The following is a 144,179-nucleotide window of genomic DNA, read 5'->3' as shown; positions in this document are numbered from 1 at the left end:
GATTTTTGATTGTAAACTGAGTATTAAAGGGTTTGGGACTCCAAGTTGGATAAAAACAAAACAAAACAATGTAATATGTCAACTTTGTCTATGGATAATAAAACAAAAGATCCTCCTAAATGGCTACCCGGACTGACCAAAATATTAACAACAAATTATTTAATTAACAACAAAAAAACGTTTTCATTTGGTAGGCTCTGTGTTTTTACCTGCTGGTAGCAGAGTAAAATGGGCCTCAGGAAAGCCCCTGGCGCTATACGCTCGACAAGTGTAGTTGAGATGGAAATCCTCCGTCCTCAGCTCAGAAATGGTCAGCACCCTCTCCAGCCATTCCCCTTTAGTAGGAACATCCTGGAGTGTCGAACTGGTGAGGACGGATGGATGATGAAATGTTAGGGTACTGTGCTTAGTTAGAGCTTGATCAAATAACTACATGTAATCTGGAAAGGGTTGCTTAAAATAAGGACATTTTTTGTCAACTCTGCAGCTCTACATTGCATTTTAAGGCCCTTAAGGCTCATTGTTTAAAATAGTAGGCAAACACATGCACATCATATGAACTCTCCTAGGTATCACTTCTCACCGTTGTTTGGTTGTGTAGACACGGGCAGAGGGCTTGGTATTGAGAATGAAATCATTTCGGACCAACCAAACGATATCAACCGAGGGCCTCCCGACACACGGCACAAACACCCGGCACCGCTTGCTGAAATTGGACCCTAAACACATGCACAAACAATAACACAACTTATACTCAGCAAAACTATTTATCATAATCTATAAACCTACATTTAGAGCCTCTAATTATTTATCCAAATAGTAATTCTCAAACTGATACCAGTTGTCGCCTATGCAAACATAGCATTGTGTTTGTGTGAATGTATGCTACAGGATGAAAAGATTAAATAAATCTAAGTTAAGTCTATTTTAGATAAGCTTGTTTAATCATGCGCCAAAGGGTTGATCATTGGTTAATAATACAATGTGACAGGATTTTACCACTCTGTAAACTTACCGCAGCTACAAGCATATATCAGTGACATTTAAGCTGCAAAAGAATAGTTTTCTCAGAATGAGTTGAAGACAGGGACTTACCCATCTGTGCCTTGATTATTTCATTGGCAGGTTCGTGCACTTGTGGAGTCAAAGAGTACCTCTCTGAAAAGACAGATAGCAGGAAATATAGGTACAGAAGTTGAGGTTATCCAATCTGGGAAATTTACTCTTTATGCAAGGATAGCGATTTTAACTATCTCTCTTTGCAGCTCTGCCCACTCTGTTGTTTGTAATCAGTTCGAGGCTTTGGGAATGATTTTCACCTTTTCGCCAAGTTAAGCACATTACACTGTAGGAATATAATATTTCATTAAAGCCACAAGCAGCGACGAGCAGCCGCTTGCAGCTGCCAGGACGCTTGTTGACACAGTCATGCATTTCCACGACCGCCTGCACTCACACACTATTTGTTAATTGCTACATGTACCTATATTTCGGTGTGTGAGGCTGGAAATTACGTGTTACAAAACCACTTCCTGTGTCCACTATGTGGCGCTAAAGAATGCACACTAATTATATTCAAGTTGCTGTATATCACATGTAGAACACACCATGTCAATTTCATGCAAATCAGATTACCTTAGTCACGTAAGTCTGACTTCCTTTTGTCAATAAGTGACACTCTGACTATGAGTCAATAAGAGTGTGTAGATGTCCTCAGGCCTGGACTTTTATCCAGCATATGAAATCTGGGGTTGATAGGACAATGTAATGTCAAGTTACAACAGCTTCCTGTGTCATGGCGAAACATGCAAATTGCCCACCTCGTCACAGCAATCCCATTCTACAAAAACACAAGAGGTGGCTTGGCATCACGAACGTCTTTGGATTATCCACGACCAGATTTGAGATGGATCTGTTCTTCTCTAAAATATCCGAGCAACTTTGTCTCAACTAAGGCATTTCACAAATAAGGAGATGCTCGAGTCCAATCACTGCAGACATTTGCAGTTCTGACATGTGTGCCAATCATGAGATTTTGAGCATCCCAGGCCTCAGGAAATATATTATTTAAAGAAAACAATTGGTATCCTGGCACTTTTGTGCTCAGGCCTTAATTACATTGTGTGCAGTAGGGCTGGGTGATATGACAATATGTCTTCAAAACAATTTAAAAATGTGTATTCTATATATTTTTCTACAGTATAAATTTCTATCGTGGTGTAGAAAAACCAGCAAACAAACAATCATATGACGCTTTACATTCTAATCCTTGCACGTTATGTTAATTTTGCACCAAAGCTTTTGATAAAAGGAGAAAATACTCAGTACTTTTCATTTGTCAAGTATTTAATTCACAGTTTAGTATACAGAGTAAACAAAAATAGGCTATTTCCAGAAAAAATGCTATATCGGGATTTGTATCGTTATCAAGACATGAAATTACCTATATCAGGATCTAACATTTTGGCCATATCACCCAGTCCTAGTGGACAAACAGCCTGAAGTCCCTCTCTCACACATTGACGTACTGATGTCAGTTCCCACCTGAGACCCATGCGTCAATGCTCTCTGACACGGATACCGTCCTGCCACTGAGGGTGAAGGTCAGAGTGCATGTGTAGGAGGAGTTGTTGTTAGGTTCCACCCCGTCGATCTTCAGTTTGGCCATATCCATGAGGGTATATCTGCCTTTCCCATCCACGATGGGGTCACAACCCTGGACGAGGAAAAGAAACATAAAAGTCAGACCTTTTATAATAACAATACGTCAAAAGTACTTTTTAATGATGGTAAACAATGGCAACAATAAGGTTAAAGGTAGGGTGTGTATTGTGTATTTCTTTCAACCAAATTCACCATATCCAACATCTAAAGGTCAGATTAAGGATTTGTTTTTTATGTCGGTGCTCAACAAGACGTTCCCATAACTCACTCTGTACCACTTGATTGAGGAAGGGATGTTGTAGCTTTTCAGTTTAGTGATATAGTCCTTCAGAGGGCAGTTGAGCGTGTCAGTGACTCCCTTGGTAAGAATTTGATGAGCTTTCCTTGGCCTTCCACACTCTCCAGGAACAGGACGGTCCACTACCAGCTTGGTGGCCTGCCTGTAGCACCATGAGGGAGTTCTGTCAAATTAAGAGGAAAATTAGTAGGGATGCATTTTATAAATATATAGATGCCAAACTGCATAATTGACTTAACACGTGTAGCATCTACACACTTAATTACAGTACTGTAGGTATTAGTACTATCAGAAACAGAAAACTACAATTCTAAATATTTTTTGTTTTTGTACTGTAAAAGAGGAGTTTGTTCTTTGTTGATTGTGTTGACATGTAAGTTAGATTTGTTTAGGTCAGAGCTTTGGAATATTAAAGTATCCATCTTTGCTTTATACTTCTTAGCCTTTGTTACAGTGTGCATAGACCACAGACGAAACGTTAAGCTTGTAAGTTGTTGTTTGTTTTTTTATTTAACTTGTTGCAAGTTGAAGTACCCTGAATCAAATGGATCATACCTTTTATCCTGCTGCAATTATTTTTGCAAAAGTTTCAGATTTAACCTAAGAAAATGTTATACTACATAACTACTTTTTTGATTCTTAACATTAATATGAACGCAAACTGTCACACACATGCATCTATTTACGGCAGCCCCCTTCTGAAAATACGTTCCTGCCTCCGTAAGGTGTTGCCAAAGTAAGAAGTGTTCTAATCCTCAATACTGGGGCTGCAGCTTTTCTGTAGTAGACATAAATTCCTACAGTGAGACACACAAACACACATTTTCGCTTGGTTCTTTCTTTCACCTTCTATTGATATTTCTAATTTACTACTGATGCTACGGTACCTCAGTATGGTCACATATTCTCCATCGTCTTCCAGCTTTATGTCAAGAAACCACAGAGTCTCTCCACGCACAAGGATCCGACCGGCCTGGTTACTCATTTCCTGGCCCGTCTTTGAGTTGTACCATGTGATGTTGTAAGGGACAGCTGTGAAGTTGAAGACATCTAAAGCAACCAGGGTGCTATTCAGCATAGCCACATCACCCGGAACAGAGAAAACCCGCTCAAACTGGAGATTGTAGTTGGTACAGTTCTCTGCAACACACACACACATCAGTGGAGAGAATAGATCAATATTTTGTTCAGCAAGTCGCTGAACGCTTGGAGCTCTGACCCAAACTATCCATGTCTTATTTGGGATTTTTTCCTACAAGAAATAATTGTCTTGCAGGCAAGGATTTGCCATTTTATTAATGCTACAAATATCATCACAAAACAACTCAATGTACTTTAACTAACTTTAAAGTGAGTGAAGAAAAAAGCTCTAAGATAGGTTTATGTTTGAGGGAAAAAAACGACTTAAACTACGTAAAATGCTTAATGTTTTTGTGTTTTATGTGAAGCAATTGACTTGCCTTGTGATTAATAGCTGCCCAGAGGACATCATACCTAACTCCCAGTATTTTTCCATGCTCTTCTACAGTTTGTAATTGATGTGTTGTTTCTTACTGAAACAGGAAATGTCTGTTTTCTCTTATATTTCACTCCGAGTGAGATCCTGAAGTTTAAACTGTCGGTCTGGTTCTATTTCCAGTTGAGTCACTGTCACACTAAATGTGCTTCAGTTTATCAGGAATTATGTGCTTATAGACTCTCTAGAATTAGAACTAGCAACCTTCATATGTCACATCAGAAATGCTGAGCGCTTACAAAACACAAGCAATTGCAGTTACACCATTGGCCATAAGAGGGAGATATAATGCTTCTCTACAGACTGGAGACAGATGTTACTATTACTATTATTATTACTTATAAATTGTATGCATAGTAGATACTATGGGTATGATTTGGATAGTCTCATAATAGTATTTATTGAGAAAATGATGTGTCTCTGCTCACCCTGTTCAAATCCTGTGCAGATCCCATATAGCCCGAGGAAAAACAGAAGGCATCCCAGTGTTGAACGCTCGCCCATGGCTGAAAATACACACATACAAACAACAGTTAGAGATGAACGCATACAACAGCCTTAAATCATAACAAACAGCCAACAACTTACTGGAACAATCCACAAGAGGCTTTAAAACACAGCAATAATCCGCAAAAACAGTTTTCTTTCCCCTTTAAGAAACCGTATACTACCTAGTATTTCAAAAAATGATGCTTTCAATGCTTCTCCCCTCCCTTCGTCTCCTTCCTTCTACCTCTCTCTCCCACAGACATAGATGACAAATGTTCTGGTACTTCAGTAGTCATTGCTGCAGAAACCTTTTACAAAACACTGCGTAATGCTTTGGAACTGGAGGCAGGCCCAGCATTCCTGAACACCGCTTTACGCAAGTGATTGTTCATACTCAGCCTTGCCTGTAAAACTGAATGAACACTATAATCCCTCAGGGAAAAACTAGTGTCCTGTTTCTCTCAAACTTGTACAGTCACTTCAGTTACTGTGCAGATTTGAGTCAGTCAAGTTTTTGGCATGACCGCAGAGTAAAATAATCTGTGGGTGTTCTATATGTCATGAGTTACTCCAGTCTGGATACATTAACTTTATTTTATTGGGTGGCTCCAGTGTGCTGTTGTTTTACCACAAATATGGCATTTTCTGATGTAAGCATATGTCAGTTAAACAATGTTTTGGTTACAGAAACGTTTTAATGTCGGTAAATTGAGTAGGTGTGAAAACTGTGAATGGAAACAATGCTGCAGAGATTAAAATTGGGTCATCATCTACTGTAAGCTGACCTGTGTATACCTGTGCACAGTGACTAAGGGGATGGTATGTTGTGAAGCTTTCAGTATCTTTCTGTACATAACAGTTTTTGATATTTGGTAAATCGGTTGGCACCAAAAAGCTATAGATCTGATACCCCTAATTTAAGTACCACGTGGCAATGTGAAGGGAGCTAAAATGAGTCTAAAACTTGGAAAGTGTCTATTTAGGTTTCAGAAAAGGCGCTGGTCAAATCTTGAGAAAGTGAGTGAGTATTAAGAAAAGTGTGCCATTATTATTAGTTGCTTCTTCCCAAAATGTCGCTGTAAGTTGTACTGATAAAAGAACAGTACCAGTCAGTACTATCAGCCTAACCAGCTCTATATGGCCAGTCATCTGGATGGACTGTGATTAAAGTACTGGTACACGACTAAAGCTGAAATTAGACGCAGATGTAAGAGAATGTGGACTGACATTAAACAGAACTCCCAGAGTTTTCCACTGAATCCATAAACATGTGACGAAGGGATGATCACATTCAAAAAACATGCACATAAACTTCTCTTATTTGTCATTGGCATCCAGGATGTCACACATTCTGCTTGGATTTAAATCCCGATCTGAAACCTGTGAAAAACCTTATTATAATAGAGGATAATTAGACCTTCTCCAAAATGTAGTAAACCCCAAACAGACTCAACCAGAACACTAACACTGGGAAGATAGGAACAAAAAACATGTGTGCTGAAAAAACAAAGAATTGCGAAAATGGTTTAAGCCAACATTGTCTCTTACTATCAGCTATCAGTCACTCTCCAAAGTTACATCAGTTGGTAAATAAGTTGGGTACACTGAAAACATGTAAACTGGTTACCATTACATTTTGCAGGTTTAAACATACTGATCCACAAAAAGAAACCACCGTATCTGTTTTGTCTTTCACGACAGTCACCACATAGCTACTGTTTGCCATAGCGCATGGTTAAATTGAGTGCAACAACAGAAGCCCTAGTATTGAGTTTGGATTAGATGTAAAACCACATTCAGATAGCAGCTATCTAAAACTGATCTAATCTAACCCCATCTTTGACCACATGCATTCACAACACATTAGCAGCTTTTACTGATTTTTACAGTATCTGTCAGCAGCACTAGTACTTCTCCAATTTTAAGGTGATGTTTAAGGGGGAAACTTGGGTTTTAGACGTCTTCCCCTTTTTTCCTCTGATGCATCAAAGACTGGATGCCTACAAAAAATGTCTGAAAATATTACATTTGAAGTTCCTTCATTCTCATAGAATCATTTGGCAGCTTTTGATTGTTCGCTTGAATGCTAAGAAAAAGAAAGGCTTGAAAAGAAAACAGTAAAGCTGGTATACAAGAAAAAAATCTTTCCAAACCACAATATCTGCACCTTTCCATCTCACTACAGGAAGACCTGCTGCTGAAGTGACACATACAGAAACACAACCGTGTAGATGATGGTGGTTTAGGAGACTGCATTGAATATAGCAGACGCTGTGGTTTGACTTTCACCACCAACTTTTCCGCTGTCAAAGGATAGGTTTTAATCACAGTGCCCTAGTTGTTGCGCCTGTAGTTAGGCTTATTTGGTTTCGTATGGTCAGACCTAGAAAATGTTGGATTTTTTTAACAAACAAACCAAGAGGAGTTAACATGATGCTGTATTGACTGACAGCTAACATATTGATTGTGTCTGTAATCCTGCAGCAGGAAATCCAATTTTGGTGACTGACTAATGACAACAAGTTAATGCTTCTAATGTAAAGAGCTCATGGAGAATTAGGCTGCAAAGCAAACACACTTTGTAAATAATGACCTGAACAGGTAGAGACAAGACAAAAAAGGCATCCTGTAGATTGATATTCCTTGAGGTATTGCTTGCAGATGATAAACTGCCAAAATACACGTAAAACATTTGAAATCATGCTAAGATCTCACACACCATTGGTTATTAATATAGATTATGCTTTCATTCTTCAATAGTCTGTCTATAAAGACTCATCATTTCTTAAAGGCCACAGTCAGTCAAAAACTATCAAACCCTAACACTTGAATTGCTAGAAACAGCAAATATTTGCTATTTTTTCTTGATAAACACTCAACAAGATACATTTTTCATCAAAATTGTAGCCACTTATTTCACTTTAAATAATTTACCTGTTGTTTATAAGTGTTCCAAACAGAATATAATAAAACAAGAACAAAGAAAGCGTTTGAAATGTTTGATAAATGTTTTACCTTTCTTGGTGTATAAACCTAGGAATACCAAAAGGGATAATCCAAAACTGCAGTATTTAAGTCAATCTCAGTTTGTTAGAATATGTTTTCAAAAAGTTGCCTGTTGTAGCTATAAAAGCTGGAGGAAAAGTGTTTCTTATCAAGGCACATTTCCAGTTTTCAACCCCTGCGTATGGATGTTGTTGGAAGATCTGGGGTCTAAGAATCACTGAAGAAGCAAAGTTTTACTCTGGGACAAGCCCAGGCGGAGAAGAGCGTGGGAAGAGCTCACCCGGTTCAGCGGTCCGAGACGTGGGAGTAACATGTGCGAGACTGAGGTGAAAGGAACTGACTCAGTCACATGCAGGAAAGAAGTGCCTCGCAAGGGCTTTCCCTTGGTACTGGAGGCCTAAAGGCATTGGTGCTTGTACGTGTAAGGTGTTGACTAGTGAGTCAGTCGGTGTTGTGTTTTGTATCTCCCTTTTGTTAACCAACTGTTGGTTGACAGATAATGATAATTAATTCAGTATCACACTTCCACACTTTGTAAAATGACTGTTTAGCACTTGTGGCTAGAAGCTTGTCATCTCAAACATTTCTCTTCACAGCACTTCTGCGCTGCTAGCTTCACACACACATATTACTGGCAACCTTCTCTGCACTTAGGAGACAGCAGCTAATGGAAATATGGCTTCCTGCCAAGATCGTAGTGCTGATATAGTGCCTTTATATAACCATGCCTGCTTTTTTAACCTTGAGGCCACCAACACTGACATTGCTTCTTGAACATTCAAGTTGCGTTTTTGTACGTACATTTCAGCTTTTCTAAGAAAACAAGGCCTTCATGTCAACAGCGGGCATTCGTTTTTAGCTTCTAATATACACTGTCTGGACCCTTGGCCCATAAAGGTGTGTCCCTAAGAGGAACAGGGAGCCAGGCTGAACCTTTTCCACCCCCACACACAAGATAGTGTAACGCCTCACAGAGACTCCTATTAGATCAATTAATCAGATTTATTTGTCACCTGAAACCGTAAGGTACAGTTCTGGTGAAATGCAATCCTATCAGCTCCTTCAACTTGTGCATAATTCATAATGAAGCAGAAAGTAGCCCGCCAAATTGGCACACAGAAAAAGATTCACCCAGTTGAACGGCAATGGAAAGGACAACAAAACAGGCTCCCAAGACTTTCCTGGAAACCAAAGGAAGCATGGAGGCTGCCCAGCTCGCTATCCAACCCCTGTTTACTGGCCAGCAGGATGTCCGGCAAAAAAGATCAATAAGCCGCAGCCAGTATTTAAAAACACTTTCCTCGAAGCCCCCTCTGCTGTAGAGACAAAGATGGGCACATAGATGGTCTTGCTTGGCCATATGGTCAGGATCACAGTCAGTTCTCATTTTCACCTTTTCCTCTGTGTTTACTTTAGCAGAGTTGGCAGGAGACACCATTGTTGTTAAAAAAGCGCAAAGGGCTGCTCTGGTGGGGGGGTGTTTCAGGTACTGGTCACAAAATCAAATACGATTCAGGTGGGCTGGTTGTTTGTGGCAACTGTCTGGTAAACAGTAGAATTACCACGTTCACATTGCAAAGTAATCAATCTGGTCTGCATTTTGTTTTTGTTGTACAGTTTGGATGGACATGAAACTTTTATAGTTAAGTTCTCCGTATGAAAGATTATCAAATGTGTTATAAATTGTTTTCTTAGTCCGTCTTTAAAGTAGTGTTTGAAATTAGACCAGCCATGAGAACAGGTTTGATCTGTTTGGTCTAGAAATGTAGTCCTCAGATGATCCAGTCAACGGAACGGGACCCAGCTGTGTTGAGCCACTTTCAGATTTGGACGAAACAGCTGGAATCGAAAAAGGAGTTGCTCTTCTTCCAGAGCAAGCACAGCTAAAGCTTCTGTTTTTCTGGTGGCAGCAGACGGTGAAAGGAGTGAAAGGCTGATGTAAATATCATTACTAATGTTTATCCACTGCAGTGAGGGCAGGGGCATGGACGAGAGGGGGCAAGACAGCTGGGAAATGTGGCAAATTTTAGTAAGAACAGCTCTCCATATTTTGGTTAGAGACTGCTAATAAGCTTGGACCGGATGTTTTCTGTTTGTATATACTTAGGATTCAGTCGACAAAGTGACGTTGTAAACCCAGATCTAAGGCAGTGTTGTAGAGAATGCTTGCATGGCAGAAACCAAACAGGCACTTTTGGGAAACGGACCTCACTTACTGAACAGATTTGTGCAATGTTTGCCTGATGTCACTTCAGCAAACTGACCGAAAGGAACGAGTGTCCATTTGCTTCTGTTTGCATTCAGTTAAGTGCCATTTGGGTTTGTTGGCCTATGAATGTGCTCAGTTGTGTGAACTTTGTCCATCTGTTTGTGGGACACAGATCCAAGGTTGCGACAACATGAACATCTACAGAACAGATAGACGCTTGTTAAATAACAGTCAATGTTTGGATCGTCAAACTCATGTTACGTTGGCAATAAAGTATAGAAAACATTTTACTGTTGCTTTTGCTATCACTGGTGATAAATTAATTTAATCTCATGGGATGTTATGTATATAATAACCTAGTTTGGGTATGAAAAGTGCACAAAATGAAGCAGAGTAATGCTACAGCAATGTACTCACCATTCCTCACAATAAAGATTAAACCGGAAAGAATCAAAGTAAAAGAACACAGTGAAGTGGGAAGCAACAATAGCAGTGATTTAGTCCGAACAGTGGTTGAATGCAGCCCACTGTGCAACAGTATAGTCCTGGTATGAGTCACCACAAACATAGAGATTCCAGTCATGACTTACTGACATTGACTAAATGAGTCAAACGTGAGGCAGCAGCAGCAAAATGTACTTTCACCTGTTGTTCTTTTAAACACTGAACAAACAAAATGGGCAAGAATGACACATCACAATACACACGCTCTCACATGGTTTTTCCCAATCTATCAAAACTCAAATATATTTAAATAAACACTCATATTGGTGCAAATAACAACTTTATTATTAATCAATTTGCTTTTTATTTCTTGAATAATTTAATTTCATTATTTTTGTCTATAAAATGTGAGAAAATAGTGAAAAATAACAATCTAAGTCTAACCACAAATCCAAAAAGTTTCAGTTTAGTATCTTATGATAGAGATTATCTGCATATTTCTGATTCTTTTCTACATATTAATTTGAAAATTGAATTAGTCTATTTGACTAATTCATTAATCCACCAACCGTTTCAGTTCTAAATAAGATAAATGCAAAAGTATCTTTGGCTACAACAATCAACTCCTTTACTGTAAAGCTGCTTCTCATAGATCTACAGTATAGCTGTCCCCTTTACTATGATTCAGTGATCAGTCAATGATCAGTCGGCTCTGTCTAAATTTAATTTGGTCATCCGGATTTGGTTTTTGGGACTAATTTGAACTTAACACAGTTGGGGCTGATCTTTCAAAGTACATTAAAGAGTACCCTCCTTCTAGTGTGGACTTATTCTTACACTCTAAGTCAGCTACTAGAGTGAGATATTCTCTCTGTTCCTAAAGTAATGTGGAAGTGCTAAGCAAAGCAAAAACACCCATATTTTTTCAAGGGGAAGAGGATGTGATCTCAAAGGTTGATGGAGAACTGAAACCCAGAACCTCTATGGATGGATGTACTCAATACAAACTGGAATACAAGCAACAACTTGTTCAGATGACTGACACACCCTATAGGCCAGTGTACCAGTCATGTGACGGGTCAGAACCAGTAAAGCTTTTTTATTCTTCTTAATGCACAAAGCTCATTAAGTAAGCAAGGAAGGACTTGCTATGAGTTTCACTCTCTGTTGATATATGTTTTCGTGCATGATACAGTTATCTTAATGATCCCTGACCCTGTTAAACATCTGATTAAGTTTCTTCTCTCTCTTCTCTGACTCCCAGGTTCCGCCTATAAACCAGTTTATTTTTAACCATGTCTGAGAAAATATCTTTCAAATAAAAGATGCACTATCATTCGGCAGTTTAGAGATACAGCACTTAATAAAACTCTGCTGGAATGAGGGACAAAACAACTTGGACAAGTTCTAATATAAATGTCATATTTCAGCCCCAAATGATTATGTTGGGAATAGCCTCTTAAGGGAAGTTTGTGCTGTCAGTGCAATCTTTGAATTAAGATTAATGTAGAGTCGAAGTGGAAGCATAGTCTGTGGGAGGTTATCAAACTACATGACTCATTTAGCGCTATAAAGGGAAAACGATGGGAGTTACCCTTCCAACAGCATGAGAATATGACTGGCATGACCAATGTTTCACACTGAGGTCAGTACTGTTTTGAGTGTGAAGTAGGGAATAGTACATGTCTCAGTAACAGACATTTGTCATGAGATGCTCTACAAGACTGCTGCAAGGTTTATTCATCTCTGCTTTTTCCACTGTTGTTCTGTTTTTAAAAAAATGTAAAATCACACAATTAGATCTGGAAATGTTGAGTGTAGCAGCATGCATTACCAACGTACTGCCCAGCCGGTTGCATTTCCAACTCAAAAGCAGCAATAACATAAAGTTGTGAAAGAATCTTAAAAAATATTATCACCCAATTTTTCTGACCTCATAAACCAATTAAACAATTTTAAAAAACTGCAATACTGCACCAAGTAATGTCAAAAAAGTTTAGAGCAGGATTTGCACACTTAGTAAATAGAACAGTCATTGTAATGTTTGTACCACGCTAACCAGTTAATTTAGTTATCACTGATACCCACAGATATCACTAACACACGAAACGTGGCTAACCTTTAGTTTCAGTTCTATGCCAGCTGGTGTAAAATTATTGAATTAGTCACTAATGGGTGACTTCCTCCCCCGCCAATGGTTTCTCCAAATATTTGACACAACTGAAATCTAGGAGGCAATTTCAAAGTGCAGACAAACACTGAACAACTGCCCAAAACGCACCTAGATTAATTATAGGTTAATCATAAATTATAATTCTTTATTGTGTTCTGCAAAAATGATTTCAATGTCATGCCCCTGATCTAGTAAAAAAGGAAGGGTCTCTTTTGTGGTTGGAATTACAACATACTTCTCTAAAACAGCAGAAATGCAAGACTTACCAGTGTGCTGAAGCTTGAGTAACCCTGATATTTATAACACTGTCTCAGATAAGTGCCCTACCTAGTTACAGACGGCTTGATTTACCTTGGCATAGTCATTATTTCAAAAATAAGAAATTGAAGGTAAACTAAAACTTATGTCCTCTAAAAAGCAAAAGTAGGGCAGAATATATTGACTCACCTCGGAGAAAGCAGCAGAGGCACCAAACAGAAGGAGGAAGGATGAGAGAGTTTACTCAGCACAGCAGAGCTAACAGAGGAAACCTCACCTCTGACCCTCGCGTGCTCGGAGTCTCCACCATGCAGCTTAGCCAATGACTCAACAACTCTGTCCCACCTCCATGGGACGGTAGCACAAACAACTCTGTGGAGCCAATATTGTAGCAGAACTATTAGTAAATGTGTGGAGAGTTGTGTAACTGTCTATCTCAATCAGTGTGTCTGTGGGTAATCAGATTTGTAAATGTGTTAAATAATCTCTAAGTGCAAACTGAGATTTGTGAATATGTAAAGGAGTGTTCAAATGATTATTCAGAATCATATGTAAATGTGTCTATAAACATATTTGTAAATGTTAAAAAGAAATCTCCAAATATGTGTTTAGATTTGTAAATGCGTAGACAAATCTGTGAATGCATAGACAAATCTGCAGATTCGTACATGAATCTGTAAAGGTGTTGGTAAATCTGTTAATGCGTACATAAATATTAATGGTTGAAAAGTATTTTTGTATTTAGCTCTTTGTGAGCTGGAAATACAGGCAAGTCATCAATTACAATTCAGGCAGGCAGAAGCTTACCCACACCCTAACCAAAACAACTTACCAAAATCTCAACATCAAATAACTTAGCTTAAACCTTAATGGCTGTATAGATGACTGAAATGCATGCCCCTTGTTAACCTGCCATCCCCCATCTCCACCTTCCTCCGTAGTACTCGTCTGCCTGATTGATTGAGCCTTTATCCGACTGAGGGTTACGCAAATTAATCTGAAATTATACTGGCCTTTATAATCTATGGCCCCGGCCATGTAAGTGAAATATCAGAAGTATTGATAAATTTAAAAAGTGACAAAGGGACAAGTACCCTAAAGCACGGGGCACGGTACGGATGGACAGTGTGAGTGCGCCCTTAAATACAGAACTTAATGACGTGCTTCTATAAATTAGGGTTGGGCAACCCTGTAACCAGCGATTGCAATATATATTCCCCCAGTCTCTGTGTGAGACGTGTCCGTGTCTTTATGGGCTGCTCAATCGCTACGGTGGGCGGGGAAAATACACTCACACACTGTAAGGATATATTCTTACACTTATTTTCCTTATGAGCTACACAGAAAAATTCAACTGTACACCTTCTGAATTAAAGTTTCTCTATTTTTCCAAACTAAGACATTAGCATAATTGCCTTATTAACTCGTCATAAAGCACACTTCCTTCCAACCCAAATAAAAGTCAGTGAACTTAAGTTAGTCTTTCTGTGGTTCCAACAATAAATCCTTAATCCTTTAAAATGTTGTAGATATCATTATAGTTACTGGAAGTGTGTCTGTCTCTGTCTTTGTGTCTGTCTTTGTCTCTCTCTGTCCATCTGTCCGTCTTTTCTCTCCTTCTCTCTCCTTTTCTTCCTCTCTCCGGTGCAGACAGATGTCCGTCCTCCACAGAGCTGGGTCTGTCTGACGTTCCTGTCTGTTATAGGGAAGGTTTTCGTTGCCACCGTACTCTACGGGGGGAATTGTTGGGTTCTATGTAAATCATAAATAAGTAATAGAGTGTGGTCTTTACCTACTCATTAAAGTGTCGTCAGATATCTTTTTTTATCATTTGGCACTATAAATAAAATTGAATTGAAATGAATTGAAATGTCAGCCTTCTCCTCACTGTTTGATGAGCAGCTGTCTGAAGTTTTGTGACTAACCATTTGTTAAAAATGTTCTAAATCTCATAATTACAAGAACTTAAGAAAACTAAAAGACTTAAAAAAACAATACATCTTCCAGGGACAAGTTTTGGTTCCCATCACTTAAATGTTTAGCCTCCCCAGGGGCAATTCCTCCGAAAACCACTGTAAAAGCAAAGTGTGGGTCTTGCAGAGATGCCCACACCTGGGCTTCCCCACTGGATAGAGGAAACCCCACAAGACAGGCATTTATTCAGCTTTGACTTAGTCCCCATTAACCACACTCTCAGAGTTAATGTCACTTTTTTTAAACAGGATGCACTGTGGAAAACATGAACTACATTCACAGCCACAATGTGGCAGTTAGAACACACTTTCCCACACAGCAGTCTCGCATAGCAAAAATGTTTTGACCATGTTTTTCTTTTTTCCCCATAGTCCATTGGAACTTCTTTGTGGTCGAAACACAACATTGGGGCAGGGAGACATTGTCATTGTGTTGTATTATGAGAATATTGCGATTTGTAGTTATTTGTAGGGAGTGTCCATCTTTTGACACACAGTCTGAGCGCAAAGTAATTCAATTCAATTCAATTCAATTGAAAGTAAGGGGCAAAGGGGTTGTATTAAGAGCTGAAACTACCAGTCGTTTAATCAAAAAGCTAATGAGAATAAAATTAATCCACAATTGTTTAGAATTTTTATAAAACATTCAAATGATTTACGGACTGCAGCTTTTCAAATATGAGAATTTATAACAAATTCAATATTTTCGGGGATTGGACTGTTGCTTGGACAGAACGAAAAGCCATTTAATGACTTGCATTATGGGTTGTTTCTTGCCTTGTTGCTCAGCTGGCATTTCTCCGAGTCTGTTTACAAAATGTCTTTTGAAGTCAGTTAGTCATCTGAATCATCTGTCAGGCAGCGAAGAATTACTGCTGTCACAGATAATGAGGAACTGAAAAATGCTGTCAGACAATTTTTTTTGTGTAACTCATAGACATGCTCCATAAATGTGGGATTTACATTAGGGTGATCATGTAAAAATGGAAAGGAGCTGAGACTAGGAGAGTGAACAAGTTAATCAGCTATAAGTACAATAAGCTTGACTGGTGATTAGAGGTGCTGTTAGGCGTTGCCCTGCTTCCACACCTTTCCACAGTTCAAGTAATTGTGGAGGTTTTGACCACTGGAGGTGCTATGGAACAGTGTTGTGATGATCACCTTCTGGTTATGTTTGCATCTTATGCGCCACAAGCATTTGCACAAGCACGTATATGTGCACATGCGGGTGTCTCAATAACCATTTCCTGACAGTTTCACACATTTCCAGTGGCAGTTGGTGGAAGTAACTCATAGACACATATACCATATATTCTACATATATATATATATATATATATATATATATATATATATATATATATATATATATATATATATATATATATATATATATATATATATGGGAGGTAGCTCACTAAAAATCAAAGCAATGCTTCAAGAAATGGCAGGGAAGAAGGCTTGTTCTTGCTAACAAACCTAGGTATAAATGCTAAAAATGGGCTTGGCAAATGTTTAATGCAAAAGAAAATGCATTTCACATATTTGTTAGTACATTTGAGGAAAAACACTAAATGCAAAGATAACATTTTGTGTATTTTGTTTTTTCCTTAATTTTAATCTACAGGGAAGTTTTTCATGAATTCAAAAAAGTGTAATTTTCTTAAGGTGTTCCATGAGCATATTTGTGTAGTTTGGGGGAAAACATTGTGGTCAAGAAATTAGTTTGGATTTGTAAAGTTACTGAGAAGTTTTGTTATTCCACCTTTCCATTCCCCTGCCCCTGCTCTCCAACTGAGTTATGTTGAAGAAAAATAAAAAAAGTGCTGAGTAGCTGAAGTGCTTGGACCTGTTTGTTCCAACAAAATCCAGCTGGAACTAAAGTATTGATCTTAAACTTAACAGAGTGTTGCTGTGGAGCAGCAACGTCACTGCCAGTAACGGTGATGTCAAGGATTTGGATCACACAGTACAGAGTATTAAATCCTCCCCACCTCTAGAGTTCAAGACGGAGAACTCACCAGACTGATGTTCTGTTCCTGCCGTGAAGGCGACAGCCTCCTCAGGTCACATGAAAATCCAGTAAAAACATATTTAAAAAAAAAAAAACAACTTCACACTCAGACATGTCCTCTCCAGCTCTGACTTCCTCTTTTCTGGAGACACTTCAGCACATGTTGCAATTTCCTTTTCAGGGATCTTTTGAAAGCCCGGGTGTCCTAATCCGTTGAGCAATAAGTGGGAGGAGAGCTGCCTGGATTCTGCTGGTTATATGATTCATACCTCACAGCGATATCTTACACAGCTCTTACAGCATTTATTACAAGTTATTTCATATGACAACACCATTTTTTTTTCTGTTTCCCACATTGTTCTGTCAGGTTAATCCTTTCCAGCTCATATAAATCCAATGTTCAGCGTAGCTTCCCCCCCATAATAATGCTTTAAGTGTCATTGAATCCCTGTCACGTTGAGACCTCTTGTGGCTGATCAGGGAAGCACCTTGAGATGAAACCCTAACCAAAAAAAGACCTTACCTAGAACTAAGACATGTGAAATCAATACCAATTTGAGTTATTGCTGCTTTAAAGTATTTATTTCTGTAAATTATTCCTGCTGGTATACAATAGCCACAGAAAACGATGAATTCTTAGATTTTAGAATAGCAACCAGAACCGTTAGATCATATACACCCACCGTTTATTGCTTAATAAGGAAGTAATGCAACATTTGTTTAAAAGATTAGTACATTTTCAATGCTACATTTTCTGAAACATTTAATATTGTCAGGTGTGCCATGTAAATGTGCAGATATTTGCAAATTGAGTGAATCATTTTCTACTGTACAAGAGGCCTCCCTGAGAACATTTGTTACATTTTGAAACACACATACACATGATAAACACTTAGGGGCCACTTTATTAGGAACACCTGCCACATGTACTGAAATACATGCCCAGGGACTGCAGATGGAAATGAGCTTTTAGGTAGAATATGGTACAAATCATCTTTTCACACTATGTAACCTTTGAATTTTGTACATGGTCCCTAAAACAAATAAACTAAACTAAATCCAGTGCAACAGCTGATCCATTCAAGATGATAATGTTCAGTTTAGGTACTGAGGTTGTAGTTTTCAACATTTCTAACAGCAATAGAAATGAAACAATAGACATTTTTGTATAATTTTGACGATATATATATTGACACTTTGCCCAGGCCTATTTTTAATAGTCTTCCCCTCTTGTATTTGTAAGGCGGTTGACAAAACATAAAAAACCTCTCTGACAGTGTCTGACTCCAGTGGTGACTGAGTGTATATTAGACGGAGTGTTTGAAGGACAAGATAAACAAATTGAACATCTTCACTATGAGTTGTATACATGTATATGCAGATGTTGCCATTTCAGAAGCCTGTCCTGAATTTGACCTTGTATTAGTTCTGCTATACTTCTGCCTCGGCCTCAGTTTGATTATTCTGCATTTGATTTAAGCAGAATATTTCTGCCGCGAGATAGAGATAAGAGATAGATGTAAACTTCTGCAACTATATGAACAAACCAAATCAAATTAACACTTACAGTACCTTTCAAAAATAACAACGCAGCTACTGATTAACAAACATTGAGCCCTGTAAAAGGATGGACACCAACTGTGACGTGGGGGTGTCACTACACGACAACACATGCACACAATGCTTCAACGACTAATTTGATGCAACAGCAAAAACACATTAACGAAGAGGTCTTTGTTTCTGGAGGGAGTGTTTTAGAAGGTGCTGTTCTGCCGAGCCAAGAAGTAATCCATTTTCTTTTCCCTTTTAGGTTTGAAGAGGATGTAGAGGAAGATGGAAACCACGGTCAAGAAGCAGGACACGGCCGACGCAGATACCACCAGCCATGTAAATGTGGAGTCTGGGAAGACGGAGAGAGAGGTAGGAATGTTTTGATAAAGAGGCTGGTTCACTTGTTCATTGCAAACGATAGTTCATGTATTGGAACTTGGATTGGCTATTTGTTACATTAGTTGTGATAACATGTACTAAGTTATTCACTGGAATCTTGAAACATGGCTATATATTTTAAAATAGTCAGAAACACAAGCAGTCAGATAATCAGACAGGTTGCAACAAACCCTCCACTTTAACCAAAGTTATGATGAATGGAAAAGGAAGGCTAACATCCATCACACCTTACCATGGATACCTTGACCTAGTATACTTGCTTTAGTTATCCACACACACCTGAAGTAATGGATTACTGGATGGATTACACTCACAAAGGGCTGTAGAAAATATGCTTATACTGTTGCATACCGGTTAGTATGACCTGGATTCTAATACACTCTGTGACAAAAGTGGTAGGGCTCTCTCATTCACACTCTATATATACACAAACACACAACTCACCTTCTAGTTGAAGCTGTGCGACCACTTCCTGTCTCCCCCCTTGATTCTGAGTGACACACTTCAGCTCCGTCTTCACGTCTTCTTCTGTCATGGCTACAACAACTAGCCTCAACTCAATCTGGCAGCCTTCAGACACTTTGGTTACCCTGGAAGCATTGAGACAGACAAACAGTAGTTGTTACATGGTATGACTGAGGTTGGTTACATTAGCTCTTGTCTGATTTATGTCATGGCTGAAACTAGACAATATGTTTGTGAAATAATAATCCTAATCAAAAAGGTACAATCTAAGTGACCAGGTAACATCTGTTGTGTTTTTTAAACTATGTTAACTGGAAAATGTTCAGTGTGTAATTTTAAAACTGACAAAACATTTAAAGGTCTTGACTGTAGTTTTCAAACGTATCTAAAGTCATGTAGTTGTCTTTCTCTGCCACCTGGGGGCGCTAATGGGCATTATTTCCTAATTAGAAAATATGTTGTTCTCTTTTTTTGGGGGGAAACCTTATTGTTTTATACTTGTTAAGTTTAATTCACTCTCCCCTATTCGTATCATAGGTGATGTTTTTCTGTATAAGTCTTATCAGCAGGGAATATATCGCAAAATATACTGTATGGCTGTATCAATATTTTGCGCACAGCCTTAGTACACACCGTTTTCTGTACTGAATGGATGGAAATATCCGTCAAAACCAAATTTGAAATTACCTCCTTCCCCCTGTCAGAGCCCGTCCATCAAGGTATGATGACTCCACTGATTGGCCGTTGACCAGCCATGTGACCACAGTGGATTCTGCTATTTGACATTCAGTGAGCACCATGCAAGACAGCTCCAGTCCTGAACCTAAATGCAGTCAGAGGTGAATCAGCATTAGACCTTTGATGATTCTAAATATTTCATCTGTCCTAAAGAATTTTACATAAACGTCAGATTTGATACATTAGGACTAATCATTTTCATCACTCACCATGCAGACTTTCAAAAATGGTTCCATTCAGTGGCGAGATGATCACAGGTGGTCGAATTAGTGGAGCTAGGACATAAAGAGACACATTAAATCAGTAGCACACATTTTATTCTCTTCACAGAGTTGTTTTTCTTCTACAGAGTAAAAAATGAACTTGAGAAAAACTCACCTTGAACAGTGCTGTAGCTGCTGCTGATTAGCGCTGTGTTAGAGGTCACGGAGAGGTCAGGCACAGCGGTGGTGGTGGTGGTGGTGGTGGTAACAGGGTCTGGACCTTTACACATACACACAAATTTAGATAGGTATAACCGCAGCCAAAAAACCCTTTTGAAATATAAGTGCCAACATTTTGTTAATGCCCTGACATTTTTAGATAGAGGGGGTAAAAATTGCCCCCCATTAGTTTTTTTTTTTCATCTTATAAGTTAGTAAGTAAGAAAAGTTTATTTATAAAGCGCTTTTCACATTAAAAAGCCACAAAGTGCTTTACAAGGGCATAAAACAACATACAGGGCAAACGCAGAAATACACAACACATCAGGGAAAAACACGATAAAGACTCAGACGTCTAGTTGACCTGGTGCATACAGGTTAACTAAAAGCCTGTCTCAACAGATATGTCTCTATCTGGTTTTGAAAACAATCTATGAACACTGCAGACCGTAAGGGTGCAGGCAAGAGCGTGCCATAATTACAATGCTACAGACTCAATAGCTCCATCACCATGGGACTTTAGGCGGGTGCGTGGGACAGACAGTAAATTTAACATATTTGATCTGAGTGAACGAGCCGAGGAATAAGGGTGAAATAGCCCAGTCACATATGCAGGAGCCTGGCCGTGCAATGCTCTGTAACTAAGAGTGAGAATCTTAAACGGGTTCCTGTATACAACGGGGAGCCAGTGAAGAGATCTGAGTACGTGGGTAATGTGAGACTGTCTGTCCTAGTTAGTAGCCTTATGTGGGATTGAGCTGTCTGGTCCCTTCGGCTAAGCTAAGTCAGTGTGTTGCACCGGTTAGGCCACTAGAGGGCAGGGCACACTAATAAGATGAAGTGCTCTTGTGACGAAGTAAACTATCTAAGTCTCGATTTGATTAATGGATGTGATTATTACTCATGATCTTATAATTACAGTAGCATTTGGTGACACAACATAACTTTTGTATTTGTTTTACTCATAAACATTTGTAGTTGCGCTAACAATATATATACATTTTTCATCAAATGAATACAAATTCTGCATTATTACTTGTTTTTGTTTTCATCATTTACCAGAGCATAATGAAATATGACTTGAGAACACCTTCATCAGGCACTGCAAGAACAGCACGTGTGACTACAGAGTATTCAGAATTAGGTTTCATAATAAAACCTGCAAAGCTGATTAAGTGGGCGGTTCATAAAAGACTGATGTGTGTCGTGACATCCCCCACCTTCCACTGTGAGCAGGATGACTCTGCTGACTTTGTACTGCTGGTCTCTGATGAGCACTCGGAGCTGGCAAGTGTAGACGCCTTCATGGGATCGCCTCACAGCAGGAATTATTAGTTTACCTCTGTCCTGGCTGAAGGAGCCCACTCTGCCTAGCTGAGGGGCAGTGGGGCTGGAGTCCTGTCAGGAAGCAACATACGGGGATCATCAACAGGGTAGGAGCAAGGGTTCAATCTAGCTGGGGCCTCCCATGCTCCAAAAAAGTTACATAACTGGCCAAATATTTCTAAAATGGGAAGAAGTTTACTGTGTTAGAGTATTAGATTAAATGTTATGAGGTTAGACTTCCGGAAGCTTGTAAAAATAACAATTTATATATAAATTTAAATATACCGTAACTACTCTCCCCTTGTGCCAAGTGCCGGACATCACAACATCTCACTATCTGGTAAATAGATTTTTCCTTTAAAGAGGTTTTTTTTTCATGGCGGCTTGCTGAGATTACATTACATGATACAAGTGGTTCAAAAATATATAAAGCACTCAAACAAATCTTTCATTTCTGGGAAACATTAATACAGTTCACTTGACAATGTGTCAGTGCTGTAAAATAAATCTACATCTTAGTAAGTAGATGTTATCTGTCTTTAATTAATGATATATTCATACATTAATTATTATTTCTAAAAGTCTTATTGTCTTAAAACAAGTTGAAAAATCTAAAAATGACTTCCGAAAACTTTGAAACAAGTCGCTTTGTATTGAAAACTGGTTGAAACAAGGAAACGAGGAAACTTTGACTTTGTATTAAGGTTCTGTTTCAGAACATGTTGAGTTTCACTCGGCCTTTTTTTCTTGAGATCACAAAGACTCAATTGTTTACAGAATAAAACACAGAAAATGACTTAAAAGTCTCTGCAACTGACCGACTAATCATTAAACTATTGGTGCCAACCAAGTATACAAAGTGTTTTTCCTCTCACCTTACTCCACTCTATCAGTCTGGCTGTGTTGTTGAAGTCACTTAGAGATGGACATGAGAGTCTCAGATATTCTCCCACTATGACTGGGATTGGGTAGATCAGCTTCCTAATGTCAACAGAGCTGGACTCATACACTTTAAGCTTGATACTCCCAGTTACACAGTAGGTTTCATTTCTGGAGACAAACATGCAAAATCACGGGTAAGAAGAAGGTGTCACAAACAAAGACATTGTTCTTTAACTACTATATGGCCTGCAGAAGAGTGCAGGAACACAAAATCTCTGCTGGTTTCAGACATAGACACAAGAACCACCTCTTGCAGTACCTTAAGCTCTACGGATGGACGCAAGAGCAAGGACAGTTTTTGGAAAATTAAGAGAGGGTCAAACAAGAGACATTTGATTTTTTTTTTTAAATAAGTCTGAACCTCAAATGCATTTCATTTTCAAATTGCCTGTGTTTGATATACCATGTAATCTCTGGCTGCCTTGTGTCGATTGGTGATTAGATTGTATATAGACGATTGAAGGGATAAGATTAGAGTGATTTAAACTTAACTTACTGAAGATGTTATAAATGTAATGTCTAGAATCTGCGCCAATCTATGCATTTAGAGATTCTTCCCGTGGAGCGGTATGTCCGCCTGTTAATCAGTAAAGCCAAAAGAAAATGGCAGTACAGGTGAGGGAGAGTCTTAATGCCTACCTGTAAGTGCAAATATATTCCCCTGAGTCTGAAGCCTTAGCCGGGAGGAACCACAACTGTTTGTTATGCTGCTGAACACGCCCCTCGCCCTGATAGGCCACACCTTCTGTGCCATTGTTCTTGGAGATGATGTACTTTGCTGTTGGGGGGGCGATGTTGCGTAATTTGAGAAATCTCTCGAACATTGGACAGGAGAGGATTATGGCGTCGTCCTCGACTCTAAATATCTTCACCTCTGGAGACACCAGGGAGCAGCCGTCTGCAGGAGAAAAATAATTATTATGGTTACAGCTAATACTAGGGATGCACTCGTCCGACTTTCTCCGTCCTAATGCCGGTACTAATTGCCTGGGCTTTGAGCATCAGCTGATGTGGAGTACTGATCTGTTACCAGTATGCAATTAGCAAGCTGTATGCCCCACTGTGCGGAAGTGACTGAGAGCATTATTTTGTCAGACATCAGGTTTCACTTAAACATCACTTTCCAGCAACGTGGTACAAACAATCTTTAATTAACAGGAATTACAATTCTAGTGTACACCTTTTAAATGCAGTAACAAATTGGTCAAATCCAGTAGAAACTGTCGATAGCTCTGTTGTCACCAATAACAAAACCAGCTATTTTTAGTCAGTATGTCCCGATATGCATTATTAATGGTAGATTAACACAAGTTAATTCTTTAAATACTGAATATTGTCTGAAACAGCGATAGCCTGATGAGGTTTATGTTGTCCATGTTCAAAGCGGCAATGCACTCCATACACCTCATCCATTGTTTACTTTACCGGGGACATCCTAGAGTGTAGGAATTGTTCTTATACCATAGCATCTTACAGTACCACAAATTCAAAGTGAAGCCATGTTTTATAATCCTATTTAAAAAAGTATAAAAGATAATCTTGGCATAATCTACAGCATGCTCACCTTTCATAGGCAGAGGAGGTAGAGGACGTCTTCCATTAACAAATTCAATCATGATCACAGTGAACATCCATACCAAGTGGCTCATGATGGCAGTCTGCAGGGACCCAAAAATTAAATTTTAAAAAAATTAAATGAAATGACTAACTAATGAGCCCTCTGACAGCTGGAATTATCGGGGAAAAGTATTGGGTTTATTACTACTAATACTAGTAAGTAAAAGCTGGAGTGTAAGAGAAGAGATTAAAACGTAAACAAAACATAAAAACTCTTTTTAAGACTAATGGAGGATAACTTAAATATTAACAAATAAACTGATGTTTCCTCGAGCAGCTTGGCGTTTTTAAGGGCGTCTAGCTTTAATTTAAACTCTTTTGTAGATCGTTAAACTTGTGACATCAGAAGAGACGCCGTGGAAACACCGTCACTCCTGATCCTCCCGCCCCCACGCTGAGCAGCCACATTTAACCACGGGGGTTTACCGGCAGCAACGTATGGGATGAGTCACCTCAAAGTCCACTGATATCAGAGGTCAGCAAAATGAATAACTAACAATAAAGATAGAATACTAAATAGATTTGTTTTGACTAATGATTTATAATTTAAATATAGGCTTGTTTTCCCCGCTGTTTAATGAATTCATAAAACACAAATAGCTAATATATTAGAATAGGTGTCTGGTGTTAGTCAAAGTGTTAAAGGCCTGTCTTTTAATCAAGTGATAGCAGGTTTCACCACGTATTTAGATTTTTGATCATTAACATTATAATCTAATCTAATTTATCTTGTAAGGTTAATTGTACCATATTTTACTTACTATCTTCTACTGATGCATTCTGTTTATATACATATATTACATATATATATTATTCATAACATATATTCTGTTACATCTTAATTTAATATCTTCTGCGTTATGCAAAATTAAATTAAAATGAATTTCTGACCCACATTATTCTGTGCTTCCTCAGTTTTAGCTGGGCATAGTCAGACAGGAAGGTAAAGTCTCGGTGTTCGTGCAGAGATACTGTGCCGCAAAATAAAAATCCTCATTTCCATAGAAACCAGCTCATTTTCACTTCTGCTTCTGTTTCCTCGCCTGTGATTACAGGGGTCGCTCGACAGCAGCAGGCACCGCCGTCATAAATCTTTTCCCCCGATACTATCTGAATCAGCGCGTCATCAAAAGGCAATCCCATTCATAAAATCTGTGGCAGCGTCATTGTTGTAAATGAATATGCATACGCGTGAGTCACAGTGCACTCAGTAGGACATTGTGTGAGATTGGATGGAAACTTTAGCACATGGATAGTATCAATGAAAGAAAACCAATATCCTCCCTGAGCTTTGATGGTCAAACACCTGACAATCAGTCATATCTTACTATTTGACAATAACGTTACACTTTTAATACTGCAGCTTAGCTCAGTTTCTGTCTAATAAGAGTGAGATAATGAGACTGAGAATGAGTCAGCAGTCCTCACTGCAGTGTGTTGGCTTCCTTTGTGCACATATATAAATATTTTACTGTTTTATCTTGAAAAACAATGTAATGTTCACAGTAAATACAAACAATACATCAAGGGTTGGAAATTGACTTATTGACTCCAACTGTGATATATACATGTATAATATACATATATATTATTTTATAAATTATCGATTTTTTTAAATTTAGGCGCCACATTTCTTTACATTTACTGCCAAAAGCTTAACACTAATTACTTTTTTAACGCATTTTTTTAATAAATCTCAAGCCGTTATAAATGAATCGAAGATACTGTCAAAGTAGAAAATATAAGCAGCAGCAATAATATAAAAATAAGCTCAAAAGCATACATTAAAAAGTATGTATAAAAATATAAATGTGTATATAAATATACAAAATTGTATTATATATTAACTATTTAATACCTAAAATCAATACTCATCAACAAATACACACATAAATTCAATACATGTACATAGAAATATACTATACACACACATGTCTACACACAGTATGCATAAGCAGTTGCTTATGAGTACACACACAAACAACAGGCAAGTACTCACGGTGTGCAGGTGAGCGTGGCGGCTCCAGCAGTGTGACAGTGATGACAGGCAGATGTGGTGACAGCGTGGACTGTAGCTGCATGTGGTCAGTTTGCTTGGCGGCTCAGGGGGAACCCGGTCTCTCTTTTCAAGGTTCCCACCCCTCTGAGATGGAAATTTCTCAGGTTTCCCAATGTAACGGAGTGTACTGTACAGCTCACCACGCATATCTGCTGACTCCTCAACACACACACACACATACACACACACACAGTATATACACACACACACACACTCGCATAGTATACATTGTGGGAGAAGTGCTGCAGTTATTGCCACCCAGAGAGATTTAGTTCTAGTTTACAACTGTTTTGGCTGTTCCTCTGGCATCATCTGCCTCTTGCATCAGTGGTGGACATCTCTGTTTGTTTTTAGCTCAGGAACAAACGTACATGCGCACACACACACACACACACACACACACACACACACACACACACACACACACACACACACACACACACACTGATAGAAAGATAATTATTAGGGATTGTTCTCCCACACTAAAAAATAACATTTTCTCATCTCTAGCCATGCAGATTGTTTTGATTGTATTTGCCCAGCTTTTTATAGACATTTCTATTGCAACCCCAATAAAATGGAGGTATATTTTGTTCACCATAAAAAAATTCTCATAGAGAAACAGTCATCAGTGTAACTACTTACTGTTTAATTAGAGAGATGTGGAGTAGGTGGTGGGTGTATTCACTTCCAATCTTAGTGCTAAGCTAGGCTAATCATTTTCAACAAATACATTTTCTGAGTCAAGACATTTCACAAACAGCATTCACATATCCTATTTCTCTTTGTCATCTGTTTTTGTTATTTTAAGCTATGCAGCTGATGATCATTCGATCATCTGATGATCATTTGATGCAGTCTTTGAACTAGTTTTGACCAGTCTGACCAATTATTTGTCGCGGTGAAGCTAGAGGAGTAGCACATCTCACAGGCTGTGGTGTCAGCTTCTGTGTTGTTTCTTCAGCCTTTATACCCCATAATTAGTGAATAACAAGTGAGGCCTATTGTATTGAAATGTGCAACACTCCCTATTTTTTTCTAATAGAGTAGTACGTGACTGTTCGCACATTAGAGCTGCAGTAAGTAGAAACTAGTGCTGGAATGACACCTGAGAGAAGTTTTAGGTGAGAGATAGATTTTTGTTAGGAGACTCGTCATTTTGTTGAGAATTAACCTTAAGCCCGGTTCCGGTTTGGTTATTTTCAAGTATAGTTTATCAAACAATGTCTCTCTCTGACTGTGTCAATTGCTGCACCACGCACATCGTCTTGGAAGGGCGGTATTTACACCATGCCCAGTGGGAAGAGTATAGTAATGTAGACTAGTACGGACTCGAGTCTTGCACTAATGCCTTGTTGGAATTGTATTGGACCCATTGCATATGCACTGATTAGTTTGATGTTTATAGATCCATCCTAACTCCTTAAATGTTATATTAGTATTGGAAAGAAAACAACTATTTAACTGGATGGAAGCTGAGCCCTTCATATAATGATACTGAGAGGGGCAAACTGAGGCAAGCATTATTTTAATAAAAGTCTGCTATTTAATTTTAATAAATAGCCATTAAAGAAATCTTTAATTTTAAATCGCATCCACTAAAAAAAGTGGTAATTGTAAGCAGGGTTTCCCCAAGCGCACTGCAAGCCTAAGTTGACCCCTAAGGGGTCTGAGCATCTGGGGATTTAAAACAAATGTATTTTTTAATTATATGTATTTTAGGTTTTTCAAAATACAATTACAGACGGCTCGGTTGGAAACTTAGCAATGTCAGCACTAACTCGTATTTTGAGTTCTGAAAATTGCGATTTTGTCCGTGATTGCTATTAAAGAAACTACAGAGCCCTAACTAGTGCTGTCATCATTCTGTCGATGGCTGGGCCCCGCTCAAAAAGACCCCGGGCCTGTCAACCTTTCTGGGCTGGTAAGCATCAAAAACAGCCAACTGTGAAGTGCACTAAGAGTAATACTTAATTTTACTCATGAATAGATCACATTAATATAATGTTTCAACTCTGTTCTAAAAAGGAACCAGGCAAGTTGTGTTTTAATGGTACTTTGAATTAATCCGGACATGTGCCGCTCCAGTGAACCTCCCTGGCTTTGTTAGTGTACAAAGCCGGCTGTTGCTCAAAAGCAGTCACATTCTTGCACGAATCCTTCATGTTATTGACTGAAGCAGTGTCTAATTAAGAAAAACTTCCCCGTATAAACAAATGGTTCTACAGCTGTGTAACAGTAATGTGACTCACTGTCCTGTCATCTCCCTGCGTAGAAACTACGGTGTCCCCCCATTGTGCATTATCGGGGATTACTCAATTTGACCGACATATTGATCGTGACTGAGCATTTTCCAATATAAACATACTTGTGCAGATAACATGAGTACTATACGGTGATGCAAGCTAGGCGGCCATGGTTGTCATGACAACAATTCCGTAACTGGGAGAGGTTTTTGTTTGGATCCATTGCAAGTCATGTATCCCACCATTTATTTAGTGTGAGTCAAAGCAGAATATTTCTCTTTGTTTAGGATTCATAGTGATCGATCACAAGCAGAGCAAGCACTTATAAACAACAGCTACATGACTAATAATTCAATTCTTATTATTTTATTTATATTTTATTAGGTAAAATGATGTCACACTGTGTTTCGATGTGTGTTTGTGCAGAAGTAAATACTTTAGGGAATTGTCATCCATGCTCTTGCACTCTGATAAATAATTTGAGACAATAAAATGAGCGTCCTTTTTACTAAGCACTAACTGTTGTTGCTACTTAAAAATATAGAGAAAGAACTAAATACAAGCAACCGTTTTGACTCTAGTTCTGCTCAGATTTCAGTGCATGAACCCTTCTGAACCCTTGCACTCCGATTTCCACTATTGCCTCAGCAGAACCTGCTTTGCCGTTGTCTTATATGGAGACAGACATCCATCTTTAGGCACTGTTCACCTTACCAAATAAACCCAACCCATAGAGTAAACACAGATTAATTATATTTAACATGAATTAAATGAGTACTACATGTATAGCATGCTCCTATAACATTGTCAGACTCACAACTTGGCCACCAAGTCTTTTTTTTACATATGCAGTAGAAGTCCCTGAGACCAGAAAATAGACTTTGATGTGTACAGTTCCCCTTTAAATGAATGATATTAATTTAGTGTTAAAAACAAAACGTCATGTTCTGGTTCTGGATCAAACCATTTACTCAAGACAAAGTAGATAACACGAACACCTCAGGCCTTTCAGATGATGTCTGAGCCTTTGGGGAATTTTATCATTAACTTGAATTAAAGTTTTCATTTATCTTTTTTCTAGGGGGGATAACACTAAAAAATGAGCAATAGGCAAGAAAAACCAGGCCTTTCACATGCAATAGCAGTATTCTGCCAGTATCTTTGACACATGCAGGTTAAAAGTTGACGGACAAAGAACACACCATTCATTCAACTCTTCATGACTGGCCATTGAGAAAGCAAGGGATGTTGCATGTTTTGGGAATTTTCCAGATCACCTTATTACCTGTGATATCCTGATACTCCAACACTGGACAGATGACTAAGCAGTTTGACGGGTTTGTTATGTTGTACATCTGCTGACGTATTCACCTCCCAGCCACTCAACTCATCAGGACATAACACTATTAGCCCATGTGCACGTATTTCAAGAGCTATCAATCAACTGGCTAGCTGAACATTTTGTGCATCTCTGAAAAAAGCAGTTCCTCTTGGTCACAGCCAAAATGCAGCAGCAAAAATTAAGCTTCAAAAAAGTTGGATTCCTACAGTGGTGACATTGTTTTAATATCTTAAATTGTTCTTATTTTAAAAATGAGATACAGTAAAGTTAACTGGAGAGATTTCCTACAGAAGTCTGCTCTGACAGGAGACGATACAGAAAATAAATGCCATTGTTTATTCACCAAGTATGACAAATGCCAGACTGCATGGACTCAACCTACTACAGAGTAGTTTTTAACATTAAAGTAAGTAAAAACCTGACCAAAGGCATTACTCAAACCATGACTAAAGTATTCTAACTGCACCTTAACCACACAATCTTACCCTTACTAGAACTTTTGTACACTTCAAATACTTGTTGATTTCATCACAAGTCAAGTGCAAATTGGAAATGACTGCAATAATATGTCTAATACACATTTTAAAACACACACACTTTGTGTATAAGAAGCATCCTGACCATATATGCCAATAGATGGCCCCTTACATAAGACATCCGCGGAAAATGACACTTCTCTATTCAGCCGCGCTCAGACACACACTCATAGCAAGATCAGACATTTGAACACCACAGGATGGCCTCAACAAGAAGTCGAAATTTGCAACACATTTGCGGCCAATTCAACATTACCGTAGTATTGAGCTGTTTGTGGGTTTATGCAAAAACCATAGAAATGATGGCAATAACAAACAACTTTAAAACAGGGCTGAGCGTTAATTCAATATGGTACTTTATTGTCTTTCAATGAAAAAAAGATATTAACACAATTTCGTTTACGTCTCAATTGGTAATAACGAGCACATACCAACTCCTGATTTCTCAGATAATCTAATGCAAACTATTTTGAGGGAATATTTGCGGTTTTGTGTTTAGATCACACTTTGCATGACCACTTAGACAACCCAAGAATTCTGCTTATGGGAATTCCCCCAATTTAGTTGTCTCAATCTGATCATTCTGTATTTCTGTGCATGCATGCAAACATAGTGTAGTCATACTAATTATTTCAATTGAAAATGTTGTGATCATGTAGCACCACAATCAAGCTTTAGTATACAAAAATAGGCTTTATCTTTTATGTTTATTCTTGTGGACTAGTATTTATTTATTAAATCCCCAGAAAACATGCTATATTGTGAAATATATTGTCATTGAGATATAAAATGTCCTGTATCAGGGTAGAAGACTTTGTTTATATCGCCCAACCCTTTGAAATGTTGTTTCCATTGAAATATGAAGAAAATCTGTTGAATTACACCGAATGTGTAAACTGACGTGTTAGAAGTGTTTCAGTTAGCCAACATGTGTCATAACATGTCTCCTTTCAACATGTGTGCGTGTGTGCGCGTGTGTGTGTGTGCAGAACAAACAGCATTTGTGCACTCTACACAGCCTTCAGAAATAGAGAACAAACTCTTCTTTTAAAATTACTTTTGAAGTTTATTCAAAGAAAAAAACCTTCAGGAAAATACACGACTTCCTGTCATACACAGAGAGGACATAAGTTAGAGTAGCATGGCAGAAACAGCAGAGGAAAAACACGTCGCCTCACGTCCAAAGCCTGCAGGGAACGTTACTGCAATGTTTCCACGTTGAAGCAGCGCTATGTAAATACCTGAAATGAACAACACATGTGTTCTTTATTGTTTTGTAAGTAGGTTATTTAGTGGGGTAGGGGAGAGATGACCAAAAAAAAGAGGAAAGTATCCAAACAAAGGATTAAAGAACCAAGACGCATATGCATTAAACATAAATATCGTGATGCACATTAGTGTAACAAAACATTGCCTCTGTAAACATTTTTCTCCACCTAAGGTGAGCGTAATAATATTAAACCACCGCAGTCGCATATTTACGTGTACAGACTTACAGAAACAACAGAAACTATTGTTAAGCTTTCCGACTAGCTCTAAAACTTAGGAATACACAATGCTTCAAGTGATTTTTTTCTTTTTTTTAAAGGATTTCCAAGTAGTGGTTTTCATAACAACAGGTTTACACATTTTAAATGCTGCCCTCTTGGCACTTTTTCCAATGTTTTCTCATCAGATATATACTTAGCTCTCATCCTTTTGTAGCCCATTAAGAATATCAGTAATAATATTTTTTTATGAAGTCAATACAGCCACTCGTCAAGGCCTTGATGCAATAAGAGACATACACTGGGTACTACTGCACACACAGACCTCAGACGACAGCATTGGGGGGGTCCAAACGGCCGAGTGACTGACGGCAACCTTTTCACGTGTCAAAAACACTGCTCATGTGTGTAATTGTTATTGTCAGGGGAAACACTCACCCAAGGTAAACTTGTTTGTGACCTGACATGTTTGGACACAAAGCGAGAGCACAAATTGGACTCCCCCGCCCCCTTTCAGTGAACAGTATGTAATCTGTCAGAGTCGCTGTGGAAACGGAGGAAAATCCAGCCCAGCAGATGGCCTAAAGGGGATCGATGCTGCAGTTTACCACCCAGTCTTTCACATATACAGACAACTTAAATAACAGCTGGAGCAGAAAGTGGTGGGGGCACAAAACAGAGAAAACAATTCCTTCCCGAAAAAGTGGGTTTCCGTCTTCAGTTTCTCCAGAAACAACCGAGCGAGGAAAGCTTCTGCTCCGTGTTACTGGTTTTGTGGCATTTCACCACAGTAACAATGAAATCCAGAGTCTGAGTGTTGTATTGATGGGGTTTACGTCCTCGTTTTATTGGAAAAGTTACAGGCTGCAAGAAAACCCTCCTCGGCTCCGACGCACACTAGGCATTCGCTTCTGCACAGATTTCCACAGCTGCGAATACAGAATGTCCACCCGCCCACCGGAAAATATCTACACCTGACGTAGAGGCTTTCGCTGCTGCGGCTGTCAATCGTCTTAACTCGAAAATTGAACATCTAGGATTGATCACTTGTGACAAGATACAAAGCAAAAACATCATCTCATGCCTTGGACCACCACACAGTAATAAGTCTTTCTACATTCTTGACACTTAGTGCATTGCATTCATACAAATGAAAAATGATTTGAAATGGAAGATAGAAAACTGCCTTCTAAAAAAAAAAAACCTCCTCTGCTAAAGCAAACCTGCTGACCACGCGTTTACCTCTCTGCCACGAACATTTGTCGATGACTCCGAACTCTCTCCAACCGTACACGCATACAGAACTTTCCTCTCCATTATCATCCTTTTTTCCTCCTTTTATATCTGACTATTCACAGCAGTTCAAGTTTCTCGAGTTGAGAGACATTACCCGAGATGAGTTGAGGTGGTCATGTTTGACTAGTAGGGGGGAAAAACATGACCACTGACACTATCTGGAAGATTCAGTTATCTTTTTATTGTACATAGACACCTTTCATTTTATTTCTTTAAATTTTTGGACCACACCCACATCACTTTGTCCGTAGACAAACACACCTTGCACTTGTGTGGGTTCAGAGTAAAAGCAAGCAAACTGTAGGTGGATGTGCGTAAATCTTAAAAAACAAGGTAAAAGACATGTTTTACTCCACATAGTTACACTTATCTTCAAGGAATAATAATAATAATAATTCAAAAAATACTGTTCTGATATCCATCTGCTTCAGCATCTCTCTCTCTCTCTATCACCCCCCTTTTTTTAAAGCACCTGTCCAAACAACACAATACTTCGACGACACACACACACCCACCTGTCGAGTCCCATCAATCAGACTTACAGTACAACCTCTAATATTAGGCCCCTTTCGCCTGCTCGTCACTGTGACCATTCCCACTGGCTCTGGGGTTTTACAGATCACCCCCGGCTGATGGTCTCAAACTCTGACCTGCATGTCAGCAGTAATTGGACCAAACAGAAGTACATTACACACACTACTGTAGCATTAATACAACAAACTCCCACCCCACAGGCCCCAAGAAATGCTCATAAGTAAGGGCGGAGGGCAGGAACACGGGGCAGAGGGGGAACTGTCTTACAAGAGGCAGACCTGCAGTAGTTGTAATAATAGTGGTAGCAGTACTAGTTGTTAGAAGACCTCAAGCTTACTGACCAGCCCAGGAGCAAAGAAAAGCCCCCCCCCCCAAAAAAATAAAATTGCAATCTGATAAGCACCATCAAAACGGAGAGGAGAAACAAAGAGTAGTTTGCTCCCTTTCTTAAATTCACATTAAATGTATTTCTACTTTCTTCCATATATTAATTAATCATTGATTTCATCGCTCCAGGTGTTTCAGGGGGGCGATGACTGCGTGACTTGACTGGTCACAGGCGACCCCGGAGCTCTGACGCAGCAAGATCGCAGCTCCAGGGGAAAAGGTGAAGTCATTGTTGTCGACTGCTTCAAAAGGGCTGGTTGGTTGTTGATTTTGTTCTCTTTTGGTTGTCCGAGGGCTGACAAGACATCGACGGTGGGTTCTGAGATCCAGTGTTAGCGAGGGTGGAGGACAATGAGGAGAAGGAGGAGGAAGAGGACAGGGCGTGGACCTCTACCAGCTGAGCAGGTTGCTCCTGCCCAGAGTCATGAAGTAGACCTGGCTGGAGCCTCCAGACCGAACGGAGGCGAAGAACACCTGAAGAGGAGAGACGGAGGGAGATTTCAATACAGGTACACTCAGTGTCAGAGTCTGAGCAGTTTGAATTTAAACAAAAGAAAAACTTGAAACACCGGCCATTTATTATAGATTATCAACTGATTTTCTCATTCTTTTGATTATTTCCCTTCATAAATCACTAAATTATTGAAACGAATAGTCCACACAGTGTGTATTGGACTTACTGGAGGTATCTTACTGAGCAGCATTTGAATTTAAGTTAAATACTTTCTTTAAATAGGCTTCCCTGCTTGTCAGTGTATCTGCTGTGTCTTGCTGCCTTTAGGACAGATCCTAAACAGTTTTAATATTACTTGCCTTTTTTTATATGCAGGCGATATTCAACTTTGTTTTTCATTCACACCCAGTGAGGTTTTTAAGTTATTTAGGATCCTTGACCTTAAATACTATTAGGGAATGGTTGGCAGAACATTTCTTGTGCGTGAGTGCTTACAAGACGGATGTTCTGGTTGTTGCTCCAGATAAGGTTGTCCCTACAATCATGCAATGTATTGGGCCTCTTACCTCTGCTCTCCACCTGGGTAATTTTTAACCTGGGTAAATTCGGGGTAACATTTGTTCAAAATTGACTACAAAAATCAATACATTAGTCAGCTGATTGACTAAGGGATTGATTTAAGGGGCATCCTTCAAAATGTCATGAAAGAAGCCTTATTCCCATACATTACAGTACTCAAAAGCTCACATAATTTCCCATATAAGCCCAGCTAAAGAATCACAGAGAAGAACCTTCATTCTTTACTTCTCATTTGTCCACAAACAGGCCAGCAAAGTTAAGTAAAGGGAGAAGAGAAACTAGAGCAGTTTAAAGGTACTTCCACAGCTGAACGAGCAGAGTGTGACTTTGGAGGAACTTGGGGAGTTTTACTGATAGTTACAACCGACAAGTTTGAGGCTTTGGGTGGAAATCTGTGTGTTTCTATGCCGTTCACGATATTGTAAATTAAAAGTGCCCCTTTCTTTTGCATATAACTCTTTTCATATTGATCTAAAACAGGCAGCAGCATTAGCTTAAAATCGGGGACGAGAATAGGGGATATGACTGCGTCCTCTCAAATACCCTGCAGCAAGTCGAGCATCAGAAACTAACAACAACCAAAGACTACATGGAGGTCTCACCTTATCATTTCTTTCACAGAGGAACTTGAGTCTCTGGGCTCTCTTGTGCATGAAGACGCCGTCCAGATGACCCGTCTCCACGGAGCGGATCTCTATAGCCTTCTCTCCCCAACCCATTATCTGGTTGGAGCGAATGTAGGCTGCAAAGAGGATGTTAAGTTAACCAATATACTGAAGCCTTTCAAGTGTTTCCTCCAGAGCTTCAGGGCAAATGATCAATGTAAGTGGCTTGTGTAGGCGATACAATAGCTGTGTGCATCTGTTGTCTAATGATTAATCATTCATTCATTCATCTTCAACCGCTTATCCCGGGGTGCTGGAGCCAATCCCAGCTGACATTGGGCCTGAGGCGGGGTACATCCTGGACAGGACGCCAGTCTATCGCATAGAGACGAACATAGACAAACAACCATTCACACCTACCTATTTTAGAGTCATCGATTAACCTAACACATGCATGTCTTTGGATTGTGGGAGGAAACCGGAGTGCCCGGAGAAAACCCACACAGACACGGGGAGAACATGCAAACTCCACACAGAAAGGTCCAAGCCGGGATGCGAACCTGGAACCTTCTTGTTGTGAGGCGACAGTGCTAACCACTACACCACAGTGTGTAGCCATGATGAATTTGATCCATCAGGAATATATTAACCAACAAGTTACATATTAGAGGAAGTAACACATGCAAACACATAATGAAATGATTACATAAGGAAAATTCACTTTCATTTTTGTCATTGTTGTTTTGTTATTGTGTTGCTTTTCTAGGTCAGCGGCTCAAAACCTGTGACTCTTGTCCTCTTAAGAGGTCACAAGAGAATTCTGAGGGGGTCACACCAATTGGGAAAGAGAAAGGAAAGTTCTTCGACAAAAAAAAACTAATCACAAAGAGGGAGAACTCATGAAACAGTACTGCACATGCAAGATGGGTTGCAAGTAGAGGTTACTTCATGTTTGGGAGTCGTGAGGCAGAAACATTTGGGAACCACTGATCTAAATACATGTATGAACTGTACGGTGTGTTTTTTGCCCACTCACCCACTGAGGTTGGCATCTCTCCCCACTGCAGCACCACGTCCTTGGTGATACGTCCATAGGTGTTGACGTATACACCCTCGTCCTCGTAGCACACCAGCAGCTCAATGCCGTCAGTGTTGGGCAGGATGATGATGGCGTGAGACTGGATATGAGTCTGGATCTGCAGGGACACACAAGACCCACATGGTATCTGTTGATGACTTTCTTTGAGCGGAAAAATGTATAAGACAGCTGATGAGAAGACATATTTTCAAATAGCTTAGGTTACGATTTTTAACTGGAAAATGGAAATCACAGCGCATTTAGTTCATAAGAGAATATGTAAAAAGTTGAGAAATTCTTGTCAAAAAGACAAATATGAGGTGAGGGTAAATGTGCATGTCAGATGTAATGCATGCGTGTTCTTACGTGTGTGGGCAGGTAGATGTCGTAGACGGCCCCGGAGTCGACATCCACAGCGTGGAAGCCTGAACTTGAGCCGTAGATGACCTTTAACCTCTGACCCTCCTCCACGGTCAGGTCGACCAGCAGAGGCTTGTGGACCAGGTCACCAAAAGACTGAAGCACACAGTTCACAAAAACATGTTTGGTTTTTTTCCCCTCTCGTCAACTCAGCTTGAGCGTCAGATCAGTGAATATTTACCAGGGCAGAGGTTATCAATACAGATAACAGTTTTCAATGAAGCTGTAGTTTAAACAACCCATATAACGCAACTCTGTGAATTTAATTGTTTTTAAACCTTGGCATCGACGTGCATTCTGGGTAAACATGCAGCAGAAAAAAATATTAAGATAAATCCAATTCACTGAACAAACTGATGTCATAATATGCATGTATGACAAAGGACAAATCCACACATACATCAGCTAAGCAAGCTAAGCTAACTGATTGACTCACCTTAAAGGCCATGAACTTGTGGTAGGGCTTGGGTGCCCAGGCGTAGACCTCCACTGAGTTCTTCAGGGCCAGAACTAAGAATTTAATCCTCTCATATTTCACTGGGAAACAAAAACCAAACCAAAATATTAGAACAGCACAAAAGAGTATAACTGGCACCAGTGTTGGGTACCAGCATCAGCTGCACAAATGATAGTTGGTAAACTACCAAAGTATCTGTATGTGTCAACAACAGTCATTTCACACAATCAACTCCTTATCTTATTGGTAAAGTCAAGAGATTACTTTCCTCATGTGATGACCTTATTCGGGTTTGACTACTACTGAAAGCAGTGAAATTGATTTAAACCGATTCCTTTGGATTTCATGACCCTAGGCACGATTAGGTAATTTTCTTTTCCACTGTAATATTGAGTGCACACAGAAATGCAAAAACTGACAGTCCTTGCAAGTCATTGAGAAAACAGTAAATGCTCAAACTACACAATGTTCTGTGCCTGAAGTATTTTTAAAATATGTTGCAAGATATTTTATATTGAAATAAAAACTGATTCATTCATGTCTTGTTTTTTATCCTCAAACACTGTGCATGGCAATATCTTGTTCTCGGTAGGTGAATGATTAGTTCACTGTAAATATGAGAGGATTTAAAGGAAAAGACAGGAGGATTCAACTAATTTCAATTTAGAATTTTAAAAATGTAGAGTTTTCAACAAGTTGCTCCTTCTTGATCAAACATCTGTACAAGACGACTTTTGAGAATAATTCAGTAGAGGACGTTATATTTAGAGAGTTTTTACTTGTAGATAATGTTTTGATTCATTATTTCTCATGAGCACTTAAATTAACAAGATCAGTGGGAGACAGTTGCCGAAAAGAGTTTCTCCATCACTGATTTTCTCTGTTTCTTTGGAAAGTCCTGTACTTTACACAAGAGTTGTTCAAAATCTGCCAGCTACGATTTAAAGAAAAATGTGATCTGACAAGAAATCGATGGACACTCCTGAATAAAACTTCTCTACAGGAAATGGATTTCTCGACAGGCAGCTCTGACCAATGCAGAGGGGTTTCCAACAGGAAGTGTTAGTATTTGCACAGTGGCACTACCATCACCAAGGACATTCTGGATTTTAGACAGGTCCGTGAAGTTACATGTCCATTCGGACGCCCTGACCGCATTGTTACTTAATCGAGGGCTTTCCTTCCATCATTTATTTACGGCCTGCGTGTCTTGCACGCATACACTCACTTTGTATCTTAAACTGTTTGTAAACTAGAGAGTCCCCTGTTAGAGTCCAGATCTGGCTGGGTTTACTTCTGATGGGAAACATGCATTCACAGAAGGCTGGCCGGTAACAGTTGTTTTCAAGTTGAAGGATGACAAACACAGCGGTTAAACAAACATAAACGTAACCCTCTCAAGGCTTTGTTTCATAGATAACTGCAGAAACAGACAGAATATATTCTAATATAATATTATAAAAAACACTCTTAATCTCAGGCCTTCATGCAATTTCCCATTTGCATGTATGTGACGAAATCCCCAATATTGCTGTTTTGAAACAGGCTAAGAATGTGACCTACCAACTTTGTAGTGGACGGCGCCCTCCAGTTCTCCTACAGTGGTCCAGCCTTGTTTCTTCTCCACCTCAGGATCGTTGTGTAGGATCTTGTTCCTCAGCCAGGACAGGTAGTACACACGGAGCTTGTTCTTTTTACCTTTCGTAGATGGAGAGAGCTCAAATTTATTTTCTACGCCAATGGCTGAGCGGTTTGTTTTTTATCTAAAATTAAAACCTAAAGCTATATTCTCTCATGTCATCGTCCATCTCTGAAAGTTTTGCTTTATACTACAGGTGTAACAGAAGTTTTGACTTCAGACTTTGACCACTCAAAGTAACCCTAAAAGCCTCTTACAATGTCCTCATTGGCTGCTGAGTGCTTGCCAAGATTTCATTCAAGCCTCCAATGATTTTCTTTTTTTTTTAAATTATTATTTGACATAGATCTGAATGACTGCATTTCATCTTTACTGCTGCCAAGATCAGTCTAGAAATAAATGAAATATTTAAGGAGATTTGTCTCCTCCGCTCTAGGTCTGCAGTGTTTTGAAAAATTTCAGGACGTTTGTGGTTTTGTGTCAAATCAGAACAGAACAACATGCAAAGGAACACTGCGTGTACAATATGTGTACACACACTGAACCAGACAGAACAACATTAAATGCTCTCTATTTACTATTCGCATTGTTCCAAATAAGGAAAATACTGCAGATGTGCTGTGTTTAATATATAATGTATAACGATATGGCTTGATTGCTAGTTGACTTATACTTTGGTAGATTCACAAACAAAGTAATACTTTTCAGTCAGTGTTACAGTCAAGGAATTATTTGAGCTGGTTGCAAACACCATCTACATCATTCGTGTTCATTATGAAACACACTCAACCGTCTAGTTTCTACCCAACTGTTTTATTAAGTGATGCACTATCATTTAACAGGGTACCCATGCATCCTGGAAAACCTGGGAATTTAGAGACTGGTTTTCCAGTTATGGAAACACCTGGACATTGATTTAAAAAAAAAAAAAATGACTAAGTACCCTGGAAATAATCTAAGATGTCCTGAAAATGTGTGACAGTATTTCAGCCCCTCGCTCAGATAGCCTACGTAAACCTATGTGAGTAGGTGGCTTGAAACTCCATTTTGTGAAAACGGGTTTGACAGATGCAAAGCAGATTGCTCCTTTTTCATTTGGGCTAACAATCAATGGTGTCAATCTGCGCAGCCATACGGACATGCAGCAATCTTTTCTGTGTCAAGTCTATATTTTCCCGAGCAGCAAGTAGATCAAATTTGTCAAAACTAGACCTACTGGCAAATTAAAGGTCCTGTTTGTGAGCAAATGTTGTCCTGCATTTTCAAGAAAAACTAGAAAATGATTTCTAAATAAGAGTGGGAACTCTGCTTTATGCAAATCTAATTTGATGTTAAACTCAATCTATGGTTGATTTGGAATTTTAAAAAGAAAAATAATACATTACTTACATCATACTGTAAGTGTGAGTTATTTATTCTAAAATAATTAAATACAGAACATTTCCTTCACAGTTGGAACTTGAATGTACAATATATGGTTATGGGACAAAAGACGGACATGCGTCTATTTTGTACCGGTGATTACTGGTCCAACCCAAGCACAGTTTCATCTGAAAATGTAATATTAAGCCGTCAGATATACGTCTATGATGATGTAACTAGATCCAAGCCAATCAGGAAAATGCTTGATTATCTATGAATCTGGTGTTTTCCTGCTTACTCTTAAACGTGTAGAAGTCTTCTAATCGCTCCTCATTCCCAAATCACATCCACACTGAACTATTGCTGCTGCGGGTCTCTAAGGACAGGGCCTATTTATCCATTTTTGTGTTGGCCTCTTTGTGCAGCTGTTTATCACAGAGGCGACCCGCCCCTCTGCCCAGCATTTCCACTAATGTTATTAAAGAAATCGTGCGCTTTTGAGAGATTGATGACACAGTTTGATGTGGAAGGCTTGAGATGATGAGATGTGTCAGGATGCCGCCTTACCCATTTTTTGCCAGCCTCTCAAACTGTTTGGTGATGAAACTTTCCATGACGTGTATTTTTACATGCGGGCACCTCAAACGAGTTTTATGGAAGGAAATCGACGCGTCGCTCTGTGGCATTTACTTCCATCATGGAAAGCTCAAGTGTGTCAGCATTACATATCATACACACACTTCACGTGGTCTTACCCAGCTGAACTTTACTCAACATCCGCTTAGCTCAAAATATATGTTGTGACACACAGACTACACTGACTGCACTGCCTCCGTGTGGGTGTGAAATTGAGAAAGAGGAGAAGTAGGAACGTGGATGCACTTTCAATCTGAGAAATCTCTCAGCTGTGTATGTGAAAAATATTTATCCCACAACAGATGCGAACATGCACACTTTGTCTGAGAATACGTAGGATGAAGCAGGTTTTAGTGTGTGTGTGTGCGTGTGTGTACCTGATATAGTGACCAGGACATTGAGTCCCTCCAGGACGTCCATCTGTTGAAAGCGCCGCCGGTTGATCAGAGGGTAAACCTTCCCCTGGCCGCTGCGATCCAACAGCATCAGACCGCTCTCTGTTCCGACTAACAGGTTCACTCCTACACACACATACACACACAGTTAAGACAGCAACAACATCAGTGTACAGCTGGAAACACAGTGTCCAGTCTGGTTAGATAGTCTTTGGACTCTGCTGCCCCCAGGTGGTGAATACTTTTATAACTACGTCTAGAAAAACACAAGCTTTGATTGAGATTACTTTAACATTGTGTAGTAAAAAAAAGTCGTATATTAGGAATGTTAAACTACAGCAGCCCTTAGATAATGATATGTAATCTAGATCTCACCCCAGAGTGCAGCACACAGGATCTCAGAATTGAACCTCTTCTTGTATTTGCGAATCTCTGGCGTGTCGCTCTGCGGGCGAGTGTTGACCGGGTTGACGTTGACCACGGAGCCCTTCCGAGATGGGTCGGCCCTCAGTGCCTCTGCCAGCCGGGCGTCGTTCGCATACCCTAAAAGGTCAAAGGGAAGGGCTTAGGTAGGACGGTGTAGGATGTAGAATTTACCAGGCAGGATGGGGGTCAGTCAAACGGTCAGCATTAGAAAGGTAGCTGGATTTGTTTTTGTTGATCATGAGTGCAGGATTGATTGTCATAGAATAGCCTGAGAAAATTGATTAAGCCTAATTCGACCATAATCTGAGGGAATGATCTCAGCAACTGAACTATTGATGTGATATGAAGTTAAAAACCAAATGGCCATCAACCTTTCCTTTATTTTAAAACAGTGATTGAACTGTAGGTCACTAAGTTCAGAGCAGAAGAAAAGTTTCTCATTTGTTATATAAATTGGGAAACAAATCAGCAACCTCAGAAGGCCTCTGCGGCCATGGCATCACATCACATCATTTTGTGGTATCTGTGTTAGAAAGTCGACCATGCTGCTCTTAAATTGCCATCTGGACTTAAAATATCTGAAGGAAAATCTAAACTCATTAAATGAGTGATTAAATGCAGACTGAACAATCGGAGGTCAGTGGCTGGTCACCAGCTGCATCAGGTAAAGTATTGGATCCACATTTCCAGAGTCCTTAAGGCTGAGAATTTCTGGCCTTGATAGCCAACCCTCTGAGGGAGGATGGGAACAGAAGGACTGCCTTGATAACAAGAGCTTTGTTTACAAACTGTGGCAGCTAACAAGCTCGGCGACCTCTGCGAGGCTGAGTGTCCACACTCAGGATCTGAGTCTGACCTGCTCTTTCCAGAGAAACACATTTTTGAGTTTGGTTCAATGGCCACAGCTCAAAAGTGTGGCTTCAGGCTTCAAATTACTGGGGAGGGGTTTGCAACCATGAACACTGGTGATTGATAGCTCCATCTAGAATACAACTAATGGTTCATGAGGCTTCATGAAGCATAATTTGCCCATTGCCTGATGAGCAAGAACAGCGTTTACTAAACGCTGTTCTTGCTTTTCAACCCTGTCCTAGTTTTCTTAACGTCTTATTCTTCAAAACATAAATGTTTCTAAGCCAGAGATGCAAATAGAAAGCCGCTCGTTACACCCAAGAGTCTTTCGTAGTTTCTGAATCTTTTGATGGACTGGCCTATTTGAGACCTGGGATTAGAAGTTACCAAAAAAAAGTACAGTGGGGGGACAGGACTTACCGACGTTGTTAAGGGCGCTGCCGGTGGATGGAGAAACTTGGAGGAGGCGTGGGTCGATGAACGGAGTAAAGGAGGAAGAAGACTTGTGTTTCTGCATGTTGTTACTAGACTGGCTCTGCAGTGAGATAAAATAAGATTTAGTGGTGACAGAATATAACAACTCTGAAGTTAAAAGATCAGAAACATATTTACAGCATTAAAGGTCAAATGGAAACAATTGATGAGACAATGCAGCCAAACAGGCAGACAAACTGAGGTAATCCTGTACGTGTTGCATGCAAATACAATGGGCATTCAGTTTGAGGGAAAAAAATATAAATACTGAGGAAACAGGCAAAAACTATGGTGGAGGGTAACACATATGGAGTGCAATTGGCAAAAAGACAAAAGGGGAAACAAAAATGCAGTAAAAAAAAAACTAAAAAAGTAGTTCCATGGGAAACATACTTGCCGTTCTGCTCCTAACTGCCCTGTTCGCTATGACCTATTGTCAGGGGAATGTGAGAATATGACTCGTTTGCTGAAAATAGGCAACATCATGAAATAAAATGAGATTTAGTTTTGGGGTGGATATTTGTGAAACCACAACCGTCCTCAGAGGACTCTTAAGCAAGCCACAGCTGACGTTTCTGTTGTGATCATAAATATAAAACTCAGAGAGGAGCGATGGGACTACAGCTGGAAGTCCTTCTCCGTAAAAAAAATATAAGGTTTTGGATTTCAAAGCAAAGTACAATAAACTCAACATATGTTCACAGGGCAAAAAACATGAAAAAAACCTTTTGTCTTCTGGTCGTACCTTCAAATGATCCCTAAAATGCAGCCCTCTACCAATAGCATCTCTCTGCAGACAGATTGTCAATAGAGAGAGAGGGAAAAAAAGAAATAGTGAGGGGGACTATGAAGCGCTAGAGAAGGGTCACAAGTGCCAGGTGTGACTAGCAGAAGGCACTCTACCCAGAGCGTAAAAAAATACGCAGGAGCTGTCATTATCATCACGGTTGGTCAAGGTTAGGAAACAACAGAGCAGAATTTCACTTGTTTTTAAAGAAAAATATTAATCTACTGGACTCTACTTCTTTTTGTATTTTGGCTGTTTGGGAAGCTGTGAACTCTTTGGGAATTTAGCTAAACTGGTCTCCACTGTGTTCCCAAATCAAGCCTCTCTTTGCTCCTCCTGTTCAAAGATTACACAAGAATTGGCAATCTCATTCAGGTGTCCCTGTTGGGGCTGGTGGGGACATACCTCTATGAGGATGCTGAGCTTGTCCAGTGGACTCTGGGGGGACATGGTGGAGGGGCTGGCAAGGCTGGAGGAGGAAGGGGAGTTGGATGCAGAGGAGGAGGGGGAGGAATGATGGCTCTGCTGGATCAGGTCTGGGAGGTGGTGGATGCGGCCGGCAAAGCCGTTCCTGTCCGAGTGCAGTGTGGGGTGATGGTGGTGGTGGTGATGGTGATGATGGGGGCTGGGGGTGTGGTGGCCGAGGCCCGGGCTCGACACAGAGCCGGGGCTCGGGGCAAAACCTGCGAGCAGGCCGGGGGTTTGAGCTTGGCCCGGGCCGGGGCTCGGACGCTTTCTGTTGTCACCTGCACTCTGGAAGTAGAAAGAGGGGTAGACGACTGTGGGTCTAGATGTGTTCCTGATGAGTTCAGGGGAAGGGAAGGTGTTAGCTAGAGCAAAGGGCAAACTAAAGTGGCTACTCTACAGGCGGAAGGAAAACTCTTGTTAGTAGTAGTCAATTATGTGATGACATAACAGTCATTTTGTAATGTTTGTTGCTATTAAATGCATGTGACGACTGTATGTATGAAATAACTTCAAGGCTTTAATAAATGAATACCTGAATAAATGTTTAATACATACCCATTATTGATTTAGCTACTGGTCTTTGTGTATGCATAATTAAACTAGGTTTTATACCCAATCTGTGCTAAGCTTCTACACTTAGCATCACTGAGCTGCTCTCCACCGGCCATAAAGTATATAAGAAAAGAACATGATTAACACAACATACAAACAAAATGGAAAAACATTCGGGGTATGAATGAACGAAATACACAACAGAACAACTGAAAGTATGTGGTAAATCACTGGTGCGTTGTTTGTTTTTCTGTTTTGTTTTTCAGCCAGTACCTGTCTGACGATCAGCGTGCTATCTTTGCAAGGCGTTGAGCCTGCATCGCTCTCGCCTTCATCGTGAACGATCATGGTTTTCACCGACTCTGTCTCTCCATTACTCAGCCTAGAAGAACTGCAGGAGAGAAGAAGAAGAACTATTCAACAGCTGAAATTTGAAAAATAATTATGTGACGGTGTCGCTACAAAATGTGTACGAGATCAGAGGTTATAGTTGTGCACATACACAGCTCTGGAGTCCTCTGGGCCAGAGGTCGACTCTTCACCTGCCTCCTGATCTACCTCTTCGTCGTCATCTTCATCAGTGGTGTCCGAATCTTCACTGGAGGATGAATAATCGGTCACCTTATTTGGGGGGCGAACGTCATCCACAGCACGCAGCTCCTTGGCCAGAGCAGTCAGGTCCTAAAGGTCAGGATGTAAAAGGTAAAACCTGCATCAAACGTCATTTAATCACATTGATTTCTATTTTTCTCCCTCTGCTGGAATCCCAGTTTTCATCTGGGCATTTTATGTACGGGTCGTTAGCTGATGTGTCATACGGTTTTCAGTTAATCTTCCTTTGAGAAAAGTAAAGAAGGAAACAGAAAGCTGGAGGAGAGGAAGAGTGGTTAAAGGGGTACGCCAGCCAATGAGAAGCCAACGTGAGAGCAGCAAAGCCAATAGAAGCAAGGAAGGAGATGACGTGTCACACAGCTGATGCCCTTCGACTACTGTAGGTAAGTTAGTGAATTCATTCAGATAATGAGACAGTTATCAGAGCTGCAAAGATGAAAGAATTATAGCAGCACAGAATAAGTGGTAAATTCTTTACTGAGGTTAGAGAAGGCATGGGTTAAGATGGCCACCGCTCCCAGGAAGAAAGACTAGTGGAGAGAAAGCAAGCGATAAGAGCAGGACACCCCTTCAGCCAGTGAGCTCAATCCAAAAGATGAAACGTCCCTTTCACAAAGTCTTATCACGTAACTCTATAGGATGGTAAGCAGATCACATGACACAGTCCAGTTGAGCCGGTTTAATATCGTTCACACAAGGAGGGAAGATCTCCCATCATGCTTCGCCAAATCATCACGCACACTCCAGCTTTCAAACAAACCCAAAGCGGCATACCATTGTGTGATTATGAGGATACACACACACACACACACACACACAGTTCTAGATCTAGATCTAGATCTGTCCCAGCTAGCGAGCTACAGTACTGGCTAGTCTGCTTTGAATCAACTCTCACCGCTGGTCTGTTTGGCCTGACCACGTCCCTCCTCTCCTCTGGTTTTTTCCCAGCATTCTCTGGCCGTTGGAGGGGCGAGCCCTCTGATTTGGAGGAGGCTGAAGAAGGCGGAGGTGAAAAGATCAGTTTATTCTAAAAAAGTTTTGATCTAATCCAAATGTGTATGCATGGTTTCACCTGAGTGTTTGTGTAGCTGGAATTTATTTTTAGATGAACTGTATTTTAAGAGGCTGTTGCAGTTATATTGTCCACCTCCTGCATGTTTTTTTTTGAAGTGCTGATTTGTTAAAGTGTGTGTGGACTCACAGCGGGCCCTGAATCTTTCTCCAGAGCCGCAGTGAGATCCGGGCTGAGAGCTTGAGTTACTGGAGCTGCTGGAGGAACTGGAGCCTCCGCTGCCGCTGTTACTGGTTGGTCTGGGGACCAGTTTCTCCACTCGTTCCCACAGCAGCCGAGGCTCTGCTGCACTGTAGAGCCAACAAACAACGGAGTCAAGAAAGTCAGAAGAAGTCATTGCAGACTTGGTAGGGTTACAGACATACTGTGATTTGATTTTACTACACTGGGTTGGGTTCTGTATTCTGACAGAAACTGATATTTTCAGATTCATGTCAATAACTAACGTTGACATTTGATATTAAATTCAAATTTACCTCTAGTGGCTCATAATGTGAACCAAAAGCAAGTACAACAGTTGATTCATTTTACTATTATCAAAATAACAGAATATTGTGTTTAAAATTAAAAAAAAAGCTTAATAATGGCCATTAGATTATATATAAAGTCCATTATGAGGAATGTAAATAAGCAAAATAAGAATAAGAACTAGGGATGGGAATCGAGATCCGGTTCAAGTTGAGAACTGGTAACAAATTGGAATCGCAACCAGAATCATTTGCCTCCGGGCAAAAAAGAGGGATGCAGGAAATTAATCAGGAATTAATAAAAGAATCGGACCTACAAGCAAAATCGATAATTGCACTGATATCAATAAAGTCTTATTAATTCAAATACCTAGTAAGAACAGAGTATAAGTTGTTCTTGAGATAAAATAGAAATGAAGCCCTGCAGGGTGAAGAGGAAGGGAGAGAGCCGACACAGAGAATCTCTCTCTAGTAGTCTTGGAAATAGAAAACTGTATGTGCGTGCAAACACACACATTCACACACAAGAAAAAAGGTATCACAAGGTTAGACAGCTAGCACTATTACATAAACCCTCCCACACTACTCCATAAACCAATACTTTAGCAGCACAGGCAGACAGCACAGGCTGCAACAGAGTGCGCTGATTGTACAGACACAATCGTGTGTGTGTGTGTGTGTGTGTGCGTGCGTGCGTGTGCGTGTGTGTGTCTGTGTGTGTGTGTTAGATCGATCTCCAGACGAGGCAAGCGTTTGTTTTTCAGTGGGTGAGAAAATCATTCTTTTTCATGCCTTTTTAACTACATCGTTAAAAGAAGCAGCCTGGTTCCACATTATTTTAAACTGACATTGTAGAGCTTTACTTTTTTGAGATCACATTAGTGTGAGAGCACTAAACTGATTCAGCTACCATTTAATGTTCTCTGTAAACACACAGTAACATATTTCTCTTCTAAAGATGAAACCAGCGGAGTCCCACAAGGCAATATTCTGAGCCCAGTTCTGCTCAAACTCTTTTTTTGAATCTGTAATTTGATGCAGATATTGTAAGACGGACTGTTTTGTATCTCCTACACTTTTTATATTATCAAGATGACTCACGCTAAACCATGCAGACTTTTATTAAATAGTTATTTATAAATTATATACTTTTTTGATTATCTAACAGATATCCATTATTTTAATATATACACCAGGTGTGTTACACAATACAGTCTCCGGTCAAATTTTCAAAGTAAAATCATACAAATCAGAGGGGTTTATTTTGTCAATTTACCTGGCAGCAGGGCGGTGCACAGCGTGGCCGCCTTGCGAGGCATTGCCGTGGTGATGAGGCGAGTCTCGCCTCGGCAACACTGGGGACCTTGATGTAGTCCTTACAGGAACCTTTTGTGATAAAGACAGTGATCGGCTCACACGTAAACACACGGTGTGGATGAAAGTGCTCGAAATTGCAGCGAATACATGAAATACACAGAACATACTGCGACATTTAGCGATGGAATCATCACAAAAACACAGAAACTATCTGTGTTTATTTATTCAATCCCTGTTACTTATGAGCTGTGGATGGTAAATATGGCTGCACTTTCACCTAAAAGACTGTGTCTCATCAAAACGTACAGTAAATACCTGCTTGCAGAGTGAAACTGCAGACCAAGAGAATGCAGTATTTAATTCTACCCGTGCAACACAAAACAGATGTTCTGGACACAAGTCGTCCTCCAGAAACTAAACCGCTCATCTCCGCCTACCACACCTTCAGAGCACCACTGTAAAACAACTATGACATCCGCAAGTCATTCCTTTTTCCCCTTTTGGAGTCACATGTAAATTCAGTAAAGCCAATACAGAACGTTTGGTAGCATCCAAAGCTCAACACAACACAGCGATGCAGAACAAGACTTCCAGTCACAGCAGCCAATGGGACTTAGAATAGAAACAGCCATTATCTTGCTTTGTCGAGAAGCTTAAGTTTGGAAAAGTGCAAATGATATGGACTGATGTTAATGAAAGGTCGATCCTTCCTTTAGTAACATGCTTCTCCTGAATTTCAAGACTGAAATTAGTTGTTTACCTGATGCTTGTGGAGACGTGTGTGTTACAGTGAAACTCAATGTACTCTGTGTTACAGTAAGTCCTGACTGGGTGGTGGTTAGGCTTGGCAGCCTTTCTGCTCATAACTGAGGGTTTCTTTTTCTGGTGGGCAACTAACTTTAGCTCTATGGACTGAATTTAGATCCTTCTTCTTACTCTACTGTCTACCCACATTTGTGGGTTTTACCACATAGCTTTCCTGTCTTTTCCTATACTTAGCCAAGGCATCTAAGACGCTATACATTCAGGTGGGAAATGCTGCTTTCTAAATGCAGAACTCTCTCCTCATTTGCTTATTTTTCTCTCCTTCTGTAGTTATTCTTATCTCCTTTTTCTGGCCGTACAGTTGAAGACTAAATTAGTCTGGTGTAGCAACGTGAGAGAGAGAGAGATTGTCTCAACTTGCCCTAGTGTTCAGCATCATCACAGTACCTAGGGCTGAGTTATAAAGAGGAAATTGTGGTTCATATTAACAGAAAGCTACCTCTCTTTTCGTCTTATTCCGAGGGCCAAGAGATTCATAAAAATGTGATTTTGTCGTGCAACTTTTATGTTAATTCAGTGATGTTGATTTAATTAAATCATCTATAATTCCCCTACAAGCTTTTTTTTTCTGCACTACAAGAAAGGCAAACCTAATACATGAATTATTGATAACATAAAGAATTAGGCAAAGGGTGAAAAGCTATTAAAGTAATGACTTGAACAGTTCAGAATGATCAGTTTGATTTCTTGGGAATCAGGTTGGCTACCAGACTACACCTGGGGGTCTTTTCTTCCTGTCCTTACCCTGGGAGGGACATCCTCTGAAGGGGCAGGTTCATGGGGCGAGGGCCTATGCTGGGGTTGGGGTTGTGGGTCAGTGCGTGCAGGCGTTGATGATGAGGAAGATGATGATGGAGATGGATGGTGAGGGTGTTGTTGGGGTTCCTGGCTGTTGCGAAGGTGGAGATTTTCAAAGCTAGGGGCGAGCTGCTCGCTGAAGGAGTGCGACCGCAACACAGCAGGCGGGGCGGTAGCAGCGGAGGAGTTTGATGAGGCCACGCTGCCGCTACTCTTTAAAGCAGCCAGATGAGAACGGACCTTACAGATGACAAAAACAGATTGGGGGAGGATGGGTCAATCTGCATGCAGTGCATTCTAAGGACAAGGAGGCTTCTGGGTCTCTTTAGGGGTTTGTCAAATTGGAGCCATACGGGAGCCTAAAACTGTTCCTTGAGGAGCCCCTCTGTAAACGCTTCAGGAACACTGACATGCAGTTTTGACATTATCCCGTTTCAGACATGGAACATGTAGCATTATTTGCTTCATCCATCAGTTAATATGAAGCCTTTTTGACATTCAAAAATAGCTCTTCGCTGTGGCTTCATTTAAACGTAACACCACTGTTACAGAAACGGCCACAATGCCTGTGTGCAATATTTGGCAGTAAGCCTTTGAATGTGAATTTTCACCTTTGTCCAGGTCGTCGTTATCCCCAAAGCAATTTCAGTCAAAAGCAACTGGACTTGGTTATTTGTCTAGGAAGACGTTTCACCTCTCATCCAAGAGTGGATCCAGTCCCAGCCTGGTCAGATGTGTACATGAACTGATGAAGCCTCTTGGATGAGAGGTGAAACGTCTTCCTAGACAAATAACCAAGTCCAGTTGCTTTTGACTGAAATTGCTTTTTGGGATAATATTTGGCAGCCAGTGTGTAAAAGATAAGAAGTAATGATATCAAGGAAGAATTCTGAAGTCTTCTCACAGGCTGCCAAAAATAATGACACTGTAGCTTACCCCCACTCTTACTAGAGAATCCACAAATAAATGTTGTTATTCAGAGAGTGAATTCTCTTTTTTATAACTTCCAACGCTGCATTAGCGTAGAATGACAAGACATTACGTTGGGGCTAATTCCTGACATGCTGTATTTAGTGTTTTGCTGGATATTCATAAATAACAGCCCTGCAGTTAGCATGGGTGAACATTTAGAGATTATAGCTAAGTAATAGATTTATTACAGAGCTCTTAAGAAGAAAGAACATGATGTGCAATTAATCTCTTTCTGTGTATTTAAGTTTGTACTGCTGCAGCCTTTACAGTTATCTGATGGGACTCATATTAGACCTGTTCTGTGTCGAAGGTAATGGAGGATGGCGATGTCACCGTTTAGTAAGGCTGCTGTACTTTTATGTAACTCAGAAATGAGGCAGGCACATAAAATTGCCATCACATTTGCAGAACAAGGTCCATGTCTGAAAGGGTTCGTCAGAAATTGCTTAATGACAAACCCAAGGTTAAGAACCACTGGCTTTAGATGTTGAGCTCTGGATCAGCTCAACACCTGAGCAGCTGATTTAACTTTTGACTCAAACTACAGAGGTGGGGCTTACTGGAAAAACCTTTGCCCTTTTGGGCTCATTGTCAAAGTATGGCTCCAAATTGTATCAGGGCCCCTAAAAAACCTGAGTTTTTAAGAATGCAGAGGGAACTCTCAAAATCAAAGTACATACATGTTCGCCTGCTGTCACTGAGGCTGCAGCTTTCTGAGGAACAGAAAGGATGCCAGGAGGGAAGTAAAGGGGGCTACGATTGCCATATTTTATTATTTGACAGCCTGAGCAACAACAGGTATAATGTACTTTTGATTTCTGAGACAAACAAAAATAACAACAAAAGAAAAAGCACAGGCAGTGAATGGAGAGATGAAGCTGAGTGGATCCAGAGACACACATGGGTCAGACTCTTACTGTTGACTCATTTTAAACATTTCCAATTTATGATAATCTTTAATTACCTTTAGGGAAACATCTGGTTTGGTTGTACTGTAAATCATGTTTCAATTCAATTTGTTGGATGTGCAGATGAATTGATTGCAATATGGTAGCGGTAAGAATAAAGACTATAAATCCTAAATAACAAGGAACCTTCACACTTACATTTAAGACTTCAAAATAATTTTTCAATCAGAAGTTAATCTCTGCAAACGCATTTAAACTGTTGACATACTTTGAATTTCATCAAAAACACTTCATGAAACAAGACGATTTAAGGCCTTGAATCTCAGATAAAGTGAATTAAGACATTTCCCAGACAGTCTGCAAAAATCTTGAACATGTTTTACTCAATTAGGCAAAATATTTCATTTTAATTAAAAGTAGATGCCTCGGTAAACTGTTATTCCTGCTTTAAATTGAGTCTCTCAACAAGTTTTATTTGTGTCAACACTGAGCGAGACGAGACAACTTAAGTCTCTCCAAATGTTCTGCCTCAGGAGGAACTCAGCCTCACCATTAATGCCAAGCATGAAGATGGATTGTATCAACAGGGCATGAACACAGGCTGGCATGACAACATACATGTAGGCAGAAACCACATACAGGTCATACAGCATGCACACATTCATGGTTGGGGCAAGAAAGTAAGCGTGGGAATTTGACACTGGACGCTGCGGTCCACGTCCCGTCGTGGTTCCTTTCACGTTATCCATACCTTCCCCAGAGCTTAACCAGGTAGCTTTAGCTGTTAACGTAACGGGACCTCAACCACATCCAGCTTGAACATGGAATACTCCAAAGACTGCAATTTTTTGCCATTTGGAAATTAAAGTACTTCAGTCTGCAGTTCTCAATTGTATCTAATTAGCTCTGATCAGAAGACTTTAACATGAACCCGTCAGAGTTTGACTCGGTACACAGTGAAGTACGTGTGTGTAACACTGTTAAAGCACAACGCCACGACTGAGCGTGATGACTCGCAGCTAATGAGAGAAAACTGATTAATCCACTTTCAACACTATGGCACATGCTTAATAACGCACCAGCGAATTACATCATTGCCCCCCATTTTACAAAGTTACAGCATCGGTTCTGTATAATTTAATCTGTGTGACATATTCAAAACAGATTGACTTCAATCAACTGTGATTTTTCATGCTTAGTGGGTTGAGCCCTTCACTGGGAAGATGACTAATACTTGTCTGAGTCACCCTGCCGCAAATCCGAGCGCTCATGAATTATGGATGTTTTTAATCACCAGCACACAATGAGGAGGTACAGTACGCGCGGCGGCGACGTACAAACCTCCCCAACATACCACCAAACAAACAGTCTCATGTTTACACACGTATACTGTACAAACTTTGGGGGGAAAAAGTGACTTTGAAATAATTACACATTTAGTCAAAGTGCTCTTGTTTGCTGTGACAAGAGGGAGGGCAACCTGTCAATCAAAGAGTTAACCATAGAATAACAGTATGTAATCAGGGTTGTGATCATTTCATTTTCATTCTATAAAAAGTTGAGTAAGAAGAGAGATTTCTTATAGATGGGGGGAAAAAAATCATCAACTTGGAGATTGGATGCAGTTACATTAGAATGGGCAAATTGAAACAGAATTGATGACAACCCTGAAGAGGAAGAGTCCAGAGAAGATGGTTGGGTCCGTTATCCAGAGGACACAACCTGAAAGAGTTGAGCTAAAGACACAATCCAGAAAGGAGGAAATCCCAGAAAAGCTGCAGGAATATCAAACACGTCTCATACCAAAGAGTAAAAGCACAGACTCAAGTATTTTGAAATCACCTGAAAGAGAGAACCTTAATGACAAATATGATAAGGAAGAAAAAAAATATTAAAGCATCCAGAGTCAATGGACATGGGAGGCAGGTGAAGCTACAAACAAAGCTGATTCCCCTTAAACTGGCAATTGGAGATACAATGTTTGCAATTCACTTGGCGCCATGCAGCGAATGACAGCACCATAAATCCGTAGCAGTTGGCAAGGCCAGTCCTGGCGAGGAAATGAGCCTCCACACTAGGTGTACACCTCACACACAGTTTAAGGCCGACAGCCCCCTCTGACTAGATCGAATTTTGCCCATTGTAATAGGAAGAATGGCAGGTTTACAACCAAAAAGAAAAGATGAGTTTCAAGATCTTCGAGTCAAGAAAACTGCAGTTGCTTCTCCAATCAGGTGCTGAGTCATCAAACAACATCAAAGTGCCAAATATATCACACCATATTGTTTTATAATGGTTATCATAATAATCATATAAAATGTTCCACGACTGCTAACTATATGAGCAATAACGCCGATACTTCCTGTAGCTTCTTCACAATACAACCTGCCGGTGGAAAGCTTTTAATTTGAAGCCGCAACAGGAAGTCTTAAGTTTGAAATAAAAACACAACAAGGATCGTTGTAGTTCAAATCGTATGGAAAGGAAGGTTAAGAAAACGACGAGGCTGCTGTTTGGTGGCTCAAAGTATGAACAGGAAGGCAGGCATCATATGACAGTCATGTGACTCCATGCATGTTTACTTTTAGGTTTGAGGAGCTTTTGAGTCATGTCTCCCACTGAGTCTAACGACCTCTCTGTTGTGGTCGTGATTAAACAAACAGATCTGGATCCAGCCTTAGTGGCTCTATCTGCTCGTTAAGCTACAAACCCTGCAGGAGAAAAAGCACCAGCAGAATGTAACAAGTCAGAATGTTGCCTGTGTACAAGAGCTGTGAAAGGAAAGGAAAGGAAATAATTCAAGAGGACATGGGAGGGGCTTGAAGACGTCATGGTTACCTGCGGTTCCACGGGCCGGTGCATGGCGGGCGCCTCAGATGCCGGGTTCCCATTGGGGTAGGAAGATTCCACGCGCGGTGGCACCGGAGGCTGCGGTGGTTTGGTCTGAGCTGCCTGAGGGGAACCCTGGATGTTCTTCCGGTATCGCTCATCAGCCTAAGGAAGACAGACACACACAAAAGGTCAGCAGCATTAAAGGTGGTTTAAGAGTTCAGGTCAGTGTGTGTGAGCACATAAAGAGGAGAGTTAAGTGGACAGAAGCCATTAGGTGCTACGGTTTGTTAGTTTCCCGCCGCAGAGCAGACGTTTTGTACTAGCAGTGGTACAAGCACGCGAGAAAGTCATCTGCTGATACAGGCACGCCAGCAGGAACAACAAAGCACTCCCTCTGGGGCAGCGGTGTTATTGTTGCCACAATATTCCCGCATCCCTGCTAGTAGGACAACGGCACCACGACCAGCGAAGAGTGTCATGCATTTTTCATGTGGAGAGAAAAACATTCACGGTGAAAACAGAGAGGTTAGGACACACACTGAGGTCCAGGACACTGATTCACAGAAAAAAATCAAGGGGTGGTTTGTCTCTGAAAGAGTGTTTTCTTTTTAGCCTGAAGAGTCAAAGTTAATTGAAGCCAAGGCCCTAATTTGTTCCGCAAAACAAGATAACCTGATCTTAATTTGAAAAGCATTGCTCTTAAACAGAACTTTCACTGAGCTACTCTACGGATTAAAAATGTCTCGGCATCTAGTTGGATTGATGAACATCCTAGAGCTTGTCAGCTGAGAAAAATTTATTGAAGAGGGGTTGTATTAAGTACTTATCCATAGTCAGTGTATTACCTACAGGAGATGGCGGTTGGCATGCCACCAGTTTGAGATGCAGGCAGAAGTACTAAGACGTAAACTAAGCGATGTACTGGTGTAGACGGGCCCAACGGGGAACTGAAGCAGTCTTCTATGCTCTCTTCAAAGCCACCAGACTCCTCTAACAAACACAGTCATGTTACCTTGCAGATTACGGGACTCGCTGGTCTAAAGCTGCCTCGATCAGTTCGTTTTTTCGCGTTATTGTGTGACTCTGTGGTTTTAAAGGGTTGATTCTGATTCACCAAAGTCACACAATAAATTAACACAAACTAACTAACAAACTAAATATATCGAACCCACTGACGTCTTCTGAAACAGCCAAATGATCGATGCTGACAAACACCTGAAAGAGTTCAACACCACTACCCCCAAAAAACAGCTTTTTGCCGCTCTCTTGGATATGGTTTGTGTCTCTCCTCTTTTCCACCGACAGCAGGTGCTAAATGGCAACAGCAGGATGCCAGAGAGAGCGAGAGAGAGAGAGGGAGGGAGGGAGTCACACTGAGGACTAATGAGGTGGCTCATTATTACAGTAGGAGCCGTTTAGGTCACTCCAAGCTCTTCCTCCAAGGTGGTTCAGACAGGAGGAAAACAAACTCTAGTGACTCAAAAAGACATCAGAGAGCTTTCTTAAAAGAATCCCAGAGCGGGTGAGACGTCAAAATAAAATGGGACGCCAAAAATCTCATGTGAAAATTCTCAGTCCTCAACAATTCAAGCTGTCAAGCCATTTGAATTGGAGCACACATTCTGTCATGGCACATATATATCCATTTCAACCTTTAATTAAACATTAAATATCAGACTTCAGAAACCCCTTGTCTGCACAGGCATTAGAAGAATTTGTTTCTTTTATATATATATATAATAGTTTTTTAATAACCGGCCTTGGTGTCCCGGACCTTTCTTTTATTGTGAAATCTGCAGACGGATATTGTTTGGTGTTCTTGGCCTACTAATCGACTAAAATGGTTAAATCAATTAAGAGAATTAAAAGAGTCCAATCCGTTGAGAACTGAGGGTCACATTCAGAGTCGAGCTCAGCTGTGACAGGCAAGTGATTTCAATTACCGTAATGTGCTGCCCACAAATTGAATTAAGCACACATGCAGCACAAGTTAGAAAAGGCATACTGTGATTTTCCTCCAGTATCTTTTGACTTAAGTTGTGCCCGACTTAAGAGTAACTTATTTTCCAGTAGTCATATTAGGTCTACACTGACTTTGTTGCAGCAGAAATAGGCCTTCTCCTGTTGGGCCAATATCAAAGGAGTATATTTGCATTGTGGACCTTATTTTTTTTTAGAAATATCAGACTCACGAGTCCAGAAAGAGACATTAATAAATTCTCGTTATTTATCCTGCAACAAAGCCTCCACACATCCCACACCAGCAGCTAGCCATCACCATGTACACATTGCACACCCGAAGCAGCGGGAGTGAGTACACACAAGCAGAGGAAGCGTTCTACAGCAGTCATTGTGGCGGCAGCGAGCTGCGAGGGTTTCACCTCTCTGATCGGCTCAGAGTCAGGGGCGGGGTCTTTCAGGGCAGGAACAGGTGGCTTGGGTTCTGTGGTTTTCTCCAGACTGTGATTTTGACTCGTCTTTTCAGAGTCAGAGCTCTGTTGTTCTGTTGTATCCGGCCCGGGGCTCTGTGGGGGCTTTATCCTGTCCTGTTCAGCGTTCTGTGGGGGTTTGGCGCTCTGTTGCGTGGCCGTTTTGATACTATCCAGGTTCTGGTTTTGCTGTAGGGACAACAGATAGGCCTGCTCCTGCTGCAGCTGTCTCTGGAGCTTCTGGGCTTGGCGCTGCTCCTCGAGCTCCCGCCATTTATACTCCTGAGTACAGGAAGGGGCAAGTTGAACCAAAACCTCTAACAGAGACATGTTGGGCAAGTCGTACGGTTTCCAAAACACAATTTAACTTTCAACGTCCATTTTCAAGGTTTTCCAGCCCCTTACAGCTGTTATTCATATTTATGATTAAATATGAATAACTCTGGGGATGCTCTTGCTTTTTAAAACTGTGAAGCAGTAGGTTCAACTCCATCATTACCCGCTAAAACAAACTGAACTAAACAAACTAAATGCTGAAAAATGAACTGTCCAAGTGCACATGTGCTAGAGCAGTTCATTATGGTCGAAAGTAGTTCAACCACTGAACAGTTAAGATTGTTATGAGTATTTATACGCATCCCTAGATGCCACATCGAAACTATTAAGAGATGTAAATATTTATTAATTCACTCATTAAAGTGCTTGAGTACATTAAATCAGCTCCAAGCGTGAAAGCCATGATGTAAAGAAAACTACGTTTAGCAGTGGTGACTATGTAAGAACCGGGGAGTGCAGCCCATAATAGAGAGATGTGGGAAGCCTGGAAGAGAAGGATATGAGTGATCATATCCTTTCATTATTTGTGTATCCTCCGCAACCCCCCAGAGGAGCAGAGTCCTTTAAAAATGAGAGGAAAGAAAAGTCACACAAGCCCCTCAAAATAACATGTGCTCAAACGTGGAACATCTGGAATAAGAACCGGGGAAACCCTCTTCTCCCGTTGGATGACTAGTTTCCTGGTGACGCCACCACCGTCACTGAGGGCCCTGTAAACATCCCCACTTCCCAGGCAAAAAACCCGAGAATACTTATTACGCTTTGACCTCCACTGTTAACGGCTCCCCGCGGATCTACAAAAGTCTTAAGTAAGTCCCAAAAAACTTCACTTCAGATCAGGAGGAAAACTCAATCAGGAAAGTTTGTGTAACCGAGGAATAATAAGTGCCTGCATTAAGAAATTTAACAATCTGAGACTTGTGGAAACATTAAAAAATAACCTCTTGAGATATAGAAACTGATGGAAATAAGGAAAATAAGGAAATATTACAGCATTCAAGAGGCAAGGGGGGAAAAGAAGAAGGAAACTATTTGAAGAGAGAACAGGGGGAGTGAGGGTTGGAGGGAGAATAGGGGCCGATACTCAAAACTAAGGCAAAAAAGGGCTTAAAAGTCAATGTGATGTCCACGGGTTTAGACAGAAGCACTCACCAGCAGCATGGCCTGTTCATGGAGCAGCTGCTGCTGCAGGATCTCCAGGTGCCTCTGCTCCTCCTCTAACTGACGACGGATGTACTCCTGTCAATCAAACACAGCCCACCATGAGGATGTCTGCAAAGTGCGGTGCCGTACTCGCGTGACATACCTCGCTCCGTACCACCACCAATAAACACACCCTCCTAATCCTTATCTGTGTACATTTCCCATCAAACTATCTACGGGGAGTGACCAAGTTAAAGTCTAGACACAGCACCTAAAGTCAAACTAACTATGTTGCCATAGTATTATTTGTTTTATTTTGTTTGTTTGGTTTTCTTTCTGGTGTTTTTTTCTTTTTTTACAGCTGAATTTATTAATATTTTCACAGGTAAATGCAAAGAAAATGGTCCCGAAGTTTTAATCATCGCAGTTTTTTTGGTAAGCAATTAAATTATAGCCATGATAAAACAAAACTACCTGAAAAATAACTATTGTATGAGATCCTTGAGGGAACAAAAAAGAAATTATATTGAAATGTACTAAAAGAGATGGACTAATGTTTGTGGTCACAAAAACATAACACAATACTTTTGGTTCACATTCATAAAAATGAAAATATAAACAGACTTCTAATTTAGCCACATCCACAGAGATGTCCACGTGTTCGTCTGATCTCATGACCTGCAGTCTCGCGGCTCGTACCTGTTCTCGGTCGGCCCTCCTCTTCTCCTCCTCGGCCCTCCTGCGCTCCTCCTCCTCTTTGCGGCGTCGTTCCATCTCCTCGACGCGCCTCTTCTCCTCCTGCTCCCGTCGGCGTTGCTCGCGCTCCTGCTGCCTCCTCATCTCGCGCTCACGCCGTTGTTGCTGCGGGTGGCGGAAGGAGGCAAATTTACAGAAGGAACAGGTTCACGTCCCAACTGACGCTGTCCTACTTCTGACTTTTTGTCTCGTTATGTGTGACACAGCTTCTGCTTTGAGTATTATGATCTTGACAGCACGGGTATGCGCTGTGACCTACATGCAACTTCTGTTAAAAGGTGTCGTTGCTTTCAGGTAAATCAAAAGCGTCTTAGGTGCCACCACAGCGTTAGTATAAACAACAAGACACAGCATGCAAAAAAAGTAATACACTAAACAGGAGACCCATTTTGTGTGTGTGATACTGTTACATGTGTATCCGAATACATTATTGATTAACTACATTCACAGGGGATATTGTTATAAACGCGAAAAAGGCACTGGAACAGACAAAAATAGACTCCAGTGAAGAAACAAATGAATCTTTCAGCTTCTTAAAGCAGTTTCAGCAAAAAGCAACAAAAAAAACAATCAGCACAAGCTGCCAGCAAAACAAACCAGAGCCATAAACAAGCTCTACTGTGGAGGAGAAGACGCCAAAAGTGTAATTAAACATGTTCCCATCAGAAAACATACATGGAGATGAGTTGTGTTCTATGCTGTCTTCTCTACTTCACGATCTATACTAAGAACTTCAGCACCTCCTGCACAAACTATACAGCATTTATTCTGTCTGGTTGGTATTATATTTGTATTTTAATAGAGCCGATCCCAGCTGACATCGTGCGTGAAGCGGGGTCCACCCTGGACAGGACGCCAGTCTATCACAGGGCTGGCTCGTTAACAGATGAAGAAAGATGACTTACTTATGTGCAGCCCTACACTGATTTAAAAACCGCTGATAGGTTCAAAGCAGTGTGGCGTCTAGATTATACTTGGGTGCTATATTCTAATTTAGGTAACACACATTAAAGGCCATCTGCTCAAGGACATATGCTGTTTACCTAAAATGTAAATCCGTATAGTTGTAGTGTGCACCTGTCCGAGCGAGGACGTATCAATAAATATATAGACGGTGGGAGAGCTGAAGTGACAGGACGACGGTAAATCGTCAACATTTCGGGCCCTGCGTTAAGACGTAATGAGAGTAATATTTTAAGTCTGACAGGCGGTTGTGTAACACTTGGCTCTGTAAGCAGACGCATGAAGAAATTACACGGATTTCTGTCAGTCAGTGGGTTTTGAAAGGTGCGGGGAAAGCTGCAGGACATCGTTTCTCGGCCTCAGTGTCGTGACGCGTCATGTTTGTACTGACTCAGCATTCAGGTTTCCACGGTAGGAACTGTATCCCGACAGGAGAGCACATGCACGGCAGTGTTTCTCTCACGTGGCTCAGGTTCAACTGTGGTTTCTACCGTCTGACTCGTCTACAAGCACCGTCATGAATCAAAAACACAGCCTTGAGCTTCGACTGCCGTGGGAAAACTTGATTTCCTCTCTCGCACCTTTAGTTCACAGCTGAAACTCACTGTAAACACGAACTATAGAAGGTAGAATTCTATGACTCTCTTTGTTTGTCAGTCCTTCTTATAGTCTTTACGTTTCAATCTTTTTCCCTTTTCCTTCCAGAGACTTTAGGTTAGTCCACTTCTGTCCAAATGCATAAATCATCCCTTTGTATCACCGTGCTCCGTGTTTCAGGAGGCAACGCAGCGGAGCTCACACTAATAGAAGAGGACCACAGCTCAAAGAGATAAGGGATAATTACAAAAAGGGTTTTCATAGTCCTACCTCCGGGGACACCAATTACAGTTTTTTCTCCACTGCAGCCTAAAATTGATTTAGGACTCTATTATGTAAAATTATCAAGCAAAAAAAATCTAACCGCTAAACCCCCTGAGTCAAAAGTCTCTAATCTTATTATAAGCAGGTAATAAACTCCCCGATCACCTCCATCAACCTGTCAGTATTTAAACTGGGATGAATACACGAGGTAGCAACTGAGAAAACTACAAAACGTATTCAGATTCATCCTAAGCTTCTCAGTGTTGTGATGTCATTCACTCTCAAAGGAAAAGCCTCTCGTCGTTGTTGAGGAAACGTGTAAAAAGCTTCATAAATAACTCACGTTCTTCTCTGGAACACTAGTATTTATAGTCCTGCTCTGACTTACAGTGCAACTCCTGGGAGGGGATGATGTGATGCTTCATAAATCATATATATATACTTTAAATAAGGTTTTCAGTTAAACCTTAAAGGGATAGGTCAGATTTTTGACATGCAGAGTTCAGTACGAGGCCTTCGTGCTCACCTCCTCCAGCCGTCTCCTCTGCTCCTTCTGCTGCTCGATACGTTTCTGCCTTTCGGCCAGTAGTTGGCGCTTGTACTCCTCCTGCTCGCGGAGCTGCTGCTCCTGGAGGAGCTGCTGGCGACGCAGCGCCTCCGAGCGCTCCTTGTTCTCCTGCTGCAGTCGGATGAAGTCACGGCGCAAAGTCGACTCGCCCGGCACGTTGACTATGGAGCTGCACAGAGGATGCAATGACAGGCGTCAGCTGGTTCGTTAGAAGAAGAGATAATGAGAGGTTTCGATAGGGATCGGAAACAAAGAACCGTAACAAATTGGAATCGGAAAGCAGAATCATATGCCTCCGAGCTTATCGACTCCTTTTATCTATGTAGACGTGGTTTTCTGGGAGTTGTGCATTGCAAAACAATGATGTCAAACGCATGCATCTGCGCTGCAAGTATGCACGTTGCAACAAGAAGGAGTCGTGCCAGAGGGGAAGATCAGCGCCATTTTGAAACCTAAAAGCTCAAAGAAAAGCTGTACAAATATTCTCTTACATAATAAAACCGTTTCAGAAGCTCGAAACCTGTGAAGGACGACTTTTTCCGACCAAGAAAAATGATCAGGAATCCATAAGGGAATCAGAAAAAGAACCGATCAGACCAATAAGCAGAACTGATAATGCCATTGGTAGCAATTACATCTTATTAATTCCCGCCCCTGGTTTTCACTTCTGGATGTAAATAAATACGGTGGGACTTCCAGACATGAGGATGCTAAGGAGGCTGTCGTCAACGTGGTATTTTTGAAAAACTACAAAATAACAGTTACACATCATTGTTGCAGAGCTGCTGTTGAGCTCCGTCTGCCTGAGCCACACACAAAGAACGACAGAAGTAAAAAAAAAAAATTAAAAAAAATGACTTTCTCATGTTCTAAGTTTTAATTTCTATAACTGTTTTGATTACTTCTGATCTGATTTCATATAATTTCTTTATGCTGTGCTCTGGATCCCATCACAGACTGGTTCCGTCTGTATAGGACCAGCACCACAACATCGCAGTGTTTAGCTTCTTGTATTGGGAGAAGTTTTCCTGTTGAGCTTGTTTTTAGTGCAGTTTGATAAGACAAAAGTACGTATACGTGTGTGAGGCTTACAAAGCAGAAATGACCCAATACACTACACTGTTTACATATGCGTCGGGATGATATATTCTCACCTTGGCTCTCCTTCTTGCTCGGATGCCTCTTCCTCCTCTTCTTCACTGCCACTGTATTCATACTCCGTCTCATCTGAGGAAAAAATATTACGACAGCTGTGAGGTAAAAGTCACTGACATGTCGAACTGAAACTGTGTAACGTAACACACAGTGCACTTGATCCAAATTAAAACGCAGGAAATTCTTAACAAACATGATTTTCTACGCCAACAAAAATAAACAATGGGAACGGCTTTGTCTTTTCACCGTCTCCACATTTTGAAGAGCAGCTACTGAACTCTTCCAGATGTTCGTTTTTGTTTTGGAAACAATTATTGCTGAGCTGTTGTTGTTGTTTTGCTGACAGGATGAAGCGGTCTCAGTGACTCACCCTTCTCGCCCCTCTTCTTCTTGGTCCGGTCGATGTGGTCTTTGAGCTGGATGCGGACCTGCCTCTCGTTGGGCTGGTCCCGGATGAAGGGGTGTTTGAGCAGCTGATCCGTAGGAGGACGCTGAGTGTAGTTCTTCACCAGGCAGCCCTCGATGAAGCTGAAGAACTTCTTCGACCTGTCAAAAGTTGAGTTGTCGAGTTGTGCGTTACGTTACTTCTCTTGTCGTTAACACGGGAGACGCTTTCCGCAGAGAGAATAAAGGATTCAAACTGATACCTACCATTTTTTGGACTTGAGTCGAGGAGGAGGGTTTCTTGGAATGAGGAAGAGGGCTCTCATCGGATGCATGTCGCACAGAGCTGGAGGAAACAGAGAAGGGAGAAGACAGGTGAGAGATCAGTGAGGCCTTTAAGACCGAACTTGTCATGTATTTATGATTCTGTTGGAATAGTAATAAACGGGTTAAATAGATAAATTCAGTGTGGGGCTGAAGCCATAATGCTACGTTGAGGTTAAAAACAACATGTCATTGTAAGATTAACTTTAATATGAGAGCTTTAAACACATAAGGAAGTATTTAATTTGACCAATAAACCCAATCACGATGTTTGTTTATTGTAACGTCCAGGTTCCATACATACAGTTCAACAGCGTGGAGCAGACGGGCACGGAGCACCTGGATGTACTCTCATCTCCTTCATCTAAAATGTATGTTTGAATCTCTCATGTCTAATTAATAACAATACTTCCACGAACATGAGGTCGAGGACTAATTTACCTGCTGGGTCACAGACAAAGAAAATGACACCACCCAAAACAAGCCGACAGTGAGATGTTTGTTTTTTTTGGTTTATCAAAGACGCTAACAGAGCAACACTGCGTGAAATAAGAAAACAACAGATAGGTTGGATATCTATCGTTACTGTTGCGGCTGACACAGAACGGGGACCAGTGAAGGTGACGTGTACTTACGAGGAGCTCCCTCGGCCATCTCTATGGCTGTGATTCCACAGGACCACAGGTCACTCTGAAGGACAGAAGAGAGGTTTGTGTGAATGTTTCTCTCATTTATACATAAAAAGAAAACACCAGTGAGCAGTGGATGTGTCATATCTAAGACAACAGGGACAATGTTTTTAAAGCTTTGTAATTCCCCAGAAATCAAGCACTTTCAGTTTGTGCAAGAACACATGTTGAACTCTGATTCAAAAACTGTGATTTCTGGCACACTCCAGGGTATTTTACATCAGTATTTGAGTGTGTACACTGCTAACAAGTTTCTGCTGAAGGTACTTTATTTCTACCACGAACCAAAGGCTTTTCACTCCCATTGTAACGGGGAGTCAGCAGAAGTCTCTAAACTACGAGTTCCATGAGAACATCTTTTTTGTTATTTGGCTACGCTGACCTTTTCATTATGTACAGGGTACCTACAGGGGATGCTTCAAATATTCGCAGTGGTGCAAAAATGGCACCAACCCAAAGGTTAAAACTATTCTTTATTATCAGAAACACACGGTTAACACACCCACGTGCAGACTTTTAGAACGGTCAGTGTGGGTCCTGATGAACTGGTTGAAAATCACAGCATTCAAAGGGAGAAGGAGTGGGTTTCATCAGAGCCCCCCGCTCTGTCCATACAGCAACAAGACACCCAAATTCAAAGAGTCTACTTTCAGTCAGACTCTTTGTGTTACTCTTCATGGTCATGTTACGCCCATTTTTAGTTGTTTTGTTTGTCTTTGTAATTGTTTTTGCATCTAGTTTTAGTCATTTTGCATCTTTTTGTGGTGTTTTTGGATCTATTTTAAGACATTTAACGTTTCCATGTCATCGATTTGTTTCTCTCTGTTCATTTACCATCTATTTTTAATCATTTTGTCATATTTTTTTGTCTCCACGTGGTCGTTTTGTGTCTATTTTTAAGTCATGAAGCATCTCTTTGTGGTCGTTTTGTGTCTATTTTCAGTCGTGTAGCATCTCTTTGTGGTCGTTTTGCATCCCTACAGTCATTTTGTGTCTCTATGTGGTCGTTTTCTGGTAGTTTTGTGTCTATTTTCAGTCGTGTAGCATCTCTTTGTGGTCGTTTTGCATTCCTACAGTCGTTTTTTTGTCTCTATGTGGTCGTTTTCTGGTAGTTTTGTGTATACTTGTGGTCATTTAGCATCTCTTTCTGATGGTTTTGTGGGTTTTTTTTGTCTCACCTGTCTAAAACAGCAGATTTAGCTACTTACCCTGTAGTCGTAGGTAGCATCTGGGTTTTCGTCACAGGCGATGACCTCTGGAGCCATCCAATACGGCGTCCCGATGAAGGTGTTCCTCCGACCGACCGTCCGGTCCAGCTGAGCGCTCACACCAAAGTCCACTGGGAAATAAAACGTTAACATTAGTCATTAGAGGTTCACACCATCTTCATTACCGATGTCATCCTATAAAGTATCTGAGAACCAAAGGAGTGAATAAAAGATCTGCAGTAATTTTGGGAACATACTGACGATGCTCGAGCCGTGGATCATAAATCATTTTTAGAATGTTGTAAAAAAGGAGAAACCTAAAAATTTAATTAAAACACTTAGCAGACTAACATTGTCAGAAGAGTTATTTCAATTTCAGCCCGAGCCAAATAAAAGATTCAGTCTCTTCCCTGGGACCTGCTTTAATTCAAATGTTCCTCGCTCTCACACACTGAAACCACCACACACCGGTCCACGGTCCGTCTCCGGTCCTGACCCGAGTATAAAGGTCAAGATGCCACTCGGTCTCACCGCCTTTAAGCTAAACTACAAAGCGGTTTATTGTAGCCACAGTGGAGGCACATGCTTCATACTGCGTGTCACAGGACAGCAATAAACAAGGTCTCAAAGAGTAATGCGATTACATATAGTTATCTCATCACAGATGGTTAAAGATTGATGAAATCCGAACAAAAAGAGGCTATTAAAATTCTGAAATCATAAATAAAATCAGAAGCTCCGACAACAATTAAAAGCCCTGTGCACAAATCACCGTGAAACTGGGAACATTAGATCTTCGCTGATTGGCATTATTGTTTTATTTTTCTAATTCAAAAGTAAATCAGAGGAAAGCTCATTCCAGTTGACCGCAATTTTTTCAGGAATTAAAAAAATCAAGGTCTGGCATTTTTCTCAGTGACGGCTGTTTATCTGGTAAGAAAAAAACAAGTGAGCCAATCAGAGCTGCAGCGTTATCTTCCTCCGCCAGAGCCAGAAAAACAGCTACAAACACGTTCAAAAAGTCCCATTTAAGACCTTTTAAATACCACACACAACTGTTTCAATGTCATACGGAGCCAAAGTATGAAGGAAAAATATGTATTTTTATACATAATCACATTTTTTCAGTACTGTCCAGCAGTATATAACAATTATTTCTTCTGATCCTCAGTTATATTAATGTAAAATGGATGTATAGATGTACCAATTAAAAAAAAAGTTGAATTAAAGTCAATTTAAGTTCTTGTTCAAATCCCAACTTGCTCCCTATGAGACAATGAGTTTCCTGGCTACTGTAGCTAGCAGAAGCAACCATGCGTGCTTTACTCTGATGGTGCTGGCTGAGCAGCCCCGCGTATGCACGAGCCACTGTCGCAAAAACACCACTTTTCATTGTCGTTCGTCTGTTTTCTGTCTTGACTGAGCAGTTTGCACCAGGTCAGGTTAAAGCGTGTCTGCTCACTGACGGACACTGACAGGCCGAGAGGGGCATGTGAGGACACGCGCGCTGCAACGCTCCACCGCTGTTTATTCAAGTTATGTCAATTAATAAAGCATTTATAGGCTTTTTTGTGTCATCATTAAATCAACATGCTGTGTGAAAATATCTTGTCTGCTGTGCTTCTGAGTGAACATCTGCAACATGATCCAAATTTCTAGTAAAATGAAATGAAGTCAGATGTTTACCTCAGTTTTACAGTGATTGACATTTTCTCAGTGAGACTTTTACACAACTATGCAATCAAATGTAACACGACACAACAAGCATGGACGGATTCTGAGACAACGGGCCCCTGAACACAGACGGGTAAGAGCCCCCCGCTCTGTCTATACGGCAACAAGACACCCCAATTCAAAGAGTCTACTTTCAGTCATTTTGTTTCTCTTTGTGGTCATGTTACGTCCATTTTTAGTAGTTTTGTTTGTCTTTGTAATTGTTTTTGCATCTAGTTTTAGTCATTTTGCATCTTTTTGTGGTGTTTTTGGATCTATTTTAAGACATTTAACGCTTCCAGGTCATCGATTTGTTTCTCTCGGGTCATTTACCATCTATTTTTAATATTTTTATCGCATTTTTTTGTCTCCATGTGGTCGTTTTGTGTCTATTTACAGTCATGTAGCATCTCTTTGTGGTCGTTATGCATCCCTATAGTCATTTTTGTCTCTATGTGGTCGTTTTATGATAGTTTTGTGTATACTTGCGGTCGTTTAGCATCTCTTTGTGATGGTTTTGTGGGGGGGGGGGGGGTTTCAGCAACGTATTATGAGTCACGGCACCTGACCTTATGGGCCCCTGGGCCTGAGCCTGGTAGGCCTGCTCAGTAATCCATCCATGACAACAACAGTGGTAATGAAAAAGCTCTAGTTGGCACCGGCACAGTGCTGACTCAAACCTCAGAGCAGGCTGTGTTCCCGGTCTACAGGCCAAGTTTGAACTCAACCAAAATAAAAATCCACCATACCCAGTTTGACTTCAGCATTTTCGGTCAGCAGTACATTTTGTCCCTTGATGTCTCGGTGGATGACATGATGAGCGTGCAAGTGAGCTAATCCCTGTAGACGGCCAAGAAAAAAAACAACATATTACTTCACGGTACACACTGCTTTCCATCAAAGCCACTGCAACAACACTAAACCCCACCCTCTGTTGTCCGTGGAAACTTAGCCTTCACTGGAGATACTTTTATATAGTAGGTCTTTGTTTGATGTGAATATGAAATTGTCATAAAAAAGGGAACCGACCCTGAGGATCTCCCGGGAGATGTAGGCAATCCAGTCCTCCTTCAGTGTGTTGCCTTTGGTGTTCTTCACCAGGTCTGTGATGGACCCGGCACCGCAGAACTCCATCACCAGCTGCAGGAGAGAGGAGGGGATATTCAGAAGACGTTAACACACGGGCACACACACACACACACACACAAACACACACACACACACTAGCACACACACACACACACTAGCACACACACGCAAACACCATCAATCTGACAGTTACAGAGATCTAGAAAAGGTGCTACACGCAGCATTACACCATCAATAAACCATCAGCACATTCATTTTGCAGCATAACTACCTTCAACAAACAAGACAGTCAGTCTCTTTTAGCGTGTGCTTGGTCAAATCTCAAAATCACATTATAAATCACATGATATCGATTCTTTGGACGTATGATACGATATTTACATCTACACATTCAGTGACAAAAGAAATAATGGAAAATTTATTACTGAGCAAACTTCTTTTTAATAAAAAAGGATAAACATCTAGTGTGAATTTCAAAATAAAAGCATATATTAAAGATGACGACGTGTATCAATATTTTCCCTTTGCATCGATGATTACCGGATTGTTAATTATTGAATCGATACAAATCCATGTATCCTGACGTCCCTTCACCTTATCATAGAAAGGTTCCCCGTGCTCCTCTGCTATGCGTCACATGAGATAGAACTAGTTTTATTAGCTTTTAACTACCATTTCCTTGGAGTCATTGGTAAAGACAACAGCCTGCTGTTTAATGATAACACAACATGATCGTATCATGACAAATACTCAACTCAAAGTCAATAAAAAATTATACTGAATTATGGCTTTTTCAAAGCGGGGTGATGTCTCATGTGAGGCGGACAAAATTGTGCGAACAAAAAGTTTAAAAGTAAGTAGAAAAATGTGTGGTCATGGTCTAACTCAGAATAATCTGCTGTGGTTCGTACAGTTGTAAACAATACTAATCTTCTCCACATCGTGCATTATTTTAATAATCAGCGAGCTTGTTGAGGGTTGTGTCTAAATGTTTTACAACCCGGTCTCCTTCAGTGGTCTTTAGTGATGCTTAATGCAGACAGACACACATAATACTCTCTCTCTCACACTAACAGCAGACAGTGTGAAGCCTCAGCAGCGGGGGTTGTAAAGGGGGTTGTGGAAGCAGCTGTAGAAACAAATACAGAGCTGTGTTGTGGGGTGAGAGTGAGCTCTTTCCTCTTTAGGAACAGCGCAGCTTCGGGGTCATAAAACCAGGTAATCCAAGTCTTCGACAAACCCAGCAGCTATAAATCTCCCCTGCTGTTTGTTTGTCTTCTCTGCCTCGCCCTTCTCCGATTAATGCTCTCCCCCCTTGTTCCTCATTTTTGCTTCATCTGTTTTTATCGTCCCCTCTGCACCGTCTTGTTTTGACTTGATTTGTTGTGTTTCTGTAATGTCCTCTTCCCTTATTGTCCTTTCTCTGGCATAATGAATGGCAGTAATGTTGCAGGATATTATTAATGTTGTATTACAGCACACTTCATACTGTCTTCAAATCCATCTCCACAGTCACTGCACTGTTAACAGGGAGGTGCATTCCTATTGTTAGTTGATTTGTTTTTGTTTTTTTTAATTAAAACGACAAATCTGTTTATTATCTAAATATCCAAACATCTTTTCTAACGTAAATCATTCTAGCAATAACCAGAAGGAAGATGTTTGGTCCGCAATCTGGATTTCTTGGTTGCAAATAAGAGACAATAATAACTTTTAGGAACAAAACCAATTTAAAGATGCACTCTGCGCCCTTTATAGAGAGTGGGAGACAGGGGATGTTCAGGGTCAGACAAAGGCACGACAGTATATGAAATATAGAAGTTTTATGCATAATCTAAAAGCTGCACACTTGAGGTTTAATTGCAATGCATCTCAGAACTGTGTGTCAAGATATTGTAGTCATAAATCAGAAATAAAACATAATTAATTCATTAAGATAAACAGTGAAAGTGTCAGGGCCTAGAACATTATGATGTCCGTATACGATGGCCATCCTTACATGCCCATGTGTCTCCTCAGTTGCTACAAAGATGTGGTGCTAAATGAAATATTTTCTTTTATCACTCGAGAATTTGGGTTTTTTTTTTATTCCTCCAAAACTCCACAATAATACACAGAGACCTTGAGGAACACCATAGAAAAATGAATGCTGTGATTTGGTATCAAAGGCTTTTGAAATGTGGAGATTCCTGCAAGAACTGCACTCATTATCTTCACTCTAGCTTTAAAAATGCGACCCACTACAACCTCTGAGAGACCGTCTGTGGGCCGTCGAGCCGTCGGATCCTTAAGAGGTTGATGTAAAAAACAGTTTCATTCTTTTCCACTTGGCTTGTTGTTCTATTTTCCTCTTTTCTCTGTCGCTTGTGAGTTTTACTTTCATTAAGCTGTGTTAGGTTGGGATTGGTCAGGAGTATTTTCAGGGAGATTTTACACTTCGCTGTCAAGATATCACGTCAGTCATCATTAAGTGATAGAAACAGACTCACCCATAGCTGGTCGTCGTGTCCAGGTGGACTTTTCTTGATGAAGGCTCCGTAGTAGGTGGCTATGTTTCTGTGGTGGGAGTACTTTTTCAGCATGTTGATTTCCAGCTTAATTTCCTCCTCTTCATCCTATGATAGAGAGAAAGAGAGAGAGGGAGACTCATCAGCGTGGACCTAATACATTCTTATTACCTATGAGATGAGCCAGGAAGGAATTACTAATAGTAATGGACAAATAGTGAAGAACAAAACAATAATATAAGTCGATTTAGTCCTGGTCAGGTTCCTGGAGACGCCGAGGAAGGAAGGAAAATTAGCAGCAAGACACGCAGATAAACAGCAGTTACTGCTGAGGTTTCATGATCAGGTCGTCGGGGAACATGATGACATTGGCAGGTGAATCAACTCAATAAAATAAACTCAGTATTTTAGGATCTTTCTGCTCCGTTAATCACGTTTCTGCAAGTGAAGTCTTTTCAAACCGACATGCACGTTACACACTTGGCTCACTTCAGAGCCACTGAGTTTGAAACACCCTTCCACTTTGGTGCAACGGCTTTCTGTCCTGCTTTCAAACTGCAGTTTCCAATCAGACGTTGGAGAACTCGGACACAAGCTCTAACTCCACTACAGGAGTTTATAATGTGCTCCATCCTGTTTGAATTTACTCATAAATGAAACTACAGCACACCAAAACACACAGAGAAATACGCAACCACGCAAAACATTCAATAGGTAATCTGCATCTAATAAGGCCCCCGTAACACACGCATGAATATCCATGTTACCTCTTGAGTCAATTAAATCTTATTTTTTACTGCCGACCAACACCAACAGTTTCACAGCACTTCATAAACACACCTCTGAAGCTTGATGCCTGGAAAACGATTTGCTACAACTTTAAAACTATCGATAGGTTTAAAATCCGACTGTTAAGTCTGACGTGACGCCCTTTCAAAATAAGACTTCCAGATCCAAACGCTCCGTTGAAACAAAACAGACAACAACGGCCTAACGTGAACAATTACGATCACCTCTTTTGTCAGTTAAACTCCTTTTTCATCCATAAGAAAGAGGTAAAATGACAATTACGTTGCTTTTTTAAAAACTCAGATCTGTTCAAACAAGGGGGAACACGGCACTGCATTGTGGAAGAAATACAGGGCTTCGATCTGCTTGGACCCGGAAATCATATTTTGAAAGGGCGTTACGTCACGACTTAACAGCCGAATATAAACCTTTTAACTGACTTTCTCCCTGTATTAACAATGCCACCACATGCTGTCAGGTTATGACTGACATAATTGAGCCAGAACATACACATTTTATCAAGTACTTTCAAACACATGACAGTAAGATGTTATTGAAGTATGTGGATTCTTCCAAACACTCTCGGCTGAGCAAAGATAGCAAACATCTCCGTGGTACAACTTCTTAAATGAGAAACAATTTGCTCTTCTTTATACAACTGGGGTTTTTCTAGCCCGTGTTTACCCTGAAGGTTTTGGAGAGTTGTCCTGTACGCTTTTAGTAATTTGCAAATGCATCTCTTCTCTTCCAAGGAGCGTCATCAACGGTGCAGATCAAAAATGCCTCTGAATGTAATCGGACCAACGACAAGTGACCTACAATCGACCAGAGCGATGAAACCATGTAACACCGAGCGACGCATGTAAGTTAAGGCTGGGCCTGGTGCTTTTTGAAGCAGGAAAAAAGAAATCACTGCCGGGTAACAAAGTTTCAGCTGCACAGCACACTAAAATGTGTTTCTGAAAACATTTGAGGGGGAAAATCATGGACTAGGCAATACAGGAAACAGAATCTTGATTCTAACCTTTGAATGTTCTCATTTGTCCAGGTCGTCGTTATCCTCAAAGCAATTTCAGTCAAAAGCAACTGGACTTGGTTATTTGTCTAGGACAGGGGTGGGCAATTCCGGTCCCAGAGAGCCACTGTCCTGCATGTTTTAGGTTTCTCTCTGCTCTACCACACCTGATTCTAATAATTTGCTCGTTATCAAGCAGCTGATGCTTGTCACAGTTTGATTATTGTTAGACTCAGGTGTGTTAGGGTACGGAGAAACCTAAAACATGCAGGACAGTGGCTCTCCAGGACCGGAGTTGTCTACCCCTGGTCTAGGAAGACGTTTCACTCAATAGAGCACTAACAAAGTCGAAACCTACGTCCCACCAACGACTGTCACTCTAACGACGGTCATTGGCACTTGGAGCACAAAGGGTCCCAGTGACATCATCGGCCTTGTGAGAGGTTAAATACCTGGATCTCACACCAGTTAGTTGGACCAGTCCCAGCCTGGTCCTGGTCCAGTCCAAGTCTGGTCAGATGCGTACATGAACTGATGAAGCCTCTTGGATGAGAGGTGAAACGTCTTCTTAGACAAATAACCAAGTCCAGTCGCCTTTGACTGAAATTGCTCTGGGGAGAATCTTGATTCATACTTGACCAGCGCTGCATAGTTTGACAGTTTGACCAGAGTTTTGTGAGTCTAGATACTGTCACATGAGATAAACGGTTGTTTGGTCTTCACTGGGCCGGGTCCGCTGGAAATCTGTCTGAACAGGAGGTTGGCTATTATAAAACACATTTTCATTAATATTCATATTGCCTCCACCATGTTGTAGAAGAACCAGCCGATGGTTTTCACACTTCATCTGTGTAATGTTTAAAGCCCTAGCCCTCCCCCCAGTGGGACGCCTTCAGTCGCAGAAGGAAAAGAAAAAACAGGAAAAATGTTAAATAAATAAAACTAAACTTTTCTCCTAAGCTTTTTTCACTCCATGTATGAAAGAAGAGCTAAAGAGCCAAACAAGGCAACAAACAACGTCCACACCAGTCTAATAAGCTGATATCGCTCCGAAGAAACATGCAGATGCAGCCTGAACTGGAGACGATAACAGAGCCGAGTAAACTACCGTCTCGCCCTCTCATTCGCTCAGGATATTACAGCACAGACTCAGACACGCATACAGACACATAACAAGATCAAGCGATTATTTCTCAATCATTGCAGCATCACTGAGGCAGTGTGACATTTATTTGCGAGCGCTTTGCATCAGCCGAGCCCGTGCATCTGATCCTGCGGGCCGACCGGGGCTGACATAACATGACATTTTCTCTGTTATTGCGGTCGGTCGATAAGCAGGAGCGTGACAGGCGGCTGAAGCCCGGACAACTGAGCAAACCGAGCGCCGCGGCAGCCTCTTATGTCCACAGAAGGAAAAGCTCTTAGGAAATTGAGAGGCGAAACTGTTTGGCTTTTCATATTGAACTTGTGACTTTTTGGCATTTTGTAGCAGCAGCTGTATCATTCACACTTGCTTTACTGTTGTCTGACAAGAGACCGCGCTTAAGCACAGTATTGATTTAAATGCTTACTGTACAACAGCATGCTCACAAAGACAATGCTAACCTGCTGATGCTAAGCATATGCTTCTTTTGTTTTACCATGATGGCTTTCTTAATTTAAAATCGGCCTCACGTGTCACTAGAGGGAAACATCAGGGGATGTCCGAACACATGAATGTCTCAAAATCTCAAAGCAGAGCCGGAGCCGATCCCGCCCTGGACACCCTGGCGGGGTACACCCTAGACAGGACGCCAGTCTATCACAGGGCACATAGAGACAGACAACCATTCACACCTACGGGCAATTTAGAGTCATCAATGAACCTAACACTTGCATGTCTTTGGACTGTGGGAGGAAACCGGACAACCCGGAGAAAACCCACGCAGACACGGGGAGAACATGTCCAACTCCACACAGAAGGGCCCCAGCCGGGATGCGAACCAGGAACCCTCCTGCTGTAAGGAGACAGTACTAACCACCACACCTTTATTTATGCAGGCAGGAGTTTCACTGGAGTTTCAGAACTCCTGATAACATTCACACAGTTACACATTCACACCTGGAAGCTGTCCAGTACAACCACAGTCTGATCTACTGGATCACTGGAGCAGTTTTTGGGGTTAAGGGCTTTGCTCAAAGAGGGAGGACCAAGGGCTGCTTCTCACTTTCCTTGTGCAGATTTATCCTCCTGGTCCGGGGAATTGAACCAATGACTCCTCTGTCAGCTCGTTCCTCTAACCTGAATGTCCAAATGTGGTCCTGGAGACCCCTTTGGTAGTGAGAACTTTAAGTACTTTACCAGGTGTATGTCTGTCTGTCTGTCTGTCTGTCTGCAGTCAGATATTGTCTGCATGATAGTGTGTAACTGTGCATTACACAGTCATGAAACTTTGGGGAAAAGTTGGGATCAAAATGAAAGCTGAGTTCAAAAATGGGCGTGATGCAATCAAGGGGGTAGGAAGTAAGGGAGCAGGAAGTTGGGAAGGAGCCTTGGCCTCCCCACTTTTTGTCCCTGGCCTGATAAATGTGCCAGATACTGTATACTCACGAAACTTTACAGGTGTGTAGATGAGATCAAAATGAATGTTTGGCTCAAAGATAGGTGGGATCTGCGCAAGGACGGCGGAAATAGCAGAGGTAGGAAGTGGCGAAAAGGGCCATTACTCCAACCCTGTTCTAATTTTGTGTGAATTGAAAATCAAACACTGGTTTGAAAAGAAAGCTGTAACCATCGTCACACAGAACTGCGAATCAATAACCACCATCGAATGTTGCCAGGAACATAACACTGCTGTGATGTTCATTCACTTTACAGCCCAAAATACTTATACACACCCTTTCTTTAACCTCCTCTGTGACATGTCATCTACCATCATCTTCAATAGCAGCAGTAGAAACATGTACCGTACAAAAAACCCAAAGCAGCCAAACAAAAGAAGCTCTGAGTACTTCAGTATACCAAGAAAATCTTTGGACCGATCACAGGCAGAGCTCTGTGCTGAGGAACATGTTTTTCCTGAAAAGAAAATACTGTAACACGCAATGGTCCTAAAAACAGTTACATAAGCTTTTTAACAAGAGAATTCAAAGTGGAGCAAAAATCAAAATGACGTCAAACTGTAGCAGTTATATAAGAAGAGTCATTTAACTGTTAAAACATTAACTGCTGCTGTTGGTGCAACTGGAATAAATATTTCCTCACAGGGCAGAGTTAATGCTGCGTGACGGCTGCCAAGGCTTTATCCAACCTTTATAGCCATCACTGCAGGTAGCTGCCTCACTCTGCTGGCTGTCAAAGTCAGTTTGGCTGTCAAAACGGGCACGAGGAGTTGCTGGGGTTTTTTTTATATGCAGGAAGTGATTGGTGTCAAATGTTGAAATGTAAACACCCACGTCTTATCGAGCGCTGCAGCTGCAGAAGCAACAGATGACAGGCAGCCAAAGACCCTGCTGACATTTCTGAGTCTGGCCCAGAGGTTAAAGGGTAATACTCCTACATGTCTACAGAAAACACCTGCAGCTCAGTTTCACTATCTTTAAAGTAAACAACACCAAGTAAACCAGGTGTTTGGCCGACCGACAGCTGAACCTGTGTTTTATCACGTTAAAGCAGCATTTTTTATGCTGTCAGTCAGTCATTTGGAGAGTATTTATAAAGGTCCCATATTAAAGAAAGTGAGATTTTATTAGAAGGCAGGTCAAGGTGCAACAGAGAAATGCAAACAGCCTGTATTCAGAAACTTAGCCTTTAAATGAGCCGGCGCATCTTCTGTACAGTTGTGATAGACTTAGACTTAGACTTCTCTTTATTGATCCTTTGGGAAGACTCCCGCAAGGAAATTGAGAAATAATAACTGTAGATGCAGTCATTGTTACAGACATGGTGGCGGCATAAATTTGTTTGCAAACATTTGCAAAAGTATTTGGTTGATCAGACCGACTGAAATGTAAAGAGGCATGCTAACTGATTAGCCGAGGCTGCGTTAAACGTTAAACCTACAGCACGTATGCTACATTACACGAGGCATTAATGCAACAGATGTGTCCAAACATCCTGTATGTACCGTAGCTTTGAGAAAAATAATGTGTTTTTTTTACATTAAAGCATGCAAACATGCAACATATTCTCCTCAACGGGTTTGTCTGGTACCTTACGGAAAGATATGCACAACAATTCCTGTTTGACGCTATGAAACAGCGATGATGGTTAAGTTTAGGCAACAGAAGGACTTGGTAAGGATTAGAAAGAAGGTTGTGTTTTGGCTTAGTACTTCCAGGACACAAACACCTGTCCACAGGGGGAAAGTCCTGTCCCTCTACCATCCTTAATAGATTAATAGTTAATGATCTATGCTCCGGATGTCATTTCTAAAGTAAAACTATGTGGATTTTATATGAATTAAGGTGAGATACTTTTTATAGGTATACAGTATGTATAAACAGTGAAAGAGGACAGCCTGAAACAAGTTCTAGTAGAAACTCAAAATACAAGTATAAACCCTAAGATTAGTAAAATATGGGTTCTTTAAAAGGAGTCATTTTGGATCAAAACTCATACTAGGTTCAAATGTTTTTGCACTTTAAGCTGTTACTACTGTGACAAAAGTATATCCTTACGCTAAGAAGGACTTCATGTTCGACAGTCCAGCAGATTTAACAGCTTTCAGTTTGTCCGTATTCATGTTAAGCTTGTTTTCTCTTGAGATGTTTAAGCAAGTGGCGGGTTTTCATGGGAGGACATCGCCACATGCAAGCGCCACAAAAAAAAAAAATAGTTTGCCTGTTACTCATTTTGCTTTAATCTGCCGAGGCTGTTTGAAGAGTTCAGCGTGAGTTTGGACTGTCCTGTAAAGATGATGGGGTCAGTCGGTCAGCCAATCCCTTGAGTCACATTTAGTCAGCCAGCCAGTTGGTTACTGTGTTTCAGCCAGGCAGCCAGTCATTTAACCAGGCAGCCAGCCAACCAATGAGCCAGGGAGCCAACGAATCAGACTGCTGGCCAGCCAGTCCTTCTGTTAATCCACTCATCAGCAGCAGACCATCATCCAGCCGGTCACCCAGCAGGTGAGCCAGCCGACCCGTCAGTCAACCAGTCAGTCGGTCGGTTAGATGATTAAATGATGTTTCAGTGAGACCTTACAGGATGAACAGAAGCTTACAGGATACCCAAAGATCCGCAGAAAGTCAACACACACAAACAAACAGTACCTTCTACGGTCAACAGAACATCGTCGCCCACAAATTGGCGGTCCTGTGAACGTTTTTGGAACAATTTGGTGTAATTACAGATACTGAGGACAGACTGGAGGAGGCGAGACAGAGTGGGGATGTTCTTACACATTAGTCACCATGGGACATGAATAAAAGGTTGGAAATAACATCGTAAAGAGGGGAAGAGAAGAATCACCTCCATTGACAAAACACAAAAACGGCAGTGTTCCTTTATGTGAAACACACTGTTCATCCCAATGAAACAACCAACTGAAGCAGCTGATGTTTACACTGCAATAAAAGATCCACCAAAGAGAGGATGAGGCTTTGAAACGTTGACCTCTAGAGCAGTACAGTGTGTCCAAGCAGAATAATGACAAGACAGGGGGAAAAAAGAACGGGTGTCATCGATCTCAAATCACCCGAGAGGAAGAACCAAACTGTGGGGCTGAGAGGCGGACAGAATCGTGACACTTGATACAAAAATCAGCAGAAAAATGGAACCAGCAGACACGTAAACCTGAAAAAAAAGTGCCAGGCAGCAAGAGAAGTGTCAAGATGGTGACAATGACTTTAGCAGACTACCAATTACAAAATGATGCTTTTAAATAGTCAGAAAATATAAGTCAGACTTCTTAGACAACAGTGTTTCAAGACCTGAATATAATCAAGTATTCAATCTTTAATAATATGAATTAAATTAGGAAAAATCTGATTAAAGTATAGGAAGAATAATGTTGATAACATTCTGGAGCTGCTTGCTTTTTTTATTATTATTCTGAAAGTTATGCATCTACCTAAAAATATACAAAATGTCTGAAAAATGGTGACAAATACTCAACACAATTCCCCAGAGCGGTTGAGCCCAAAGTGACGGCTTGTTTTTTACTCCCCCAATCCTCTAAAACCCAGAAGAGATTCAATTTCAAATGATTTTTTTTTTAAATAAACTGAGAGAAGCAATAGAGAAGATGGAAAAAAAGAATATTTAGCATTTAATGAATTACTTAAACCACCGATTAACGTATAAATGTGATGTTTATTAGTTCAGATTCGGCACAGGAATCTGTTGTTGCCAGTTTTCAGTGCCTGACAGTCGGTCGGTCGGTCTGTCAGAGAGCATCATTAGGATTCAACAGAGACAACACAGACATACACACAGAGAGAGACCAATCTGTATGTGTGTACGTGCGTGTGTGTGCGTGCGTGTGTTTGCGTGCGTGTGTGTGTGTGTGAGAGAGAGAGTAGCGAGAGAGATAAATGGAGGAGAAGCAGACAGAAAATGACCTGGATGTCAGTGTACAGCTGCTTTGACAAGGAGACGATTACATCATCCTCTCTCTCCCTGTCATATGTTCACCGCGTCTCTTTTTCTCCATCTTGTCCGTCCATTCACTTTGGATGCGCCTGTCTCCATCACCGTCGTCCTTGTCCTCCCATAATGACTTTAACCCCATGTTTGTTACCGACTCCTCACCTCTCTCTGTCTGTCTTTGTCTCACTTTCCTCCAAACTATGTGTTCACAGTCAGCCGTTCAAAAACAAGGCGTGCTGAAGCTACTCATTATCATTCCTGGGCATGAAATGGTGGGGAGACTCAGTGGCGGCCATATTGCTGGTAAAGTATTACAGCACACAATGTGAGCAGAGCTAACAGAACCGCGACCCCCGGGGGAGCGGACAGCCGCAAAATGGAAGCATTATGGAAGCATAATGGAAGCATAATGGAAAATGGAAGCTGAGGAGGCTTCAACAAAAGGCCAACGGAGGTCGATATGTCTTTAACAGGCAACCAGGAACCTGGAGGGACTCTTCCAAACACTCGCTGTCTTCTGTGTCATATCTGAAGAAGCCTCACACACGGTAAGTTCGCTCGGCCTTGGTCGTGTTAAATGGCTTTACTGTAAATCTGATCTCTCACAAAACATTTCACATCCCTGGTTTGTTAGGAGTGAACGGATCGGAAACCTTGGCACTGAGATAACGACAAACCATAAAAGACAGAAACTCAGAGGAAATAACTTTTACCTATTAATAAAAGAATAATTTATTTCCTGGGTGAAAACATTCAACAGGTGTTGATAAAGAGAAATGAATCGTGGCTGTAAGTTGTTTATTTATCCATTTATTTTGATGTTGTGGTGTAGTGGTTAGCACTGTCACCTCACAGCGAGAAGGTTCCAGGTTCGCATCCCGGCCTGGGCCTTTCTGTGTGGAGTTTGCATGTTCTCCCCGTGTCTGCGTGGGTTTCCTCCCACAATCCAAGGACATGCTCGTGTTCGGTTCATTGATGACTCTAAATTGCCCGTAGGTGTGAATGGTTGTCTGTCTCTGTTCGTCCCTATGTGCCCTGTGATAGACTGACGTCCTGTCCAGGGTCGACCCCGCCTCACGCTCGATGTCAGCTGGGATCGGCTCCAGCGCGACCCCGACCCCGGGATAAGCGGTTGAAGATGAATGAATTAATGAATGTATTATTTTTATTTACTTATATCATTATTACTACAATTTAATACATGCACTTATTTTATGAACTTATTCCTGTTTTAATTTCTCTCGTCTGCACCATTTTTTTTGTGCTGTCTTCTTGATGGATCTAGATTTTTCAGTGTCAGTGAAAACCTGTTGGCGGCACTCAGAGTGGCCTGTAAAGTCATCAGGATGATTCTCTGGGGGCCGTGAGTATCTAGATCAAATTTCCTGGTCATCCATCCGACAGAGTTGTTTTCGCTCAACCAACGCTGCAATTTAAAAACCGTTCTGTTGAGGAAAAGCAGACTCTGTGTGGTCGAAGGCCCCAAAATAGAAAAATGAAATCTGCATTTATTTTTTTCCGACGTGGCCCGGCGGCTCTAGAAGATTCTCTTTTCACTTTCTTCGAGACAAAAACATACAACTCCATGTCCTTCAACACCTTCCCACTTTTCACGTTCACACCTTCTGATTGAACGGGGAGCAGCAGAAGGGGGTGCTGGGTGGGAGGTGAGAGATAGATGGAGAGTGAGTTGACTTGCTTTAAAGTGTCTGTCAAGTGCAAAATTCACAGAAAGAGAAAATATGACAAGAAAAGCTATTCGTGCCTCAGGGGAGCAGAGATAAAGATGCTTTCTGTGGAGTTTGTTCCACTAATCAAGATTGATTTTTTCCCACTGAATCCTGCTGGATTACATCGAGTCAGCACGACTCAGAATGCACAGCTGCTGCGTGATGAGGATGACTTCACTCGCTCTGTTTCTTCTCTTACTCTCAGAAAACCGAGGCGGCGACTGAGAGAAAGATGGCGAACGATGGAAACGAGAAAAAATACAAACATGCAGGAAAAAAAGGAAGAGAAGGAGAGAGAACACAGGCGGGAATCTGGATGAATGCAAAAAAGAGAGCATATAAGGGATGGAGGGGATGGATGGACAAAGAGAGAGGAAGAGAGGTGGCGGAGGATGTGAGCGATGGAGTAGCAGCCGTAGCTCCTCCTGTAAACCTACTGCACCTCAGCTGAACCGTCTCAAAGGAGGCAGGAAAAAACATTCTCCTCATTTAAGCTCTCTCGCTCTCGCCCTCTCAGGTTTCACTCGCTCGCTTCCTGCCTTCCCTCTTCTTCTCTTCTCACCCTGATTGTTGTTCACTGAGCTCAGAACAGCGCGTGCTATTTGCTTGGTATCTGATGTGAATTAGAAAGATTGGAAGAGACGAAGGTGTCGAACAAGGTGTCGATACTTTGGTTACATAAAAGAGACGGAAAATACCACAAACGTAGTTTATCACCTGAAACACGAACATCCAATAAAGCACACACAGCGTTTCTAGTCAAACACCAGCAAATAGATCCATCCCCTGAAAATGAGCCACGAGGCCTTGAGAAAAAAACGTCATAGCAACAAACATATCCACATGAAAGCAGGAGTTATGTCCCTGCAAAGACTCATGCAAGGGTGCCAGCAGCAGAAAAGTTCATCCAGATTCAATTTCTGCAGTGTCATCCATCAAAGAGCTGAGCAAGCAAATGTTCCTGGTGGATTAGTTTGTAATGCAATCGCTGTATTTGTGCCGTTTAGTTGCAACCGAAGACAAAATAGTTTTGCAGCGTTTTGGCATCAGATAAGCTCTGAAACGCATTAATCAGTTACTCAAACTGGATTTCTTGGATTGTATTTCATTGTCTCACCAGGTGGGTCGTAGGTGCTGAAGGAGCCGACCTGATACGCCTCCTCTCAACAAAGCCCTGTGCTGACCCGCACGACCAACAAGCTGATCGGTCTGTTCAGCTGTTGTCGGAGTCAGATTGGAAGCAGAGCATTTTACATTATAAGTTGTACATTTACAAACGCAACTAATGACAATGAGTCTATTTGTCAGAAAATAGTGAAAAATGCCCATCACAATTCGCCAAAGTCCAAGTAATCCAAATCAGATTACAGCAGGGTCACATTGGGGGTGCTGCAACATGAAAACTGACTTAAGCCATTATTCAATTATCAGGCAGTTGCAGAGTAATATCAATTATACCATAATCATTTCAGCTATAGACAAAAGAGGAAGCTACTAAGACGTCTCTGTACAACCAACGGCACGTTCCCCACATGTTTGAGCCTTTAAACTTCACACACTGTTGCTTTTCTGTTGTTTAAGACATACAGGATGTAACATGATGAACATCGCTGGCCAAAGAAGGTAATTCAGCTCCCGTTTAACACTGACTTATAAGGATTTATACAAAAATTCTTAACTATTGTTTTATTTTTGTACTTTCTGAATCTCCTACTCTGCAATTTTAAGATTAAACTCAAGGGAATATTTAATCTCAAGAGAAACACTGACTTGATTTATACCGTGGCACGCCTGTATCAATATTGAGTAATTAAAACAATATCTATCAACCCCAGCCCTGCACACTGTATTCCATCCTCTCTCTGTTCTCCTCTGTCTCCCTTTCTCCCTCCTCAGCCTCGCTCTCCCACTCTGTATATGGAACAGGAAGTGGTATGTGGGTCAGAGCACATATGCCGAGACGTGCACAAGGAGCAGAGAGCGGACATGCCCGCACGCGCACACACACACACACACACTCACACTCAAAGCTAAGGAGATGTATAGCTGTGTTGTTTTGCATCTGTGACACGTGAGCGTATGAGAGCTCCTGTGGTTCCCTTCATAGGCCTCACACACACACACACACAAATAAACGTTACATGGGATTGGTGTGCGTGTGTGTGTGCGTGTGTGTGTGTGCGTGTGTGCGTGTGCACGTGCGTGATAATCTCAAGCTTCTCCAATGCAAACAACTTCCTCTACTCAACTGTCATTCTTGGCGAGCGCCCAGACAAACCCAAAATGTTTATTTTAGAAAACGGCCGAACCGCGTGGAAAAGAACCACTCCAAACATTTCGGCGGGGTAAAAAGAATCAGCCGTGTCTTAAATATGCCCTACATGTGTGTTTCTCTTCAGTCATTCAGCTCGTATGAATACATAAACATGTTCCTGATCCTTCTGCATGTCCTCTCTTTAATCCCCACAGTTGGAAATGGATATTTGTGCCTGCAGGCTACAGTGAGAGGAACACTCCCAAACTCACATTACCCAAGTCAATATTTCACCGCAAACTATTTTTTTAACAGGACTTCCAAAAATGAAGCACACTCACTAATCATCATAGGGGAGACAGCAACACCCACTTTTACTGCAGGTCTTCAAATCTGACACCTTAACCCGCTCTGTGATATATTCTGTGAGGGTTGGGAAAGCCTTTAATGCAGCTATAATATTCTTACATTAATGGATCGCATGACTTCCTATATGTTCTTATAAGTGGTCCTGCACAATGACAAACCCACGGAGAGTTATCACCTGAATCTGCAGTTCTACCTCTGCCCTACAGAGATTTTTTAGATAATTTTTTTTGGTTTTAATTCCATAACTTGACTGTTTTGGTCCGCTCTCACGACTCTAATGGCATTGTTTTGAGTGGAAAAGCCAATATTTCCCTCAGGTGAAAACACAGCAAAAAAGGGACATTACCAGGCAAAAAAAAAACTGTTGCTCTGTATGTATGGCTGTGTAAATAAGCAACTGTTGAGTACGTATTTAATACTGTAGAAATGACATCTGGATCAAAGAAGGAGATCAGGTGGACATATGGTCACAGGAGGCAGGTTGGGGTTGTTGATGGGTCCTAAAACCTAGGACATTCTCTGTGGGAGTGGTGTCCGTGTCCCAGAAATACTATGACAAATCACAGAATTATTATTTTTTTTTAATATTAACCAAGTTTTTTGATGCCTAATCCTTGCGTCACCTTCTGTTTCCTAAATGTAACGGCTGTGGTCCACTTCCGGTTGCCGTTTCATAGCGGAAAACAAATCCAATCACTTGGAACTTAGTGTTGTATATCATAAGAACCTGTTGATGAGAATATGTTGCACAGCTTGTTTCTACTGTCCCCAAATTACAAAAAGCAACTGTTACAAATTACATATCAACTGCAACTGAGTCAACACTATCATTTTAAGATTAGATAGTCATTGCTTCTCTTTAACAGGCCTCGCTGTCAAAGTCAATGCATGTGTTTTTTCTTCTTTTTTATTAAAATGGTTTCATTATAGATTGGTTTTCCCGACCGATTCAAAATGATGTCATTCTTTCCTTTGGGGGCGTGTCAGACTGCAGCCGCAAGTGATCCATGAGGGGAGTAAAACAGACTGCAGAAGTGGCAAATATTCAAAAATAGTCTAAAAATACATTGCTGCCTGAAGAAGAATACAAAACCCTACTCAAAATATACTTAAAAGGATGGTTTTTCTGCTCTGTTACAAATGATTAGGTTTATTTTTTCTGACTTTTCTCTCATTTTTACTTGTGAAATATTGGACAATACAGTAGGAGTTATAGTCATTAAAACATTAATAAACACTTATATTTGCCTATAACTATGTCTTATAAACACTTTATTGAATATTTCTATACTGATTATAAATGCTAGAGGGTATCCGATCCTTGAATCCTTCGAGTGAAACAATGTGAAAAGGAAAAATCACTCTTTAGTTGAAGTGCCAAGGATTCATACACTAAGGGCGCACTCACACTGTCCGCCCGTACTGTGCCCAAACAGGTTTTACGGGTAAAGCCTAGTTTATTTGACCAGTGTGAGTGCAACCGCTCCGCGCCTAGCTGCGGCCAGCTGGCCGTCCACAGCCCGTGTTTGCACATGTACGAGCATGAGCGTGCATACGTGTACAAGCATGAGGCATACGAGCATGAGGCCTACGGCCGAGGCCCAGGTAGTGTGAGTACAAACGGGCCTGGGCCGCGGGGGGGACCCTATAAGTACCCTAAAGCCCGGGAAACGGGCGGACGGTGTGAGTGCGCCCTAAGGCCATGTAGGCTTTATCTCTTTGGATCTGAAGCCCCATTAAGGCAGTTAATATGACACAACACAACCACAATGCATCTGCTTTTTAATTCAATCCAAACTTATATCAGACACTGCTGAAGGCCTCACTTTAAGCAAAGACTTCCTGTAAATGGGTCCTTACATTTTAAGAGATACAGCTGAAGACCAACAGTAAATCCTCTTCACTGTCTGTTGACCCAGATTAAAGGTTTTTATGTGACGGCCTTGAAGATACACTCATTCCTCTTTAAGGCATCTGGGCAGGAAACGGCCAAATGACCTCAAATATTTGTTTATGGATATTTTTCCTTTGAGTTATTCATTCAATTATGAGTAACACGAATGGCAGGGGGGAAAAGAGCACACACTTCCACTTCCATTTAAGTCATGAGATGTAGTTTTATAAGACGACCAGGACATTTCTGCATGTATACACACAAAGAAACACTGGCTCCGATTACGCAGGCAGAAACAGCCCTCTGGGTCCTTACTCAACTTTGCAGATGCTGGCGAGCGTGCACCCATGGACTTCACGCACACACACGCACACACACGCACACACACGCACAAACACGCACGCCAACCGATCTCCAATCTTTAAGACTATTGGCTAAAACTTCCCTCAGGAAATTGAAAATCTGTTGAGCTTCAAACACAAACTCAGTTTTATCCAATGAAGGAAAAAAACTAAGAGGGTTGGACGCCGTGTGATTAAAGAGCCTGAAAATGATGACAATTTTTGGAGAGAAAACACTGACGTGAGGGAACAGAGCAGAGAGAGAGAGGGAGGGGAGAAAGAGAAACTGTTTGCTTTGGTGTTAACTGTTATATCGAACGCCTTAGTGAAGAATCGGTACTGATTTAGGCTGACAGATGCAATGAAACTAAATTGGGATCTATACCAAATCTGCAAAAGCTGTGTTGTGGCTGCTAAGGTGAGTAACTGTTACAGCTGCTGTAATAGTCTCACCTCATGCATTTTTCATGCATCTATCCCATCTTACTATATTAAATTCTATCTTCAAAGTGGAAATATTTCAGCGCAAAGTAGCTGCTGAGCAGTATGACTCATGAAGGAGCCAGACGGCCGGCAATATATATGTTTCTCTTCATTAAATCGCCTGAAAACAAACACCAGTCTGCTACAGTAAAAGCACACAGACCTCTGCACACTCCGGGCTGCTCGCTTAAAAGGCCACTCGGACGGACATTTCTCTGTTCCCTTGCCCTGAGATCGACGCCACAGCGCTACAGTGTTTCTGTGGAATTAATAGATCAGCGACAGGTTGTAATCGCTCAGAACTTTGTGGTTAATTTGAGTCCGCGTGCATTTTGAAACAGAGCAGCTAATATTGGTAGCAGAACAATACGTCAGCGAGCGGCGACACCCAGAAAAGTCAACGTAAATGACAACAACAACGCAGCAAAGACTGTGCTGCAACACGTGTCATTCGGTTTAAATATAGCCGTAACTCTTTTATTTTAGGGATTGTGTTCTAAAAAACTTTTTATCTGAATACCAGAATTGTAGACTGAATATCTACGCAATGAGCTAATATCCAAATAGTTAAATATTCACGTCCAGGCCTACGAGAAGCTGCCAAAAGCTGGAGCAGAGATGAGGTAAAATGCCACTTTTGGGGGGAGTTCCAGCTAAAAAGAGGGGAAATCTGACCTGAGGCGGATTCCTACGGTACGATCTCTGACCAATAAGAACACGCTTTCTCTTGCATTTGTTTACAACTACGGACCGCTGTTGAACCTTGGAGTGTGAACACAAACTAACCACAGCACAAATGTTACAATTGCATCATTTTAGCCCATGGATCAGAACACAGCAAACAAACTACAGATGTAAGAGAAAAAGCTGTAAGACAAAGTAGTAAAGCGGTAGACAAAACATCAGGTCTGTGTGGAGCATTGAGGAGACTGTAACTGTCCTCAAATGACTACATCACAAATAGCAAAAAACACATATTTCCATCTTGTTTTCTATATCACTATCCAGAATTTCAGTTTTCACTGAAGCTTGTTTAATCATCTTGTTGTCTCCTCTTGTTCTTCACCTGCAGAATCAGCACCGCAAGCTGTTTATCTTGATGCACTCGACTACCAAAAGGAAAAATGCGTGTGGTGTTTACTGACCTCCGTGACGTCCATGACCTTGATGGCGGCCAGTTGTCCCGTCTTGACATGTCGACCCTGGGGAGAAAAGCAGATGAGAGCAGAGATAAGGTAATGACAACAACAGGTTTCTTTTTTTCAGTGTCGGTGAAAGAAAAGTGACCGATTTACGGCACAGACAAGCACGTGGCTGTGCAACCAAAAAGTTTTCCAGACGGTAGTTATACGGCTGAGTAAGTCAGTTGGTCATAAAAACAAAAACCCCATTCATTACAAGTTATTTGCCTCTACAATAGTGTGGACAACCACAGGGGATGGTCCAAACCTTCAGCATTCCCCAACAAACTGAACTTTTTAACAAGGACCTGTGCAACAGATTCAAACATTACTCTCAAACATTCAACATCCGAGTTAATGAGGATGGTTCAGTCACCTCTGCAGGTTTACAACGTTAGCAAGAGGCTGACAGACAAGAGAGAGAGAGTGTGAGTGTAAGTAAGTCTGTGCGTTCATGTCCGCATCATGTTTGCAGCTTATGTCTGCGCCTGTGTGTCTTTACTGCCCCGCGATCCGGTTTCCTTTGTGTGAAACAGGACTGCGACACCTGAGCCAGCGGCCCCCCGCTCCTGAATGAGTTAGCGCAGTCCGCAGTTTGAGTGATGAGAGATTAGCCCATTTTGCTTTAGCCAAAGGGGACGTGTGTGTGTGTGTGTGTGTGTGTGTGTGTGTGTGTGTGTGTGTGTGTGTGTGTGTGTGTGTGTGTGTGTGTGTGTGTGTGTGTGTGTGTGTGTGTGTGTGTGTGTGTGTGTGTGTGTGTGTGTGTGTGTGTGTGTGTGTGTGTGTGTGTGCGTGCGTGCGTGCGTGCGTGCGTGCGTGCGTGCGTGCGTGCGTGCGTGCGTGCGTGCGTGCGTGCGTGCGTGCGTGCGTGCGTGCGTGCGTGCGTGCGTGCGTGCGTGCGTGCGTGCGTGCGTGCGTGCGTGCGTGCGTGCGTGCGTGCGTAGGCAGGACTGGCAAAAAGGTCAAGGCTGATTGAGAGAGCAAATAGCAAAGTTGACAAGGAAGCAAACTCTGCTGGTGTCTAACTGTGGGAACTACAGCGTGTGGATGGGAAAGAGAAGGAGGAGTTAAGGAATTAAATAAAGAAAAACAGATGATGGGAGAGGACGTGACTGTTTTTTTCATTGTGTCGAGTTGGAATATGAATATGAATCAGGTACGCTGATGTTATGTCTATAAAAAACCAACAGGACAACAGTGGAAGATGAGGGAGGGGACAAACTGGAGCGATGGGGAGCGGAGAGGAAAGATCAAAAGTCGTTTCGGGGCAGGAGACTGAAAACAACAAGGGGCATTAACAGATCACCTTCATCCGTACGTCATTTCAGAAGCTAGACAAAAGAAAGGCACATTATGACTATTACATTTTGGTTGAATGTATTCATTCATTTTTCGTCATCTTAAGATACAAAATATATGAAGTAAAGTTTTTATGAAAACAGCTGTTTGCAGGGATGATTTCTGAACCATCACTAATTTCGCAGCTCTGTGGTGTTTTTAAGCCTTTTTTAGCTCATTGTTTTGGTTTCAACAGCTGTTTAAGCACCAAAACTACTGTGCACTTCCTTTCCAACACGAACTGTGCTATATATGGTGTTTAAGATAACATATTTAACATATTCCTATCTCTATCCACCACATATTGTTACTATAATAATATAATTCCACTTTTTTTCCATTTACAATTCACATTTCTGACTAATATTTCTACTCGTATTCTATATATTCATTAATTCTATTGTCCATTGTTCTAATTTCCCTTCATATACTTATAGATTTTCTCCTATTCAAGAATAGAGTGATTGAATCTTTATTCCCCCCTTGGATCAACAAAGTATTTCTATTCTATTATTTTCCAAACCGCAGAAAGATAAAGTTAGCGACTAGCTGGTGAACACAGTGAAGCATCGAGGAGCTCAAGAGGCCGTTTTTTATCAGGAGTTGGTGGAGACCGAACCAGAGCTAAAAGGAGAAGGTTTTTGACCAAATCCAGAATAAAACACAAAAACCAACTCCTACAACTGGTGAGAGTCCACAAAAGTCATGTGGTCATTCATTCTTGAGCTGTGGAGTGTTGAGAGTGCTTTTCAGCCGCAGCAGGCCGACCTCCATCAGCTCCATTCAACCCCAGCATCCATCTTACTGTAGCACTGCTGAGTCATCTGTTCCTGACTCAAGACACACACAAGCAGAAGGTATTTCTGACGTACTGATGCACACACACACGCACAAAACAAAAAAACACTTACACACCATCTTGCCAGCACTAATGAATGCACTCACCGTTTACATTTACGCACACAAAAAGTATGTGTGTGTGTGTGTGTGTGTGTGTGTGTGTGTGTGTGTGTGTGTGTGTGTGTGTGTGTGTGTGTGTGTGTGTGTGTGTGTGTGTGTGTGTGTGTGTGTGTGTGTGTGTGTGTGTGTGTGTGTGTGTGTGTGTGTGTGTGTGTGTGTGTGTGTGTGTGTGTGTGTGTGTGAGAGAGAGTGTGTGTGTAGGTAGAGTACCAGCATGTTTCAGCTGACTTTGCACTTTCGTTAAGGCTTAAGAATGTGTGTTGATCATCATGTTTGCAGCTTATGTCTGCGCCTGTGTGTCTTTACTGCCCCGCGATCCGGTTTCCTTTGTGTGAAACAGGACTGCGACACCTGAGCCAGCGGCCCCCCGCTCCTGAATGAGTTAGCGCAGTCCGCAGTTTGAGTGATGAGAGATTAGCCCATTTTGCTTTAGCCAAAGGGGACGTGTGTGTGTGTGTGTGTGTGTGTGTGTGTGTGTGTGTGTGTGTGTGTGTGTGTGTGTGTGTGTGTGTGTGTGTGTGTGTGTGTGTGTGTGTGTGTGTGTGTGTGTGTGTGTGTGTGTGTGTGTGTGTGTGTGTGTGTGTGTGTGTGTGTGTGTGCGTGCGTGCGTGCGTGCGTGCGTGCGTGCGTGCGTGCGTGCGTGCGTGCGTGCGTGCGTGCGTGCGTGCGTGCGTGCGTGCGTGCGTGCGTGCGTGCGTGCGTGCGTGCGTGCGTGCGTGCGTGCGTGCGTGCGTGCGTGCGTGCGTGCGTAGGCAGGACTGGCAAAAAGGTCAAGGCTGATTGAGAGAGCAAATAGCAAAGTTGACAAGGAAGCAAACTCTGCTGGTGTCTAACTGTGGGAACTACAGCGTGTGGATGGGAAAGAGAAGGAGGAGTTAAGGAATTAAATAAAGAAAAACAGATGATGGGAGAGGACGTGACTGTTTTTTTCATTGTGTCGAGTTGGAATATGAATATGAATCAGGTACGCTGATGTTATGTCTATAAAAAACCAACAGGACAACAGTGGAAGATGAGGGAGGGGACAAACTGGAGCGATGGGGAGCGGAGAGGAAAGATCAAAAGTCGTTTCGGGGCAGGAGACTGAAAACAACAAGGGGCATTAACAGATCACCTTCATCCGTACGTCATTTCAGAAGCTAGACAAAAGAAAGGCACATTATGACTATTACATTTTGGTTGAATGTATTCATTCATTTTTCGTCATCTTAAGATACAAAATATATGAAGTAAAGTTTTTATGAAAACAGCTGTTTGCAGGGATGATTTCTGAACCATCACTAATTTCGCAGCTCTGTGGTGTTTTTAAGCCTTTTTTAGCTCATTGTTTTGGTTTCAACAGCTGTTTAAGCACCAAAACTACTGTGCACTTCCTTTCCAACACGAACTGTGCTATATATGGTGTTTAAGATAACATATTTAACATATTCCTATCTCTATCCACCACATATTGTTACTATAATAATATAATTCCACTTTTTTTCCATTTACAATTCACATTTCTGACTAATATTTCTACTCGTATTCTATATATTCATTAATTCTATTGTCCATTGTTCTAATTTCCCTTCATATACTTATAGATTTTCTCCTATTCAAGAATAGAGTGATTGAATCTTTATTCCCCCCTTGGATCAACAAAGTATTTCTATTCTATTATTTTCCAAACCGCAGAAAGATAAAGTTAGCGACTAGCTGGTGAACACAGTGAAGCATCGAGGAGCTCAAGAGGCCGTTTTTTATCAGGAGTTGGTGGAGACCGAACCAGAGCTAAAAGGAGAAGGTTTTTGACCAAATCCAGAATAAAACACAAAAACCAACTCCTACAACTGGTGAGAGTCCACAAAAGTCATGTGGTCATTCATTCTTGAGCTGTGGAGTGTTGAGAGTGCTTTTCAGCCGCAGCAGGCCGACCTCCATCAGCTCCATTCAACCCCAGCATCCATCTTACTGTAGCACTGCTGAGTCATCTGTTCCTGACTCAAGACACACACAAGCAGAAGGTATTTCTGACGTACTGATGCACACACACACGCACAAAACAAAAAAACACTTACACACCATCTTGCCAGCACTAATGAATGCACTCACCGTTTACATTTACGCACACAAAAAGTATGTGTGTGTGTGTGTGTGTGTGTGTGTGTGTGTGTGTGTGTGTGTGTGTGTGTGTGTGTGTGTGTGTGTGTGTGTGTGTGTGTGTGTGTGTGTGTGTGTGTGTGTGTGTGTGTGTGTGTGTGTGTGTGTGTGTGTGTGTGTGTGTGTGTGTGTGTGTGTGTGTGTGAGAGAGAGTGTGTGTGTAGGTAGAGTACCAGCATGTTTCAGCTGACTTTGCACTTTCGTTAAGGCTTAAGAATGTGTGTTGAGACTGGGTTTATTCATGATCGCACATCCTCTTCTTTTCCAATCACGCTGGGAAATGTTTGCCATTCTTCCTTTTGTGACTCAGTTTTCCAAAAACAATCACTGTCTTAATGTGTGTGTGTGTGTGTGTGTGTGTGTGTGCATGCGTCTCCACTCCGTGTGTGAGAAAGGTGACCTCAGAACACAGACTGTAGTAATTACAGAATCGCCCCCCAACCGCCGACACACACAGACGCACAACGGTTAAAAGATGACATCATCTTCTTCTCCGGTTCCTTTGTTCAGAGACAACACACACACACACACACACACACACACACACACACACACACACACACACACACACACACACACACACACACACACACACACACACACACACACACACACACACACACACACACACACACACACACACACACACACACACACACACACACACACACACACACACACACACACACACACACACACACACACACACACACACACACACACACACACACACACACCTGGCCAATATGGACACATAAAAGGCAGGAAGAGCCAGAGGGACGGTCCATCAGTCCGTCTGAAGAGCAGAAATTATTCAGCTTTGTAGCTTTAAGGACAATTCCAGGTTGTTTTCTACAACCTGGGTTTTGTTTTCACTGTTTCATGCCGATCAGATGATATTGAACAAACAAACAAAAATACATCCATCGACAAACAAAATGAGCAGGTACACATTGCTTCATTTTAGGTTGTGTATACAGCACTGAAGACTTGAAGTGAAAAATGAGCCCACGGTGAGAAAAGATTGAAAAGCAGAAGCCGGTCGGGGTTCACGGGAGGTTACGACATTCATTTTCTACCATTACATTCTGATTTCATGATAAATCAAAACTTTAGGAGTTTGAAACAGTCAAGTGAGTGCAGAGAAAACCAGACTCTCTGTGATGGCTGAACTTCTCTTTACCGAGCCAGTCAGACGTTATCCAGGGGGAATTAGGTTCTCCACCGAAGCTTTGCATGATTCCTACTGTAGGAATTAAAGTCAAAGCATGGGAACGAAAAAAAAAAACTGTAGTTCTATTACAATTGATTTAAAACTTCGATAAATCATTTGCTTTTTTTCATTGAATGTAGATAATGCAGTCATTGAAACCCTGTGAATTGGCAGCACCCAGCTGACTCCACGCTCCATTCAAACATGATATAATCCTGCTGTCATCCGACTCTCCCATGACTAGCACCATGATCCGTCCTCTCGGTCAGGTCTCTGTGTGGGGTGTTTGGACAGGAATCTCCTTTAATGATGAATCGGGGGGGGGGCCTGGAGGGCCCGGGGAGGTGGGAGACCATCCGTCTAAGTTTCAGTGCTGAGTTTTAAGGCTCACGTGGTCTTAACACGTTTTTTGTTTTTTTTTTATTTGTGGGATTCGTGGGATAAAACTTTACACCGTGTCTGACAACGCTGCAGCCTTGGTTTTGGCTCATAGGGATTTTTGAAGCCCCACAATGTATTCTTTTAAGCTAAAGTCCTTCATAACCTTTAATTTAAGATATTATATATCACCTTAAATCCGTCCTAATGATCCCCTGAGAACCGAATTCTTTCAGATAAGCACTTTTAAACAGCAAGACCTTCACGTCAGGTGGGTGAAATGTGTATTAAAACCATGCACAAGACATCTGGAACATTGATTAAATATTTAAAACATATTATAGTCAATAAAGCTTCAGTAAAGCCCTGGAACACACAGACGCAGAATTACATATTCTGCATCTGTGTGTGTGACTAAGGTTGTCACCATACCAGAATCTTAATCTTTGATACGATACGTATAAAAAAAATAATAATAAATACTATTTTCGATACCACAGCAAAATAAGTCAAACAACTATCACAGTGCTGGTGCACTTAAGTCCTTTGGAACTTAAGTTTCTCAGGGGTGCACCTGAATGCACCACGAAGTTAAAGCCCACGCTCTTTACCGGTCGTTGGTTGTTTACATAACCCACAGAGGAGGAGACGTGGCCACACCTTCAGTGACTTCAGGTAAACGGGAGGATTCAACAGTTTTGCTGTTTCTCCGTCATCTCCGACTCCAGCAGTAGTCACGAAAAGTGCAGCGTTAGGCCATCAGTAAGCTACCTGTGTCGTCTGTGGTAGTTTTATTTATAGCTGTGGTACTTTCAATAGTATCAAATGTGTAGTTAACAGAAATTGTGTCGTTTTAAACAGGTATCGATACTTTTGACGACCATACATGTGCCGTTGATCATTAATCACATTTTAAAATCTCAGAAAAAATGAGAAATGTCTAAAGGAGACATCTTCGCTATGCCTGCAATTAAAGCATATTTTCATTATCTAGTAATCTACTAGTTATTTTTTTCACTTAAATGATTAATCAAGGCCTAAAGCCTAATGCGGCCATTTTAGATTGCTTTGTTTGTGCAGCCAACAGTTCGAATCCCACAGATAGTCACAGACAAAATCAGCAAATCCTCACATTTGAGAAGCTGGAACCAACATGAATGTTTGCACTGAACGTCTAAAAAAGATTATCAGTGTCCAATGTCAGTAAGCAGAGGTAAAGCTAATCTTAATGTTTGTCATCAGCTAGTTTTTCCTTTTCCTTTTTTAAACATCTTCACCCTATCACTGTTGGATGACGGTGAGAAATGTATAACATATAGACGTGAACCTACACAAGCAAGGTCTTAACCACGCTTTGGACCAAACGCAAAACACAGAACGAATGCTCGGTCAGCAGACTGACGGGGAGCTGTGAGCTTGAGGAGGGTCACATGAGTAGGTGCTGATGAATTGATTCACTCTGGGTTTTTCTTCAGAGACTCTGCTTTAGTTTCAGGGCATCACTGGCTCATACCGCCCCCCGCCCGTCCCCCCACGCCAGCCAACACTCACTTTAATCAGCCACTGTTTGCCAATACTGCCCGGCCTGTTGCTCCCCGCAGATCACAAGCTCCACTGATGTCATTCGTTTTTTTACACTTAAACTTATTATCAAATGCTGACTGTGGGGTTTTATTGTGCTGAGCTGCCCAGACACATGCAGCTTTGTCATAGAAGTGAATTCATTAGTCTAATTCAGAGCGTCTGATAATTATTATCTAATAAATACCGTTAAAGGCCGCAGTGGAGAGCATTGAGCAGTAACCACATTTACAATCACTGATAATATGTCAGTGCTGTCTTTATGGCTTTTTCTGATGCCCGCAAGTGGCCAAAGTGTGGTGAAATTATATTTCAGCTGCTTTTTTTACATCTTTCACCAGAAGCCATAAAAGCTTTAACTCAGTTTGCAATAAACAAGCTGCACACACTCCACTTTTTACTGTAAAACAATCCTTCACACCCATGGCTAATGAAAATGAATATTCCTGTTCACATGCAGCCATGCAAAATAGGATTTCTTCAAAGTTTTTTCCACTGACGTTAGCATGGTTCCACTTGTTCAACCATGCGAACACAGCCTCTCTCTTTCATTCCTTCAAACACCTTCTTGAAAAGTGATTTTTGCACACATACAATATCCGAGTCATTCGTAATGTTTAAAAGTGTGTTTCTCCCTCCGACCAGAAATGTGTGCGTCTCTTTTTGGGCGCGCGTCTCTACCCCAGCCTAGCAAACGGATTGGTTTGTGTACAACGCACAGAGCTGCGTACGCTGTAAACTGGCCGTTAACGCTCGTAAACTGCGGTAGGAACCTCAACTGAGATGCATATTCCAAATGTGCAGTATAAATGTCCAAAGAAAGCTTCTAAAAAACCCAAATAATATCACCAAATCCCATATGGCTTAATCAGAAAATGCTACATTCAGAAAATTGCTGTTTACATGACCTCAAATTCAGAATATTGTCCTATTCAGAATACATTAGTGTGCATGTAAACATTGTCAATGTGTTTGCTCAGGACAATTATACGCTGTAAGTTACGCACACTATTCATCTTTTGGAGATAAAACACTACACGGTTCAGCCTCTGACCTGCTCCCCACGGGACATTTGGAAGCGTTTATTTTACGTGCTGACAGTTTCACTGACTGCTCGTACAATAGTACATTTGCAGCAATTTGAAAAACCAAAAAGCAGGTAATGAAAACGACAATCATCGAGCCTAAACGAGCCCCACGGCGGACGTTTAGAAAGGCCCCATCACATCCTAACCTTTAAAGCCCCCTTCACTCGGATCGCTCCTATCTCCAATCAGCAACCCGGCAAACCGTTTTAATGAGGCCCCTTACTCAGACTGCTGGGACCTGACCCCAGGGTTCTTAAGGTACACCACCCCCATGATCCTTCAGCTGGTGTGACCTTTGACCCGTAGCTTTGACTCTTAAGGGGGAAGGGAAAGGAGCAATCTGGATTTCTCATTAAGAGGAATAGACCGGAGTTGAAGCGAGATACTGATCTGTGGTCAGTTTTAATTGCCACGCGTTGAAGGGATCAGAGAAAAGTCTGATTGGTTGTGAAGTCAACAAGTGTTTTGCCATTTGATAATACAACAGCAATTCATGTTCACTGTCCAGTTAAAACTATGAAAAATGATCCAAGTTGTTACGTTCTGACACTGAACTGCAGATGAAGACAACACCATTTGTGTGTTGTTTGTTTTTAAGTGGCTATAATCAATTTATTGTAATAACAATGTGAACGGGGTCGTTTGTGGTGATGAACCTACAGAGAAACATCTCTAAAACACCCACAGTCCACAGTCTGTTCAGCAGCAGACAGCAGGCAGACACAGTTAGGAGACTAGTTGGTGAACACGTGAGAATTTAACATAAGAGACAGATGTTTCTCTCAGGAGTTGGTGGAGACTAAAACAACAAAAAAAGAATGAATAGTGGACTTTAAATGAGTAATGATGTTGCTGGATGTGTAAATAAGCACCTGTGTATCTACCTCTGCCCCTAAGTGAGCAAAAAAACACTTGTCAGGGGAAATGTAGTGATTTAAGAGGACATGCACGAGCAAAGGTGACAGGACATGAGGTGAAAGGGGCCAGAACAACGTTAGACATTGTATTTCCACGTTCATATTCACACTTCCCTGCCCTGCTATATCACTTTTGTCCACTGCAATGTTGCATCAGAGGATCATAAAATCCAATGAAATATTGTCCAGCAGTATTTCTCTCCTCCTACTTAAATTTTTTTTCTTTTCTTAAAAACATTTTTGTTGCTGTTCTTTTCCCTTTAAAATCTGGAAAATCTGTTTTCCGGACTTTTTCAGACTGCTGCCAGAAAACACGGGAAGTCTGGGGGGAGAGATGGAGAGATGGAGAGATGGAGAGAGGGAGAGAGAGAGAGAGAGAGAGAGAGAGAGAGAGAGAGAGAGAGAGAGAGAGAGAGAGAGAGAGAGAGAGAGAGAGAGAGAGAGAGAGAGAGAGAGAGAGAGAGAGAGAGAGAGAGAGAGAGAGAGAGAGAGAGAGAGAGAGAGAGAGAGAGAGAGAGAGAGAGAGAGAGAGAGAGAGAGAGAGAGAGAGAGAGAGAGAGAGAGAGAGAGAGAGAGAGTGAGAGAGTGAGAGAGAGAGAGAGAGAGAGAGAGAGAGAGAGAGAGAGAGAGAAAGAAAGTGTGATGAGTGAAGATGAGCAGGGAGGCGGAGGAAGGAGAGGAAGGAGGTTCAGTGTCAGAGAGTTTAAGGAGTAGGAAGAATAAGCTGGGATGACCGTGTGTGTGTGTGTGTGTGTGTGTGTGTGTGTGTGTGTGTGTGCGTGTGTGTGTGTGTGTATGCGTGTGTGTTGTGTAAGATGGAAGCCAGATAGAACTATGATGAGGGAAGAAGGGAGCTGCTCGACTTCCCCCCAAGGAAATGCCAGGGGAGTGGAGTCATCCTGGACACACACACAATTTCTCACGCATGCATGTACCATCTTAAACATGTAATATGTACTTTCACATAATAATCTGTTGTCAACACGGCTGCATAGTTTGTGTTTAGCCTAAATCTAGACACACGCCTGGCTGTGTGTGTGTGTGTGTGTGTGTGTGTGTGTGTGTGTGTGTGTGTGTGTGTGTGTGTGTGTGTGTGTGTGTGTGTGTGTGTGTGTGTGTGTGTGTGTGTGTGTGTGTGTATCATGGTTTTTGGGACAAGGCGTTCTTTATTGCACCCCTCTGGTCTTTGGGGCACAGACAAGGAGCCAGGTGCAAGCTTTGGTGTACACACACACATACACATACACACAAAGATAGACAAACACCCACAGAGACACAGGCAAAGACACACACACACACTTCCCATTTCTGCAGCTCAGCGAGTGTGAAAACCATCTCACTAACAAGTCTTCATTGATGGAACCAGTGAAGCGTGTACTTATGAAAATGCTGCTAATCATCGTCGTAATGATGACTTCCCACACCTCAGGGTGTTTTTCACTACGAGCCGACTACACAACATAAGAGCCACACACACACTAACATACAGGAAAAGGTTTTGTTTTGTTTTTTTCTTTCTTCTTTTTTTAATGATGAGGTCCAGAGGACGTATTGAATTTCTTTTGGATGGTTCCAGTCGGGCGTACAGACAGCAGCTGCACTTCCTGTCACACATCATCAACAACAACAACACCACCAAGGAAAGCTTCACTGGGTCGCAACCGGTTCTGTTTTGCTTGAAATGACATTTGAAATCCTCTCTAAAAACTTTATAAACAGATATGGAAATATCCCGATTGATTTAAGAAACCTACTCTTTCTCTTTTTATAGAGATCACACAGTTTGGAGGCACAAATGGCCGTTTCATCTTATAATCAATTCCTCCTTTCAGACAGAGAGAAGCAATTCAGACTACATTACACACTTGCACCACTACGAAAACGATCTCTGTCCTCCTACTTTCAAAACTAGTTTCCATAAGAACATGGTATAGAGCTGATAACGCAGCTGGATACGGGCACTGTCACAAATGGCACCAATAAAAGCTCCCCTCCTGCACATGTAGGCAGTGGAGGCATTGTAAAAACACATAATATAACTGCACAACAGCTGCTAGCATCACCAACAATGTCAGACATGCCTTTAATTCATTATATATGTTGAATTAACCACTGGTTGTCAAAGCGGATATTGTTTTTTCCCACAGAAAAGGGTCATTTGATGGGTTCGACGATTTCAGGGAAGGACACGAGGGACGGATGAGAGCGGATCAAGAAGCGAACATGGGTGTCTGTGTCACGCTTTTAGAAGTCTCTCTTTCCGCTCATCCTGACTAAAATGCAATCCCCGACCTTTCACACTAAAGCGGGGTCAGCAGCAGTATCAAGTGTCTCCGTTTTAGGGAATTTTAAACGCCAGGCAGGGGTAAACGTAGCAACATGTATGTGTTTGTGTTAGTGTAGATGTAGCCTTATACTATTACTTTATCTAGCATTACGCCATTTCTTTCTGACGACTGATCGTTTAGTCTCAGAAGATTGTTGAAAAATGTCCATTGCAAATTCTCAAAACTCAAGCCGACGTCTTCAAATAGCTCGTTTTGTCCACCTGACGGGCCCTAAAACAAAGCTGCAGTTAACAGTAATCCAGGAGGAACTTCTTTAAAGAGACAGAGAACGATGGTGACAGCACAGCGACAGCAAGTCAAGTATAAATATCTTCGAGAAAAGCTTTAAGAGCTGCAAGTTGGTTGTTGAGGCTCCGTGGTATTTACAGTTGGCCCGTGTGTGTGTGTGTCGAGGGGGGGGCTTATGTAAAAAGGGGATTTCACATCTCCTTCTTTAACCTCACGTTCAATATTACACAAACAAAACTACGACCTCACAACAGAGTTGAATCGACACATTACCTAACACTGTGTCAACAAAACCAATGGCCGTTTTTTCCCCGGGTCTGCAAAGCCCGTAAAGATGGCGTCTTTTCAACTTTCGAACACATTTGACGGGGGATTTAAGGGGAAAGGGGTGAAGCGGTTAAGTTCACGGCACATTTTAGGTTGGAAACTATTAGCGAGGGAGGAAGAGAGGTTGCTCTCAAGCTCAGTTTCTGTTGCTGCTTTGCTCTGCTCTGAGTGTTCAAACAGGGAGCTCTGTGTAAGTAGGCCAAGAAAACAGCCTCACTCTGGGGAGAGCCACTGAGACAGCCAGAGAAAGAGAGAGGCTGGTCACTTATAAACCTCTATTGATCGCTGTGGAGACGCTTAAAAAAAACCTAGGGGAGTGTCTGCTCCTTCGCTGATAAGAAACTCACACACATGAATGATCAATATGGAACCTCTGCTTTTTTGAATTATTCAAATTTTAAAAGTGTATTATACATACAGACACAATGCTTTCCAGGCAAGATCTTTGAAGTTAAATAGTCCAGATAGACGCAGAAAAGAACAACGGGGTGAAGAAAAAGGTTTAAAAATGATAGATACAGTGAGGTAGTGAGAGAAAGAGGGAGACAGGTAGTTAGAGAGACAGGCAGCGTTGCATAGCTGCTGAAATCAGATCTCGTAGTAGTAAAGGGGTTACATTCTGGGCATTGGTGCAACTTTCCATAACGTAATGGGCTATCACCCCTTTTTTTAGACACACAGGGAGGACTGACCGTCACTGAAATGGATATCGCTCATAACCAGTCCGACAAACCACAACATCAGGGCTTTTCAAAAGCCATGCAGAGGCAGCTGGGAAAACGCTGAGTCCCTCGAAAGATCAACTCAAAGTGCGACTAAGAGATGCACCGTGTTCTTTTACAAATACATCTGCTGTCCAAGAGGTTTGTTTCAAATCATACCAAGCCCAGCAGGGCAAAAACATCTAAACCAAGGTCTGACTCAAACTTTTGTTCATTTGCAAATAACTACAAATAATTCCAAATATAGTCTGAGGCCTGTCTACACCTGTAAAATAGCTTTTTTTCCTTTCGTCCACACAGAAACTGCATTTTAGGTCACCAAAAAGTATCTTTTGGAAAAGTCTTTCCAGGGTCAAGGTGTTCAGAATTTCCGTTTTCAGCGTCGTCATGTACACAATGTAGGTTTTTTGCTTGTATCGAACGATGTTATCTCCTTTGTGAGGCGCCACAAATGTACATGCACATGTATAATTTAAACATTACAGGATCATGTGAACGTTCTAAAAAAGCTGAAGATAATGGTGTGAGAAGAACAGTTTTGTGCCCCGAGCTGTAGTTCAACGTGACAAAGACGAGAAGGAGCTGCTGCTACATTCCCCGAGCGTAAAGTCCGAGGATGTCCAGACACAAGACGGCCAGACGTCCTCTCACTGCTCCTTTTATCATGACATTCCTCCATTAGTCCTCTGAGCTGGGAGGATCAGCAGGGAAAGCACAACACAACAGGGGAGACAAAGGCAGAGTGAAAGGCATGAAGTGCAGAAAAGAGATGGAGTTGGATGGCAGAAAAGATTCTTGTTTTGGTTGCATCGGCTCTGTTTGACAAACCTAAGACAAAGGAGTAGATGATCCTTTTGTTATTCATACATTTTGTATGGAAGAGATCTCTCTTCAGGGTTCAACTATCAGCTTCTCCGCAGTTTGCGTCAACATCTAAGTCAGTTCCCACCTCATTAAAGACAGTGTGTGAACAGAAGCTGATGAGACGGCCTGCATGTAAACCTAAAAAATGCATCATGAAACCGAGTTTAGACAACATTTCATGGCTGCAGCCTCGATTGTTTTGCACAACTGGTACTAAAATGTCTTTGGCATAAGTCTAAAATGACTTTCAAAAGCTATACTAACTCACATTTTATTTCAGCATGCCATCATATCGGTGAGAAAGTGTCCTAGTGGTCAAATGTTCAAAACAAACTTTAAACATTAAGGTTCTCCTTCAGACTCTGTATCCAGGTCTGAAGCCTCGGGACAGGGCCCAGACCAATTGGCTGAATACACCGCAGGAATTAGCTCGCTATCGGTCGCCATTACCCGGGTTTTTACTGAGATTTCGGTGCTGACTCTGCCGCCGCTCGCTGCCCTCCCTCGCCCAGAAGAGTTGAGCGACTGCAGGAAGCTCATTATTAAGTAGAGCTCATTAGAGTTGATCTTTGCTGACTGGGGGTTGCAAAGATATGAATCAGGGAGTAGAACAGGGAGGCTTTGGGATGAAGCTAGATAAAGTGATAGAACAACGTTTTGTCGGAAATAAGTTTATGCTACACGCCAAAAGGTACTTAATGCCAGTGGAAAAGCAAGGCTATTAGAAAGAGGCTGGGTCACACACACAAAAAAAGTTAGAACTGAAGGGGTATGACACATGCGCTTGGAGGGTTACAGCAGATGGTGATAGAAATAAAGTCATGGTTTCCTCTCAGATCCTCTCAGCATCTTTCCTTGGCTAATATTGAGAGGAACAATGGAGGAACACTGGAGGAAAAATGGCGTCCTAAATACAGTATATAAATATATATACTCAGGAACAGAGCATCTGTTTCTATCCCTTGGTTGGCTCACTGCCCTCTGCAGCTCAGTGACCCACAACTCCCACACACTCTGTCTTATCTCCTGCCTGGCTTAACAAAACCTCCACCCAGCGACTCAACATCAGACGAGAGGCTGCGACTGTTTGTGTGCTGCTTATAAACAGGAGTTCATGGAAGGGACATCCCCAAACCTACCGATTCTTAAGGCACCCAAGTGTTTTCTTGCAGAGAGTGAGAAAAAAATTAGAACAGACGGATAATAATTTGATTCATTATGACTCAGTGACTAACAACTAACAAAACCTCCATAGATTCTGTATCAAAGGGTTGCTGACTAACCAACAGCGCATCTGCCTGCTAATTCAGGGACTTTGTGTAGGCGTCAGCAGCTTAAACTAATAATATATATGGCATTTGGGGACTTAAACCCTCTTGCTGGAGTCTCACTGTGGGCTGGCAGCCTAATATTTGAAGAACACTTCTCCAAAATGCAAATGATGCGAGTGAAAAATTAGCAAAACAGGCTGACTAATCCACGGGAGCCACACGCTGCTTACATTTAACCTGGAAACCAATGCTGCGCTTAATTAGAGCAGGGCCACGCCAGGCTAAAGTGCTAAATTAATTAGCTTGTTAGCTTAGGGGTTGACTGTGTTTTTAGCCTCTCTGCGCTCTGAATTGAGTTGGGAATCGCTAACGGCTAAGCTAGCAGCACATTCTTTATTTAAATATACAGTATAATGATAAAGTCTAAAGTGGAACAACCTGCCAAGATCAGTCAGAAGCCTCAGAGTCTCTCCAGTTTCGTCAGATACTGTCTTATATTTAAGTCATGTTGTTTACTATGTTAAGTGGTTTCATTCCCTCACATAATAACTGTTAGTGATGGTGTTAGCACTACTATAAAAGTCCTGCTGACAGTGCTTTACTGCGGCTCAACTATGACTTCTAATTGTGTCACTTCATAAACTGCTGTTATTAACACAGGAAATAGTGTAGATACTGTTATAATAACAAAAGAATATTTCTTTATGTACAGTACTGTGCGCTTGTACCTGTACTGTAAACTCAGAGTAATAACTTCAAGGTAAACTCTACAATACAAAAACAATGTATTTTGAGATGTAATTTTAAAGTAGAACCTGAATTACTTTTAAAAATCCTTTTCCATGTAAAAGTGGAATCAAACAATGGAGGCATTTCTTTCTGCATCAGTCACAAAGCCTCTGTACTTTTAGGGCGGGGCAATTACCACAAAACATTACAAAAATGTTTAAAGTATTTATATTTTTCTCTATCGTTTCTTTTGCTTCATCACAGAACGAGCAACCGAACTGCATTAAGGCAATATTTACATTATCTGGACGATGCTTTAGGTTATGATCCTTGCATGCGATGATCATTTTTGCACTAAAGTTCTTAATAACATGAGAAAATACTCATGTGCTTTTCATCTGTGCAGCATTTCATTCACATAGGAGTCTACAAATACAGGCTTTACCATGGTGTTGTTTCGTACGGACTGTTTATTTATTATTATTTATTATATTTATTACCAGAGAACATGCTATTAACATGCTATATTTTGTGATAAATATCCTTATTGAGATATGAAATGACCTTTATCAGGACAGAAGATTTCGGCCACATCTCCAGCCCCAATGCACTTTAGTATCGAACGCAGACCGCCGCTCAGTGTCGGCCTGCTCACTCAGCTCCTCTCTCCTCCATCTGAGGAGGGAGGCAGAGCGCGAGTGGAAGCGCAGCATGTGTGTGCGGTCGGCCATGTCAGACACGGCTCGTTTTGATGACACGCGTGTGCTGTGGAGATCAGCTGTGAGTGCGCTCATCCCCGTTGTGTGAAAGCGGCCGGTGGCCTACTTTCCCCAGCCGTTGATGCAAGATGGCCACTCCTACGACAGTCAGAGTGAGCTGGAGGTGCACAGACCTGCACTCTGTTGTTAATATGCAGATCGTTCAACACTGGACTCATGTTGGAATAGTTAGATTATTGGTTAATTGATCAGTAGACATGAAACTCATCTTAACTGATTAATCATTTCACTCATTTATTAGTTAAAAATAGTTGCTTAATTTAGCTTCTCAAATGTGGGATTTTACTGCTTTCCTGTCTTTGTTTATGGTTAGATAAAATCAAATGATCTGGATGATGGATTGAAAAACTAATCAAGACATTTATAATGAAGATAAACATGCTGTCCCTTAAATATTGATTCAAAACATTCATTTAAATTGCCTCTGATGCAAACCTTACAGCATGTTGTCAGTCAAATAATCACATGAGTTAAATAGTTCTGGTGTTTTGTATCAATGAATGTTGAGCAGCGTTGCAGCGTATATCTTTGCCTGTGCATTTACCGATATTGAAAGAGCTGCAGGGCATTCGTTAAAGTGCCTCTGTGTGTGTGTGTGTGTGTGTGTGTGTGTGTGTGTGTGTGTGTGTGTGTGTGTGTGTGTGTGTGTGTGTGTGTGTGTGTGTGTGTGTGTGTGTGTGTGTGTGTGTGTGTGTGTGTGTGTGTGTGTGTGTGTGCCAGGGATGTGCTCATTCCCATAATGCATCAGCCCCCCCAGCGGTTGCAGTGCTGAACCCTGCATCACCGTGGAAACAAAGCAAACTGTGACTCTGGGGAAGCAACGATGTGGTTTTTAAAAAAGGGGTCAAAAGTCACGAACGCCATCTTCTGAATCGATATCACCACTTCTGAAACACTAAATGCTGGAACAAGAAACACCTCTAAAAAAACAAGACTATGACGTAATGGTGACTGTGAGCTACAGCAGCTGAATGCTTACTTCAACGCATTGTCATGTATTTCATTTAGATCTTAAGAGTTTCGATTTATACGTTTGTCTTACAAAGACGGTGAAATCATGAATCAAGGATTTGATTCAGAAAAAGACTGTCTCACTCAGATGGCATTTTGAGAGGGAGAGAGAGAGAGAGAGAGAGAGAGAGAGAGAGAGAGAGAGAGAGAGAGAGAGCCTAGCTTCTGTAATGTGATGTATTTCCTGTTGAAACAACGCCCGATCAGGACATAACACATGGAGGAAACATGCACGGAGAGAAATGCAGCTGGATTTATTGGTAGATTAGAACAATCTGTGAAAGTTTTATCAGCTGGAGCTTTTATTTCTTTCTACTGGTGCATTACATTTTCCAACGTTTTGTACGTAATGGTTTATAGAATGAGCTATAGATGCAATGAGGGTTTTTTTGATTCAAGTCATGTTCTTTTAGTTCCCCCAAAAAGGAACAAGGAAGGTGAAACAGCTATTTTTATTACTATCTGAGTTTCCTGAATTATTCACCTCTTCGCCGCAGTTAGTCAAACCCTTAAGTTTCAACACTTGCGAATCACCCCACTCTCTTTTTTAGCCACATGGTGATGACAGTAGAGTAGGTGTATGGTGCAGGAAGTTAACTGACTAACAATCATTTTCATTATGGATTCTTCTGCCGATTGTTTTCTAGATAAATCCATTAATTAAGTTTGGTAAATGGTAAATGGACTTGTACTTATATCGCGCCTTTCTAGTCTTCTGACTACTCAAGGTGCTTTCACTGTGTTTGTCACATTCACCCATTCACACTGACATTCACACTGATGGCAGTGGAAATCTACAGACCATCTAATCTGACCATTCACACCACATTTACACACCCATGCACAGCACAAGGAGCAATTTGGGGTTCAGTGTCTTGCCCAAGGACACGTGGACCAGGGGAGGTGGGGATGGAACCGCCAATCTCTCGAATGGAGGACAACCCACTCTTCCACTAAGTCACAGCCCTCGTTTGGTTTACAAAATGTCAGAAGATAGTCCTCTTCAGTTTCATATGATATAAAAACCAGAAAAGCAGAAATCTCTGCATTTGAGAGGCTGAAAACAGCATGTTCTGCTATTCATGTAACAAAATAAGGATGAATTTTGACTAATTGACCAGTTGACTTATTGTTGCAGCTCTGTGCAGCGGTAACTTCCTGTTGTCCAAGCACACATGCTCTTTGTCCTGCTTTAACATTCATAGCTGCATTAATTTAGACCGAAATGCTTCCCACTGAAACCAGACAAACGCTGTCCATCTCTGTGCAGCTTCACAGAGGGATGCTGTGATATTTAATGTTGTATTTTCTGTGTATTTTCTGACCTGGGATTCAAATTTACAGCCCTCTTGTCCTAAACAGACCCATCAGGATGGAAACTAATGATACATTTAAAAAAAAATAAGAAGGAAAAGACAGGAAGAGAAGAAGGTTCCCCTGCAGTGGGTCATAAATATATATATTTTTCTGACTGAGCGAAGCAGCTAGGCCCAGTTCCAAACCAAACCCTGGCTCCCTTGATGATTCTGCTCTTTGATAGATGGCGCATAGGGTACTGCAGTGTTTAGTGTGCTGGCAGATAAACAAAATCCTCTGAAGGTACAAGCGGAAGGAAGAAGGGAAAGAAGACAAAAAGAAGGGAGGAGATCTTCAAAGAGTGCAAAACTGTGCCAAGCTTTTCAGAGAAAGGCCAAGGAGAGCGATCACTTTCCTCCTCCCACTGCTGCTGCTCTGTCATTTAAAGCAAAAGCCTGGGCCGCGTTCACCTCTGCAGCTTCCCCCTAAGATGATAGCAAATCATGCTCAGTTTCATCGCTGCCTCTCTCCAGACAGGAAGCTGCAGCCAGACGAACGGAGGAAGTCGCAGGAAGTCAGTAGTTTGACCATGACGCTGCCATGGAGAGATGTTTTTTTTTGTACTATCTGATGATTTGGTGTTTTTCAGTCGGTGGCATCTCCTTGCAGCCAGGGATGCTAACTACACCCTTCATTTTCAGACACAGGGGCAGGGCAATATCCAAACCGCTGGAACTTTCTACACTGGCATTTTTATCACCTCTTCAAAAAGGCCTGCAAGGGTAATGAGGGGGTTTTGAGGGGGGTGTTTCTGGTAAATATAGGGCCCTGCGATGTCGAGGAGTGAGGTCTGAAGGAGGTTTCACATTCACAGTGGGCCGTAATAAAAGAGAGCGGCTCTTTTTTCAGCGCGGGGAAGGGTGAGGCACACTTAATTAAGACGGAGATGTTTTAACCGCCAGTGAAAACACACAGCTGAAAAAAGAAAAGCAGGGCGGCGGGCGGGCGGGAGGGTAGAGAGGGAAATTTTAGACCCAGGATTGAATAACACTGGGTCTCTGTTGTATGAGAGATCTTCCGTTGCTCCGTTCAGCGCTTTTCAGTTTCTGCTCTGTTTGGAAAAGTGATGAAACGGTGGGAAAAGAGACACAAACAAGTACTGAGATGTGAAAATCACAATTTAGATCCATCTCAACAAGGAGTAAATAACATAAATCTCCCCATATATCGTCACCTGATTTAAACTTACATGAAGAACTAGAGAGACTACAGTCTATCCGATATGTGACCATAATCTGCTTGCAGTTAATCAATGAATAGCCTTTCATTCTATAAATTTAAATGTTTCAGGCCTGGTTGGGGTACCAGAGCTTAATACTATATAGTACAATAGTCTGGCAATACATTTTTTGTCCTGATTTGTACGTGTGATTCATTATTCTTTGAGGAAAAAGTTCATTATTTTGTTCTTGTGTCTAGAAAACCTTTAACATTTGAGAACGTGATCCTTTAAGAAGCTGAGAAAAGCATTATTTTGGACACAACCATGGGAATTTTGTGTCAAATTCACCTTTCTGTCGCTTTAAAGCTGTGGTTAGTTTAGGATGAGCCAAATAAACTGTGCAAAACAACCTCTTTCTTTGATTTTTAACTGTAGAAGACAGTACCCACTCTGTTGGAGCTCTGCGCGAACCACCACAATGAGGGTTTTCTGCCCTCGTGACAACCATTAGGAAGGGTCGCCATATAGACGCCTAAAGGTCACGGTGATAACACAGTGGTGTGCAATTTCTCTCTTCAAAAGGGTTCCCGCATACCAACACGTCAACAAAAAAGGATTTAAAGCAGGAGCATCTTACCAACGTCCAACCCTTCTAATTTACCTGGACAAGGTAGTGCCCTTATGTGCCACTGAAAATACAAATATTACCTTACTTTTTTTATTCAAAGAGTCCTGTCAGCATCGTATTTTGTATGTTGCTTTGCGATACAACAACCTGAATAGCTGTGCCAATCTCACCAAGGATGGAAACTTATTTTGTCACCACTCTTTGGGCTCTTGCCCAGAATAATGATGTCTCCGTTATAAGCATTCAAACATTATTACTGCTCTTTTTTTTTCTGGCGGCTTAGTGGAGTGAAAAGTCCTTTGAAGGAATTCAAAACAAAGACTTAAAGACGACTTATTGAAGAGCCACAGTGAACACTATTCAGAGCAATGCCAAGGCACGGGGCAAAAACACCCCCGAGTTCAATTTTGAGGATGAAAATAGCGTCTTTTAAAGCACCATAGAGCTGCTATACATAGAGCTGTGGGATTAAGAGGAATAGAGAGTAATTCAGTGAAAGCCTAAAGTCAACAGTTAGCGTACAGGCGCTGGTTCACTCCTGGGTGAGCTGTGCTGCTGGAGGAGAGCGGGCTAACTTGGCTAAGATTAGCCGTTAGCATAACACTGCTGATGGATAAAGAACCACACGTCCAACACACCAACTGCGCTGCTAAAAACAGGCTACTGACAACTATACATCCTCTTTTAGGTTTTTTTATTCCTTCCATTTTTGTAAACAAATGTTTAGTCTTAATAAAAGCTAAGAAATTATACGTATACTACTTCAAAGTCTGACACATCTCTTGTTAATTTGCCTGCTGCTCATCACGAATCTCAAGCAGCTGCACATTCACTGTTTCCTCTGCAGAATCCCTGCTGCCTGAAAAATCCCCCCTCTGTTATAACCGATTAAAAACAAAAAGTTCCCAATACAATGATGTATGATTCTAAAATGTTATTCCAAGCGATACCGTGCAGCCATTGTTTTCATGTGATTAATAGGTGGCTATTGGCTGTGCTAATAATAATGCACCGCCCGCTGACCTGGATTCAGCTCCACCCAACCTTTTCCTTCTGTCAACATCAACACACTGCAACAGGCTGTTTGGCAGCTACTGCAGGCTGGTGTGTTTCAGTAGAGAAACGGATTATAGCGCGTGAGCATAATGTAAATAAAAACACTTTAATAGTTCATTAGTTCCTTTCAGTACCTATTCACAGTCTCCACTTTTTTCCTAGAGATCATTTTCCAGGACAGGGATGGACAAATTGGCCATAGAATATTATAATAATTCACATTTTTCTAAATTTTCGGCCACTTATGTCGTAATTTCATCCACGTACTATGTGATGTGACTTTGGGGTGCGTCTTCACAACATAACAGCCTACTCAAAATACTCTCATCCTACCATTTGGACATTAATGACATAACTCAGCCCTGTCAGATGGAAATGTTATTCTTTTGGGATCCCTGATAGCCTTGTAGTTCATTCTAAGCTAAAAGAAAACAGGTGAACGTTTAAATGATTTTACAGGACGCGTGGGAACCCGGCTATTTTAATATATAGGCGCGATAATTTTCTTCCCCCTTCGAGACACAAAGCCGTGAAAGTTGTGATGCGCCACGCAGCAGCAGCCCCTCCTCAACATACTGACCCACAATTCAGCTCTGCTGCTGCCGCACACTATAAATAGACTTAGAGATTTAACCTACAGCGAGGGAGAGAATGAAAGGGCAGTGCAGCGAGATAAAGAGGGATGAGGGCAGAGGCAAATATGAGACGAGAGGTCTTCAAGCTCCACTCTTGACAATATCGATGATCATATATACCATTTGTCTCGGGTGATGTTGCTCCCGAAGATGCAACTCTGTATCTGTCGACAACGTGAAGCGTCAGCAGTGTTGAGGAGACCTGTGAGTAATCAGCAGTCACAGGAAGTCACATCCATCCGTCCTCCAGACAAATTAGTTACAGGGCAGCTTTCTCTCTGTGGCCTCTCTGCTTCACTAGATGGGCGACTGCAGACAGACCAGAATGAGTCTGGTCAAAGGATCAGGGAATGTCCTCTCTTGTAAAACAGACAGTTAAAACTAGAACGACCGTGTGCACGTTGACATGAAAGAAGAGAACGTCCACGTCGAGGTTAAATGATGCATAACACTAAGAGGGATATGACAAGGTTGTCTGCGACTGATTAAATAGTTTCATTATTCATTTAAATTGACATTTTTGATGAAGAACCCTGCCTGAATAACAGTCTTTATAATATATAATTAAAGTTTTATGTGAAGCTGTCAAAGAAGGACAGCAGTTGAACACAAGACACCTTTCAATGTTGTGTAATTCATTACAACCCACTAAAACCTCAAACACACTTCATTACTGAGTCATCAGACTGAAACAGAAAATAAGTCGTTTTCTGTTTATACCAACTTCAAAAATAAAAATGTCCGAAGCTGCATTTTGAACCTCGGCAAGAGAAAAGGAAAAACGGATATATCCTCCATTCTGCTGTGAATGATAATCCTCTCATCTGACAACACAAACCCTCCACCACTCCTTCTATGATTTATTTAGCCATCAAGGGAAGAGTTGGGATTACACCCGAGTGGACAGGACGGACAGTGAGAGAGAGCGCCTGAATCGTCTTTCTAGCGGCAGTGAATCCCTCTCGGGTCTTCAGGTTTCCACTCAGGTGGGCTTGCACCGGGCTTGCATCAGCCCTCTGGTTCATTTTTAACCTCAGGAATGATGTCACCCGTTTGCTCGCTACGCTCCTGCATGGCATGACAGCCATCGTGTCCGGCAACAGACGGACACCCTCCCCGCCGAAGGGCCCTTCGTCCTCAGTCATCAGGAACGCAGATGCAAAGTTTTTGTTTTGAAGCCAGTAAGAATATCCAGTGCTGTACTTTTTGATTTCAAAAGCCCCTCACAATGATTGGGTAATATTGGCGTTTGTTTGTTTTTATAGCAGCTTCATTCAAAGAGCTGTTATTGTTGAACCATTGAATTCCCGTTAGCTCAGTTCACACATCCAGATGAGAACGACAGCTGTGCAATTCGTCGAATATTAATCGTGATCGATGATCAGCTGTGATATTGACGTTTTAAATGCGTGCTACGCTCATGGAGAACTCTGCAGCATGTCCAGAGCAGACAGGCAAAAATCAAATGTTGTAAATGATAATAATTTGATATGATCATTAATTGTCTTTCAACAGAATCGTAATGTGAGGAGATATTACATTGAGATATTACATTGAGATATCGTGATAAAGAATTATGTCTTCAAAATGGATAAGAACAAGAACATAATAAATCAAATTTTAGAAGGGTAACACTTTCCTGGAGCAAATCGCCTGTTTTATCCATCCAAAACCTAAAGATGTTCAGTTTACTGTCAAATTTAAAAAAAACTCTTTTTGTTTGGAAGCAACCAATCGTTGAATCGACCAATCGTTATAAAAAACAACTACAACCACATGGATACGACCCTAAAACACAAGGCTGCGGTAGATGGTTGCAGTTCCTTATGCTGCAAAATTCAAGCAGAGTTGATTGTGTATGGGCCCTCGCAGCTACAGGGGCATGAAAAGTGTCATTGGAGTGTTAGGGTGAACCAAAAACCCTAAAATAAGATGAAATCAACCTTTACTACGTGGCTCAGAAAGTGCTCAGACCTGAGGCTGAAACTCTAGACACTACAAATTTACTACTACACACTCACATGGGTCACACACTCACATGGGCCACACACCACTAAAACATATTGACCCAACAGAGGGAGGAAGAACACAGCGCAGCATCACTTTGCCATTAGCACCTTCTCCTGTCCGAGGCTCTCAGAGCTCATCAGCTGAGCAGCCAAAAATAAACACTCCCAGCATGCCTTGCAAGTTACCATGGGATCAAACAACAGGGGGAGGCGGGTGGACACCGAGGGTTTGTTTTAATCACATGGTGGAGCAAGAAGAGGAGGAGGAGGAGGAGGAGGAAGAAGAAGAGGAGGAGGAGGGGCAATGATGGCTAGGCGGGACAAGAGACAGTCGGGGAAAGAGACAGCGATTACAGAGTGATTTCACCGCAGAGCAATGCAATGATGATAAAAGATAAACAGCAAGGCCTGACTGAGAGATTTACAGTGTGTGTGTGTGTGTGTGTGTGTGTGTGTCTCTGTGTGTGTGTGTGTGTGTGTCAGTCAAGAGTTTTAGGACTAGGCAGATCTTCCGTTCATCCAGGTCTTTTATTTTGTCCTTTACACTGTTTGACAAACTGCCAGATGCTTTCACTGCTCGTAAATATGCACACACACACCTACTAAACACGCACGCGCACACACGCACACACACTCTCTCTTGTAGTCAAGTTTGTCTATAGAGCCAAAAATCACAAGTTTGTCTTCGAGGGCTCTACACAGCAGCCTTTATCCTTGTTTCCCCCTTTGATCCAGTGAAAAAACAGAGAAGATCAAGTATCAAAACTCCAACAAGTGTAGTCGCATATCAGTAAGATTGTGCCTTGCATAAATAAAACACTCCCAGATGGTCAGTGGGGCTGTTTCTGTGAGCGTTTATTTGGCTTTTTATGACTTTTTATGAGCGTGAGGGAGCCCTGAGCTGTGTGCAGCGGACGGGCGGGCGGTCAGAAGTAGGACACGTTACAGTATGTAGGGCAGAGTGCACACAGCGGAGGCCTCAACACCGACTATCATAAATGCTCCTCTACCCTCCAACGAGAGGCTTCCAACAAGGGTGAAACATGTAAAAGCACAGTTGCAGGGGTCACAATGAAGATTTAAAGTTATATTGTCATGATATAAGATTGAGTTTGAAAAACAATAGTGTGTTTATGTGTTTTCAAAACTCACAGGACCGACACATACAGTCAGCAAAAAAATATATATTTCTTACTCATTTAAATCATAATCACAGTTAAAACATATAAATTGAAGGACATTGTATGCAGATGTGTTGCAAATACAAAGTTTACCATGATTTTTCTAACTAAAATGAAGTAATTTTCATAAAAATATGAGTTTTATTCTTGTTCAACTAAAGATTGTCACACAATCTTCAGCGTCTAAGCATGTTTTTTATATTACTGTGTTTCACGGGTCAGCGCTGCCTAATACAGTCATGCCAGGAGAAATAGGCTTATTAAGGTCAGTCAGTTTTAGAAATATTCCAGAAATAATCCAATAAGACAGAAAGTTGAGGCAAACATTTAAGAGCAGAATGCAGAGCAACAAAAAAAAGGATGAAATAGGCCAACTTCAAACCAACGCAACTCCTAAATGGGCAATAAATCAAGACAGATGAGGGGTTTCAAAGTTATTTCCAAAGGGCAGTGAGCAGAGTAATCTGGAACACACACACACACACACACACACACACACACACACACGCGCACGCACACACACACACCCACCCCCTTTCTCTCTCCATCAAAATATATATAAAGCTCTATATCGCATCCCCTTAACTGTATATGACAGAGTCAACAGACGACATGAGAAAGTTAAACTAGTGTCAAACAGTAAAACTATGTCATAGTAGCTTTTGACCTTCTAGAAAATGTCATAACTTCATTATATGATCGTCTGAACTCTTTTCTGTAGGATACTTGAGTTCCTATTGTGAGGTTACAGTGACCTTAACCTTTGACCTCTGGAATCTAGTCCTCACCCTTGGGTCCAAGTGCTACATTTGGGGCAAATCTGAAGAAAATCCTTGAAGGCGTTCCTGAGTTTTAGCATTCACGAGAATCGAACAGACAACCTAGAAACATAATGCCTGCCTAAAAATCATCAACAGGAGATGTAATCAAATATGTCCAATGCTTTGAATTTGCCCAAAAGGAAATTCCGAAGTCACAAAATACTGCCTGAAAAATGACAAGAATGAGGTTGGACAATAACACCACAATTAATAAAAGGCTATAAAAAGATTGACCATCTGTACCTTATTTATATAATATAACTGTATTTTACCAAGCAACCAGTTTCCAACCATGTGTCTTAGACTACACCTACACGTGGCCCGCTATTTTTATAAACGGACAATTCACCGTCTCCATTTTCAAAAATAACATCATGCACACCTGTCTGTTTCAGAAGAATTTACACTAACCCGTGTATATATGCCAAGCCAAACCTATAGGTGGCAGTGTATAGAGAAGCTCAAGCTCACGTTAGCGTTATCGGAATCCCCAAAATGGCAACAACAGCAACAAATCGCTTCCTCTCTCTTCTGCTCCTCGACATAATACAGCAGCTGTGTTTGAGATTGCAAAAAGTGAAAATTGTTTGCACCACCATGAATGCGACTGCTACCCTGAATGCATCCACGATCGCCACGGCCAAATGAAAATGGAAACACAGGATGGAACCTACAGTACGAGGCAGGTGCGAGTTATGGCGCGTCCCGTGATGTCGGCTCCCGGAAACTCCGTTTTTTTCTGGCGGGAGTTTTTAGAAATAATCGTTTTTAGGCGAGAATTCTCTGTTTGCGTGTTAACAAAATTGCACAAACACAAGGAAATGTGTCAGTTATTTAAAATAGCTGTGTAGGTGTAAACAGGGCCTTAAACTGCAAGCATGTACTAATGTGGATTCTATTTATAAAAGGTAGAGAATAAAATATATTCCTAGTGTAAATGTGCTACATACTCAAATCAAGGTCAGAATTTGTATGTAGTGTTAGCTGGGCTGCACACACACACACACACACACACACACACACACACTCAGACATGTCCAGGCTTGTTCTTGAGGTCGGTGGTGTGTGTCAGTGAGGTTTAAGGAGACAAAGGAGAGTTATTTATGGATCAAGTGTTTCCAAGTGGCTGACGTGACTTTTTCTACGGTTCGATGAACAACCAAAGCCTCATGCAGCCTTTCCCTCTTTTTCATTTTCTTCAAATTGCAACTTCACCTGCGGTTACACAGGTGACGTCCAAAAAGAGAAACAGTCAGGGTTTGTAATAAGTTCCCGATGTCCCACTTGTTCTGTGCTCTCCGGACGTGTTTTGTGATGGCGGAGCAGAGGGGAGCATTTTAGAGAATAATGGGACTCTTGTCTACCTGTTGGATAATGCGGTCATTTATTACAAAACAGACTATAAATACTAACAACGAGAACAGGAACAAGTGCCTTGGTTATATAAAAGAAACATGCTAGTACAGCAGTGGTACAGCAACAGCGGATATTCTATCAAATGAACAGTATAAATTACAGTATTTAAGAGTAAATCAAGTATTAATAATTTGTTCTCTAATGTGGATCTACAGAGTAGGTTAAAAAGTCGTATTCTGGCTCATGGATTAATAATTAGAACCTCAAAACAGCTGGAGGATTTGAAAAACATGTTTTTCTTTTGTTTTAATGTGATAATTACACAATTAATCTTAGCAAGAAACTTTAAATACAGACATTATTGTCAGATTGTTTAACTTTCTGACTGCCCTTGAACGCATCATCCGTGAAAAACTTCAGAAAACAGACGCAAATCGTTAAACAGGTGACATTTCCTCAAAAAAGCTTTATATTACACAAATAAACGGTTTGCACCAACCAGACTGTGTAAAAAACCTGAAATTCTGAGCTGCAGGCTGTGCGTACAGAGCAGAGATGAGAGGACAAGAGAGACGCTGTAAGTAGAGGTTGTAAAAAGGTATAGCATGTGGGATCCCCGCTATTGGTAACATCTGGGGGCACTTGTTGAAAAATCTGTTTTTCAGCTTTTGGAAAATACATTTTTAAAGGAATTCAACTTGTGTATTTGTTTAATAGCATTATTATTTTTTTTATTTTTTTTAAAGCAAAGATTGGCCACAGTGTGACAGAACTGCATTTGAGCTTAAATATTTGGACTGACATTAAAGAAAGGTGATTCAAATCTTGCCACAACAGAGCTACGATCAACGCTCTCCTTGAATAATATACAAATATAGGTTCCAGGTTCAAATCCCGGCTGGGGCCCTTCTGTGTGGAGTTTGCATGTTCTCCCCGTGTCTGCGTGGGTTTTCTCCGGGTTCTCTGGTTTCCTCCCACAATCCAAAGACGTGCAGGTGTTAGGTTAAGTGATGACTCTAAATTGCCCGTAGGTGTGAATGGTTGTCTGTCTCTGTTTGTCTCTATGTGTCCTGTGATAGACTGGCGTCCTGGCGTCCTGTCCAGAGTGTACCCCGCCTCATGCCCGATGTCAACTGGGATCGGCTCCAGTCCCCCCGCGACCCCGACAGGGACAAGTGGTTGAAGATGGATGGATGGATTCATTCACATTTTCTTAAATTATTTTAATTGTTTTAATGTAACCCTACAAACACTGTATGTGATGTGATTGGGTGTTCCCTTATTAACGCCATGTTCGATCGGTTGATCAACACACAACAACAGAAATCTAGTGTCTGCAGCGTCAGACACTGCGGCTCATTTTGCCAGACCCCCTCTTATTTTGAACCCGACTGCCGGACGGCTAAACACTTTAAAAACCCGTCTCTGAGGCAACCTGGTGAACAGAGAATGATCAAAGGGAAGGGTGGTCAGAGGACAGCAGTAGGCGGGCATCAGTGCCAGATCTGACCCTACAGCGACCCGTGTACCAGCTGCTGACAACACGCTCTGGGCAGCAAACAGCCAAACACACACAGCAACAGAACAGGCTCCGTCACAGACTGTGCCTGACATGATCGCCAATACACCAGAGGAGAAGGGCGTGCGTGTGCGTGTGTGTGTGCGTGTGATGAGGTGGTCGTGACATAACAGAGAGACAGAAATGAGACAGACAAGGACAGTGACAGAGGTGACTAAAAAAAAAAAATGATGCTTAGAGGGTGTATCTTCAAGTATTTTGGGACGTTCTTGATGCATCCGGAGAGATTAAAGTAGAAGGCTGTCTCAGTAAAGCGATGGCGGGGAATGAGGTACTGGTATGAGAGAATACTTTCAATACCAGTTTTGGAAGCTGAGATTCTTTTTCAAGACTTTTTATTCAATAGAAATCTCGTATTTTCTTCAGTTGTTTTGGAAATTGGATAAAGAATATGTACACAAGCCCTGACAAAGCATTCAGATGTCAACTTTCAGTGCTTGGCAGTTACGAGCTACTAGATCATACTTGCAAACCTTGAGACCTCAAAAATAGGGAGGCTTTTGAAACCAAAGCAGGTGTCTGGAGGTGCTACAACAGAATAGATTTTTTTGTGTTGGAGCTCAGTGAGCAGTTGCTGTGATAAGATACACCAACCCTATTTTTGGACAGGATGTAACCAATATTGATTTTCTACTGTGATCCAGGCTTTGAGGGCAAACAAGGAAAGTTCCAAAAACGACAGACTGTTCCTTTAAAGCTGAACTTTCCATGAAAAATATGTTTGTGTTGTGTGTTTTTATGCCATATTACGTAGCCTAAACTGTCACTATATCCTGACAGCACAATGGGCGGACGATCTGTGAAAAAGTCACGCATCTCTACCTCCACCGCGCCCGACCTCCAACCGCTCAGAGCCGAGGAGTCTCTGACGCAGTGTCAATGACTGCCCGTGAACTCCGATCAAACTGTGAAACGCGGCAACACAGATCGAATATGTTCTGTTACTGTGTCGGCTGCCTCTGGCTCAGAGCAGGTCGTTCCCCATTTGGAAGAAGTCCACATGTCGAAGCGTCCTTGGGCGGTTTTGAATGAATGATAGATGATGGGCAGGCAGCCTCTGCCATCATCGCATGAATGTCTGTGTCAATCGGTGAATGTGACAAGCAGCGTGAAAGAAGGTGGAGGCAGAGCAGAGAGTTACTTTTTCAAAGTTGGTACGTCTCATTCATCGCTGTCAGGATAAAGTGACAGCTTCAGAAAACAGAAAGTTACCACTTTTCAGCTTTAACTCAAACTCAAGCTCCAGCAGCTTCTCCCTCCCCGCACGAGCAACTTGGGAGGTGCGTTTCATTTTCTGTATCTGCCTGGTAACACCATCAGCCTCGGAGTCACGACAACATCGTGAGGCTTTTCCAAATGTCAGAACAGTGAGATGGAAACCTTGTGTGTTCAGTTTAGATTAAAGGACTTTGTGTCTCTCATCAGCTCAGAGCACTTCCTGTAACTGTCTCTTCTGACTGCTGCCTATATGTGTGTTTTTGAAGCACTCACGGGAGTTTGCACAGAGTCTGCCCGGCTACAGGAGGAAGTGCTTTGAGAAACTCTGGCTCCAATCAGAGGCCTGGGTTCCGGTCAGCTGGCTGAGGCTCAGTGCTGCGGTCCAATCGCACGGCGGGGTTCGCGGTCAGGTGACCGGCTCAGACCGGCTCACAGTGTTTTTGAAGCAGATGAAAACAAAAGCTAATGAGGCTGTCAGTCGTCCCTGCCAGCTGCCTCGCTGTGTGCAGGGCTGAAAGAAGCTACAGAGCTCCATGGAAGAAAAGCAGGATTTATTATCGCTACGGCAACAAGTGTGTGTGTGTGTGTGTGTGTGTGTGTGTGTGTGTGTGTGTGTGTGTGTGTGTGTGTGTGTGTGTGTGTGTGTGTGTGTGTGTGTGTGTGTGTGTGTGTGTGTGTGTGTGTGTGTGTGTGTGTGTGTGTGTGCATGTGAGAGAGACAGAGACGTACACAATGAATGAAAGGCAGAAATAAAGAAAGATTTATACTTTGAGTTCAATAAACATTTGTAAGAAGAAAAAGTCATTTCTTGAGCTGACCTCAGTGTGACTCCCAACACATAAATATACTGTGTGCTGCTGGTTACTATTAATGTTTGGATCCTACTGTTCAGAGCTGGAACAATTAGTCTATTTATCAATTAGTCGTTCAGCAGGGAAATATGGGCAAAAATACTGATGATCAATTACTCCCGTAAAGTGCCAAACAGTCTTCTCAGGTGTGAGGATTCCCTACTTTTCAACATCTTGTGTGTCAGTAAATAGAATATGTTTGGGTTTTTGCACTGCTGGGTGGACAAAACCCAATAAGATATCATTCTGGGATTTAATGAATAGTGATGGGCATCTTGCATGTAGACCGACCAATCAATCGAAAATAATAGTTATCAGATTCATTATTTTGTAGCTTCTAATAGGTTGGAAATATATACTTTTAATGTGCCATTAAAAGTATATATATACAGTATATAAAAGTATATACGCTATATATATACACTGTACACATATATATATTAAAAACTAGTTGTTGTTGGATATGAACTTCTGTCTCTTTATTCAGTTCCTCATTAGTGCCAAAACAGTTCAGTTCATTAATTGATCCGTCCATCAACAGAAAAGTAGATGACAGCTTTGAAAATTAAGTCAGTTATCAAGATTTTTTTAACTAACAAACTCTGGTTTCAGATTCTCCGATTGAGGATTTGCTGCTTTTTGTCTGTGTTATATCATTTTAAACTGGGTATGCTTGAGTTTTGGACTCTTGGTCTGACAAAAGAAGACATCTGAAGACGTCACCTTGGACTTGGAGAAACTGTTTTGGCCATTTTTGTGTATTTTTCTGACATTTTATGAAGTAAATGTTCCATTAAAAGCCTAATCAACAAAATGTTAGTTGCAGCTCTATCTGAGATATTTGATAAGCTGTTTTTCACTTTGAAGATTAGGAGGCAAAGACAAATGACTGGTGCAGCTGTGTCACTGCAGGCTCGCAGACCACTTTTATATCTTTGAACTAAAACACAAACTTACAAACCTTTCTTCTCCCTCGGTTCAACAATCTGCTCCTCAAGACTTCTCTTTAAGCTTGTACTCAGGACAAACAGCCCCCCACCCACCCAATAGCAGCTTTGTTTCTCCGCTCCAGATGGTCACACATACAGTAACCCCCCCCCATGTTCCCACCTACACACTCCACACAAACACACGCTCACACACCATGTCTGCCGTGTCCACCCGTTTAAACCAAAGAAGCTCAGACAGGCCAACAACTGTCATTAGGAGCCCCGACCAGACGCTGAGAGTTAGCTGGCGCGTGTGTGTGTGTGTCTGTGTGTGTCTGTGTGTGTCTGTGTGTGTCTGTGTCAATGGGGGAAGGGGCTATAATAAGCCACCAGGAGGGATGCTTGGTAGTGCCTTTATCTTAGTCCAATTCTTACTCAGTCTACTAGTCCAGTATTTAGCCAGAGCCGCACATCACATCTATGATTGAATTACACTAATCTCCTTCACCTTCCTGATGGATGAAGAGTAGACCTCTGCAATGACCAAAGATGTGGAAACACCACTGTGGATCTCCAACTCCTGGTTTCTTAGTGACTTTTAGTTGCAGGTCAACATGGCAACAGGCTGAGTGGACACACAGAATGACCTCCACAAAAATACCAGGTGATCATTACGCTTTTGTTAAAACATCAGAGCAGATATTTGTCACTGATGGAACATTTAAAAACCTAATGAAAGCAAGTTGGGTTGGTCTGAAACAGCATCACTGGTGAACACATGCACACGTGACCATCTAAAGCCCCCCCATTCCTAACTTGGAGCAGGCAGCGCCCAGGTGGCGCCCATTTTGGCTCTAAACACAGAGGCATTCACAGGGTTTTATCAGGCGAGAGCAGGTCACAGATAACAGAATGAAGGGGCCGTTGTATGAGATGCTAGCTAGTGCTGTGGAAAATCAATAAGGGTGGAGTCCAGGGAGGAGGGAGGGAGGGAGAGAGAGAGAGAGAAAGAGAGACAGAGACAGAGAGACAGAGAAAGAGAGAGTTGAAACCCATCTAGAAACACTCGACATGCATGACTGATGCCTCTCCGACCTTGGACATATAACTGTGTGTGTGTGTGTGTGTGTGTGTGTGTGTGTGTGTGTGTGTGTGTGTGTGTGTGTGTGTGTGTGTGTGTGTGTGTGTGTGTGTGTGTGTGTGTGTGTGTGTGTGTGTGTGTGTGTGTGTGTGTGTGTGTGTGTGTGTGTGTGTGTGTGTGTGTGTGTGTGTGTGTGTGTGTGTGTGTGTGTGTGTGTGTGTGTGTGCGCGTGCGTGTGTGCTCATGACTCATCATGACCATTAAGCTGAGCGCAAATCCAAGGATGGGGTCCAATCTGATTCACTTACTCATGAAGACAAAGGATATGAAAATACAAGAAAATAAAAAATACATTATCAATTGTCTTAAATGTCCTAAATGCAGCCGCTGCAGCAGCTACAGAGTCTGTGACCTGCACTCTTATTGTGTCCTTACTTCCCCAAATTCCAATAGTTCCTACTTTATTACTTTAGTGAGCAGCTTCGACTGTTAGACTACTGATTGCCATCTGGTTTGAAGTGGGTCCAGATGACAAACAATGAGCCACATAAAAAAAAAAAAAAACATCTTTAGGACTCCTGTTGTTTTTTATTACCATCATATGCCAACAAGAGGAGCCAGAGAATGGCTTATATTAGAGCTGGGCTGATACAATGTAATGACGCTTTTCCACTGCACGGTACAACTCGACTCGCTCGTTTTTGGTTTTCCATTAGCGCAAGTTTTGGATACTACCTCGGTCAAAGTAGTACTAAAGTGGGGTTACGTGTGCATGTTGAGATTTAACTCATGTATGTGCAGATGACAGAGAAAGGCATTTTTAAAAGTACTAAGTTCCCGCTGATGAAAACCCAGCGTTCCCTGGTTTAACCGCTTTGTAATAAGAGCTTAACTCAGCTAATAACAAAGAAACAGGGGACTTTTATTGTGAAGACTTTATAGGAAATTAAATGTGTTTATCCGCTATTTTACAGATGCTCATCAAGCTCCCTGGCTTCTAAACAGCAACAGCAGATGTTGTGACGTAAGAACAGGAATGCCTGTAGAGATATCTTACATACTGGTGACCTACATTTTATAAAACTTAAAATAAGGGGCTAGACAACAGCAATACGCAGAGCTCCAGACGATCGCCGAAAAGAGCAGGAACCTAGGAAGAAAATCACAACACCAGCGACGGTATGAGAGTAACATCTGTCACACATGGTTCACTCCCGGAGTTGTTTGTGCTTTGTCGTCTCGCAGGTCTCTGCTGATCGTGGTGGTGCCTGCTGCCGTGGTCCTGCATGACGCTTCCTGCTACTATTATAATCTATAACCTCAGCTGTGCTTGTTTCTACTATTCTGCAGTATTAACTGCCATAACATATAAGTCATATTCACATTACTATAGATATTATTTTAGTTACTGGAAGTAACCTTGAAGCGGGTAAAGGCAGCGGTGGAAAAGCACATGTGGGGTGAGTCAAGTCGGTGCCATGCCGTGAAGAAATACCATTAGTTAACTAGGTTTCGAAGGTTCCTCCTATAAGGATATTATTGATGACATTAATAAAGACGTTAATGGGCCAATGAAATAAATACAATCATCCTCATTTGTGATCCAGAAAAAGGATCGTTTTATTTATTTCATCACATTAAAAACCAGCAGCACGCCTGTCTGTCGGTCGATCTCAACGATCTCAACAGTTATTAGATGGATTGCTGTGACATTTCATACCGACGCTCATGCTCTGCGGATGATGAATCCCTTTAATGATGCTCTGACATTCCTCTGCTGTCTCAATGAGGTTAACTTTGTACCTTCCGGACATTTTGGAAATCGGATTTTAATCCTCTGAACCTCAACTTGTAATTGTTACATATCGTCATTTTTCTTCTATCAAATGATTTTCCTAAATTGGGAAGTTTTAATAGCCTTTCATTTTTGTGATGACATTGCCCATTATCTTTGTTGTTTATCTTTGATATCATTGTAAAATAATCAATAATCTCAATGACCTCTCGAGTATAAATGAAGCTTGAATGAATGACATTTGCTGTTCTGATTGAAATCTTTCGAACAACTATTGGAATTTAGCCTCTCGGGGCAACAGCTAATATTTCAGGCAGCAAATATCCAGGCCAAGACTTCCTCTTCGGAGCAGCAGTCATAGTTTAAGGTCCGATTGGCAACTTGAGATGCAAGAATGGAGTTGGTGTTGAACAGATATGTGCATATGAATGCTAAATGATAACAGAGAGCTAATGAACAGCTACATCGTTGTCATGGGTTCTGTGATAGTATTCCGGCCGATGCATTCAACTTCTTTTGTTCTCCACACGGAAGGTGCAACCGGATTCTACTCACACGTGTTTGCTAAATCTTGGCACTACAAACTATACCACTTCCACTAACCAAATCTTGTCCCATTGCCAAATCTTGTCCTGTCTGCATAGGAATGTAGAATCTGTTTATAGAGATTAACCTCAGGATGAACCACCATCAGGTCAAAATCCTAACTGGTTTATGATCAAATGCCATCAAAACTAATGACATTCCCATCAGCCTCAGTTGTTTATTGACGATTACCTGCTTAAAATCAGCACTGTCATTGTGAGCATTTTAGCATGCTGACATTAGCTCAAAGCTAAGGCTCAAAGTGACGCTAACACGGCTGTAGACTCCGCGCTTGTTGCCTGATCTTTTGAATTTGCGACTACGCTATTTTTCATTGTGTAGTTCAAGAAAATAGACTGACGCATTGACGTACTCAGTGAATCAGGGCGATGAATACTCTGTGACTTTGAGCATTTCAGAGAATATACTAGCAACAGTGGCAACTTGATCTAAAGATTGAATCTAATGATAAACCTCTTGAATAATAAAACACATGAAAATGTTATGTGGTGTCAGCACTTTAACATAGGATAAATCTTTTTGTTTTTGCTCTATGATCCATTTTCCTTTTCCTGCTCCTCCATCTGGACTTTAGTTTTGGTCACATGGACGCTGAGTATTTATTTTAGGTTGTGGCTCGCCAACAGTTATTGAAGCTTGAATGATTTACCATACAGGAAATATTAAGCAAAATGAAGCTAAAACTAACATTAATTTGTCTATCAGCGTGTCCGCATGTTGAGGACGGAAGAGCTAAAACACAAAGGGTCTTCTGTCCATAACGGGAGACATTATCAACCCAATAAACTACAAATCTCCTTCTTTCTAAGTCACACAACAGCCTTTTCATGCAGAAAACAACCCTTTGACCTCAGCTTCCAAATTACATTTCAGCCCTTCAGCATTTAGACACTCTTATCCAACGAGATGTACAATGAGGACCACAGTTTAACCACGAAGACTAACACGGCGTAGGCCAAGAGAAGTAGAAGAAATAAACCTTAATTCTGACAGAGGTAACATGCATGTACACTTAACTGGAGCAAAATCTGCTGGAAATGAAAATGTTTGAAGCAATAGAGGAAAAAGGTGAGGAAGAGGAAGGAAAAAGAGGATTAAATCACTTGACTATCCAGACGTAGGGTATGGCAACGACCTTCCTAACTCAAGGGGCGGCACCAACGCATAGCACTAGGACCGACTACGACCAATCAGAGCAACAAACAAGCTCATGTTTCTAGTATTCACTAAGGGCGCACTCACACTGTCCGCCCGCACCATGCCCCGGGCTTTAGGGTACTTGCCCCCCCCCTCCCTCTCCCCCCGCGGGCAAGGCCCGTTTGTACTCCCACTGCCTGGGCCTCGCGTGAATGCTTCTTGCCTGTCCATACGTCATCACGCCGTAACATGTCACACGCATTGATTGACGTCATCGCCATGCGTCGCTTTGTTTACAAATCTTTCCATAGACCTGAGTTTTTGTGCGTCTTGTCGACTGTTTTTGAATATTTTCATCTGACCAAATCTGCAGTAAACACTCCACCTCCGCATCACACCAACGTGAACCTTTTGCCGCCATTGTTGTTGTTGTTAAATGTCTGTGCATGGTCCGTCTTCTTTTTTTTTTTTTTTTCTATGTCCGAACAGTCATAAAATGACGTCAGAGCCGCAGTAGGCCTCGTGCTCGTACACGTGCTCATGTTCATGCTCGTACATGTGCAAACACGCTTTACAAAAGCCCACCTCTCTCAAAAGGGACGTGGACGGCAAGCTCGCAGCAGCTAGGCGCGGAGCGGTCTCACTCACACTGGTCAAATGAACTAGGCTTTACCCGTAGAACGTGTTTGGGCACGGTACGGAAGGACAGCTCTCATCAGGAAAAAAGGAGTTTCATCTTAAAAGAAGATTTTATTATGATGACTGGAGGCCACTACCAACTGCTGGCATCAGATACCTGACTGAAATAAATATATACATGTTTTAATACAACATGAATTACAATTTCAATTTGGAAAACTATCCGATGATAATCTGTGTCTCTTCAGCATCACTGCCTCGCCGCTACAGCAACAAGCCATCTGTCTGCACTGTCTGCCTGCACCCGTCGCTCCACCCAACACCACATTAACACATACTGTAGTTGCATTATATAAACGCTTACAGGAGCCAGCAACGACCAAAACAATAAATCAGTTAATTATGGCGATTTTTATAGCAGTGTCAATGGGACACAGCTGATGCAGCCGTCTGGATTTACACTGAACCGGAGAGACCGTTACAGTAGCATTACAGTAAAACAAGCTGCTACATCGTCAACATTATTATTATATCATTTACTTTTTCAGACCAGATGAAAGTTTATACATGCTCCATTAAACTCTCTCGACTCGAGGTTGTAGATCTTTTTGCAAAATTCCACTTAATAATTAAAAATAACTCAATAAGAAGTAGGAGTTCCCTTTTCTACCTTCTGATTTTGTAGTGATTGTTTTATATTTGACCTATAAAATGGCAGGAAATTAGTATTAAATGTTCATCCTAATTTCACATAGATCAAGGTGACGTGAACATCAGTCCAAAAACCCAAAAGATATTCGATTCACAATGAAATAAGCAGAGAAAAGCAGAAATCCTCACATCTGAGAGGCTCGAACCGGCGAACGTTTGGCATTTGGATTGATGAGTAACTTAAAGAATAAATTATTAAAGTCACTTTCAACTACTAACTGATTAATCATATATTCATTTCAGCCATATAGTGCATCATACAGACCATAAATATAAACTGACAAGTGAAGTAGAGGGAATTTCTGTCAATTAAAAATAATAATAATAATAATAATAAACAGCTTCAATGGCTGCATCATCACCTGAAATAAATACACTGATACAGTCTTTTTAACTAATTATAAAGGAGAGATATTGCCTACCTACACACGTATACACACTTATGTCTAGTGTAATAATTTACAACATTATATCACGTGACTACACGGCTTAACAGGAGGGGATCATCTTGAAATAAGAAAAATCAAGAAGTCGTTAACGGTACGTTTTATAAAGTAATAAATCATTTCACACATTTAATGACTTGTACATTTCCTCAGCACAGAGGAAGCACCAGTCTGACAGAAGTGATCAAAAAGTATCTTTCTGAAATAAAAAAGTGACCCATTACATCTTGATAAGTGGGAAAACTGAGAGAGCAGCTGATGAATTATTTTTAATAAATCTTGCTCTTTATCCTGACGACTCCCTGCTCTTCCTCTCAGCGTGTGCCGTCTGCTGCTGAGGGATTACACCCACCATGGTGCCTTCCATCAAACCCCCCCCTCACACTCCTCCTCATCCCCGCAGAGACACAAGACCAGGGCTGAAGAGGGGTGATGCTCAGTCAGGAGCGACCGACTGGCCTTCTGCTGCTCTTTTTCCCCCCTCTCCTCTTTCATCAGTCCCTCATTTCAAAGCTTTTCTCCTCCACTGCTTAATCCCAACATCTCTTCTCTTTCTCCCTCTCATGGATGCACCCTGACCCTCGCATACCACACTGAGGATAGGCTCTAAGTAGCCAGAGAAGAGGAGGAATAGCTTTTCCCATCTTTACCTCAGGTTCAGGACTGGGCCTGTGTGGCTGGGTGGGCCGGCGGAGGAGGAAAAAAAGAGACAGAGAGCTCTTCTCCTTTTTAAGAGTTCATCTTGGAGGCTCAGCAAACTGACAGTGGTCTTTGTCGCAGCTTCTCCTGTCTGAGCTTTCACGCCCTGCCGCCTGATAAAAACGCACACCCAGGAAGTGCGTTGTCAAAAGTCAATTCAGAGGTGTAGTGTTATCTTGAGAAGGAGATGATAAAACCACATTACGGTGACAAAGTGATAATCAAAAGGAGGTGTGATAATCAATAAGAGCTTTCATTTTCATAGACTTCATCCTCTACATGTACATTTATGATGAATGCAACAGTGAAACAAGCAGTCTGTTAAAGAGATGCTTTTCCCATTTTTTGCAATGTGGGTTGTTTTACATCTATAGAAACATGGCGGATGGTTTTCAGCCTTTTAGGTGTGGTCAAAAATTTTTATAAGAGTGCTGAAGACAGTAGCCATGTCTGCAGAACATGCAGAATGAAAGTTATTTTTTTAATCTTTTGCAAACAAAAAGTGCCGCTTAATGCATCTGGGGTTTTCAACTTGGTGTGAATCAGAATGAATACTTTTTGAACATTTTCGGCACATTAACAACCGTGGTAAAACTGATAACCTCGCTAATTTTGGTCACTATAATCGTGATATGTATTCTCCATACCGTTTCATCTCCAGAAACGAAAAGCACGTCATTCTTGCTGCTGATGTATGGATGCATGTACTGATCACCAGCGGCAGCAGCAGCACAGTCGCCGCATCAGTCGACACAGTGAGCATCAAAGAACGTGACCCAGATATTGTCTGAGGCTCTGGGTCTTATTTTTAGCTGAACTGTTAGCTAGCAGGCAGAGCTGGTCACTGCTAACAGACTCATTATGAAAGGTACAAAGAATGTCACCTTTGTGTAAAAAAAAATATATATATATCTATTTCTATAATTACTCTTTGATACCACTCGTGACTGCATTTAATAGATCAGCAGTGTATTTAATCACTGCTGCAGTATTATTAACACTTAATTGTCATATAGGTGTAGTGGCAGTTACTTCACCAGACACTATCATACTAAAACTATTCTTAATCAGTGTAGCAGAACTAATAAGTATGTATCATAATCATCCAATCAAGATAAGCACTGGATCTATAATTGCGCATTAGTGCTTTAAGCAGGGTGCTACAAACAACAAAGTTTGCTTTGAGGGTCTTATTATTGATGTAAATAGCCTTAAAGTTGGCTTAAAGAAGTCGGTTTAAAAGTGTAGTTTAAAGAAGTAGCTTTGGGGCACGTTTGGTGTGTTGGGTTCACTTGAAAACAATGATTCGGTGCAGCCCTCTTCAGGAACACAAAGCAGCCCGACTTCTCTATTATAAATCATGACGTGGTCAAGTTCCTGTTGCGGCTATCGGCGGCAGAGTTTCCACCTCTTCTGATTGGAAAAGGTCACGGCAGATAACAGTAGTTTTGACTGTGGAGAAAAGTTCCCACTGGAGTCACTGCAGCTTTACTGCAGCTTTACTGCAGCTGCAGTCGTTGTTGCTGGTCGTACTTCACTTCCTGTCCTGTGAAAGGTCACCGCAGACACGACTAACATTCCAGTTTGAATAGCCGGAAGGTCTGTGAGCCAGCTTTGCGTGAGTCTATTGCTCCTGACAGCTTTGTAGTTCCACTTTACAGAGCTGGGGCCGGCCTATAAATAGACCCCGTATAAGTGGAATAAGTAGAAAACAATAGAAATTAAGAGCTATGTGTGTATGCGTCTGATGCCTTGAGTTAAAGCAGTTTATAGGCAATTACTTGGGTTTCTATCTATAAGTATAATAATTGAAATTTAAAGAAAGCTTTTTACATGTCAACAACTTCCCCAGACAGTTGAAGATGCTAGTGCTGAAACCATTAGTTGATTTAATGAAGTCAACTGTAAATTAATAAACAACAGGTTTGCTATAATCAATTAATCGTTGAGGTCATTTAATGAGGATTTGTTGCTTTTACCTTTTTTATATCACTGTAAATAATATTTTGGGGGGTTTCGAACTGTTGGTGGAACAAAACAAGCTATCTGTAGACATCACCTTGGGATCTTTTTTTAATAGATTTAGTATATAACAATTTAAATTTAAATTTAGAAGAGGACTCCATTAATATAATCATTAATTGCGGCTTTTATTTACACTGTTATTGAACACTAGAACTAAAGACTAATGACATTGAAAAAGCCAGACTGATTCTCCATAGGAGAGCCAAGCAAAACACTACATGATTAATTAATTTATTAGTAAAATAAGCAAAGAAAACCAAATGTCGTTGCCTGTTTGACTGTATTTTTAACCAGTCAATATCCAGTAATTAATAGCAGCCATTATTGTCCTGATAAGGCAAATGTGTGTACTGTTAATCTGTGCATGAATGGGTCAAGGAAACACTGAAACATCAGCAGCTAGGAGTGTTTTTCTTCAGCTCCAGATGTGAACTTAGAGGAGGATAAAGAGAGGCAGAAACCTCACGGCACGGTGGCACTTAAGACACGCATGCATCTAGATCTGCCATGCATTCAGTGAAGTGCTGCGGTGAATCTCCTCTTGAGGGACTCGCAGTGATGGTGCTCTGCCCTGCTGATGACAGACTGCTGTTGGAGAGCCACACCCAGCTTCACTTTATCAAGACAGCAGAGGAAAAAAGCATCTTTCCTGTTATAATGTCAGGAGGAGGAGGAGGAGGAGGAGAAGCTGAGGAGGAGGGACTGCTTTATCTGTACATACGCATACATTTCACTCTATGTTCCGTTTCTGTTTATATCATTGTAAATGGAAATCCTTTGGGTGTTGGACTGAAGCATTTTGAAGACACCGCCTTGAGCTCAAGATTGATTTATTGATAAATAAATGTTTCCTGCCTGCGGCTGATAGAAAATGCTTCTCCCTGGCTGTCAGATCTTAAAGTCATCATCATACACATCACACCTACTCTCACGTCTCTGCACCAGCTTCCTGTGAAGTCATCTTATGAATCAAATTCTTTTCTGGGGATGTACAGCGTGGATGGAAGTTGGATATGTGAAAGACAGGATAGTGTTAAAGGGGGAGGAGTCTGCTGCTGAAGTTTCACGTCCTCTGATCCCAAAGGTAAACAGGACCAACATTTGCTTTTAAGAGAACGCCCCAGCGGACATGCAGCCTTCACCTGCAGCGCGCACACACACGATATCTGACAACACCAAAAAAAACAGGAAGGCTGGAGAGAAGTCCTCCCATACCACTGAAATGACAGGTTAGGGAACAGAGATTACAATACAGTGCATCCGAATGAGACACTGATATGATGGAGGGTTCATCCTCATCACTTACAGGAAATCGCATAAATCACCTGCAGAGCTCCGACTCTTTCTTATTTTTCTGCCCAATTATTCATTTAACAGACAAAAAGTTGTTCAGTCTGGTCTGGTCTCATGATTAAAGCGTATTATCTTAAAGAAAAAGGCTTAAATCTTTAAAAAAAAATACATATTTATGCATTATTACTGTTTTCTTATATTATTTCAATACGGTATATAGATGACATTCTGTGCATATCACTATGTAAAGATTCCGGTTGATCAACAGACAATAAGTGATCAATAATGTCAATAATACATTAATTTTAAAGGTAATTTAACACACCAAACATTCTTTGTAATACTTCCAGCTTCTTAAATGTAAATATTTGGTGCTTTTCTCTGTTTTAAAATTATGGTGGGGGGTTTTGATTGTTTGAAAAATCACGCAATATCAAGTTGAACCCTTGGATTCTCTGTATTTTTTGAGATTTTTTTAAGATTTCATAGATTGTAAATGAATTTATAATATAGAAAATGATTATCCGATTGATCACTATTGGAAATAATCATTAGTTGTCGTCGCAGAATAGTTTAAATTGATATTTTGTATTCTTGAGCGTGACGGTAATTAGGTCGATTTTAACAGCAGCATCTTTCTTCGCCGTTATCTGCCTTGAACCCAGTCAGCCGGGTTTACTCAGTGTCATGTTGTCATTATCTAAGCTGCGGAGACATTTCATGTGGATACATGAAAAAGAGCAGAACAGGACCAGCGTTGTGGTTTCTCTAATCTGGCCATCGCAGCAAAGCCACCAACTTCTCCTCACTGCATTGATGACTTCCGCCGTTTCACTACTTCCTCACAAACATCCACCCGCTCTCTGCCGACAAGACACCCACGCCAACACACTCCAGCTTCGCTCTATTTTAGAGAATAAAACCCAAAAAAAAGTCCCACAAGTTTTTGCAAGGCTGACACAATCGCAGCTGTGGTTCGAAGGAAAGAAGCAGCGGGTCTAAAACTCAGCAAGTCTTTAACGGGTTAAACCATTTCCTCAGAGAGGGGGATTCCCAGCCCCACATGCTGAGTGCGGTCTTACCCCAGGGTTTTAAAAATTCCTCCAGCTCGGATTTAATTCGTCCTCTACCTCCCACTGTTTAATGGAAACACAAACACGGTGACCTCTGACCTTTTTACGCTTGGTTGCTGTTAATGAAGTTTGGGTTATTCCACCTTATCTGTGAGTGTTTTTGGCATTTTGGCGATTTGTTTTGTTCTTGATGAATTTTCCTCGATTTACTGCCTTGTTTTAAATCAAATTCTTTGTCTTTGTGATGTAGACATTTCCTCGCTAACCTACTTTTTCATAGGGGAAAGTTTCAGAGATTACATAATGGTGCATTTTCTAGAAATATTTGTTTTATACTACTTTTGACTAAGTCAGAATAAGGCTGATCAGCACATGGGTATGAGAAAATGGCATGGAAGATAAGTGAAACTGAAAACCTACTGACAGATGTTTTCAATTAAAATTGAAATCTCGGACAGACTAACAGATTTTAGTCTGGTGTAAAGTGTATGAACACCAGCTACGTCTGAGATGTTTGAGGCCTTTAAAACACTTTGGTGATCAAAAAGTAAGTGCTTCTCTCTTTTACTTTTGCATGCCCCCCCCCCCCCGCCCCCCCCCCCCTCTCTCTCTCTCTATTTTATGTTTCCATCCCAACAGCTGTTGTCAGTGCACACAGCTGCAACGAGCCTCGGTCGGTCACACTCTGCAGCTATTCGTCAGCCTGGGAAGCCCAACCAATCGCCAAGTGTTGGGGATCAAGTGCACATGTGCCGAACCAAACACACACACACACACACACACACACACACACACACACACACACACACACAGGTTTTTCGGTGAGATGACTGCGAGGCAAGGCGGCGCAGTCCAAAAAAAAAAATTTGCTTGGTTCATCCTCACTCAAACTCGCATGGCACACGTGGTTATGATTCACCGAATCCTGAGGAAGTAAACTCAAAATGTCAAGGTTAATCTGTGTTCCAGTGCACCCGGGCATTTACACAACCACTTGTCCCCTTCTATAATGAAACGTTTACAGCGGCCGCCATCCTCCCCCGAGCCACAACAAAAAAACACACAAATAAAACAAAAGAAAGAAACCCTCGAAGCAAATCAAGATGTGATTTCAGTTGTGTTGTTTACTCCCGACACCAAAAAAGATACGACCGAGCGCACCCGTACAGCCGCCACCGCGCTTAATTAGGAGGAGACATTTTCGTCGTTCACACACTGTGAGGTAACAGCAGAGCAGGCGTTCACTGAAGCTCGCCTCGGGGCCGGCCTCATTGTCTATAACCGCACAATCTGATTCAAAGTGACACTCGTCTCAGCGGCGGAAATCGTTGCCGGTCACTTGTGTAATCCTCAGAGGCAAAGCTGGGGATACGGTAGACCTTGAGATTGTTCTGTGGACACTGACGCCATATTGTACATGTGTAAATTAAGAATGTACTGTCCTGTTTACCCCGAAACATGTGTGAGAGAGCCAACAGTTCTGGGTATTTATCATGCTGAGTAACTCTGGTCGTCATGCAACAGAAAGATTTAATGGCTCTGATGTGTGTGTGAGCTTACAGGCTGTGATGATGCAGCGTCAACGTCTTACAGCCTAATTCTGTTACGGCAATTCAGGTGAGTAACATGCCCATCTGCTGTGCTTTCTCAGACTTTGAGGCCCAAAATGGCTCCTCATATATACTTCATTATTACACAGTTACTTTGCGTAATGTTTACCACGAGCCTCGGCCTATTAACTGCAAAGCAATATCAGGTTTAAGTCTAAAAGGAGCAGAATAACGCTCAAAAGGTGCTTTCCTGTGAGATTGTTTGATGTGACCGTTTTAACAGAATCATTCGGGGTACAGAAACGGCAGCGGGAGTAACATGAGAGCCTGAGAAAGGAGCTTTGTCATGTACAGATCCTGCTGCACCTCCACCGTATCGACTTGTCTCCAGGTGTGGATTCTCATCCTGAGGTGAAAGAATCCCCTCTGGCTCTGCTTCACTAATGCTGCCTTCAGTGCCATAAGAGCTCCGCATATTTAGCGGCCAACCAGTAGCTGCTTTTGTTACGTTTCACCCCTGACATGAAGGAAGAAATAAACGATTCGCCCACTTTTTGCTATAAGTTTTTACCCGCTGCCCAATCCGCAAAGTATGTACCCACCCTCTCTGTGTGCATGTTCTGTGACTGGGCTACTCCATCGCAGTCGCTACCATATTTGGTCGCTACTGTTGCGGCTGTAAAAAACGGTGGATGCATAGTTTTGAGCATCACAACCTCCACGAAATTACTAATTTCACTATCAGAATTAGATCAATTTGCTCCTAGAAGAAGAACTGCACGATGAAATGATTTCAGGGCCACACATTAGCTTAAAGACGCCTCTGCGTGCAGCTAACGACATAGCCAACAAAGTCCATAATGCAAGTTAACTAAACCATCAACCACCAATATAATGCTTCTTTGTCTGTTTTAAAGGTTTTACATTGTGTGTCTTTATAACTGTGCATTCAAACGAGCCGTCTGGACTTCTGTGCGGTTGTGATGTCACAACTATAATGCGGAAGACATGAACACTGACCAATCAAAGCAGATTGGGCTCTTTAAGACACAGGTACTTAAAGGAGCATGCCTGACAGTGAATACATGTATATTCAGAGGGAAATAACATGTTTTTTGAACATTACAGTTCAAGCCTGAACCTGAAATGAGCACAATATGGGACCTTTAAACCCTCTCACTCATAAGAACAGAGCTCAATGCTAGAAAACATAAATATTCAGTATTTCAATTAGGTCTGCAATAACTACAGCAAGCGGTATGAGTTACTCCACATCTGCAACCACACGTTAAAGGTGCTCAACGTTCACTGAATTTCACTTGAATCTGTTCCAAAGGGTTTTGGGACGGTTGCTGCAATGCAACACAGCAGGAAAAACAGCACATGGGTCAGTTTTCCAGCCACAAGCAAATGAGAGTCAATAACAGCCGAACAACTTACGCAAATGTTATGCTATGGAGTGAGTGCTTACAGGTCATAACCATATTACCTCGAGCTGCCTTTCATCTCACATGACATTAGGATGACATAATCCCAAACAGGCCATTTTAATGCAGCAGACTCTAGTGCTCACAAATGCAAAGTTTGGATAAAGTGTAGAAACACGGTGTCATGGTTTCAATTAGCCACATACAACAGCAAAAATACACATATGCCTCACAGGAGAGTTCTGCGCGTGATTACTTCCAAATGAAAGAGCTTGGTAGCAGCCCGGACAGATCCAGCAGCTGTGACACAGTCCTCCTCTTTGCCTTTGCTCTCGTTTCTACCAGGCAACAGCAGGATGATGTCGCTGCTCATCTCTGAGGTGGAGATCTGGGCTGCAGGAGCACCGAGGTCTCCATCAGATGCCCCTTTCCACTATGTGTGTGTGTGTGTGTGTGTGTGATGGGATGAACAGGCCTATCACTATGAATGCAGCACAGAGCCTCTCCAGCAAAAAGGCCTGCCGGGCAAATAGTGTGTGCACAAATGCGCAATGAAACACCGCCCACCCAATGGCGCACAAGTCGGTCAGCGTGGTAAAAAAGGCTGTCATGCACGGATGGGGTTGGCCCGATCAGTGCATTGCATAGCGTACAGTATGCGAGGGATATTTTACTGGGGTGTGGATGAGAGGAGGAGGAGGGGCTTCTTTGGGACCAAAATAGGTGTGCTGGGGTGATGTTTGCATCGCTACAATTAAAGAAAAAATGAATGGATGTGAAGCAGCGAGAGGCTATCGGAGAGATAATCCAGTCCAGACTGCACCGGTCCCGAGTGAAGGAGGGGAGGGGACATGTTAGAATAAACGTGTTCCTGAGACCGTGAGAGGGGGGGAAATACATAAATGCATGTTTGTGCTACAGTTTCTGCCCGTTTGTTCACTCGGTTGGGGCTTTTTAACACACACACACACAGAGAGAGACACACACACACACACACACATATATATAGAGATGGAGGCTCGCACTAACCTTGTAGACTTGTCCATAGGTGCCATTTCCGACCACTTCCACCAACTCGAAAATCCCAGCAGGATCCTGTATTTAAACAGCATAACACAAACAAACAAACACATATGTATAAAATAGGCAGATGCATTGAGTCCTTGTAGTATTTACAAATAGGTTCGTTTGATGTAGGAGCCGGCTGCGCCCGGTTTTGCTGGCCTCCCATGCCAGCGGATATTAAGACAAAGAGAGCCACCGCAGGGTTGTGTCAACAACAGCACTGCTTACGACATGGTTGTGTTTTTATGTCTGAGTATGAAAAAATAAATAAAATGCACTCTGGAAATGTGTGCGAGACACACACTCACCCGCAGGGATGCCAGGTCTATATCCACCAGACTCTTGGCCGGGGACTCGTTCGCCATTTTCGTTCAAAAATGTGGTTAACCAGCGGAATAACGGCGTGTTTTTAGTCTCCTTCAGGCGGACGGTGTGTGGCTCATCCTCGGCTGGTTTTAGTTCCCGCGGCTGATATTTTCTATCCAAGGCGCGTTTTTCCCTCTTTGTAATCCCGGTGCAGACGCTCCGCTGCTGCTGCTGCTACATACCGACCAAGTGCCGGAGCCCTGCCTCTCTGCCTGTGTGTGTGTGTGTGTGTGTGTGTGTGTGTGTGTGTGTGTCTCTCTCTCTCTCTCTCTCTCTCTCTCTCTCTCTCTCTCTCTCTCTCTCTCTCTCTCTCTCTCTCTCTCTCTCTCTCTCTCTCTCTCTCTCTCTCTCTCTCTCTCTCTCTCTCTCTCTCTCTCTCTCTCTCTCTCTCTCTCTCTCTCCGCCCTCTATCCCTCACAGTCCGTCCACATGTCTCTCTCTCTCTCTCTCTCTCTCTCTCTCTCTCTCTCTCTCTCTTTCTTTCTGTGTGTGGAGGTCTCTCTGCCTCTATTCTCCGTATTCTCCGCCCTCTATCCTTCACAGTCAGCCCACATGTCTCTCTCTCTCTCTCTCTATCTCTCTCTCTATCCCTCGCCCTCTCTCTCTCTCTCTCTCTCTCTCTCTCTCTCTCAAACAGAGGCAGTCCAAGACTTTTCGGGGCCCTGAACAGAATTTCATTGGCCCCTCACATCCAAAGAGGGAACTATGACGCTACGCTAACATTTACCCTGTAAAATGCACTTATTTAAAAATGTAAATTTCTTTATTAATGGTAAATCCTCATTAGGTAAAAGGTTAAATCATGGAGTCTTGCATCTATTTTTAGATGTTTTGCAATCATTTGGCATCTCTCTGCGCTCGTCTTGCATCTCTGTAGTCATTTTGTGTGGATTTTTTGTGTGGATAGGCCCGTACAGTAATCCATCCATGGCCAGTCCATCTCCATACTTGGTCTGTACGGTAACTTGTTCTGCGACTCACAAGCCAATTTGTCCCCATGGACTGAGCTACTGTAGTTGTGTGTTGACGTAATAGTCTACCTTTGTAGCCACTATAGCTGAACAAAAATAATGGACGCAGGGTAGCCATCGTTAGGAAGCCATGAGCCAGGAGTTTATTATTATCTCTATTCTGATAGGTCGTTGTGTAGCCCCGACCTGAAGCAATTTTCTTACTCTAAATGGGACCTACATTTTAAAAATGAACACCATGCTGTCTTGAATAAGACTTTAAACTAACGATTGAGACCATAAACTCCTTAGTAACATGTTTATTAAATTGAGAAGCAGGCTCATTTTCTCAGTGACTTCTATACAACCACACTTCTTATTGGAGCCAGTGGAGTCACCCTCTGCTGGACATGAGAGGGAATGCAGGTTTAAGAAACTTCAGCATTGTCCATTATTTACATGCCTGGATGCTAATCTACTAAAGAGTTACGAGCAAGTGACTGAGCCACAAAATATATAGAAATGCCAGTTAGTTTCAGGTAATGATATGGCAGAGAGCAGAAATGCCTTTTTTTTTGGCTCATGCCGAGACTGAAGAGCGTCTGTCTCTATCCCTACACTGCTCAGCGGCTCAGGAGCAAGTCGTCCACTGATGGCAGGGTTGATGGTTTGATCCCCGGCTCCTCCCAAGTGTCCTTGGGCAAGACACCGGACCCCAAATTGCTCCCAATGGCTGTGTGTGTGTGTGTGTGTGTGTGTGTGTGTGTGTGTGTGTGTGTGTGTGTGTGTGTGTGTGTGTGTGTGTGTGTGTGTGTGTGTGTGTGTGTGTGTGTGTGTGTGTGTGTGTGTGTGTGTGTGTATTAATAAGAATAATAATTTAATAATTGCAGTGCATTTACCGTCCTGTAACATCTGTGGATGTTACAGAAAATACTAAATATTATAGGAAACAAGCACATTAAATATTAAAGTATTCAGCTATATAATATCTGTCTAAATTGCTTGATTAATTGTAGGCGTAAAGTGTGTAGTGTAAGTTGTAAAATGAAGGAAAATGTGAGTTAAATAGTAATATTAATATTGACAGGACAGCATGAGGGACTAGACCTCCTTTCACAGCACGCATTTTAAATCCCATCGAGTGTCTCAGTAAGCCGTCCATGCCAGTGCGCCGTCCATGCGTAGTACCAGGGCCGTGGAAGAAGCTCACCTAAAAGGAATGCAGTTGTTTTTCAATGCTGTCAATAAAACCTGTGCTTTTCCTGCTTTGACATGTCTAAGTAACTGAAAAAGCTCCGTAGACAGATGTTGATGACACGGCACAGAGCAGAAAATGCGTGACATAGGTAAACAAACATAAAAGTGTTTTAATTGTTGTGAAATATTCTAATGATGTAATCAACCCCTGTAAGGGCGCCAGTGGAAGTCTGGCCTGGGCACCAAAGTGTCCACAAGTGCCCCTGACTACATGGAGACCACAAGATTGTTCAGATTGAGCAGCTTGTGTTTCCTGCGTCAGATGTCGACTGGAGATTGTTGAAGGTCGAGACAACATCACAATAGTTGCAGAAAAGGCAAAATGTCTCTAACCTCTTACATCCAGCATGAACCCAGCCTTCAGGAAGAAACACACAGGAACTCAATTTAAGACTAACAGTGACAAATGAATTAACAAGTCTAGGGCTGAACTGTAAATATGTACCTGATGACTATCTCCCCACGTCTCTTCCTCTTTCTCTCGGCTTCTGTTTGTATCCCCTCCTCCGTCTCTACATCAGATAGATACAGGGGCAATTAGAGCATGTGAAATGGAAACAGTGATAAATATTTCAGTGCTGCTGTCACTGCTCTTCTGTTCTGTTTGGAGGGTTTGATATCCAGACAGGCTGCATTATATCCCCCTGCCATCGCTCTTACATTACCCGTCAGCTGCACTCGCTGATTTTGGTTTGCATGCACTTATAAAAACACACTTACACTATAGAACACATGCTGATACTTTTACATTTTGTGGTATGACTCGACTGTATTCGCTCTATTTATGGTTTTCCATTGGCAAAGTTGTGCTTTTCTTGTAATGGTACCTTTTTTTGGTACCCGCCTCGGTCGAGGTTCCAAGCGAGCTGAGCCGATACTGGAAGGGGGAGTCAAACCACCGCAGATCACCGATTGGTCTGAAAGAATCGTCACTTGTTCCACACGTAACGTCCCGCACAAACCTGCCGTTTTTAAACAGCCAAGTGAGCTGCTAACAATGGCCGTAGTTTGGCATACAACTGACAAAGTGCAGACATTGCTTTGCTTGGTTGACGATGAAAGGGAAAGGATTCAGCGAGTGTCGCGTTGAAAATGACTTCACAGCACATCGAAACACATTTCTGCAACGGCGATCGGTTGCAGAATCGAAAAGCGAAAAGTACTGGTACTGAAGAAACACGGCTTTGATGTTTTTTTCCAGTTGTTCAGGAGATTTCTTCTCCTACATCCCCGCCCTGTACTCTTCAATTTTGCTCTCCGTTCGTCTTCTTGTGCTCTAACTTCAATGCTTTCTATTTTCTTTTCCACAGGAATGCATGCTCCTTTCTAACACAGTTTTACTATTGCCTGTTAATGATGTTGGTTATCCAGATGTTAAAGCTTTATTCCACTGCCTCACTCACTTTAATTCCACTATCCTCAAATGCCAAAAAATGAGCATCTGTTGGCACACATGAAACAGAAACCGCAGGACTTCAGAGTCATTAAAGTGGGACAGAGCAGGACATGCAGGCACTGATTTTCGGCGTCAGACCTACTTTTCAAACAGTAAGGCCTAATAACAAGCAAGCGAAAAGCAATCGAAAAGCAGTCCCTGTTCACAGATTTTACAAACTCAACAACAGCGTATAACAACAAAATAGGAAAGAACATAATAAAATGCAAAAGCGTGGAACAAAGAGGATATGAAGACATCAGATTTCATGAATTGCTTTATATAACTTTATATAGCAGCTAATCTGACACACATTCTTGTCCTTTATGTTAAATCTCCCAGGAACAGATTGCTGTATTATGTCATGTTAGGGGTGTGAAAAAAAGTGACACTTCAAGGATGTCAGGTTGTATGGACATCTTAATTACCGAGTTTATTCTACACCTTGAGAGTGAATTCCTAGCGGCTCCACGCAGCGAATTGTAACTCACACTGAAGAGTTCAATCAAATGACCATGACATCACCCGACTGCTGTTCACAGCATCTTTCTACTCATTGTTTTAGTTTTGTGGTCTGCAGTTTTTGACTGGTTTTGTGCACTCTCACCGCTCTCTGGTGTCACTTTGGGCCGCAGCTGGTAGCTGTTTTCAGTTTAAAAAAAACCTGTAAAAACCCACATATGCTACCTGCTCAGAACCAAACCAGCAGACGGGCCACGTTATGGTGAACATGGCAGAACATTTAGAGCCAGATATTTCCCTCGGGAGTCGGTGGAGTTCAAAACCAGATCTTGAATAAGAGTGAATATGAGATGAAAACAAGAATCCAAATAAATGATAATGTTGCTCCATATCTGCAGGATGGCTAAATGTTTGCTAACAAGTTTTCAACTTAAAGTGTAATTCCGGCATAAAATCCTCCCGTGGTCTTTTTCAGCACTTACATACATCAACTAAGCCATTGAGACAGTTTTTTCATGTATAAACTATTTATTAACAGCAGGACGTGGCTAACAGTGATTAGCTCAGGGCAGTAAGGTGAAGGCAATAAAGCGGCTTTTTTAACCACTAATGCTGCTCAAAATAAAACCAAACCTCTGCAGCAGCATGAGAAAAGTTCCTACACATAAAATGTAGCACCAACAATGTAGTTAGTGAACCCGGAGAGCGTCTTCTCATATTTGCTGAAACTGTCACTCTATCCTGACTATACGAGAGAGATAGTTTGTGAACGAATCACGCACCTCTGCCTCCACCTGCGGCTGCCAATGGCTTTTGATTCCACTGTGCCTGAAGGACAACAACCAATCAGAGCCGGGGAGTCTCTGACGCGGTGTCAATTAACTCTGATCAAACTGTGAAGTTAGGCAGTGCATATCAAATATGAATCAAGATTATGTTATTGTATTGCTTGATTGTTTTCAGAAATAAATTTTAGTTCATTGTTTAACTGTAAAATGAGAATGTTTGTCCGGGCGGTGCTGGATTTGGGCTCGACTTGGTCTCAAACTTTCTGATTTTACAAGTAAACAATACACTGAATATTCTTTCTGAGAACACTTTATGTGAGAAATATGGAAAACAGTGACATAATCTTTGACATAAAAAAGCATTTTTGATCAGCACTTTCACAGTCTGATGGTAGAGACTAGCTCTGCTCTCATTGGTTGTTTTCCTTTGCGTGGTGGAATCTGGCAGATGCCATTAGTAGCACCATCAGTCTGTCACGTAATGTCAGGATATAGCGACAGCCTCAACAAATACGAGGGGGAAAAAGTTACTGCATGTTGAAAACAGCTGACCTAACCTTTGTTTTCGATGTACAATTAACAGTCAATCAGAAACAAGTGGCATAACATTTCATAGTGGTAATTTATAACCATCATACAACCATTTTAGCATTATCATTTGATCCAAAGCAGAGACATCCGTAACTTCTGTGTCAAGTCAGCCAGTATATGATTCATGAATGACAATGTGACAAAGTTAAAAATAGTAGTGTGTGGAGGACGCTGAATGGATTATGTGGGTGGTAAATTAGGACAAATTGCTAACAATGCAAGCAATCTGGCTGAACCTGAAATGAGCAACAATGGCAATTAGCAACAATCTCTGTGCCAAACACACCCTCGTCCACAGGTCCGCACCTTAGACCGGGCATCCTCAATCCTGCTCCTGCAGGGCCGCTGCCCTGCGTGTTTTAGGTTCCTCCCTGCTGAAACACACCTGAGTCTGATGATTACCAAACGTGTGACAAGCTTCAGCTGCTCATTATCAAGTAGATAACGAGCAGAGCATTAAACTCAGGTGTGTTGGGAGAAACCTAAAACATGCAGGGCAGCGGCGCTCCAGGAGCAGGATTGGAGATGCCTGCCTTAGACGTCTGCTTGGTCAAGTGTCTGGGGTCATATCCCATTTTGAGATACTTGTCTCCAACATTTCTGATGCAATTTTTCACTGGATCTACTTTTTTACCAAATAAATAACTCAACTAAAAACTGTTGACAGTAAATATTAACCTGTGAAAATACTCCCTACTGTCCTCAGAGAAACACTTCACCTCTTCTTGTGTATTGTTTTTATTATTAGTTGTGGAAAAAGAATGAATCCTCTTGTCTGCTTCCTCTTTCCCTTTTGACTCCATGGTGTGTGTTCAAGTGTGTGTGTGGTGTTCTGTGTTTGGGCAAACACTGTCTGTTTGTATTAGATATGCAATTGCTTCCTCTTTTATACTTCCCTCTGTACGGAGGACGCTGTGTGTGTGTGTGTGTGTGTGTGTGTGTGTGTGTGTGTGTGTGTGTGTGTGTGTGTGTGTGTGTGTGTGTGTGTGTGTGTGTGTGTGTGTGTGTGTGTGTGTGTGTGTGTGTGTGTGTGTGTGTGTGTGTGTGTGTGTGTGCGTGTGTGTGTGTGTGTGCGTGTGTGCGTGTGTGTGTGTCCCAGCTAAAAGAAGAAGGTGAGTAAGAGCTACGTCAGGATGTTGAGGAGGTATTTGGTGAAGCTGGAACACCAGGTCTGTCAACACATCCCACTTATTAAAACCAGCATTAAGATGAACCAGTTCAACCTCAACAGCCTCTGCCCTGATGCCCTTGTGCAAGCCACGTAATCGTTTTCACCACTGGTACAGCTTGCCAGCTTGCCAGCGGGTGTGTCACTGTATGGACGTAAAGCAGGGCGTTGCTCGAAAACAGCGCTCGGTCAACGTTCCCTGGACCAGCAGTGGAAGACGAGCTTCAAATGATAGTATATTTGCCAGTCAGAAGCTCTTAACATGTGTTCTTCTGCTGCTTTGAAGAAACTTGCTCCAGGTGTGTTTTGGACCAATTGAAGAAGTCGCTGGTCACCACAACGACTTCAAGACTCTCGATTACAGGACAGCAAGTTGTGTGGTGGGAACACTAGCTACAGCAATCTGACAAGAGTGAATGTAGTGTGAACGCTACATCCACACGACTACATTTTCATTCTTAAATGGTGCTTAAAGACTAGAAAGGTGGTCCAGTGTGAATGATTTTATGGCATCTAGCAGTGAGTTTTCAGATTGCAACCAAATGAAATCAAGTGCAGAAACGTGAATGGCCCTATCTAGAGTCTAGAAGAAGAAGAATTACTTTATTTATCCCCCAACTTTTTTCACTTTTATTATTAATCATGTGACACACACAGGCCCGAAATACACACATGCACAGACAGGACTTATACATGTAATTAAGGAGAGTGCCAGTGACCGGCGTCCCGAGCAGTTGGGGGTTCGGTGCCTTGCTCAACAGCACCGAGGCAGTGCCCAGGAGATGAACTGGCACCTCTCCAGCCACCAGTCCAC

General features: G+C 41.7%; 3 protein-coding genes across 9 annotated transcripts in view; all 3 read right to left on the bottom strand.

Annotated features, from left to right (window-relative positions):
• LOC310953312 (interleukin-1 receptor type 1-like) overlaps positions 1 to 17,173 on the bottom strand; it is a 22,307-nt gene extending 5,134 nt beyond the window's left edge. Inside the window, exons 1-8 of one of the 4 annotated variants that reach the window (XM_083922310.1) lie at positions 17,052 to 17,173; positions 4,907 to 4,984; positions 3,850 to 4,102; positions 2,933 to 3,125; positions 2,545 to 2,716; positions 1,096 to 1,158; positions 584 to 719; positions 210 to 364 (exon numbers count right to left, since the gene is read on the bottom strand). In XM_083922310.1, the coding sequence (XP_083778436.1) occupies positions 210 to 364; positions 584 to 719; positions 1,096 to 1,158; positions 2,545 to 2,716; positions 2,933 to 3,125; positions 3,850 to 4,102; positions 4,907 to 4,982 (1,048 nt within the window). In that variant the 5' untranslated portion in view covers positions 4,983 to 4,984; positions 17,052 to 17,173. Of the gene's footprint in view, positions 1 to 209; positions 365 to 583; positions 720 to 1,095; positions 1,159 to 2,544; positions 2,717 to 2,932; positions 3,126 to 3,849; positions 4,103 to 4,906; positions 4,985 to 5,066; positions 5,176 to 7,982; positions 8,201 to 13,246; positions 13,358 to 17,051 lie in introns of those variants that run through there. The other 3 variants (XM_083922307.1, XM_083922308.1, XM_083922309.1) reach the window with 3 other exon arrangements.
• A 1,625-nt stretch (positions 17,174 to 18,798) lies between these two features.
• Positions 18,799 to 26,585, bottom strand: LOC310952463 (interleukin-1 receptor type 2-like; the record flags this gene model as incomplete). Its single annotated transcript, XM_083921079.1, has 9 exons — positions 18,799 to 18,944; positions 19,439 to 19,584; positions 20,147 to 20,282; positions 20,407 to 20,472; positions 20,576 to 20,680; positions 21,840 to 22,017; positions 22,821 to 22,995; positions 23,527 to 23,785; positions 26,504 to 26,585. 9 exons carry the CDS (start codon positions 26,583 to 26,585, stop codon positions 18,799 to 18,801), a joined length of 1,293 nt encoding a protein of 430 aa, XP_083777205.1.
• A 5,153-nt stretch (positions 26,586 to 31,738) lies between these two features.
• Positions 31,739 to 136,883, bottom strand: LOC310952779 (mitogen-activated protein kinase kinase kinase kinase 4-like). Of its 4 annotated transcripts, XM_083921484.1 has the most exons (32): positions 136,657 to 136,883; positions 136,313 to 136,378; positions 88,092 to 88,148; positions 71,486 to 71,611; positions 68,937 to 69,047; positions 68,657 to 68,747; positions 66,195 to 66,325; positions 64,933 to 64,987; positions 64,241 to 64,319; positions 63,960 to 64,135; positions 63,589 to 63,661; positions 62,393 to 62,603; positions 59,986 to 60,147; positions 59,296 to 59,382; positions 57,760 to 58,089; positions 55,385 to 55,540; positions 50,613 to 50,906; positions 49,003 to 49,112; positions 47,389 to 47,549; positions 47,083 to 47,180; positions 46,078 to 46,256; positions 45,849 to 45,966; positions 44,961 to 45,308; positions 43,715 to 43,829; positions 42,392 to 42,559; positions 41,999 to 42,142; positions 39,548 to 39,682; positions 37,964 to 38,064; positions 37,474 to 37,623; positions 37,066 to 37,225; positions 36,027 to 36,166; positions 31,739 to 34,865 (listed from the first exon to the last, which is right to left on the bottom strand). In XM_083921484.1, the coding sequence occupies exons 1-32, from the start codon at positions 136,711 to 136,713 to the stop codon at positions 34,782 to 34,784; spliced, it is 4,473 nt and encodes a 1,490-aa protein (XP_083777610.1). In that variant the 5' UTR covers positions 136,714 to 136,883; the 3' UTR covers positions 31,739 to 34,781. The 4 variants fall into 4 exon arrangements, with proteins under 4 accessions (XP_083777610.1, XP_083777611.1, XP_083777612.1 ...); XM_083921485.1 differs by lacking the exon at positions 50,613 to 50,906; XM_083921486.1 differs by lacking the exon at positions 57,760 to 58,089.
• Positions 136,884 to 144,179: the final 7,296 nt, after the last annotated feature.

Source organism: Echiichthys vipera (genome assembly GCF_963691815.1).
Source record: "Echiichthys vipera genome assembly, chromosome: 10".
NCBI classification, from domain to species: Eukaryota; Metazoa; Chordata; class Actinopteri; order Perciformes; family Trachinidae; genus Echiichthys; species Echiichthys vipera.
This window is presented reverse-complemented; position numbering and strand designations above follow the sequence as displayed.

What these genes read in the sequence shown, in the direction of transcription:
- LOC310952779 (XM_083921484.1), bottom strand. Translation starts at nt 136,713, where the DNA reads ATGGCGAACGAGTCCCCGGCCAAGAGTCTGGTGGATATAGACCTGGCA. An exon ending in GGAGGGCCGACCGAGAACAG is followed by an intron (nt 59,383 to 59,985) that starts GTACGAGCCGCG and finishes TTTGATTGACAG; the next exon opens with GAGTACATCCGTCGTCAGTT. An exon ending in ACTCTGAGCCGATCAGAGAG is followed by an intron (nt 55,541 to 57,759) that starts GTGAAACCCTCG and finishes TGTCTTCCTTAG; the next exon opens with GCTGATGAGCGATACCGGAA.